The sequence below is a fragment of the Oncorhynchus keta genome, chromosome 28 (genome assembly GCF_023373465.1).
Source record: "Oncorhynchus keta strain PuntledgeMale-10-30-2019 chromosome 28, Oket_V2, whole genome shotgun sequence".
NCBI lineage: Eukaryota > Metazoa > Chordata > Actinopteri > Salmoniformes > Salmonidae > Oncorhynchus > Oncorhynchus keta.
In genome coordinates this window covers 21,083,718-21,214,656 of record NC_068448.1, presented here as the reverse complement: position 1 = coordinate 21,214,656, position 130,939 = coordinate 21,083,718, and the positions used below count along the sequence as shown (strand labels likewise).

The window sequence follows — 130,939 nt, the reverse complement described above, 5'->3', positions numbered from 1 at the left end:
CGCTTTCGGTCATGTTGTATCGTCCAGAAATATACATCTCTTTTCCATAAAATACACTACATGACCAAAGGTATGTGGACACCAGCTCGTCTAACATCTCATTCCAAAATCATTGGCATTAATATGGAGTCGGTCCCCTCCGTTGCTGCTATAACATCCTCTACTCTTCTGGGAAGGCTTTCCACTAGATGTTGGAACATTACTGCGGGCAGTGGCGGTTTTAGCTTGTATGGCTCCCTGGGCGAACCCCTCCTTCAGCGGCCCCAACAACAAAAACAGCACCATTTTACACTAACTGTATTTTTATTCAGACATTTGGAACAATACAAATAAATAATCAGAACATTTAAAACTATATAAATATATACAAACATAAGACTCATACATCAAAAAGAAGTAACAAAGACAAATGGAAACAAATTGTAGTATATAAATACAAATAAAAAGGGAATTTAATTATTACACAATTACCCTATTGCTAACAAAAAACAAATTACACAAATAAAACTAAATTGCACAAATCCTATAACACAAATAGAATAACACACTCATAAAGAAGAGAACCTGATTATTACACTATTGCACTTCAAACAAGAAACACAAACTAAATTGCACAACTAATTGCATTAGTACTGTACAAAGTTAGAGGTGCGCTATTTGATAGAGGGAGCGAGGGAGTCTCTCGGGCTTCCAGTGGGGAGACCTGAGGTCAACCTACCCCCGCCCCCTCCCCATCTCGTACCTCTAAGTGGGAGACCTTCCCAGGCAGCAGCCTGCCTAGCTCACAAACTAGAATCAGGACGCCCACTCCAACCAGGTTAATTGACCCACAGTCCAACATGGTGACATGATATCATTGACGACGTGCAAATGAGCGATGGAAAACCGATCGTGCAAATGTCACCATTTTGATTTGTTTTTTGTTTTTGTGCGGGCCATGCCGCCGGCTGCGGGAACTTGCTTCTATTCAGCCACAAGAGTATTAGTGAGGTTGGGCACTGATGTTGGGCGGTTAGGACTGGCTCACAGTTGCCGTTCCAATTCATCCCAAAGGTGTTCGATGGGGTTGAGGTCACGGCTCGGTGCAGGCCAGTCAAGTTCTTCCAGACCGATCTCAACAAACCATTTCTGTATAGACCTCGCTTTGTGCACGGGGGCACTGTCATACTGTGGAAAGGAAAGGACCATCTCCAAACTTTTGCCACAAAGTTGGAAGTGCAGAATCATCTAGATTCTAGAATATAATTGTATGCTGTCGCGTTAGGATTTCCTTCACTGGAAATAAGGGGCCTATCCGAACCATGAAGAACAGCCACAGACCATTATTCCTCCTCCACCAAACTTCACAGTTGGCACTATGCAATGGCGGCAAGCTTTCCACCACTACAGCCAACGCTTGGCATTGCGTATGGTGATCATAGGCTTGTGTGCGGCTTCTCCGCCACGGAAACCCATTCCATGAAGTACCCAACAAACTGCTGACATTGTCACACTCTGATCTGTTTTACTTGTCCTTGTGATTGTCTCCACCCCCCTCCAGGTGTTGCCCATCTTCCCCTGTGTATTTATACCTGTGTTCTCTGTTTGTCCGTTGCCAGTTTGTCAAGTCAATCAGTGATTTTGGTCTCAGCTCAGCTCTGTCCCAGTCTCTCTTTTTCTTGCCCTCCTGGTTTTGACCCTTGCCTTGCCTTGCCTGACTCTGAGCCTGACCTGTCTGTCTGCCTTTGTCCCACCTCTGGTTTACTGACCCCTGCCTGCCTTGACCTGTCTATTGCCTGCCCCTGTTGAAATATTAAACCATTGTCAATTTGACACATCTGGGTCTTACCTTGATTCCCGATAGACATTGCTTTGTGAGGTAGTGTGGAACTCAGTAGTTAGTGTTGCAATCAAGGACAGATGATTTTTACCTACTCCAAGCTTCAGGACTCAGCAGTCCCATTCTGTGAGCTTGTGTGGCCTACCACTTTGCAGCTGAGCCATTGTTGTTCCTAGACGGTTCCACCTCGCAATAACAACACTTACATTTGACCCAAGAAGCTCTAGCAGTGCAGACATTTGACAAACTGACTTGTTGGAATGGTGGCATCCTATGACGTTGCCATGTTGAAAGTCACTGAGCTCTTCATTAAGGCCATTCTACTGCCAATGTTTGTTAATGGAGATTGCATGGCTGTGTGCTCGATTTTAATACACCTGTCAACAATGAGTGTGCCTGAAATAGCCAAATCCACTAATTTGACGGGGTGTCCACATACTTTTGTGTATGTATGTATATGGGATAATTTTCAAACTAGTTTTCATTGGGAAGGCAGATATAACGCTATCAAAATCAATCACTTTTGCACGTGAAAACACAGAATCGTACTGATTACTACATGTGCTTAATGTAGCCTAGGCTACCCCACTTTTGTTTTGAGACGATTTTACCCTGGGCTTTGAACGGGGCACCTGGTTCACGCCCAGATTCTAAACCGAATGTAATCACCTTTTACCCGGGGCAAACTCCTCCGTGATAACCCGGTCTATATAATCGAATTCCCTCAAGGACAGTCTCGATGGGGAGGAGCGTAACTGGGGTTGTCACAGCGTGTTTCCGGTAAAACCAGGCCGAGAGAGACTACAATAATCTATGTAGCTAGCTAGCTACTGAAAATAAAGAACCGTATAGACAGAGTTGTCGACTTTGTTCGACAACGTCTCAAATTTGCCAAACCTTTACAAATAGATATCGACTGGTCGTCGGGAAAAGAGGCGGCTGTAGCACGGCAATGGAAGCTGAGTTTGGGGGAATCGATGAACCCGGGAGTTGGAACGCCATTTACCAGGTAATGTTAGGTTCGTCTTGGAAAATCAAGGTGGATTTGAAGTTGCGAGTTCTGTTTGAGTAGGCCAGATTTTAACATTGTGCCTACAACTACTTATTACACGTGTCTCGTGGTTATAAAGTATTATTTCTGGTTTATTTGGTACCAATTTTGATATAGCTAGCTAGGCTACCCTGTTTCGATGTTGTTGTAGTTAACGTACCAACTTCCACGGCGCTGTCGGATGTGTGAAGTCTTCTAGAAAACCTCACTGTTTCGAATGATACATGTGTAACATCAGTAGGCTATAGCGACGGTTGTTACATTTGTAACGTTCACCTGCACGTGTTAGATGCATTGTAGCAGATTAGTGTTGTCACATTGACACTGTCATTGATAACTAAATGCGGACAGATTCCACCCTACTTGTTCCATGCCACAATTCAGACATAATCATGCATGTTACTAGAAAAAGGGGCAAACCACAATTGCATTCACATTTGATTAACGATCTATTTAACACACACTATTAGACTACTCTGGATTATAGACAAGGCCTGAAGGTGGCTGTGACCAAATGTGTCATATCTGCGTTTGAGGTGATGGTGGACAATTATTTAGTGTCAGCATAATTTGTCAAACTGCGAACAAATGTGGTTCAGGAAAATATCCTTGACTGCATATTTACTGTAGATATCCCAAGTATCCTGTTACTGTGTTTAAAGAAAGACCCTACTTTTAGGACATGGTATGTGCACCTCCAGAAACAATGGATAAGCACAACATAAGTCTGCACCATAGTACATTCTCCTTAAGACTCTGTTAGGGTTGAAACTGGTTGTAATAGACAGAGCACCATTGGGAGAATACCAGTGAGCAAACAACCATAGGAACTACCATTTGCCTCCCAAAACAAATAAAACTCAAGTTAAGAAATGTAAGTAAATGTATTGTTTTGCTCACAGGAAATCCGTCAGCAATCAAGTGAGCTGCCCTGCAAACTTGCTAAATTACCTGAAAACAAAACTCGGAATCGCTACAGAGATGTCAGCCCATGTAAGTTTTGTGATTTTGATGCCATCTAGTTCAGGGATGGGCAACTTTGATGGGGTGAGGTCCACAAAAAGAGACAATTTAGCAATTTTACAGATTATTTCCTGCAATTCTATACATTTTGCCATAGGCTGGAGAGAAATGCTTTCTGAAAGTATTGACACCCCTTTTTGGTTTACTACTTGAATTTTAAATTGATACATTTTTTTATTGTCACTGGCCTACATACACAATACCCCATGTCAAAGTGGAATTATGTTCATAATGAGTAGCTGAAATGTCAACAAGTATTCATCCCTTTGTTATGGCAAGCCTAAATAAGTAGAGTACAAATGTGCTTAATAAGTTGCATGGTCTCACCCTGTGTGCAATAAGTGTTTAACATGATTTTTGAATGGCTACCTCATCTCTGTATCCCACACATACTTATCTGTAAGGTCCCTCAGTTGAGCAGTGAATTTCTAAAACCGATTCAGCCACAAATTCCAGGGAGCTTTTCCAATGCCTCGCAAAGAAGGATGTCTTTTGGTAGATGGGTAAAAAGAAGAAATTGAATATCCATTTGAGCATGGTGAAGTTATAAATTGCACTTTGGATGATGTATCAATACACCCAGTCACTACAAAGATGGACGTCCTTCCTAACTCCATTACCATGCCAATGGTGAGTTTAAAAAGTTTTGTTTATTGGCTGTCCTAGGAGAAATCTGAGGATGGATCAACATTAATTGCTCCACAATACTAACTTCATTGACAGTGAAAAGGAAAACGTTACAGAATAAAAATATTCAAAATCATGCATCCTGTTTGCAATAAGGCACTAAAGTAATACTGCGAAAACATTACTTTATCCTTAACACAAAACATTGAGTACCTCTTCATATCTTCAAGAAAGTGGGTGGCTGCATCAATTCGTGCATGCTTGTCTTCAGCAAGGACTGGGGAGGCAAAATCCTAGAGGAAAACCTGGTGTTCTGCTTTCTGACAGCCACTTAAAGACATTCACCTTTTTAGCAGGACAATAACCTAAAACAAGGCCAAATATACTAAACATTAGGAACACCTTCCTAATATTAAGTAGCACCCCCACTCCAGCCTTAATTTGTCGTGGCATGGACTCTACAAGGTGTCAAGCACAGGGATGTTGACTTCAACTTGCCACAGTTGGCAAGTTGGCTGGATGTCCTGGTGGACCATTTTTGATACACACAGGAAATGGTTGAGCGTTATACAAAACACAGAGGTGCAGTTCTTGACACAAACTGGTATGCCTGGCACATACTACCATAGCCCATTCGAAGGTACTTACATTTTCTGTCTTGCTCATTTACCCTCTGAGACCCATAATCCATGTTTCAAGGCTTAAAAATCCTTTAACCTGTCTCCTCCCCATCATCCACACTGATTTGAAGTGTATTTAAAAATGACATCAATAAGGGATCATAGCTTTCACTTGATCTGTCTGTCATGGAAAGAGCAGGTGTTCTTAATGTATTGTATACTCGGCGTACACTATTAATTGCTTACCAAGATGACGTTGAATGTGGCCGAGTTAGATTTTCATGGCAATATAAGTCAAAACTATGACAAGACTTAAATGTCTGTCTAGCAATAATCAACAACCACCTTGACAGAGTCTGAAGAATTTTTAAATAATTCAGAAAGTATTGTACACTCCAGGTGTGCAAAGCTCTGACTTACCCAGAAAGATTGAGCTGTAATCGCTGCCAAAGGTGTGTTGACTCACAGGGGGAAAACTTATATAATCAAAATATACTAGTGTTTTATTTTAAACAAATGTTAGAATCTTTCTTCCACTTTGACAGTATTTTGTGTGGATCGATGACACAAAAAAAACATTTTAATCCCACTTTGTAACAACTACATGTGGGAAAAATAAAGGTATGAATATGATGTCTGTGATTGACAAATCTATAGGGTCCCCACGGTTGGTAATTCGGCCATGATTACTACAAGTTTAGATAGCTGGCCGCTCAACGAATTTACCAATAAAAAATCATATATAAATAATGCTAGCTTCTGATGCACAACCAAATTTCAAAACATCCCTTAGTTTTTTCTACTATTCTAACTCACAACAATAATTTGAGACCCCGACTGAGTTCCCCCAATTTTTGGGGGGAGGGAAATTAATCCATGGGCCTACAAAGGGGGCTCTAGTTAGACTGAGCTGCTGCAATTCCTCGGTCTAGGTATACAGAAGCATAAGATAAGATGACAAATTTACAATAACAGGCTCAAACATTGGCTATAGTTGACGCTCTATGCAGGATAGCCTTTCTTGTATTTGGGTGCTACATACTGTGACTGAACCCGTGTTAAGCTGTAGTCTAAAACATCTCATGTATGGCAACGGATGGATCTTTCAAGGTCCGATGCCTCACAAGTAGTTAAACAGTTCAAGCTTTTACAGTTGTCATGTCTTTTTTTAGTCTTCCGTCATGTTAACTAGACACAGCAAAGCTGTTGTGGTTTCCTCTTTACACAGAGATGCAAAAAGTTCACCTAAACCCTATGGGACAGATTGGTCACATGTCAACTAGTGTGTCAATATTTTTTGTTTCCTGATTTGATGTGAAGTGAACATCAGACATTCAAAATACTTGAAGTATTTACTTTAGTACCATTCCAGCTCTCTTGATTTAGATGAGGAGAAATGGCCTAGATAGTATTTCCTGTTTAGTTGAGTGGATTAGAATAGAAGAGAAGAAATAAACACTGCTGTGTTTGTCAGATTGACCCTGTTGTATGCACTGTACAGCTGCACCAAAGTTCTTGTGTTTAGAGATGAAATCCTAAGTCCCTTGGGATATTGCAAAGTTGAAAGTGTTTTCTTTTCATCAGCCTTCTTTCATTATCTGCAGTTGACCACAGCAGAATCCGCCTGCAACTGGGTACGAACGACTACATTAACGCAAGCCTAATTTCTGTTGAAGAGGCACGGAGAAGCTACATTCTTACTCAGGTTTGTACTTTGGTTTTTGTACTCTGGCTAAGAAGGGAGTATTGGGAATAAATTGTCTAGATGGCAAGCAATTACAGCAATTTTACTACGTTCAGAATGTCAGTTGCACAAGGGCATCTCCGATATAAAAAATGTTTTAAATCATCCTATCCTGGAAATATTTTATTACACTTATTATTATTATCACATTGATTTTAAAAAAAAAACTTTTTAGGGATAGGGGACAGTATTTGGAAGTTTGGATGAATGAGGTGCCCAAAGTAAACTGCCTGTTACTCAGGCCAAGAAGCTAAGATAAGCATATAATTAGTGGTAGAAAAATTAATTATTGGTTAGTAATAATTATAACAGAACTGATGTAGTATTGAAAATAGGAAAACACTCTAAAGTTTCCAAAACGGTTAAAATAATGTCTGCCATAAAGCTTCTTTTTTTACAGAACTGATGTAGCAGGTGAAAACCCAAGGATAAACAGTGTTTCAAGGTTTTTTTTTTTTTTTGATGTTGGAGGTGACACTGTTTAAAATGCATGGTGTTCTTTAAGTTTTCAGAACCATGACTTTTTCCACATTTTGTTACAGCTCTATTCTAAAATGGCAAAAAAAAATCCCCCTCATCAGTCTACACCCAATACCCAATAATGACAAAGTGAAAACAGGTTTTTAGACATTTTTGCAAATGTATAAAACATAAACAGATGCCATATTTACGTAAGTATTCAGACCCTTTGCTATGAGACTCGAAATTGAGCTCAGGTGCATCCGGTTTCCATTGAGCATCCTTGAAATGTTTCTACAACTTGATTGGAGTCCACCTGCGGTAAATTCAATTGATTGGACATGATTTGGGAAGACCCACACACCTGTCTATATAAGGTCCCACAGTTGACAGTGCATGTCAGAGCAAAAACCAAGCCATGGGGTCGAGGGGAATTGTCCGTAGAGCTCAGAGACAAGATTGTGTCGAGGCACAGATCTGGGGAAGGGTACCAAAAAATGTGCATCATTGAAGGTCCCCAAGAACACAGTGGCCTCCATCATTCTTAAATGGAAGAAGTTTGAAACCACCAAGACTCTTCCTAGAGCTGGCAGCCTGGCCAAATTGAGCAATTGGGGGAGAAGGGCCTTGGTCAGGGAGGTGACCAAGAACCCAATGTTCACTCTGAAGAGCTCCGGCGTTCCCAGCTGACCTGACAGAGCTTGAGTGGATCTGCAAGGAGGAATGGGAGAAACTCCCCAAATACAGGTGTGCCAAGCTTGTAGCGTCATACCGAAGACTCGAGGCTGTAGTCGCTGCCAAAGGGGCTTCAACATAGTACATAGAGTAAAGAGTCTGAATATTTATGTGATATTTCAGGTGATGTTATTTATTTTTGTAAAAATGATTTTAATAAATTTGCAAACATTTTATAAAAAACATTTTTTGCTTTGTCATTATGGGTTATTGTGTGTTGATTGAGGGGAATAAATAATATATAATAATAATAATAATAATATATGCCATTTAGCAGACGCTTTTATCCAAAGCGACTTACAGTCATGTGTGCATACATTCTACATATGGGTGGTCCCGGGACTCGAACCCACTACCCTGGCGTTACAAGCGCCATGCTACATTTTAGAATGAGGTTGTAACTCAACAAAATGTGGAACAAGTCAAGGGGTCTGAATACTTTCCAACTGCACTGTATATCAAAAGTTTCTAACACTTAATTTTATTTTAAACTGACATGTTCCTAGGACTAGTGTAGCCTGCCTGTCGCATGCATTTACAGTGGGTGTGTTTTTAACTGCCTGATAGACGTTTTTTTTTTAAATGGATAAGATGCTAAACATTACCTCTTCCTCCAAAGGGGCCCCTTCCAAACACATGTGGTCACTTCTGGGAGATGGTGTGGGAGCAGAGGACCATGGGAGTGGTGATGCTGAACCGTGTCATAGAGAAAGGATCTGTGAGTATTACCATAATTAGTAGTATTTAAAAATATATATATATATATATATATATATATATAATTATATGAGCTCCCTTTAACCACTATGGACCTCCAGTTGCAAAGTACTGCTCTGTTTTTGGTATAACAGGGGCTTGTTCACCCAAAATATCAATATTGTACTTATTCAATGTAAACATCCCAGTAAAATGTATGCAGTTATGACATTTCTGACTATTTTTCAGGTGAAGTGTGCCCAGTACTGGCCGCCTAGAGAGGTGAGGGAGGCGGTTTTTGAAGACACAAATTTCAAGCTAACGCTTGTTTCAGAAGACATCAAATCCTACTACACTGTCCGTCAGCTGGAGCTAGAAAATCTGTCGGTAAGATTCCTTTTTGTTCATTGTGTAATCTTCTGTTCTTCTCTTACCATCCTATTATAATCTTAAATTAGGTACTAAGGCATAAAATGTACACTTCCTGGTACAGTGCCCGATTTACTGATCTACACTATATATACAGAAGTATGTGAACACACTATCAAATTAGTGGATTCAGCTATTTCATCCTCACCCGTTGCTGACAGGTGTATAAAATCTAGCACACAGTCATGCAATCTACGTAGATAAACATTGGCAGTAGAATGGCTTTACTGAAGTGCTGTGGCTTTCAACATGGTACCATCATAGTATGTCAGTTTGTCAAATTTCTGCCCTGCTAGAGCTGCCCTGTCAACTGTAAGTGCTTTTATTTTGAGGTGTAAACGTTTAGGAGCAACAACTGCTCAGATGCAAAGTGGTCGGACACAAGCTCACAGAATGGGACCGCCGAGTGCTGAAGCCCGTAAAATCGTCTGTCCTCAGTTAAAACGCTCACTACCGAGTTCCAAACTGCCTCTAGAAGCAACGTCAGCGCAAGAACTGTTTGTCTGGAGCTTCATGAAATGGATTTCCATGGCCGAGCAGTCGCACACAAGCATAAGATAACCATGCACAATGCCAAGCGTCAGCTGGAGTGGCGTAAATCTTGCTGCCATTGGACTCTGGAGAAGTGGAAACACATTCTCTGTAGTGATGAATAACTCCCTATCTGGCAGTCCGATGGACAAATCTGGGTTTAGCGGATGCCAGGAGAACGCTACCTGCCCAGTGCCAACTGAAGTTTGGTAGAGGAATAATGGTCTGGGGCTGTTTTACATGGTTTGGACTAAGCCCCTTAGTTCCAGTGAAGGGAGATCTTAAAGCTACAGCATACAATGACATTCTAGATGGTTCTGTGCTTCCAACTTTGGGGCAACAGTTTGGGGGAAGGCCCTTTCCTGTTTCAGCATGAACATGCACAAAGCGAGGTCCATACAGCAATGTTTTGTTGATCGGACCTCAACCCCCTCGAACACCTTTGGGATGAATTGGAATGCCAACTGTGAGCCAGGCTTAATCGCCCAACATCAGTGCCCCACCTCATTAATGCTCTTGTGGCTGAATGGACGCAAGTCCCTGCAGCAATGTTCCAACATCTAGTGGAAAGCCTTCCCAGGAGTGGAGGCTGCTGTCTCCACACACGGGTGTCCACATACTTTTGATCATGTAGTGTATATATATTATTTTTAACCTTTATTTTACTAGGCAAGTCAGTTAAGAACAAATTCTTATTTTCAATGACGGCCTAGGAACAGTGGGTTAGCTGCCTTAAGTGATAATTCCCGAGAAGCCGGTGTTTGGAGGATATATTGGCATGGGTGTTTGTCTCGGGTCGGCAAACCATGCCAATATATCCTCCATACACTGGCTACGGGTTACCACCATATTCATATAATTTGACATTTTCATTACATTCTATTTTGATAAATTTATTCATCCTATTTCATCCTTCCACAAGATACAGTCCTGAAACAAATCATTTAGGTTGCCAGAGATGCGACGCAGCTGTTTAATCTTTTGTTCGTTCTAAATGTTCCGCTGCCATGCTGGCCGGCAGCGTACTTATTCTTGGCCATGTTCTGTATAATCTTCACCCGGCACAGCCAGAAGAGGACTGGCCACCCCTCAGCCTGGTTCCTCTCTAGGTTTCTTCCTAGGTTTTGGCCTTTCTAGGGAGTTGTTCCTAGCCACCGTGCTTCTACACCTGCATTGCTTGCTGTTTGGGGTTTGCGGCTGGGTTTCAAATCTTTGCATTTGGTTTTCAACAGCAAAGATTTGTATAAACCTGGCTGTCTCTGACATTTGAAACATTGACATTTAATCTCCAGCTGTCCCTTAGTAATGAACGTGTCGGGATGTCAATAGAAAAACCAGTCAAACAAAACAAAATGCAGCTAGTTTGCAGTCTTTCCAGCTTCAGTTTGAGATTGCGTGAATCTGCATTTTTATGGATATACAAAGAAACGGGAGTTAATGTTTAGATGCTTTTTACAGTAGATCGAGTTTATAAATTGCCTGTCAGGGTTGATGAGACACTGGATTGAACAGTGAATAGGCATTTCAATGTCATAAGGTTTGCCGGTGGTAACCAGTAAGCATCCAGGATTAGACCCACCTGTTGTATAAATACCCACATTCATTGTAAGAGGACTGTACTTGTTTATTATCATTACTATCAGCAGAGATCCAGGCTATTCCTAGAAATCGTCCACACTGCTTTGAAGCAGCTTCGGTGGGTGTTTGATATCCTTCTACAAGCAACTGAACTCAGGACTATCATGTTCCAAAGTAATTTATAACATGATTCTTTGACTCTTGTCTGAGATTCCTATAAAGATTTTCTTATGTTCATACTGGTGGTGGTGGTGGCAATACAGTAATTGATATGTCTGCTCCATTTTATACTTAGTGGGTTCATTTGTCCCTCTTCTACAGACTCGGGAAACTAGAGAGATCCTACATTTTCACTACACCACCTGGCCTGACTTTGGTGTGCCCGAATCTCCAGCCTCCTTCCTTAACTTCCTGTTCAAGGTGCGGGAGTCTGGGTGCCTCAACTCTGACCAGGGGCCTGTGGTGGTGCACTGCAGCGCAGGCATTGGACGCTCGGGAACCTTCTGTCTTGTCGACACTTGCCTGTTACTGGTCAGTACTGCACTGGGAATCTCATTCGAAATGTAAAACTTTATTCCTCCCACAAGCCGAAATTATGCAAATGTGGTATTGAGTTGTGCAAACATGCATTTCCAATGGCTTTATGAAGAATCATGACTTCATGTCAAGTAATTGTCAGTTTACCTAATGAAACTTGCTGTGAAATATCTGTTTGCAGATGTCCATGCGCAAGGACCCGTCATCTGTGCACATTCGTGACGTACTGCTGGAGATGCGACGATATCGGATGGGCCTGATTCAAACACCCGACCAACTCAGATTTTCCTACCTCGCTGTTATTGAAGGTGCCAGGTGCATCATGGGAGATGCATCATTGCAGGTAAGTTGAATCCATCTTTTAGTTGCTGCCATGAACCAAAGTGCTATAGTAGGTCATGCAAGCACATACAAATTGGGTCTCGGGTGTCTGTAAAATGTGTTTGCCTTTTTGTATATATTTTCAGGAACTGGTTAGCCACAAAGTTCTTATACTTGTCCTCTAATGAATAATTTAAAGTCGGCCAATTGGGTGTTTTTATTTGGGAAGCTCGAACTAGATACAGATGTCTCATGTATGGAGAAAGGTCATCTTCTCTGTAAAGCCTTTTAATGTTTAAATAATACCCACATCAATCCATAAATGTTTAAGGAGTCGTGGAAAGAGCTCTCCAACGAAGAGGACGTTCCTCCAGAGTTCACACCTCCCCTGCCCCGCCCCCGTCCTCCAGGTCTATCTGTCAACGGCACGGTTGAACCCATCTCATTTTTTCCTGAGATTGTTGTTGCCCAGAACGATTCCCACACTCGCAGGTAAATAAGACCCGCTCAATTAGATTTTTAGCAGTCTAGACTTCATACACGCAATATTCAGTGTCACTCTTTATCCTTCTACCCCTGGAATATCTCTCCCATTGCAGTGCCCCACCAGAGACTGAACTGCGATGGAGGGGCAGTGGTGAAGGTGCTACCGCCCAGTCGCAGTCTTCCACTGTATCCAGTGATCAACCTGATGGCCAGGCGGGAAGCAAAGAACCAGCTCCCAAAGCTCCTACGAAACCCCACCGGCTGCATGAGCCAGAAAAACAGCAGGGGCTGAACCAGGACCAGGCAGCTGAGCAGGCAGCAGGAGATGATAGCCCTGAGGCTCTAGGGGCCTGGAACCCCCTGCTGGCCAATGTTTGCCTCTGCACTGCCCTGGCCCTGGGTGCTTATGTCTGTTACCGGGCCTGTTTCCACTGATCTCCTCTACCCTCCTCCCTCTCTTGCTCCTCCCTTTCTCTTGTCTGTTTTTTTTGCAGGGTGAACTAGGCTGGCCAGCCGGCCCTCTCTGCCTATGGTTTTACTCTGCTGGCTGGGCAAGTGGATTGTTTGGACTTCAGAGAATCTATTGATTCAGACTCACTCGTTTTCTTTACAAATGCGGAGCAGGGGTGTGGGGGGAAGGGACTGCCTCTTTTTCCTCGTCACCCACCATAGCTCTCATATGAACTGTCAGTTTGGACGCTCAGGGTCTCAATTTTCAGGTATCACATCCCAAATACGTGTTTATTTTCAAAACAAATGAGTAAACAAATGTTTCTTTCTAACCGTCAGTAAATTCAGGTGTTTGTTCCTGTGTTCTGTGAGCTGAATAGTCTACTAGTAGTCTACCCTACCGGGACACACGCACCTTCTATTCAGTTACCAAATAACACGCAAATGTGTTATTCTGTTTCAGCCTTTGCAAAAAAATGTCTGTTGGCTATTCACCTTTCTCTCCCAAATAGTCCTTTCCTTTGCAGTTCTTTACAATTGTTCTGGAGGAGTTACAGTGCTTGGTTTGTGGCAACCCTGCAGTGTGAACGTAATGAATTGCTGCAGAGATGTTAGTGAAAAGAAAAGACAAACTTGAGATGATGGGGCAGTAATATACCCAGGAGTAAGCTGAGGCTAAGTGGTGGCCACCATCCGAGGGAGACACTGCACTCCTCTCCTTCCACTGGATGAGGGGTGCATTCAGTGGGTTATTTACAGGCCATAGGAGAGCTCCCTACCACTTCCCTGTTTAGGGTCTTTTGGCTAAAGCTACAGGAGGCACACTGTGTGTGTGCGCAAGTGTTAAGTGTTATCTGGGCTTTCTACTGATGCATGATTTCCATCTGCTGTCTTAGTGGGAAACATCACAAGCTAATAATAAGTTATATTTTAAATATATTCTAGATTGTTTCCTGGTTCTTGACCCTGACCCCCACCACATATTAATTTCAAACTTTACATTTAAACAGTGTCTCGTTGATGATGTGCTTTGAATGGAAGTGCTGCACGCATGTATTGAGCTGTTATTTTTTTTGCATAGTTTGAGGTTTTGCGTTCACATTTTAGCCCATTTTCCAAAAATTTACAAATGTCATTTTTATGTATTTTGGCTAAAGTCTGCTATAAAGGAGTCTCCAATGATTTTGCAACATTTGTTTAACCCATTAGATATTCAGGGATGGTGACTTCTAGCAGTCCCCACTGGATGAACAATGCAGAGGCTTTTTCATACTAAAGAAACAAACTGGGTGAAATGCATCAGGTGAGCATTGCATCTGAACACAGGAGGTTGCATTAAAATGCCAGCTCAGCATACTGTATGGAGATACAGGCAGCAGCTAACCCTCTCCCTTAGCTAGCAATACAAATTACCATCAGCCTTTATTTTCCCAGCCTCTGAAACATAAAACCCATTCTGCCTGTCTGGACAGGGAGCCTGCGATCTCAAACCAACTTACAAACACCAGCACAGGGATTAAAACACTGTAATGATGATCAGTTATGGCCTGGGCTGTCAGTTTTAGTTAACTTTTTTCCACAAAGATGTCCTGCACTTGTGAATTAACACGTTTTTCATGAGATTAGTTCAGCTACTAGCATTCAGTTTACCTTAGTGACTCAAAAAGAACTATGTATATCCTGAGTCAAATGGCTGTACCTTTTCTCTGGAATGTATGATGTCCTACCCATGGACATGCTCTCTTGATACTTTAAGAAGTTATTTAGATCAGATTTTAGTCTGACTTTTAAAAAAATGCATTTACAAGTAATGATGAACTCACAGTACCTACCTGGGCAGCTTTGTGTTTGCCCAGATGTTCCTGTTTTTCTGTACTTATGCTCACCAACCTTTTTGTTTTTTATTATTTACATCCATTGTATTCCTTTTTTAAAATAAAAACAAATCTGCTGATTTTTGTTCTGCTTTTTGGATCTGAGTCATGTTTTAAGATTTTATTTTCATACAGAATTATAAACAAAGGCTGTGGTAATAGTCATGTCAGATTTGTTTTTTGACCTGAAGAACCATGACGTCATGATTTGACCTCATATTTTTCCGAGTTTCCAGTTTTCTTGAACGCACCATCAATCTTTTGTATGAGACTGAATGATCATTTGTCACTAATGAAAAGAGCATTACAATAGTTGGTTTCAAGACAACTGAACTCGGAAAAATAGAAGGTCAAATTATGACGTCAGTGATCTTCAGGTCACTAAATCGTAGCTGGAATTCAGGTTTGGATGACCGTTACAAATTATTTTCCCAGTTGTTTTGAACGTGACAAATGTCCCACCTCAAAATGGTAATTGAAGCTAGGCTCAGCCATGCCAGTCATACAAAGGGAGCAGATTGCGTGTAACATCTTCTGTGCGTCTCAGACATCGCTGAGCTGCTGCTTCTCCCATGAAGGCCCCGATGGAACCCTCTGTACCCTAGACGTTAATTAAGCAGCTGAATCCGTAGCATATGAAGTGTCCAGGGTATGTATGACCTGTTGCATGACATTTGTGAACTATTTCTGACTTAAACTGCTCATGTATTTGTCTCATGCTTCGTAAAGAACTGATGTAGATATAAAATAGGGTACATAGTCAATCTGTCTGCAGTGGCCGTACATCACTTACTGAGGTGCCGGTGCGGCCTCCACAGAATTCAGTCAAGAATTTTTTTTATTTTTTATATACATTACCTCCGGCCCTCACCTACTGTCAACCAATCATGTCATTGCGGAGCTATATGGAGATCTCGGCATTGTGAAATTTGAGAGGCGCACGGCAATGCAGTATTGAGTTTGAGTTGGCTTCTGCAGACTCCGCGATTGCGTCACATCCACGATACGAAGCCTCTGATTACATTTCAGATCAAGCGTAAATGGGCTTTAACAGTGAAACGCTGGCCGCTGCAGACTCCGCGATTACGTCACATCCGTGATACCAAGCCTCTGATTACATTTTCAGATCAAGCGTAAGTTGGCTTTATCAGTGAAACGCTTACTTGTGGGTCATTTTCTAGCAATGCAGAATTAAAGAACTTGACAATTGACATGTAAAGCTGACCTGACAAAATATATTCAATTTTCAATGACAAATGTTCTAATTGTATTTCTATTATTTCACCGTGATGAACTTGGTAGGCGGTGTCTGTATTGCATACTGTGCAAGACCAGTGTTTTTAAGTTGCCACAAGGGGGCTCTTCAGAACACACAAACAGCTCAGGTTTCAACATAAGCATACAAGTCAAGAGGTTTCTTTGTGTCATCATACAACTTTATGACTCACATACCTGGACACATAGTGTACAGTATAACCCATACTTTCCTATTTTCTGTACCTACTCATCAATAATTATCTGTCTGTATCCATATATGTATCCTTTTTTGAACCACTGTTATGGATCTGACTCATGTTCAGAATCTTATTCTCAGGCTGAACTCTGAACAGATAACATTGTGTCAATTCGTTTTTTTGTTGTATTTTTCCCTTTCTCCATTAGGATACATATTGGCAAAGCTATTTTATTTGTACAAGGATACATCTACAATTAGTAGATTTAATTAAATTGGCTTTTCAAATCAAAGGTTATTTGTCATGTGCTTCATAAACAGGCTAACCGGGAAATGCTTACTTGCGGACCCTTCCCAACAATGCAGAGAGAAAGGAAATAGAGAAGTAATAGCACGTAATAATAACTACACAGTGAGTAACGATAACTTGGCTATATACATGGGGTATCAGTTCCGAGTCGATGTGCTGGGGTACGAAGTAATTGAGGTAGATATGTACTGTACATATAACTAGGAATAAAGTGACTAGGCAACAGGATAGATAAACAGTAGCAGCTATGTATGTGATTTCACAAAAAGGTTTGTGCAAAAAATAATCACTGCAGATATTCTGGGTAGCTATTTGGTTAACTATTTAACTGACTATTTAGCAGTCTTATGGCTCCGGGGTAGAAGCTGTTTAGCGTCCTGTTGGTTCCAGACTTGGTGCATCAGTACCGCTTGCCATGCGGTAGCAGAGAAAACAGTCTATGACTTAGGTGGCTGGAGTTTTAAAACATTTTTAGGTCCTTCCTCTGACACCTCCTGGCATAGAGGTCCTCAATGGCAGGGAGCTCGGCCCCAGTGATGTACTGAGCCATACACACTACCCTCTGTATCGCCTTGCGGTCGGATGCTAAGCAATTGCCAAACCAAGTGGTGATGCAACCAGTCAAGATGCTCTCAAAGGTGCAGCTGTAAAAAGAAATTGAGGATCTAAGGGCCCATGACAAATCTTTTCAGCCTCCTGAGGGGAATACTTTTAAAGTATTCACAGAAATAAATATAATGGTTATCCCTGCTTCAATATTGTATTAGGTCCAGAGTACCCTTACTTAGAAAACAAATGGTACTATGTCCGCATGTAAAGTAACATTATACGCATTATCATGACAGCAGTAACATTGCCACACTACCACTCACTACCTTATGCCATATCACAGGAATACAACTAAGCAGTGAGTAATAGCAGCACTCCCAAACCACACGGCTCTGCTGACGTCAAGGAACAGGATGGAACAGGCTGCACCGATCGGCATTGGGAAAAGTACTACCAAGGTGTGGCCAGAGACAGGAAGTGGTCTTAAAGGCATAGCTGCTCAATTTTGAAGAAACTGTACTCTGAAAAAAGTTTACATGCATGTGAACTGGGCCTGTTTTTTTGCATATCAAAACCCCCCCTGAGTCACCCTCAGAGAGTGGGGTTTATGGTGGTACTGATGATGCTGTTCAGAATGATGATTATGATAAAAGAAGCACAGTTTATGCGATAGTGTATCGTTCTGATCCTATGATTGACCACCTAATAGTTAATAAATAAAGCCCCAGAATACAGTTTTATAGTTTTTGCATATATTCATGGTCTGTGTCTGCTGTGAACAAATGTTGCTGAATGTTGATTAGTATTTATTTGCCTTTTACTAGGTCACTTCATTTGTAAATGTAGGCATAATCTTCATAATACATACTTACTGTGACAAAATGGGATGAAAGGGATAACCTAGCTATTGGTTCTTTTCTTAGCCTCTTCTGCTGAACCTGTGACTCCATTATCAGTACTTATCGGAAAGGGAGTCAACCCTGCCCTACAGGCTTTTCCAATGTGTGTCCTGGGTTTAGTCATTAACCTGGAACTTCCCAATAGCCAGCCAGCCCTGAGAGACTAAAAAAGGAGGATATTTTTTATACTGTGGCTTACTTTCTCGAAGCCAAGTGGGGTTCTGAAAATTCCAGAAACCAAATCCATCCGAGAAATGTTTAATGACTTGTGAGAGCTTGAGTCATCAGAACAGACACATTTGTCTAGTCAAGGTACGTACACAGTAGTATCTGGTAGTCATGCATGCAGGTCAGGCAGCTGCATGTCTCATAATACCTCCATGAAATGTTCTTCACTGAATAAATTATCAGTTCACTTTCATTATCTATCCATCTGAGAACATTATGTCCTTGTCATTTTTCATTAATAAACGTGGAAGTGTGACAGATCTTCAGAAAGTGGATGTTTCACTATAATAGTGTTATTGGCTTATTGCTATCCCGACCACCACAACATAATTTCTGAGTTTGGTCTCCTTGATGACGGTTGTTATGACACTAACCCATGAGCATTAGTACTATTTCCTGTCCCTGGGTGTTGATGGCGTGGACACACCGTCACTCTCAGGCCTGCTAAGGCTGAGATGTCACATGCGGTCTGGCTTGGTGTAAAGAGGCTCAGTTCAGTCATGTAGGTCACAGCAGTTTGCTCTGCGTATAAACACACGTCCTCCTGAGTCGTTGGAGCTTGTGTTTCCCCCAACACGCTCTGCCTCTCCCGCTTCCTTCCTGTGGCCCAGCGCTCATCGAACATGGCAACAACTGATGACGTTGACAACAGGGTGATAATGTAAACAAACCTCACTGAGCTGACTTCCCTGGGTATCCTCCACCACAACATTAGACACTACTGTATTGTTTTTCATATTGGTACATGTAATCATTATATGCAAAGTTGTACATACTTTGGTAGGGGCAGAAGAAATTGTCAATTTGTCAGTGGTTGTGCAATGTTTTTTTGAAGATATCCCCAGTTATTTGCCCAATACATGACATACTGTATTTACTGATACAAATGTACTGTTTTTTTTAGCTATGATACATTTTTACATATATCATCATTAGCTACACCCAGAGACATATACACTGTGTGTAAAAAACATTAAGAACACATGCTCTTTCCATGAGCCTTGAGACAGTAGGTGATAGGCGCACCGGTTGGTGTCAAGAACTGCAACACTGCTGGATTTTTCACGTTCAACATATTCCTTTGTGTATCAAGAATGATCCACCATCCAAAGGACATCCAGCCAACTTGACACAAATGTTAACATGGGCCAGCATCCCTGTGGAATGCTTTTAACACCTTGTAGAGTGTATGCCCCATTGAATTGAGGCTGTTCTGAGGGCAAAAGGAGGACTCAGTATTAGGAAGCTGTTCTTAATGTTTTTTAAACTCCGTCTATTTAGAGAGTTAAGCCAACTTTGAGAATGTTTAATATTGTTCTAATTCTATACATTCAGTTACATAGCATTGTTTAATTTAATGTAAACTTTATTTAACTAGGCAAGTCAGTTAACCCTGGATGCTTCTGTGTGTCGCTCTGAATGGGAGTCTGTTGGATGACTGGTGTGGTGTAGTTGTGGAGCGGCTTCACTGCAAGTAAATTGTATGTTTCGGATATATATATATTTTTTTAAAGTCAGTTAAGAACTGATTCTTATTTACAATGACTGCCTACTCCAGCCAAACCCTAACCCAGCAGCATACCACCCTGCATACCACTTCTGGCTTGCTTCTGAAGCTGAGCAGGGTTGGTCCTGGGCAGTCCCTGGATGGGAGACCTGATGCTGCTGGAAGTGGTGTTGGAGGGACAGTAGGAGGCACTCTTTCCTCTGGTCTAAAAAAAATCCTAATGCCCCCAGGGCAGTGATTGGGGACACTGCCCTTTGTAGGGTGCCGTCTTTCGGATAGGACATTAAACTGGTGTCCTGACTCTCGGAGGTCATTAAAGATCCCATGGCACTTATCGTAAGAGTAGGGGTGTTAACTCCGGTGTCCTGGCTAAATTCCCAATCTGGCCCTCAAACCATCACGGTCACTGAATAAACCCCAGTTTACAATTGGCTCATTCATCCCCCTCCTTTCCCATGTAATTAATCCCCAGGTCGTTGCTGCAAATGAGAATGTGTTCTCAGTCAACTTACCTGGTAAAATAACAGATAAATCAATAAAATAAAACCCGGATGACACTGGGCCAATTCTTCGCTGCCCTATGGGACTCCCAATCACGTCCGGTTGTGATACAGCCTGGAATCGAACCAGGGTCTGTAGTGATGCCTCTTGCATGGATCTGGATGAGCGTCCTATCCACCGTGCTTCTACATCGGCATGCATTGCTTGCTGTTTGAGGTTTTAGGCTTGGTTTCTGTATAGCACTTTGATATCGGCTGATGTAAAAAAAGGCTTTTTAAATACATTTGATTGATTGATTGATTGATGTAGTGCCTTACACCGCTGCGCCACTCGGGAGTTTAAATATTGCCCATATAATGTTAATGGGGAGCTAATATGGCTGCCATAGAATGTTGTAGTGTCATGTAAATGCATCATAATGCTAATTGTAGACATTCAGTTTGAAAGTTTTTTTTTTTTTAAATCCCCATGTAATGTTAATGGGGAGCTAACATGGCTGCCATATAATGTTGAAATGTATAAACTGGGTTGTTCTAGCCCTGAATGCTGATTGGCTGACAGCTGTGCTATATCAGATCATATACCATGGGTATGACAAAACAGTTATTTTTACTGCTCTAATTACATTGGTAAACAGTTTATAATAGCAATAAGACACCTCGGGGGGGTTGTGATATATGGCCAATATACCACGGCTAAGGGCTGTGTCCAGGCACTTCGCGTTGCATTGTGCTTAAGAACAACCCTTAGCCGTGGTATGTTGGCCATATACCACACCCCCTCGGGCCTTATTGCTTAATTATACAATGGGTGGGTCTAATCCTTAATGCTGATTGGTTAAAACCGCATTCCAGCCGGTGTCTATTCCACAAGTTACCACCTGCTAAATCTTATATCTATGATGTTAAAATGCTTATTTACTCTCTTCTATCTGACTGCGCAATCCACTGTCTCATCAGCCAAGCCAGGCACTTTATAAACTTGATCTCCACTATAAAAAGCATCTAGAAATTATTTCACATTTCTTTTAGACTAACATTTTGCTTTCAACAGTGGAGATTTGTATTAACCTTGTTAATTAATCTCTCCGACATTTGCAACATTGTTTCAATATTCAAATTCGATCTCCAGCTGTCCCATAGTAGTGAACATCTTGGGAATCTGGATGAGACAGACAGGCAGGCAGCGTTTCTCAGCCAGTAGATATCATGAATCAGCTGGCATCATTTTTATGGATATATACAAAGAAATGTCAATTGAAAAAAGGTGCAGCTAGTTTGCAGTCTTTCCAGCTTCAGTTTGAAGTGATAGTGTTAGCTGTGTTGTTGGCTAGCTCCTCTGAACAACATTGTCCCTATGAGTAAGCACATTCTCTATGCCTATTAGCTCATTTTTACAGATGTATCCAAATAAATGTCACTAGAAAACATCTTATATAAACGCAAATGCAGCTACTTTGCTGTTATTCTGGCTGCATTTTTTCATGTGACTGTAAGTTAGCCGTAGTTGGCTAGCTAGCAAGCAAGGGATAAGAATGATGCCAGTCAGTATGACAATGGAACATTTAGAATTAATGACTGGGTCGTGTCCATAGATACAGAACAAAAAGACTGAACAACTGGGTCACGTCTCTAGCAACCGCACCAATAGAACGAACGACCAGTCGACTTGGGTAGCAACCCTAGATTTGTGTCGGGACTATATCTTGTGGAATAAATTCATCAAAAATTCATCAAATTAGTGTTTTTACTGAAAATATGTCAATCATTATTTGAATATTTTACATTTTATTTTCATATTAATTTCACCTTTATTTAAATAGGCAAGTCAGTTAAGAAAAAAATATTATTTTGTATAAAATGATAATGCCCTTGAAGCAGGTGTTTGGAGGATATATTGGCACGGTTTGCCGGCCCTCTAATTCGTCTCGGGCCTAATAACACCGTCCCAACATCTTCTCTAAATACCGGCTCCTCTAGCATTATCACTTAAGTAAATACATTGTTGTGGCTACACATGGTTGTGGCTACACCTAATCATAGAAATCATTTGAAAGGTTAAAGCAAACGTGAGGTTTGTCACATTTTGGTTGATGTGGGTGGAGTGTTCATCCATTCAAACAATGTGTCAACACACCCCATTTCCTGTTGGGTAGCCTGTCTGTGCCAGCTCACCTGTACGTGGATGAGCGTCAGACATTGTGTAGGTGACAATGAAAGGCTCTTATTGCGTAACTATCCACAACTCATCTGGAACAGTAGGCAACAATGATGGAAAATAGTTAGAAACCTGTTGATCATTGCCAATTGCTAAAAATACAAACCTCCTAATCTTGAACACTTGTTTTTTTCCTGTATGCAAAGCAAAGTGACAAAAAGACTCTGACAAGAAGACTGTGACGATAAGACTGACAATAAGACATTTATTAGATATTTTGCTTCTGTTATACAGCGGGTTCCTGAAATGATTGACACCCATGATAAAGATAATCAAAAATGAGTGTATAAAATAAATAATTAAAATACTAAGCTATATATTATGCTCAAACAATGGCAAAATTATATTATTGTATACTAATACAATTTCTCAGAGAAAGATATTTTGTATAACGAGTAAATGCATTTTTTCTCAAAAAGATAGGGGTCAAAATTACTGACACCCCTAAAGATTCTTACAAATAAAGTCGTTCAAGTTTTGTATTTGGTGCCGTATTCCTAGCACGCAATGACTACATCAAACTTGTTGGATGCATTTGTAGGTCGTTTTGGTTGTGTTTCAGATTATTTTGTGCCCAATAGAAATTAATGGTAAATAATGTATCGTGATATCTTGGAGTCACTTTTATTATAAATATTAATATAATGTGTTTTTAAACACTTCTACATTAATGTGGATGCTACCATGATTATAGATAGGGGTCAAAATTACTTACAGGGCAAGGTGTCTTTTAAACACTTCTACATTAATGTGGATGCTACCATGATTATAGATAATCCTAAATGAATCGTGAATATTGATGAGTGTGAAATTTACAGAGGTTCAAAGATCATACCACCAAGACATGCTAACCTCTCACCATTACAAATAACAAGGTAGGTTAGCATGTCTTAGGGGTATGATCTTTCTCACTCATCATTATTCACTGCTTCCATCACGTGGACTGGGACATGTTTCGTATTGCGTCAGATGAAAATATTGACGAATACGCTGATTCGGTGTGCGAGTTCATTAGAACGTGCGTCGAAGATGTCGTTCCCATAGCAACGATAAAAACATTCCCAAACCAGAAACCGTGGATTGATGGCAGCATTCGCGTGAAACTGAAAGCGCGAACCACTGCTTTTAATCAGGGCAAGGTGTCTGGTAACATGTCCGAATATAAACAATGCAGCTATTCCCTCCGCAAGGCTATTAAACAAGCTAAGCTTCAGTACAGAGACAAAGTGGAATCTCAATTCAATGGCTCAGACACAAGAGGCATGTGGCAGGGTCTACAGTCAATCACGGACTACAAGAAGAAACCCAGCCCAGTCACGGACCAGGATGTCTTGCTCCCAGGCAGACTAAATAACTGTTTTGCCCGCTTTGAGGACAATACAGTGCCACTGACACGGCCTGCAACGAAAACATGAGGTCTCTCCTTCACTGCAGCTGAGGTGAGTAAGACATTTAAACGTGTTAACCCTCGCAAGGCTGCAGGCCCAGACGGCATCCCCAGCCGCGCCCTCAGAGCATGCGCAGACCAGCTTGCCGGTGTGTTTACGGACATATTCAATCAATCCCTATACCAGTCTGCTGTTCCCACATGCTTCAAGAGGGCCACCATTGTTCCTGTTCCCAAGAAAGCTAAGGTAACTGAGCTAAACGACTACCGCCCGTAGCACTCACTTCCGTCATCATGAAGTGCTTTGAGAGACTAGTCAAGGACCATATCACCTTCACCCTACCTGACACCCTAGACCCACTCCAATTTGCTTACCGCCCAAATAGGTCCACAGACGATGCAATCTCAACCACACTGCACACTGCCCTAACCCACCTGGACAAGAGGAATACCTATGTGAGAATGCTGTTCATCGACTACAGCTCGGCATTCAACACCATAGTACCCTCCAAGCTCGTCATCAAGCTCGAGACCCTGGGTCTCGACCCCGCCCTGTGCAACTGGGTACTGGACTTCCTGACGGGCCGCCCCCAGGTGGTGAGGGTAGGCAACATCTCCTCCCCGCTGATCCTCAACACGGGGGCCCCACAAGGGTGCGTTCTGAGCCCTCTCCTGTACTCCCTGTTCACCCACGACTGCATGGCCACGCACGCCTCCAACTCAATCATCAAGTTTGCGGACGACACAACAGTGGTAGGCTTGATTACCAACAACGACGAGACGGCCTACAGGGAGGAGGTGAGGGCCCTCGGAGTGTGGTGTCAGGAAAATAACCTCACACTCAACAAAACTAAGGAGATGATTGTGGACTTCAGGAAACAGCAGAGGGAACACCCCCCTATCCACATTGATGGAACAGTAGTGGAGAGGGTAGCAAGTTTTAAGTTCCTCGGCATACACATCACAGACAAACTGAATTGGTCCACTCACACTGACAGCGTCGTGAAGAAGGCGCAGCAGCGCCTCTTCAACCTCAGGAGGCTGAAGAAATTCGGCTTGTCACCAAAAGAACTCACAATCTTCTACAGATGCACAATCGAGAGCATCCTGGCGGGCTGTATCACCGCCTGGTACGGCAACTGCTCCGCCCTCAACCGTAAGGCTCTCCAGAGGGTAGTGAGGTCTGCACAACGCATCACCGGGGGCAAACTACCTACATTTACATTTACATTTAAGTCATTTAGCAGACGCTCTTATCCAGAGCGACTTGCCCTCCAGGACACCTACACCACCCGATGTTACAGGAAGGCCATAAAGATCATCAAGGACATCAACCACCCGAACCACTGCCTGTTCACCCCGCTATCATCCAGAAGGCGATGTCAGTACAGGTGCATCAAAGCTGGGACCGAGAGACTGAAAAACAGCTTCTATCTCAAGGCCATCAGACTGTTAAACAGCCACCACTAACATTGAGTGGCTGCTGCCAACACACTGTCATTGACACTGACCCAACTCCAGCCACTTTAATAATGGGGATTGATGGGAAATGATGTAAATATATCACTAGCCACTTTAAACAATGCTACCTTATATAATGTTACTTACCCTACATTATTCATCTCATATGCATATGTATATACTGTACTCTACATCATCGACTGCATCCTTATGTAATACATGTATCACTAGCCACTTTAACTATGCCACTTTGGTTACTTTGTCTACATACTCATCTCATATGTATATACTGTACTCGATACCATCTACTGTATGCTGCTCTGTACCATCACTCATTTATATATCCTTATGTACATATTCCTTATCCCCTTACACTGTGTATAAGACAGTAGTTTTGGAATTGTTAGTTAGATTACTTGTTGGTTATCACTGCATTGTCGGAACTAGAAGCACAAGCATATCGCTACACTCGCATTAACATCTGCTAACCATGTGTATGTGACAAATAACATTTGATTTGATTTGATTTGATTCATTCAGGATTATCTGTAATCATGGTAGCATCCACATTATTAATGCAGAAGTGTATTGAAACAAAATATTTTCTTATTTACAATAAAAGTGACTCCAAAATATTATTTACTAAACAATATCGTATTAATTGTACTAGTATAAAAAATATAATTTCCCAATTATTTTGAACATACAATATAGCTCAGTATGTGAATGATTTATTGTATACAGTCATTATTGCTCAAGTTGATCAAAAGGGTATCAACAATTTCAGACTGGATTTAAAGAACTTGAAGATCCTGTCAAAAGGAAACTGGACCTTCCCTTTCAGTACCTGGTAATCTAGGAAGTTTTCAAGGAGTACATTGAGGAACAGAGCAATGACTTGATAAATGCTTAAACTTTATAGTTCAACAACATAATTAAGGATTTAACGTTAAAAAAGTATGGTCAATATTTTCACTAATGAGTTACAGACAGGTGTTCAAGACCCTAAGCTTTTCTTTGTCTGATAAAATGTGATTTGTGTTATAGAAACTCAATTCACAGATCAAATATAATTGTCTGTATATTTAAGGCACACATTCATTCACCTATAACAATATAAGTACTGATAAGAGGCACAGTCTTTTTAACGTGTTCTCTATCTGTTCAGGAAGGAAAAGATGCCATATCTCGTTGCATGTGGGCTCATTGTGAGTCTGACGCCACAATAGTGGTTAATTTCCATCACGTGAGGTGGTGGCAGTTTTTTTTGCCCCTGCCTGCCTGCATATTGCCAATGTCGGGTTCACTTGCAACACCAATCTCATTGTTCAGTTGTTTCTATTTGTTTGCACACAGACCTATGAACTGTAATACTGTATGTGTAACATCACTGTTTGAGAAAGTGATACATTTAATTTAATTGTACTTGCAATTGTATTCTGGGTGGTATAGGGACATGGCTTGCCAAGCATCTCTGACCTCTACATACAAATTACAGTAGGACACTAATCATAAGTCAACTAATTGACACTTACATTAGGTTTCTTTGTCACGGACCAGTGTTTCCTTGTGCAAGAGCAGGATGGCCTACTGTTTCACAAGACCTTCACACTTCACCCTTAAAATTTGCTCTGCAGTGACCACAAATCCTTGCTACTGCACGTCAGTGGTGCCTCTGTAGTCGTCCACAGTAAAATAGGAGAAGTAAAGATGTTGAAATCTGGGTTCACTCCAAGCCAGATCATCCTCCGGCCTCTTACGGTATCTCAGCAGGTCTGAATTCCCCTACTAAGCCCCATGCTCCGGATATCCAGGGATCACGTCTCTCACATTACTGTCATTATTATTTAGGTTAAGGCCTAGCTAGGTTTGTAACTGATTGGCATGTGTAAAATACAAATGAGTTATTTGGTCTGTAGTTGTCAACAGTTTGTTATCAAAAATGATCTTATCAGATACCGTGACAATCTGCCTCTCAATCTAACTGAATATCCTGCATGACTTTGCACTGTGTAGAGATGTTTGAACCTTTCACCCCTGAATTAGTAGTTAAACATTGACATACTCTACATACACCCTCGATGTACACTCACTGGACTCTAACCACACACATACTACACTGGCACTCCAACACACACACACACACACACACACACACACACACACACACACACACACACACACACACACACACACACACACACACACACACACACACACACACACACACACACACACACACACACACACACACACACACACACACACACACACACACACACACACACACACACACACACACACACACACACACACACACACACACACAGAGAAGGAAAAATACTAAAGGCTGATCCAGGAGGACCATAAATAATGGGCACTAGTAGAGAGCTATAGGTGCCAGTGGATACAGACTTCTCAAACTCCAAACTCTGGCCTGATCTGTTTGGTCTGTTTCTCAAGTGTTCCCGGAAGTTTTGCGATGTTGTGCCTCTGGGTTAAGAAACTCTGTGATGTACTAGGGAGACGCTGTACGGACAAGTCTTGCCCAAATTGATGACGTATGTCGCGCAGTTGAGAATCGAGAGGAGATGAACGGATTTGGTTCGGTCAGTTGTCCTGATGAACCCTTCACAGCCAGCTAGTTTATGCTCGTGGATCAAAACTTGTCTACTGAAGTTGGGAGTTGGGATTTGGAGTGGTCAGAATCTTTCAGTTTTTATCAGAGTAATTGTTCACCCATTAAATTATTAATATATTCATGGTTTCTGCAAATATGTAAATTCAGTAGAGAATTGAGTCAGAAAAACAATAGTTCAGCCCCATGTCTCTACCATATATGCTTCAAAAGTTACCAATGATTTACTCTGAGAATTTAGCATGTTTAAAGTCAATGGAATGTCATTATGGGCATGATCAAAAAGTGGTCAATGCTCAATAGAACTCTGTGGGGCAGAATGGTGATAACTTCAAACGTCAACTGACAAGCTAGTGGCTGCAGGTTCGTGAGTGAAAACAGTCTTTTTCTAAATGAAAACTAAACAAAATAGGGACTAAGTATATATTTATTGACAAAGCTAAGTTCAATATCCTCCCTCTGCAATGTTTTTGTGTCTTTCCCTTTAAATCACCATAGAAACAGCCCCTCTCATGTAGATTGATCAGCAATATAGCCAATGAAAGCCAAGGATCTGGAGATGAAAATGACTAGGGTATCACATTGATTGTGATTGTTCCAATCCACGGAAACACCCCAAAATGATACCAACTCCCAACGTCAAATATGGAAAAAGGTACAATGGTCACAGCAAATTAACGTTCTTATTTTATCAACACTGTCAAATACAAGTATATTAAGATTATAATATTGTAGAGAACAATCTAATGATTCATTATATGAATGAATTAATGAATTAAATTTGTGTCAAATCACTAATTAGCAACCCATCCCTTGGCACATAAACAAACATCACAATAATTCACTGTGGTAATTAAATGAGAATTATTCTTCCAGTGTTCTCTGCAATGCGCATCGCATAAAGAGTGAAAAAGATTTAAGGTAAAAATCTACACATAATAGGAAATAAGGTTATCCAAAAAATAATTATATTCCTAGAGCAGTAAAATAATATACATACTGTCACGCCTTGGTCATAGTATTTTGTGTTTTCGTTATATATTTGGTCAGGCCAGGGTGTGACATGGGTTTATTATGTTGTGTTTCGTATTGGGGTTTTGTAGGCATTGGGATTGCGGCTGAGTTGGGGTGTAGCATAGGTTTGGCTGCCTGAGGCGGTTCTAATCAGAGTCAGGTGATTCTCGTTGTCTCTGATTGGGAACCATATTTAGGTAGCCGGGGTTTCACTGTGTATTTCGTGGGTGATTGTTCCTGTCTCTGTGTTGTTGTTCACCAGACAGGCTGTATAGGTTTTCACGTTCCGTTTGTTGTTTTTGTATTTATATTAGTTATTTCATGTATCGTCTATTTCTTCATTAAAGATCATGAGTAACCACCACGCTGCATTTTGGTCCGACTCTCCTTCAACAAACGAACGCCGTTACAGAATCACCCACCACACACGGACCGAGTGGCGTGGTAAGAGGCAGCGACAGCAGGAGCAGCGAAGGGAGGACGTTATGGACAGCAGAAGTATGGAGTATACGACGTGGAAGGAAATAGACAGGTGGGCGGTCGACCCAGAGAGAGTGCCGGAGCCCGCCTGGGATTCGCTGGAGCAGTGCGAAGAGGGCTATAGGAGAATGGAGTCGAAGAGAAAGACATGGCGGCGCAGAAAGAAAACCGAAAGTCAGCCCCAAAAATGTATTGGGGGAGGGCTCAGGGAGAGAGTGGCAGAGTCAGGAGTCAGACCTGAGCCAACTCTCCCTGTTAATCGTGAGGAGCAGCGATCAAAGGACTTCTGGACTTGGGAGGAGATATTAGACGGAAAAGGACCCTGGGCTCAGCCTGGAGAATATCGCCGTCTCAAGGAAGAACTGGAGGCGGCAAAAGCGGAGAGGCGCTGGTATGAGGAGGCAGCACGGCGACGCGGATGGAAGCCTGAGAGTCAGCCCCAAACATTTATTGGGAGGGGGCTTACAGGGAGTATGTCTATGCCAGGTAGGAGACCTGCGCAAACTCCCTGTGCTTACCGGGGGGCTAGAGAGACCGGGCAGGCACCGTGTTATGCTATGGAGCGCACAGTGTTTCCAGTGCGGGTGCATAGCCCGGTGCGGTTCATACCAGCTCTTCGTATTGGCCGGGCTAGAGTGGGCATCGAGCCAGGTAAGGTTGGGCAGGCTCGGTGCTCAAGAGCTCCAGTGCGCCTGCACGGTCCGGTCTATCCAGAGCCACCTCCACACACCAGTCCTCCGGTAGCAGCTCCCCGCACCAGGCTTCCTGTGCGTGTCCTCGATCCAGTACCACCAGTTCCAGCACCACGCACCAGGCCTTCAGTGCACCTCGCGTGTTCAGTGCAGCCAGCGTTTTTTTCCTCTCCTGCGCTGTCGGAGTCTCCCGCCTGTTCAGCGCTTCCAGAGCCTTCCTCCTCTACAGCGCTGCCGGAGCCTCCTGCCTGTTCAACGCAGCCAGAGCTGCCAGGTTGCATGGAGCAGCCAGAGCTGCCAGTCTGCATAGAGCAGCCAGAGCTGTCATTCTGCATAGAGCTGCCAGTCTGCACAGAGCTGCCAGTCTGCATGGAGCAGCCAGAGCTGCCAGTCTGCATGGAGCAGCCAGAGCTGTCAGCCTGCATGGAGCAGCCTGAGCTGTCAGTCTGCATGGAGCAGCCTGAGCTGTCAGTCTGCATGGAGCAGCCTGAGCTGCCAATCTACATGGAGCAGCCAGAGCTGTCAGTCTGCACAAAGCTGCCAGTCTGCATGGAGCAGCCAGAGCTGTCAGTCTGCATGGAGCAGCCAGAGCTGTCAGTCTGCATGAAGCAGCCAGAGCAGCTCGATCCGCCAGTCAGCCATGATCTTCCAGATCTGCCAGTCAACCAGACTCTTCCAGATCTGCCAGTCAACCAGAATCTTCCAGATCCGCCAGCCAGCCAGGATCTACCGGAGCCAACTACCTGCCTGAGCTTCATCTCAGTACTGGGCTTCCTCTCAGTACTGGGCTTCCTCTCAGTACTGGGCTTCTCCTCAGTACTGGGCTTTCCCCTCAGTCCCGAGCTGCCCCTCAGTCACGAGCTGCCCCTCAGTTCAGTGGGGTTCTGGGTGAGGACTATTAGGCCATGGTCGGCGGCGAGGGTGGATTATCCCAGGACGCGAAGGGGAGGAACTATGACATTAATGGAGTGGGGTCCACGTCCCGAGCCGGAGCCGCCACCATGGACAGAGGCCCACCCGGACCCTCCCTATGGTTTTGAGGTGCGTCCGGGAGTCCGCACCTTAGGGGGGGGTTCTGTTCACGCCTTGGTCATAGTATTTTGTGTTTTCGTTATATATTTGGTCAGGCCAGGGTGTGACATGGGTTTATTATGTTGTGTTTCGTATTGGGGTTTTGTAGGCATTGGTATTGCGGCTGAGTAGGGGTGTAGCATAGGTTTAGCTGCCTGAGGCGGTTCTCAATCAGAGTCAGGTGATTCTCGTTGTCTCTGATTGGGAACCATATTTAGGTAGCCGGGGTTTCACTGTGTATTTCGTGGGTGATTGTTCCTGTCTCTGTGTTGTTGTTCACCAGACAGGCTGTATAGGTTTTCCCGTTCCGTTTGTTGTTTTTGTATTTAGATTAGTTATTTAATGTATCGTCTATTTCTTCATTAAAGATCATGAGTAACCACCACGCTGCATTTTGGTCCGACTCTCCTTCAACAAACGAACGCCGTTACACATACATACATACAGTTGAAGTCAGAGGTTTACATACACCTTAGCCAAATACATTTAATCTCAGTTTTTCACAATTCCTGACATTTAATCCTAGTCAAAATTCCCTGTATTTGGTCAGTTAGGATCACCACTTTATTTTAAGTATTTAAAATGTCAGAATAATTGTAGAAATAATGATTTATTTCAGCTTCTATTTCTTCCATCACATTCTCAGTGGGTCAGAAGTTTACATACACTCAATTAGTATTTGGTAGCATTGCCTTCAAATTGTTAAACTTGGGTCAAACGTTTCGGGTAGCCTTCCACAAGCTTCCCACAATAAGTTGGGTGAATTTTGGCCCATTCCTCCCGACAGAGCTGGTGTAACTGAGTCAGGTTTGTAGGCCTCTTTGCGCGCACACACTTTTTCAGTTCTGACCACACATTTTCTACAGGATTGAGGTCAGGACTTTGTGATGGCCACTCAAATAGCTTGACTTTGTTGTCCTTCAGACATTTTGCCACAACTTTTGAAGTATGCTTGGGGTCATTGTCCATTTGGAAGACCCCTTTGCAACCAAACTATCTTGAAATGTTACTTCAATATATCCACATAATTTAGCTTCCTCATGATGCCATCTATTTTATGAAGTCCCTCCTGCAGCGGAACACCCTCACATCATGATGCTGCCACCCCCGTGCTTCACGGTTGGGATGGTGTTATTCGGCTTGCAACCAATGTTCATGGTTTTGGAGCCGTTTTGGAGCAGTGGCTTCTTCCTTGCTGAGCGGCCTATCAGGTTATGTCGATATAGGACTACTTTTACTGTGGATATAGATACTTTTGTACCTGTTTCCTCCAGCATCTTCACAAGGTCCTTTGCTGTTGTTCTGGGATTGATTTGCATTTTTCGCACCAAAGTACGTTCATCTCTAGGAGACAGAACGTGTCTCCTTCCTGAGTGGTATGGCGGCTGTGTGGTCCCATGGTGTTTATACTTGCGTACTATTGTTTGTACAGATGAACGTGGCACCTTCAGGAGTATGGGAATTTCTCCCAAGGATGAACCAGACTTGTGGAGGTCTGCTATTTTCTTTCCTGAGGTCTTGGTTGATTTATTTTGATTTTCCCATGATGTCAAGCAAAGAGGACCTGAGTTTGAAGGTCGGCCTTGAAATACATCCACAAGGAAATAAACCAATGATTGACTCAAATTATATCAATTAGCCTATCAGAAGCTTCTAAAGCCATGACATAAATTTCTGGAATTTTCCAAGCTGTTTAAAGGCACTGTCAACTTAGTGTACGTAAACATCTGACCCACTGGAATTGTCATACAGTGAATTATAAGTTTAATAATCTGTCTGTAAACAATTGTTGGAAAAATGTATTGTGTCATGCACAAAGTAGATGTCCTAACCGACTTGCCAAAATTACATTTTTTTTACGAGAAATTTGTGGTGTTTGAAAAATTAGTTTTAATGACGCCAACCTAAGTGTATGTAAACTTCCGATTTCAACTGTAGATTGTGTATAGGCTTGTCTCCCATATGAATCTTCTCTTTGTGTCAGACTGGGTTCAAATGCCTTCTGTTTCTTTTTTAATGTATTTTTTAAATCTTTATATGTTACGTGTGTACAGTGGGGAGAACAAGTATTTGAGACACTGCCGATTATGCAGGTTTTCCTACTTACAAAGCATGTAGCGGTCTGTAATTTTTATCATAGGGACATTTCAATTGTGAGAAACGGAATCTAAAACAAAAATCCAGAAAATCACATTGTATGATTTTTAAGTAATTAATTTGCATTTTATTGCATGACATAAGTATTTGTTCACCTACCAACCAGTAAGAATTCCGGCTCTCACAGACCTGTTAGTTTTTCTTTAAGAAGCCCTCCCGTTCTCCACTCATTACCTGTATTAACTGCACCTGTTTGAACTCATTACCTGTACAAAAGACACCTGTCCACACACTCAATCAAACAGACTCCAACCTCTCCACAATGGTCAAGCCCAGAGAGCTGTGTAAGGACATCAGGGTTAAAATTATAGACCTGCACAAGGCTGGGATGGGCTACAGGACAATAGGCAAGCAGCTTGGTGAGAAGCCAACAACTGTGCAATTATTAGAAAATGGAAGAAGATGACCTTCAAGATGGCGGTCATTCACCCTCGGTCTGGCGCTCCATGCAAGATCTCACCTCGTGGGGCATCAATGATCATGAGGAAGGTGAGGGATTAGCCCATAACTACATGGCAGGACCTGGTCAATGACCTGAAGAGAGCTGGGACCACAGTCTCAAAGAAATCCATTAGTAACACACTACGCCATCATGGATTAATATCCTGCAGCGCACGCAAGGTCCCCCTGCTCAAGCCAGCGCATGTCCAGGCCCGTCTGAAGTTTGCCAATGACCATCTGGATGATCCAAAGGAAGAATGGGAGAAGGTCATGTGGTCTGATGAGACAAAAATATAGCTTTTTGGTCTAAACTCCACTTGCCGTGTTTGGAGGAAGAAGAAGGATGAGTACAACCCTAAGAACGCCATCCCAACCGTGAAGCATGGAGGTAGAAACATCATTCTTTGGGGATGATTTTCTGCAAAGGGGACAGGACGACTGCACCATATTGAGGGGAGGATGGATGGGGCCATGTATCGCAAGATCTTGGCCAACAACCTCCTTCCCTCAGGAAGAGCATTGAAGATGGGTCGTGGCTATTAAAATAACATCAAATTGATCAGAAATACAGAGTAGACATTGTTAATGTTGTAAATGACTATTGTAGCTGGAAACGGCAGATTTTTTTATGGAATATCTATTTACATAGGCGTACAGAGGCCCATTATCAGCAACCATCACTTCAGTGTTCCAATGGCACGTTATGTTAGCTAATTCAAGTTTATCATTTTAAAAGGATAATTGGTCATTAGAAAACCCTTTTGCCATTATGTTAGCAAAGCTGAAAACTGTTGTTCTGATTAAAGAAGCAATACAACTGGCCTTCTTTAGACTAGTTGAGTATCTGGAGCATTAGCATTTGTTGGTTCGATTACAGGCTCAAAACGGACAGAAACAGAAGACTTTCTTCTGAAACTCATCAGTCTATACTTGTTCTGAGAAATGAAGGCTATTCCATGCGAGAAATTGCCAAGAAACTGAAGATTTCGTACATTGCTGTGTACTACAGAACAGCGCAAACAACTATTATCCTGACATTTCACATTCTTAAAATAAAGGATTACATGTTAAATGAAAAACTGAGTTTAAATGTATTTGGCTATGGTGTACAGTATGTAAACTTTCGATTTCAACTGTATATACACAGGTGTCATTTACCACATAGAAGCTAAATATTTGTACAAGTTAATTATAGGTAGCCCTTTTTCTTTTATTCCAGGCTTGACCTCAATATTCTGCAAACGGAAATACACAATGGACAATGTAAAAAAAAGTATATGTGATTTATAATGACATAGGGCAAAGAAAATTATGTTTTTACATTAATTTCATAGCACCTTCTTGAATTTCCTCTTTTTTCTCTACATTCTAGAGAACGCTTTATTGGGTACAAGAACAATGGTGGACATCTTGACAACAGACTGGGATATGAAAAGATTGTACACACCTTTTCTATTCATATACTGCCCATACAGTCTTTACACACCATTATAAGTATACTGTATACACTTTTTGCAGACAGGGAAAATGTATGTGAGTAAAAAGTGCGTATTTACTTTAGGAATGTACTGGAGTAAAAGTTTTAAAAAAAAATATCAGTAGTAAAATAAAGTACAATTCCAAAAAAACGACTTAAGTACTTTACAGCACTGTTACGGTAACATCCAGATGGTTACTGCTACCAGTATTACAAGTTATTTCTTCTGTAGGCTGCTATCCTACAAATTGGCCATGTTAACTACAATTACATTTACATTTGAGTCATTTAGCAGACGCTCTTATCCCGGAAGACTTACAGTTAGTACATTAATCTTAAAATAGCTAGGAGAGACAACCACATATCACAGTCATAGTAAGTACATTTTTCCTCAATAAAGAATATGTTAGCAAAGTCAGTGCTAGTAGGAAAAGTCAGGTGCAAGTTTTTTGGGGGTTGGGTAAGATATCTTATTTATGTTACTCTTTGAAGACGTAGGGTTTCAGACATTTTCGGGAAAATGCGCAGGGACGCTGTTGTCCTAGCATCAGGTGGAAGCTGATTCCACCATTGAGGTGCCAGGACAGAGAACAGCTTTGACTGGGCTGAGCGAGAGCTGCCCTCCAGTAGGGGTCAGAACAGGTGTCAGAACATCGGGTTGGGATATAGGGTTTGAGCATAGTCTGAAGATAGCGAGGGGCAGTTCCCCTTGCTGCTTCGTAGGCAAGCACCATGGTCTTGTAGTGGATGCGAGCTTCGACTGGAATCCAGTGGAGTGTACAGAGGAGAGGGGTGACATGGGAGAACTTGGGAAGGTTGAACACTAGACGGGCTGCAGCATTCTGGATAAGTTGTAACGGTTTGATAGCACAAGCAGGGAATAGCTGCGAGCCAACAGAGAATTGCAGTAATCTAGACGGGATATGACTATTGCCTGGATTAGGACCTGCACTGCTTCCTGTGTGAGGAAAGGTCGTACTCTACAGACGTTGTAGAGCATGAAACTGCAGGAGTGAGTCATTGCTTTGATGTTTGCAGAGAATGACAGGGTGTTATCCAGGGTCACGCCAAGGTATGTTTGCACTTTGGGAGGGGGAGTTGTCGACCGTGATGGCGAGGTCTTGGAGCCAGCAGGCCTTCCCCGGGAGGAAAAGCAGTTTCCTCTTGTCAAGGTAGAGCTTGAGATGGTGGGCCGACATCCAACCTGAAATATCTGACAGGAACACAGAAATGTGTCCACATGGGTGTCAGAAGAGCAGAATGAGAAAGATAGATGAGTGTCATCCGCATAGCAATTATAGGAGAGACCATGTTTGGATGTGATGGAGAAAAGTGACTTGGTGTATAGAGAAAAGAGAAAAGGGCCTAAAACCGAGCCCTGGGGGACACCAGTAGTAAGTGCATGTGGTGCAGACACAGATTCTCTCCCTTCCTATTTAAGCCCTTGACTACAATATAAACTCCTGTTCCGAGAACTTGAGGACGACGGTCCTATGTCAGAATGGTTCAGATAATAACTACAGAACGAAGCCAACATCAGCGTGAGCTTTGGTTGCGAATGGTATGAACTTTGAACTCTTATTCACTACAGAAGTGATACCTCCTAGCCATTGAGTTAGCAACAGCAGATGCAAACGAGGGTTAGGAAGGAACAGACAAGAGTATCCCGTCTATCACCCAACGACGTTACTACAACGTATCCAATTGACAACCAGAGACATTCTTCAAAGGACTAAGTTGGGCAACACGGCTTTCCATTTACCACCAACCTACCGAAGCGCAGCTCAGAGTAAATATTTATTGCATTTTCCTTTTCCAAATGGCCGGTAATTTAGAATGCATAAGATACTGTATTTACGATAGCACAGCTTCTTCCCTTTGTTCCCCAGTCTTCCCGCTCTTTCACTCAAACCCAGCCCCTTTTCTTTTGTGTAACAATCTGTCATATCTGTTTCGCCCGCTAGGGACGTTTTCCTTTATGATGTAATTAGTAATCAAGTTATGATTTAATTATGTGTAATTCTGTGTGATTAGTTAGGTATTTAATAAATAAATAAACCCAATTTTGTATTGCTGATTCAAATTGTTAGCCAGGGTTTGTGCAGATAACCAAGAATTTACAACTTTCAGATGAGACTGAGTTAAGATGATGATTAATATTGACTGCTATTGATGTAAAATATTACTAGGTCTTTAAGAGTTTATTCGGAAGATAAAAGCTCTATAAATATTATTTTGTGGTGCCCGACTCTCTAATGAATTACATTTACATGATTATCTCAATCAGGTGATATTAATTACGGAGAAATTATTTTATGGAATAGCATGTCATATCACTTAATCCGGCATAGCCAAAGACATGACACTGCTGTTGTTGCCAGAGAGCCAGCATAAATTAGCTAGCTGGGAAAGGCTCATCAGGACGACTAACTCAACCGAATCCATTCGTTGTAGTTCCCTTCAGTAACCACGAGCACAACCGTTCCTTGATTTTAACTGGCGGCTTTATTCTGTAGTTTTAGTCAGAAGACCATGAGCACCGTGGAAAAGTACCTGCCCCACAAGGAGAAGCACAGGCTAAATTAGGCTACATGCTACAGCTAGGACTACATACAGTACACGGTAGCATGAGGCAACATTAAGGCCTAACATCTTGGATAGCAGGCTAGAAGAAGCATGACACACATAGAAAATGATCTATAAAGCTTATAAACATGGTAATGACTCGACTGCCTTAGCAACACCCAACGAAGCAATGGCCTAAAGAAGCAATCAATGACATACATGTACAGTACTTACACTTAGATGCATGCACTAAACACAGGTCAGATAAAGATAAACAGTCCAACGAGACCATTCTCTTCTTACCGCGATCACTCTCTGAAGGCAGGAATGGAGTTCAGTGAGTTACAAGGGGAATGGTGAACAATGATTGGCTGATGCAAGTGGGGTGACTTGTAGGTACCACTAATGAGTAAATAAGGGGTGCTGGGAAACTCGCCTCCATCTTGGCACCCCCACCATTGTAAAAAATATTTTGGAAGCTATAGAAATGCATTTACTAATGTCTACATTTGTTTTTGCCACGTTTATTATATTACAGACACCTTAATGCATACCTTTAATGTAATGGCTGTCGTCGGAATGAGACCAAAGCGCAGCGTGGGAAGTGTTTTTAAAAATAATTTGTTTTTTAACCAGGCAAGTCAGTTAAGAACATATTCTTATTTTCAAATGACGGCCTGGGAACAGTGGGTTAACTGCCTGTTCAGGGGCAGAACGACAGATTTGTACCTTGTCAGCTCGGGGGTTTGAACTCGCAACCTTCCGGTTACTAGTCCAACGCTCTAACCACTAGGCTACGCTGCCACCCCAGTGTTCATGATTTAATGTTCAAAAAACACTCAAACATAATGACAAAAGGTGCAGACCCCCCCCCACCAAAGGTGTGGACTCCGGCCACAAAACCTGGCTCTAAAGGGGAGGGTCCGGGTGGGCATCCATTCACGGCGCCGGCTCCGGTGCGGGACAGACCCCCCTCCGCCCGCAGATCCCTCCGCTTTGGTGGCGGCCCTGGTGCATGAACCTTCACTGGAGGAACCGGGTCGCAGATCATCGCCGGAGGAACCAGACCACCGATCATTCCCGGAGGCTCCGGACCGGGGACCGTCGCTGGAGGCGTCGGGCCATGGATCATGACTGGAGGCTTCGGGCCATGGATCATCACTGGAGGCTTCGGGCCATGGATCATCACTGGAGGCTTCGTACGTGGAGCCGGAACAGGTCTCAGGTCTCTGAGGAGACGTACTGGAAGCCTGGTACGTGGAGCTGCCACAACGCGTCCTGGCTGGATACCCACTTTAGCTCGGTGAGTGTGGAGAGCTGGCACAGGACGCACTGGGGTATGAAGGCACACTGGAGCCATAGTGCGTAGAGCCAGCGCAGGATATACTGGGCCGTGGATGCGCACTGGAGGTCTGGAGCGTAGAGCTGGCACAACTCCTCCTGGCTGAATACCCCCTGTAGCCCGGCAAGTGCGGGGAGCTGGAACAGGCCGCACTAGGTTGTGCTGGTGAACTGGCGATACGATGCTTAGAGCTGACGCAGGATATCCTGGGCCGTAGAGACGCACAGGAGACCAGGAGCACTGAGCCGGCACAATCCGTCCTGGCTGAATGCCCACTCTATAGCAAGGCAACTGAGAGAAGCTGGAACAGAGCGCACCGGGCTGTGAATGCGCACTGGAGACACCGTGTGCATCACCTTGGCTCAGGTCTAAACCCTGACTCCGCCAATATCCCCATGTGCCCTCCCCCAAACATTTTTTGGGAGCTGCCCCTTGGGCTTCCGTTGTTGTCTCAACTCCTCGTAGCATCGCTGTTCCTCTCTCGCTACCTCCGCCTGCTTCCATAACAGGGTCTTGTCCCCTGCCATTACCTCCTCCCAGGTCCAGGATGTCCTCCCCTCCCTTTTCTCCCGGGCCCAGGATCCCTGCTCCTCGTGGCCACGCTGCTTGGTCCTTTGGTGGTGGGATGTTCTGTAACGGCTGTCGTCGGAATGAGACCAAAGCGCAGCATGGAAAGTGTTCATGATTTAATGTTCTAAATACACTCAAACAAAATGACAAAAGGTGAAAACGAACCCAAACAGAAAATGACAATTTATATATGATCCCCAATCAGAGACAACGATAGACAGCTGCCTCTGATTGGGAACCACACTAACATAGAAATAAGGAAACTAGAATCCCTACCCTAGTCACACCCTGACCTAACCAAAATAGAGAATAAACACCTCTCTATGGCCATGACGTGACATTTAAATTACATTATGTGAGCTAAACATAAAAATAAAAACATTTATTAAAACATTTTCCTTAAAGTATACATTTATTTTTAAAGTTCTATGTTATTGTCCCCACTACAACAATAAAAATACTTACTGTAGAATTACATTAATTCCTATGGAGGACTGCTTCTTCTGGGGAGAGTCAATATGACTGACCGTTGACCTCAAAGTCTCTAATTGGCCAATACATAGCATCAGCAATCCAGAGTTTATATACATCATTGCAAGTACCACTAACTAATAGATTAGGAGTGATAAAACTGCTAAATAAGACCCGACCCTTTTAACACATACTCTATTGTACATACTGGAAGCATGTATATAAAGAACAGTAACACCAAATGTATATAAATGTGTTATTACATTTGTATAATGCAACTGTGTTGACAGAGCAATTTAATTTCCCTGACCCAAAAAGTACACACCGGTACACACAATTTTGAAATTATTCAAGCGATGTGAGCTTGGTAAATATCCTGGTCAATGTTCAATTTCCTCCCCAAACTACTTTGTTCTATATTGATATTATGTTGAAATGCTACAGTGTACAAGAAATCACATATATGTTCAAATATCACTGTTTCAAGTGTCTTCAGGGAAGAGTATTTTGAGGGATGTCTCATGTTGACCACAAATAGAAAGTACAATAATGACTATAATTTCTCAAATTACAGGTGTAGATCTTCATTTGTCCAGTAGCAAAATAACAGGATTTTAATGTTTAATTCATAATGTTGCTTGATCGGTGGTTAGATTATTAGCTGGACAAAAGGCTACATGAAGGCTCCATGAAAAGTATCGTAATGTTAAAATAACCGTGTGTTAGTGCAGGGTTTTAGTGAATTTATGTAAATCAGCAAGCTCATCTGCATTTTCTACGGAACAGGGAAATTCTAAGTTACAAAAGAGTGATAAAATTAAGATCCTAAACCTGTAGATCTCCCTCAAAATGAACAGCACAGGTGATTCATAGATCTGAGGAGATATCTTACCATTTCGAACACAGTGGACATATGTCATGTTTAAACTCAAGCAAAACATGGGAGTGTATTATTTATATTGCTCTACCAGAGGAGTTTTTAGGAGGGCTATTGGCCTGCAGGAGGTATGATGCAATGTGGAGTTTACGGACAGCTACTGCTCATTGACGGTAAAATGGGATAAAGGGGGCTGGGCTCTGCTTTCGAGAACAAAATGTGATCCTGTGTGGGAAATTCCCTCTCCTCTGTCAGAGCCAGACACTAGGATGGACCAGGGGAGGCTCCAGGAGCTGCACGGGGCGGAACTACAAGGTCACACCAAGTATAAAGTTTGACCACTATGTGTGTGTGTGTGTGTGTGTGTGTGTGTGTGTGTGTGTGTGTGTGTGTGTGTGTGTGTGTGTGTGTGTGTGTGTGTGTGTGTGTGTGTGTGTGTGTGTGTGTGTGTGTGTGTGTGTGTGTGTGTGTGTGTGTGTGTGTGTGTGTGTGTGTGTGTGTGTTGGAGTGCCAGTGTAGTATGTGTGAGTGTGTGGTTAAAGTCCAGTGAGTGTACATCGAGCCTGTGCAAAAGAGTCAGTGCATAACATTATAGTAAATAAGAATTAACATAAGGGGCTCAGAGAGAACAGTCTATGACTTGTGTGGTTGGAGTCATTGACAATTTTAGACATGTACCAGAGAGTCTGCCTTATAGTTAAGGATGGCTAACTGATCAAAGTTACAGTGACGTCTTGTGTTGGTTACAAATCTTAGAGCAGCATGGTAAATTGTGTCTAGTCCAGTGCTTCCCAAAATGTTTCACTCATACTCACTATTTCCTCTAAGGGCACAAGCACTGTCCATGTCAAAAACAAACTGTTCACACTCCTCTTGTTGGAGGATAATGTTTTTTGCAGGTTTAAAGCTTATTTCCTGCGATTCTACACATTTTGCCATGGGGCGGATTTTCTTTTACTGTTTTAAAGCTTATTTCCTGCAATTCTACACATTTTGCCACGAGTGGAGAGAACATTTTGACGTTTGGAAGCTCATTTCCTACAATTCTACACATTTTGCCATTTCTTATGTGTGCATGTGATATCTGACTGACTCAAACATTAAAACAAAATCATTGGGCTAAGAAACGTTAGCTGACATGGCTAGTTGATCAACTGGACATAAATAGCTCTCCAAGGTCTGCAATGACTGACATGACAAGAGGAAAACTGCTGATGGACTACCAATTTCGAAATTGCACCTTGTGCATTCTACTATTAAAACTTTCAAGAATAAGTTGAAAGCCCAACTGAGTTCTCCTACCTCTCCGCGCCCGACCTGCCGACACCTTATGTCACAGTTTGGGGACAACTGGTCTAGTGTGCAGGTAAGACCCCAGGGAATGAAATGTAACCTTTATTTAACTAGGGAAGTAGGTTAAGAACAAATTGTTATTGACAATGATGGCCTACACCGGCCAAACCCGGACAACGCTGGGCCAATTGTGCGCCACCCTATAGGAATCCCAATCACGACCAGTTGGGATACAGGCTGGAATCAAACCAGGGTGTCTGTAGTGACGCCTCTAGCACTGAGATGTAGTGTCTTAGACCGCTGTGCCACACGGGAGCCCATGTACAGAAAATCACCATAGTCCAATAAAGGCAAAAAAAAGTGGCTTCAGCAAGGTCTTTTCTAGCCTGAAATTGAAAAACTATTGTTCCTAAAGAAAAAGATCAGCTGAAGTTTAAGGTTTTTACTGAGCTGTTGAATGTGGAGCCTAAAGAGCGGAGGGTAAAACTCTCACCATTTCCAGCAACAATGTAAAAAAACAACAAGAAACATCAATAACAACAAAAACACCACCACAGTGTATGATGGGAAGTGTATCATGCTGCTACAGAGCTTGATTTGAAATGGCTTGGTTGTGATTTTGGTCTGTTATACAGAGCATGCTAACAGAGTTCCAGCACTGCTCTCGTTATTTTGGACTCAATGATACTAATACTATGCAGCAGCCTAACAAACACAACCAAGATAGTACAGTATACACTACTTTTTAGGAAACAATAAAATCAAGTGAATGTACAATATAATTTGGGTGAACTATCCCTATTTCAACCTATTGCTAGATTTGTCTTGTAAGTGCGTCGAGCATTGTTTTAATTTGGTGTGACATTTGAATTCACGGATGGAACAGGAAGATGTTGTTGAGCAATATACTCTGTTTCCATTATGGGAAGTTGTGTTGTGAAATTCACGATGTTCAAAACATTGTATTTTCACTTTTATGTGATACAAGAAAGGATGACATTGTTAAAATTTACTTGGAGTAATTGGGTTTAGTAGCAAAGCCTAATCAAGAAATACATAAAGCACTAGCACACACACACAATTTGCTCTCTCTCTCGAAACACCCTCCTTTACAAACCTCTGCCCTGCATTGTCACGGGTTTTCTGTAGTTCTCTAGGGATTATCTCCTGTCCTATTACCAGGGTAACTCTTGATGGGCAAGTTTGATAGTATTTTCAGTAATTTACACTGCCTTGCATTCATGTGTAGAAATGGTAGTGTATTTGACCAGTTCCACTTAGACCAGTTATTCGATTAAACTAAAACTAAACATACTGTATATAATCTTACTGAACAAACTGGACCTTTGGTGGATGATAGATTATCAAAGAGAATCTGTTCCACATACAAAATCACTCTTCTCTTTGGCAGATTTCATAGGCTAAATAATAAAGTATACCATTTGATATTTGAGGCTGTCAGGTTATACACATTTTTAAAAAACTATTTGCAGGACGGCGGTGGTGTGTTTGGGTAAAAGGTTAGTTGTTGATTAATCTTGGACTGTGAGGCCTTGAACCCCTCTGTGGGTCAGTGGACCCACCAGACTATTGACCGAGGTGTGTGCTTAAGATAATGGTGACATTTGCTAGTTGGGTGAAAAAGGCTCAGTTAGTATGTCTTCTTTCACCAATACACTGCTGTTGAAATATTGTTTTACTGAATCACACTGAAGTAATACTGGTATTTTAGGTTTTGGTATTTTAAATAACTATCATTAGATGAAAATGTGTCATCACATTCCAAATCAATCATCAAATTTAAAATCATATTCCAAATCACACAATATCATAACTTAGAATTTGTAATAACTATCATTAGATGCAAATGAGTCATCATATTCCAAATCAGTTGTTCATGGGTCTAAAATAAGAGATAGGCCTAAATGTTACCTTAAAGGCCCAGTGTAGTCAAAAACATGATATTCCTCTGTTTTATATATATTTCCACACTATGAGGTTAAAATAATACTGTGAAAATTATGATACTGCCCCTTTAGTGTAAGAGCTGTTTGAAAAGACTGCCTGCCTGCAATTTCAGCCTGTTTTGGTGGGATGGAGTTTTGGCCTGCCTGGTGATGTCACCAGGCAGGCCAAAGTAATAATAATAAGGAATAATAATAATAATAAGGAAGAGAATTCCAAAACCCTCTGCCAATAACAGCTAGTTTTCCATTTTTTACCCTCCCCACTTTGACCACTCCCAGACAGTCCTAGTAAAATGTATTGCTTGAGAAATTGCTATTTGCTATGAAGCTACTATTTTTGTTTCTTTTTGACCATTTTAATTGAAAACAATCACAGTAAGGTATTTAATTGTTACGCAGAAATGATTTGATATTGAGATAAAAACGACTCAATTGGACCTTTACGTTTGAGCTTATGTACATCTATAATCTTTTTATTCCCCGAGTTACTTATACCTTGAATTCTTACACATGTGAGCGAAGAGATACATAAATGGTCTATTTAATTCTGTGTATGTATGTGTGTGAAAGACAGGAATAAATCAGTCAGGTGATCTACCACCTTTTTACCATCTCACAAATAAACACCATACAAATTAATAATATCAAAGTATAAATTGTTTAATTCAATAAAATATCAAGTACCATTTGTACATTTTCATCATATTAAGAGATTACTTCATTCATTGCCAATACTGTTACAAAGAGTTGCATCATACCTCTGCAGTGGGCTTTACAACTCTTCCCTTGACAACCATTGCTCCAGATAAGGACATTTATTTTTAAATAACAGAATATTTACCAATATTCAATATAAAATGCAAAACCCGTACAGAAATACTGCATACACAAAATTGTAAAGACAGAATGAAGGTGACATGTCAAGAATCATGAATAGTTGTACATTCGTTGCACCTTCTTTACCCAATCACATCTTGTAAACTGTTGGTGGCTTTTTCATGTATATATACTGTACACAAACGTAACATCCTGGAATAACTTTTTCACATTTATGGCACCGCGATAAATGTTTTTTTTTTTAAGTCAGTGCCTGATCAAGTACCGGTTTCCAGTGAGAGGTGTGTTGGCATTCTGTGGCTAACACTGACCGGTGGCAGAGAGCAAGTTACGCAGAGTGGCAAGCTCTCTTGACAGCTGCTCCACGCGTTTTTGTAAACGGTCATTCTCTGCGGCCAGTTCCAGCACTTTGTGTTGCGTCTCCATATTGCGTATTTTGGCTTTATCCCTGCTCTTTCTAACGGCAAGGTTGTTTCTCTCCCGCCTCTGCTTATATTCCTCACTGTCCTTTTCCAGTCGCTTCTTCCCCTTGCCACCAGATGACATTTTCCCGCCCTGCAAAGGCGACCTGCCTTTACCTGACGGGGCAGGTGTGCCGGGTGGACTTGAGGAAGACGAGGACGCAGTGGAAATGTTACCAAGGCTGCCACTTGGAGTCGACTGGTAATGAAGATACCTCATGTCGTAGCCAGACGAACCGTTGTTGTCCATTCTTTGGTCCTCTTGAAGATCGTCTCTTTCACCGGTTTTAAAGTGGTTCCCAAGAAACTCGGGGCTGAACACGGTGTCCACACGGGTCTCCTGCAGTTCAGGATAGCCCAGGACGTATGGCTCCCTAGGGTTGGCGTGCGCACTTGTCTCCCGCTCGTTGAGAGAGATGTAGTTTCTGTAGTTTTGTTCTAATGATGAAAGTCTCTTTATCCTGCTTTCCTCGGCAAGGAAACTAGCGAATACGCCTCCCCCTCTCTGCTGTGTTTCGTTGTGTGTTACTAGTTGACAGTGCGCAGCAGCTGGATCCAAGTAGTCGCTGAAATCAATTGCTTTCTCGTGCTCGGCTATGCCAAGCTCCGTCATCGAGCCGTCAACGCGCTGCTTGCAAGTGCTGTTGTCGCTAATGGGACTGATAATGCTGTTTCTACTCTGGAAAGCAAAGCAATCCCCGTCGTAGAAGCCGGCCACTTCCATGGATCTTAACACCCGCCGAATTGCGGGAACATTGAAATCTGGGGCACCCCGAGGTATTGGCTACAAGCGTAATTCTGGCTGAAAACACTCAAGTAACTTGGCACACGACGACAAAATGTCACTGTGATAATATTCAGTTATTGAAGAAAATAAACTTGAAGAATAGATGAGTAATGCAGCAGAGAGAGTCTAGGAACGGTTTATATATAGGCTAGTGTGAAACTGAATGGGCGGAGCAAGCGTGATAAATCCCCTAACTACCGGTAACCTGTTCCCACTTGATTTCGGAGACTGGTTAGTTGTTTAGCAACAAAATTGATGTGTGCAGAACTATGAGGCTAAACACAGGGGGTTGGCTTAGACTGTTGACAACATGTAGACTATATTCGTCTCCAAATTTGCATTGAAAATATAAATACATTTGCACAATGAGCACTTGTTTCTCAAATACATAGTTACAGTTGTTGGTTAGCTAGCTAACGAATTTTAGCCATATTAGCATTGCCATGACCATAGCTGTGGGAAGTAGAGGTGCTGAGGGTGCTGCAGCACCCCCCCTTGAAAAATCTGGATAACAGATTTTCACAGAAGTAGTGCATATTAGTGGACCGATATAGCCATTTCCAGCACGGGCAAACTTTTTTTCCTGAATTGTAATTTTAAGAGGTAGACCTTAGAAAGGCAGAAATTCACAACTAGTCTATTAGTATACGCCTAAAGTAATAGTTTACGGAGATTGGTTAAAAAAAATGTATATTTGAGTATATGTATTTTAAATATTTATTTTCTGTGTATTTTAGTATTTTTCAAATAATGTGGAATCTACTTATTTTAAGTATTTTCAAATAATTTCCTATAAAAAGCCTACTATTTGAAACTTTTCTAAATTTCTTAATTACATTTACATTTAAGTCATTTAGCAGACGCTCTTATCCAGAGCGACTTACAAATTGGTGCATTCACCTTATGACATCCAGTGGAACAGCCACTTTACAATAGTGCATCTAAATATTTTAAGGGGGGTGAGAAGGATTACTTTATCCTATCCTAGGTATTCCTTAAAGAGGTGGGGTTTCAGGTGTCTCCGGAAGGTGGTGATTGACTCCGCTGTCCTGGCGTCGTGAGGGAGTTTGTTCCACCATTGGGGGGCCAGAGCAGCGAACAGTTTTGACTGGGCTGAGCGGGAACTGTACTTCCTCAGTGGTAGGGAGGCGAGCAGGCCAGAGGTGGATGAACGCAGTGCCCTTGTTTGGGTGTAGGGCCTGATCAGAGCCTGTAGGTACTGAGGTGCCGTTCCCCTCACAGCTCCGTAGGCAAGCACCATGGTCTTGTAGCGGATGCGAGCTTCAACTGGAAGCCAGTAATTACCGCTAGGACCAAACAGACCTGGGTTTAAATGCATGTAGTATCTAAATATTTTTATTTGAAAATACACTAAGCATTTTCAAATACATGCCAATACTTTCCAAGTGTATTTTTGAAAGACATTCCAATATTCAGCTACTTGTATTTTCCAATAAAAAAATAACCAAATACTGAACGAAAATATAAACACAACATATAAAGTGTTGGTCCAATGTTTCATGGGCTGAAATAAAAGATCCCAGAAATAGTCCATACACACAAAGCTTATTTCTCTCAAATTTAGTACACAAATTTGTTTACATCCCTGTTAGACAGCATTTATCCTTTGCCAAGATAATCCATCCACCTGACAGGTGTGGCATATCAACAAGCTGATTAAACAGCATGCTCATTACACAAGTGCACCTTGTGCTGGGAACAATAAAAGGCCAATCTAAAATGTGCAGTTTTGCTACACAACACAATGCCACAGATGTCTCTAGTTTTGAAGTAGTGTGGCACCAGTACTGTTGCCATAGAATGTAATGTTAATTTCTCTACCATAAACCGCCTTCAATGTCATTTTAGAGAATTTGGCGGTACATCCAACCGGTCTCACAACTGCATACCCCATGTAACCACGCCTTCCCAGGACCTCCACATCTGGCTTCTTCACCTGCGGAATTGTCTGAGTAACAGGACCAGAGGAGGGATGTGAGGATCTTTTATAGAAAGTTTGAATTACATTTAATTCCACAATGCTCTCCATGACAAGGAAGCTGTAGTACATTACCAATATATTTTAAAAGAGAGACCCTGCACCCGAAGTTGCAGACACATTTACATCATCAGACACAAAGCATTACAGTTTAAAAAAAACATGTATTTACACATTGGGAAAATGTGGTGCAACGAGGGGTCAAAACCTTGACAGCCCCCCAGATCATAGTGTTTAACTTAGTTTTAAACTTATTTAAAGTGGCAAGCTCCTGTAATGTGCATCTAATGTCTATGGCTGTCTGCATTTAAGCATAGGCCACATATGACCTTACTCACAGATAACGTTTTTGCCACTGTAGATTTCAAACAATTTGTAGAGATGATTGAATGATTTTATGAAATTCCACATTTAGGGCAGGGTGTAAATCCATTACCTGGCATATTGTAACCCACAGAGTCAAAACTTTCCATTGAGAAGACTGGGAAAAGCAACAATACTTTGACTTGTGGGTCAGATTTTGTAAAATGATCATTTGTCTATTGTGTTGTACATAGTTGCACACTGCCATCTATGGGTAGTGTAAACAACAATTCACTCATGACTAAATTCCCTAGATCTCTGCCTACTAGGCTTTGTAAAGCTTACTATCGGTCACTCACCCCAGTAGCACCCCCCAAATGATCTATTGTAATAATGGTTTCATTTATGATCTCAAATAGGCCTAACACAGTTCGGTGAGAATTAAATTAAATTATGAAATTGTAAAAAGTGTACAACCATAGTGTTTTTACCTAACCAAAATCCTAATTTCAACATGTGACGTGCCTTTATATTAAAGGCCTATCTCTCCTAATTGACCGTAATATTTGGCTACCATGACCTGGTACATGGAACAACGGTCCTTAACAGTCAAACCCAATAGCTCTCACGGATGGGGTCAGGAAATTTGTTTGTTCACCTCACTACCTAATTGGTTATTCGCGTGATTATGGAACTATGTACAACTCAACAATTGGCTGCTTTAGATAGCAAGTGTAATGTGATAGGGTTAGAAAAGCAATGTAGTTTTATAGCAGAATAAAAGGCCTGCATGATTTGCACCACGGAATAGTACGATTATTGCCAGAGCGGGCTGAGCTTGATCTCAAATTCATGAGCACCGCGGCATACACCTTCGCCGGAAGCAAGCGGCTTGCAAAACGAGTGCGCCTTATTTTTTGTAATGGCGTGTTTCTTGTGCTGAGTAGTTTCCACATCTGTTGGTTTCCTGACTGTGGAAAGGGGTGGAACCAGGAGTGGAACATGGTGAAAATGGTCAACGACAACAGGTGTGGGCAAGATTTACGGAGCACAGAGCCAAATGGACCGGCACGGAATACGGTGCGGTGGGGTCCACAACACGCAGGTGCTAGGGAACTTGCGAATTTGTATTCGCCAGGTGAGGTAACCGCTATCTCTATTGTCAACGCCACTCAGGAATGTCGTAACCGGCTACATTTACAATGGTTCCACATATCGGTTAGTCAAATTTGTTAAAATATTTTATTCATCAGGATCACGGGAAAATAGTTACTAGTTGTTAGGTAATCGACTAGGCAGACTGTTCCCCGGGATAATTTGGAAATACAGAAATTATAACTAACTATGCTGTAAAAGCCATAGGCCTTACACACAGCTCCACACGCACACTGGGAGGGGTTTGTTTGAACTTTCAAAGCAATATGCCCTAATTGCTAAGTGCACGGGCCTTTCCCAATTGTATTCTCCTGGTCTCCTCAAGCCATTAGGGGAGGCCCTCTGGCTTTGTCATCCAATTGGTTTTGAGAAGGAGAGGAGGAGAGGGGAAGTGTGGCGAATGTAATTGAGAAAAGGCCATGGTGTCAAGAATGGACTCAAGTGGACCAAAGCATTAAGTGACTAGAGTTGATATGACTACAAAGTATTTCAAAGAAATCTAGCCTATGATGCCAAATTACTGTACCAATTGAGCATGTCATTCTTTAAGTCTATTGCATGCTACTTTGCATGTTGCCTTTTGTACTTGATGCTTTTGACTGTTTTTTCTTTACTTGACTCTGATTGAAAGACACTGAATGCACAGGTGCTGCTGTGTCCTGGCTCCAACATTCTACATGTGACCAGAATGCCGCTGTGTACTTCACGTGAAGGGGTGGTGGTCCCTAGGCATGAAACGTAGCAATACCTTCAAATTATGTAGGCAACGCCATTTACGTTAAATTCCAAGTAGTCCCTTTACAAGTCAGAATATAGAATAAACTTAATTTGAATATACTCTGCTGGTTGTTCATGGTGTTGGCCCTTCATTTGTTTGCAATTTGAGACAAAATATCCACAGGAAAGCATTATTAACCCGACTTCAAAAACGTTGGTCTCTGTGGTAATGAAGATTTATTTGCTCGAGACCAAAGGCATAAAACATAAGTACATGCATGTAATCGAAGTCTGTAGGTGTTTCCATCGGTTTGCATATGTGCAGGTGACATACATTTCAATGGCAGCACTGTCACTCTAAATTTGGGTAAAAAGCACTTTCTTGTGGATATTCCATCCCAAATTGAGCGGCTGAAGAACCAACCTCACAGACGGCCATCAGAGTAAGTTGAAATGTAATTAAACATTCTGGCTTATAGGAAAAACTTACACAATTTTGCATTGCTATGTTTCAGACTGTATATTAAGTATTGGTATAAACGTCTGATTTTTAGGCAAGCTCCTCATTAGCTCTGGTCCAGTGTGTTATCTGCAGATGAGCCTCTGTTGAAGGCGAATGAGACATGTAAATTCCCTGGACCAGAGCTAGTGTAACAGTATAGACGTTACGTCCGTCCCCTTGCCCCGACTTGGGCGAGAACCAGGGACGCTCTGCACACGTCAACAGTCACCTTCAAAGCATCGTTACCCCATCGCTCCACAAAAGCCGCGGCCCTTGCAGAGCAAGGGGAACCACTACTTCAAGGTCTCAGAGCAAGTGAAGTCACCGATTGAAACGCCACTAGCGCGCACCACCGCTAACTAGCTAGCCATTTCACATCGGCTACACTATCTCCTCACTGGCACAGTGTTGCCATGGTGTAAAGAGATTAACTTTGCAGGTACAGGGTACAAAAAGTTAATTCAAGAAACACTCATTGTGCAATAAACAGCAGGAGCATTCGAGTGTGCAGGTATCTCATCTTTTCTTTGATTGAGAGGTTATAACACTGGGTGTAATATTGTTGAAGACCATGACAAATGTCACATGCAGAGGGGGATAGTCGTGTGTTCGTAATTAAATAATGTCCAAGTTAAGGGAATTTATGAACAGACTGAAATCTGATAGCATTTCTAGCCAAGGTTGTTAAAACAAAAGCATCAGGTTAAGTATCAGTCAGACTACATAGGTATCTACTATACAGTTCATTTCCAACCATGGTTACTACTGTCACGGTTCATGAATCCACTGCCTCTCTTTCTCTTTCTCTCTCTCTCTCTCTCTCTCTCCCGGGTTTGTGTGGGCGTGGTTCCCAATCTCGGCCTGATTGTCTGCGCCAGCTGGAACCACTTATCTTCCCTTTATATGTTCTGTAACCAGTGTTTCTTGTTGTCAGATCGTTGTTACTTCCTGAGGTTGTGTCGTGTGTCTGTGCTCTTCTCTCGCCGTCCTTGTGTGGATTATCTGCTGTGCTCCTTCCTACCCATCCGGACACACTCCCTGGGATTTCTCAGCACGCTATCATTGGAAGATGCGCCCTAGTCCCTGGGTCGGATTCCCTAAGTACAGTCTGTCTGTCCTGTTGCTGTTGTAAACTGTATTCATTAAACCATCGTTGCTTGCATCTTGCATCCGCCTCTGTGTTGTCACAGAACGATCTGACCAGACCATGGATGCAGCGAGTTCAACGAGTCTGACCGAATTCATTTCCCGCAGTATCACGAGAATGGATCAACAAGAGGAGAACATCTCCAGCACTGGTCAGGCAGTACAATCCCTTGCGACGCAGGTAGCCCAGCTGATCCAACAATTACACCATCTGAGGGGTTCCGCCACGCCACCTACACCGGCAGTTCAACCCGCCCCGCCAGAGCCGGATTCCCAGCTAGAGCCACGGCTACCGACACCAGAGGGTTATTCAGGTGATCCTGACTATTGCAGAGCCTTTCTTACGAGATGTTCCATGCATGCAGCCACGGACCTTCAACCGTGAACAGTCTAAGGTAGCATTCGTACTCACACTGCTATCAGGCAAAGCGGCCCTTTGGGGAACGGCGGTGTGGGCGAACCAGGACCCATGCTGTACCTGTTTCCAGGCACTCTCCGAGGAGATGAGAAGGGTCTTCGATCGGGCCGTGGCGGGTAGGGAGGCGGCCAGACTACTCGCTGACCTTCGCCAAGGAGACCGTTCAGTATCGGAATACTCCATCCAATTCCGCACTCTGGCCGCAGAGTGTCAGTGGAACGAGGAGGCGCAGTGGGACATGTTCCTGCATGGGCTGGAGGACCGGATCCAGAAGGAGATTTATGTTCTGGACCTTCCCAGGAGTTTAAATGGACTAGTGGAACTAATGAGGGTCGACGCTCGTCTGAGTCGCATTGGCCGCCGAGCATGCCCTAACAGACCGTATAACGACACGGAGGGCGGGCATGCCAGCGGCGGGAACACGGCCAGTTCAGCCTCCGCTCACGAACCCATGCAGCTGGGAGAGCTCGCCTCTCCGGGAAGAGAGGGAGAGGCGGAGATCCCAAGGACTCTGTCTCTACTGTGGTAGAGCGGGCCACTTTATCCACTCCTGCCCGGTAAAAGATCAGGCCCGGTAGTAAACATGAGGCTACTATCGGGTGGTGTCACCACAGAGAAGACCTCATCATCTACTCTCCTCCCGGTAAGACTAAGATGGGCAACCCACACACACGACACCCAAGCCTTACTGGACTCAGGAGCAGAGGGTAATTTCATGGACTTCAAGCTCGCTCACAAACTCCAGATTCCTATCACCTCACTCACGCACAAGATATCCGTCAACGCTCTCAATGGTCAAGAACTCCCCAACATTTCTCACACCACTGAACCTATCACACTAATCACTTCTGGCAATCACACTGAGACACTATCATTTCTACTCATGGACTCACCCCTTGCACCATTAGTCCTCGGCCACCCTTGGCTCACCCAACACAACCCCAGAGTTGACTGGGGTCATAACTCTATATCCATGTGGAGTAACAAGTGTCTTGAGTCCTGTTTAGTGTCTGCCTGTTCGTCTGTGTCTGATTCTGTGTTTCTAGAGGAGGCAGTGGATTTGTCTAACGTGCCCGTTGAATACCTCGACCTGAAGGAGGTGTTCAGTAAGTCCCGTGCTGCTTCTCTTCCTCCGCATCGTCCCTATGACTGTGCAATAGAATTATTGCCAGGTGAGTCTCCGCCTAAAGGCAAGTTATATTCACTCTCTGTTCCTGAGAGGGAGGCTATGGAGAGATACATCTCTGATTCTCTGGCATCTGGATTCATTCGTCCTTCCTCTTCTCCAGCGGGGGCGGGGTTCTTCTTTGTGGGGAAGAAGGACGGATCTCTGCGTCCTTGCGTTGATTACCGTGGGCTGAATAACATCACAGTGAAGAATACCTATCCCTTACCGTTGATGTCCTCAGCCTTTGAAAGGTTACAGGGAGCATCCGTGTTCACTAAGTTGGATTTACGTAATGCATATCATTTGGTTCGCATAAGGGGGGACGAATGGAAGACCGCGTTTAACACTCCCCCAGAGGGCACTTCTCGAATATTTGGTCATGCCTTTGGGCTATCCAACTCCCCAGCGGTTTTCCAGGCACTCGTCAATGACGTGCTGAGAGATATGATTGATCAGTTCATATATGTTTACCTGGATGACATACTGATTTTTTTCTTCTTCTCTCCAGGAACACGTTCAGCACGTCAGACGAGTGCTTCAGAGGTTGTTGGAGAATGGACTTTTTGTCAAGACGGAGAAATGCATTTTTCATGCACAATCCGCTCCATTCCTAGGTTACATCGTCTCGACTGAAGGTATTCGCATGGATCCTGACAAGGTTAAGGCTGTGGTGGATTGGCCAAGCCCAGATTCCCGTAAGGCCCTACAGAGGTTTCTGGGATTCGCCAATTTCTACCGGCGTTTCGTTCGCAACTTTAGTCAGATAGTCGCTCCTCTTACCGCCTTAACCTCCCCAGAGTGACGTTCAGGTGGTCCGATACAGCCGAGGCTGCATTCGCCAAACTCAAGAGCCGCTTTGTTTCGGCTCCCATCCTCATAGCTCCCGATCCTCGCGTCAGTTCGTAGTAGAGGTGGACGCTTCAGAGGTGGGGGTAGGTGCGGTACTTTCCCAACGTTCCTCTTCTGACGACAAGATGCACCCTTGTGCGTTCCTTTCCCATCGGTTATCACCTGCGGAACGCAACTACGACATTGGCAACAGAGAGTTGTTGGCAGTGAAGTTAGCACTGGAGGAGTGGCGCCATTGGTTAGAGGGTTCGGGGTACCTTTTATAGTTTGGACCGATCACAAAATTTGGAATATATCAGAACCGCCAAGCGACTCAACTCCAGGCAGGCGCGTGGGCACTCTTTTTCGGACGTTTTGACTTCTCTCTCGACGCCCGGGTTCCAAGAATGTCAAACCCGATTCCCTTTCGCATTTTTGACCATTCCAAACGCCCATCCACTCCCGAGTGCATCCTACCCAGGACCCTAGTAGTATCCACACTCACATGGGAGGTTGAATCGAGGGTCAAAACGGCCTTAGAAGGGGTAACGCCTCCGCCCGGTTGCCCGCCTAATCGGTTGTTTGTGCCGGAGGGGTGTCGGTCCGATGTTATTCGGTGGGGGCATTGCTCCAACATAGCGTGTCATCCAGGAGTCAGCCGCACTAGCTTTTTGGTTAAGCAACGCTTTTGGTGGCCACTGATGGCTCGTGACATTCACAGTTTTGTCTTGGCTTGCTCGGTTTGTGCCACTAGGAAGACTTCTAATCGACCCCCAGATGGGTTACTCCAACCGCTGTCGGTCCCTTCGAGACCCTGGTCCCACATCGCGCTAGATTTTGTTACCGCCCTCCCGCCCTCCCAGGGCAAGACGGTGGTGTTGACCGTGGTGGACCGGTTCTCGAAGGCAGCTCATTTTATTCCCTTGCCTAAATTACCATCTGCCAAGGAGACAGCGGTAGCTGTCGTCGATCATGTCTTTCGCTTACATGGCCTGCCGATGGACGTAGTTTCTGACAGGGGGCCCCAATTTGTGTCCAAGTTTTGGCAAGAGTTTTGTAGGTTACTGGGAGCGAGTGTCAGCCTGTCTTCAGGGTTTCATCCCCAGAGCAACGGTCAAACGGAGAGGGCCAACCAAGATTTGGAGAGAGTGTTGCGATGTTTGGTTTCTAAGAATCCCTCTTCCTGGAGCCAACAACTCTCTATGGTTGAGTACGCTCACAATTCATTGCCAGTGGCAGCTACGGGTCTCTCTCCGTTTGAGTGTAGTTTAGGTTACCAGCCACCTATCTTTCCCAGTACGGAGTCCGAGGTCACTGTTCCTTCCGCTCACGCTTTCATCCAGAGGTGCCGTCACGCATGGAGCAGAGCCCGTGAGACTCTTCTCCGGGTGGGGCGCACACCAAGGCTAAGGCCGATCGCCACCGGTCGAAGCCTCCGGTATACGTCGTTGGCCAAAGAGTGTGGCTTTCTACTAAGAACATTCCACTCCGATCCGTTTCGAACAAGCTTGCCCCCAAATTTATCGGCCCGTTCAAAGTCATCAGGATCATTAGTCCGGTGGCGGTCCGGCTCAAGCTTCCTCCAGCGTATAGGAGAATTCATCCTACCTTTCATGTGTCTAAAATAAAACCTGTGTTTCAGGCACGCATTAACCCGCCGGTCCCGGTTCCCCCGCCGCCACGACTTGTTGATGGGGAACCCACCTTTTCTGTCAATCGTATTTTGGACTCTAGAAGGAGGGGACGCGGATTCCAGTACCTGGTGGACTGGGAGGGTTACGGCCTGGAGGAGAGAAGTTGGGTACCTGCTAGGGACATTCTGGATCACTCCCTTATCGATGATTTCAATCGACAGGTAATTCGCCTGGGAACGCCAAGAGGCGTTCCTAGGGGGGGGGGGGTATTGTCACGGTTCATGAATCCACTGCCTCTCTCTTTCTCTTTCTCTCTCTCTCTCCCGTGTTTGTGTGGGCGTGGTTCCCAATCTCGGCCTGATTGTCTGCGCCAGCTGGAACCACTTATCTTCCCTTTATATGTTCTGTAACCAGTGTTTCTTGTTGTCAGATCGTTGTTACTTCCTGAGGTTGTGTCGTGTGTCTGTGCTCTTCTCTCGCCGTCCTTGTGTGGATTATCTGCTGTGCTCCTTCCTACCCATCCGGACACACTCCCCTGGATTTCTCAGCACGCTATCATTGGAAGATGCGCCCTAGTCCCTGGGTCGGATTCCGTCTAAGTACAGTCTGTCTGTCCTGTTGCTGTTGTAAACTGTATTCATTAAACCATCGTTGCTTGCATCTTGCATCCGCCTCTGTGTTGTCACAACTACAGCACACACAAAGCACTCATTTCAGGTAGTTTGCTAATTAAACCTCTTCTGATTACTCTACTGCATTCAAATAATTATTAGGCCATCATCACTGTGGCCTTAGTAACCCTTCAAATCCAGCTTGGCATGGTGGTTACAAGGCAGATATATTGGCAATATCACTGAATGGTAATATTGTGTTTGACCACATCCATGCAAACTTGGTATACAACTGGGTTTATATAAAAAAAAATTAAAAGGCATTTAAAAATAATGCTTTGTGTAGAAAAGTATGACAAATTTGAGAATGAATGTGTTTATATTAGCAAATTTAAGACTGAAATAAAATTGGTTGAAAACAAATCACAGAAGCGTTACGAAATAGGTTTGGCAAATTGAGAAGTGAAATGAAAGGCAAGAGATTACTGCATCTGTGATTGTTAAGGCCATTTAAAAAAAACTACATGAATACTATGTCCATCCAGACAACTGGATATAGACAAAATATGAGCCAGCACTTAAGGCAAATTAGGGTAGGCAGTCCTTGACATGTAAAGGACAACATACTGGGTCCATGCCCAGTGAGAGTTACATTGTTTTTGAGGGGGAGATGAAGTTCTGCAAAGCAAGACTGTTTCCTTCAAGTATTTAGAGTTTCTCAGTCTTTGTAAAGTGGATGACAATTAAATGTTTGACGGTCCCTTATGGTGACAATGGCTTCAGTGTTACATCTCAAGAAAGGAGATCAGAAATATAGAGTAAGATGAGGATTTGAAAAAGTACTGCAATGTAGTAGTGATTTCAAATAGCACTTCCCGCTCAGATTTTTAGTGGGTTAAGAAAACACTCCACCATTATATGTCCTCTCTGGTGTTGTACTTATTCTGGGATAGTGTATGACCTAGAGGCTCACTCCCCTCAGTGAGCTTGTCCAGGAATGGGGTCATGAGGGGGTTTACTTGAGATGGGAGTATCTAGAGTTAACATTTGTTATGCCATTGAATGAGGTAATGGTTCTGTGCTATGAAGTACCAGGAACGAGATTAGAAACTCGTCTTAGGGACCAAACTGAACGATAATTTATAGTGAATGTTATCTGGCTAAGGGATACTCCTTTCTCAATTATAAAGTCCCTTTGTGAAGTGTTCCTAAAATCTGTGGTTCATCATGTAGGTTGAGAGGGATGTCTATTGGCTATAAAGGATATTTGTACTTTTCTGTTGTGACTTTCAATGGTTCATTAGAGATAGCTCATAATTGAAAGTCGAAGGCTATTGCAAAGCTCTTATTATTAAAAATGTAGTTTAAGTATAACTCTGATGTGTGAAGTTTGTTTCTCCTCATTTGGTAAATATAGAAATAAGCCACCATACCCTGCACATTGACTCTGTACCCTTACACCCTGTATATAGCCTTGTTATACTTATTTTATTGTGATTTATATTTTAGTTTATTTTCTAAATATTTTCTTAACTCTTTCTTGAACTGCATTGTTGGTTTAGGGCTTGTAAGTAAGCATTTCATTGTAAGGTCAAATTTAAAATTTGATTTCTAATACTGACAAATTATCCAATGGATTGTGGTCATTTTCTGAATAGAAGAAAAAGTGGAGGTGCAAAAAACACAAGTTTTCACCCTGTATTTACATTTTCTGCATGACTCAGATGGCCAAGTGGACACAAGACTGTTTGGGTCCTCTCAGTCCCAAAGAGGAATAACTTTGCAGCTGTTTCTGATTTAATAAACGATGCCATCCTGGTGGGTGGTAACATTCAAATAAAACCCAGCCCTGAAAATGATTTGTATGCCGTATCATAGGAAAAGACGCTGCATTCATACGGATTTGCACAAAGTGGGCATTTCTGATTTGTCACTTGAAGCCCAAATATATCATACTTTGACTAAAATTAAGACTTGACTTAAATCGTTGTGCAACATCATGGGTAAGCTCTAGCCATCGTCTTTCAGCTCAAAGGGGGACTGGTGTGGGTGTTTTAAGTCTTTCAGATCATGTTGCTATTGACCAATACCAAAGTTGTTAGACTTTTTTTTCCATGATAAATTTGTGGTATATGCAAGATTTAATTTGTCATGCCATTGCAGATTTGAAGTTACAGGGTCTAACTGATGGGTTGTAATATGATACAGTACATTAAGATGTTAGTTTGTAAAGTATTGGGACAGTGACAATTTAGTTGTTTTGACTCTGTACTCTAACACTTTGGATTTGAAATGATACTATGACAGGTTAAAGTGCAGACTGTCTATTTGGCTTTAATTTGAGAGTTTCTTCATTCTATATAGAGTGAACCGTTTAGAAATTACAGCACTTTTTGTACATAGTCCCCCCAAATTCACCTGTGTATTGAATTAGTCCAAAGTTTAGTATTTTGTCCCATATTACTAGCATACAATGATTACATCAAGCTTGTGATTCTACAAACTTTTGGATGCATTTGCTGTTTGTTTTGGTTGTGTTATATATAATATTGTGCCCAATAGGAATACATTGTCCTTTTTTTGTTCCTAAACACTTCTACATTAATGTGGATGCTACCATTATTACGGAAAGTCTTGAATGAATCGTGAATAATGATGAGTGAGAAAGTTACAGATGCACAAATATCATACCACCAAGACATGATAACCTCTCACCATTAAAATAACAGGGGAGGTTAGCATTTTGGGGTGGGGGGGGGTGTATGATATTTGTGTGTTTTAACTTTCTCACGCATCATTATTCACAATTCATTCAGGATCATCTGTAAACATGGTAGCATCCACATTAATTTAGAATGTTTAGAAACTTATTTGCAATTTCTATTGGCCACAAATTTATCTGAAACACAACCCAAACAGCAAATGCATCCAACAAATTTGACTTCTGACTACTTTAATACACATAAGTGAATTGGCCTTTTGGTACTCTAAAATGGAGAGACTGTACAAAATGTGATGTAAAATCTATACGGTTTACCCGATATGGATACAAATACCCTCATATTACAGATGACAGTCTAGTTTAACCTCAGTCATTGTATCATGTGCTGGAGTACAGAGCCAAAACATGCCACTGTCTCAATACTTTTGTTGCTCACTGTAAATGTGTGATTTAGTAGTTATTTTAATGACCTAATTGCTTTAATAGAATGCTTTTTCATGAATGGATTTAGCTAAAGGTCTTGTTGAAAGTGTACAATTGGGATTTGTCTAAATGTTAAAAGAGTTGTTGCCTAATGCCCTTATTTTTTTGTTGTTGTCAAGAATGAGATCAATCATGTTGTAAATGGTTGTTGATTTGTTCAGGTGTTTCTGACATGTTTGTCTGAATGAAATTTGTAGTGCTCCTTGAACCTTTTAAAAAGCTGGCCTTGTCTTCTCTGCTTAGCTAAGTTGATGTAAATTTAGTTTAATCGGTACAAAATGGTTGGCTTACTTATGGCTTACAATTTATATTATATTTATAAAGAAACTAAATTTAAAAAACAAGGTAGTACTTAGTTGTGTTCATTATTGCTATTAGAAGCATATCTAACAAAGACCATCCATGAGAACGCAGGGGTGTCAAACTAATTTTGCCCCGGGGAGTGCATTCCTTCTTCAACGAGGTCCGGCGGGCCGCATTAAATTGGTTATATTTCCTCACAGTCAAAATGTGGTCTTTTTTGCAGCTGTTTCTTTAAGGCTCCCTGACTGTCTAGTTTTCATTAGTGAGCTGGACACAGTCAATAAACTGAAGGTCCATTATCATTTGTACTCATTTTAAGTGTATTATGCTATTATATTTCTTAGAAATATAGCTATGCCATTGTCAAAATAACTACCATGATACATCTATGAATGAAACTTTTCACAAAGTGGTCTCTAGGTAAATCAAAAATATCTCACCCCCCCATTGAGTCCGGGGTTAGATACGTTTAATCGCCCTTTTGTTTAGGATTTGGGGTGGGTAAATCTGATCTGTGGATCCATTTATACTAGGTATGTGGATCAATTTACCCTCGAGCAAGAGCGTTCCCATCTCTCCGCTCCCATGCTGCAACCAACCCCCAACCATGCTTACGTGCGCGCTCCCGCTACTAAGCGACAAGATGGCGGTCGCCGCCGGATCAGGTAAACGGTTCAGCTAAATAAATGACTAACTATCACATTACTAATTTCGTGTAACATTCAAATAAGCGTTTGCTGATAGTGTATATACGCTCCAAGATACTTTCCAGAAATGCTCAAGTGCTTATTTTAATAAAATATGGCTTTTCATAGCTGCTAGCTAGCGGCTAACTCTAGCTACCGAATTTAGCTCTCACCTGCTATCTTGACAAGGCTTTTGGTCTCGCAAGTTCTAGTGTATTGAGCATGACATGGCAAATTCCGTTGGAAAACCTCTCCATGCATAGTTACGCATATATTTAATGCTAAATTTAACTCCGTTGACATGGCAAAAGAGCTCGTCAACCTGTGTCGACTGATCAAATGCCTCGTCATTCATCAAGCGTTGTTTTTAGCCTGTTAGCTAGCTTCTACGCCCAGAAAGAGAATTTCCAGCTAGCTAACGTTAGTTCATTATTAGCTAGTCGCAGGAACAGCTCGAACTGGCTGGTTTGTGTGTTTCATGTTGTCAGCACACGTTATAGCAGCTACCTAACGAGTTGCTATTTGTTGTTAGCTGGTTTGCTAGCGTGGTCAACTAGTCAGATAACGACTCGATTTGTTACTGGAGTGATTTCGTGATCTAACTTCAGCTAAGTTGTCAGTCACATTAATTTGATTTGTATTAGTTAGCTAACTACCCAGTGTACGTGGGAAAGATGACAATATCGACTTTCTAATGCGCTCAATTATTTAGCTAACGTTAGCTCACTCATCTGAATTTAGGCCAGACCCTTTTGGGCCTACTATGAACTGAAATGGCAAACGTTAACTAGCGAGAATTGGCTAACTAGTTACCCACACATTTATGCGGATTACGTTTACCGTCCACATTACGTCAATCCACACCTCCAATTTGTTCTCTAATACAGGCCAGAAAAGTTCGTTTGAATTAGCTAGCTATACAGTAGTAGTTATGTAGTTATACACTTAATCATCATCATTGAAAAACTCCTCAAAATAGTCAGGGGCTTTATTGTAATTATATTGGGCAGTGATAGTGGGGTAGTTGATGCAGAGTGGTCTCTAAATACAGACAAATAAATGATGTTACACAGCTGTAATAAGCCTAATTATACAGTAACAATCCGTTTTATTGCTAAAATCAAAACAAGCAGTAATGTTGTAAAGGTAAAATGGCAGGTAAATGCCACACACATACCCAATCAGACTACCAGATAATCTAGACTGGGAATATAGCAGATTATTCCCAGAAACTCAGTGTGAATGGGTCGACTCACTAAATCTGCCCTGGGTTATTTCTGATTTTGTCTCATGCGACACTCTCACCTAGCTAACTTCTCATGCGACACTCTCACCTAGCTAACTTCTGTAGGCCTATCTACAGGTTTATGGACAGATTTTGGGTGCAGTTCAGATGTTTATGAACAACAGCTGTTTTCTGGAGCTGCTTGAAGGAACTGACTGGTAGGAAGTGGGATCTGGCTTTATAGCAGTCTCTTATTGGCTACTGCTAGCCTGTTGGTCAATGGAACAGGTACAGGTGTGATTGGCAGATGATGTGACCAATGGCTGGTTAGTGGCACTTTCAAACTGTTTTGGCACAGACAGGTGGTATGACCCGCTAGACTGGTTTTACTGTCAAAGATAGCCCATCCTTCATATTTCATGGCTTGCAATCAGCAAAAACCAGTCAAACCATGGCAAGTGCGGCTATAATAGATGCTCTGTTTCCACCACTAAATTGTATTCAAAGAGCACTATAGAAGAATCAAAGTTTGCCATGACATATACACTGAATGTACAAAACATTAGGAACATCTTCCTAATATTGAGTTGCACCCCCTTTTGCCCCCAGAACAGCCTCAATTTGTCAGAGCATGGACTACAATGTTTCAAAAGCGTTCCAGAGGGATGCTGGCCCATGTTGATTCCAATGCTTCCCACAGTTGTCAAGTTGGTTGGATGTCCTTTGGGTGGTGGACCATTATTGATACTCACGGGAAACTGTTGTGTGAGAACCAGCAGCATTGTAGTTCTTGGCACACTCAAACCTGGCACCTACTGCAATACCCCGTTCAAAGGCACTTAAATATTTTGTCTTGCCCATTCACACTCTGAATGGCATACATACACAATCCATGTCTCAAGGCTTAAAAATCCTTTAACCTGTCTCCTCCCCTTCATCAACACTGATTTTAAGTGGATTTAACAAGTGACATCAATAAGGAATCATATCTTTCACCTGGATTCACCTGGTCAGTCTATGCCATGAAAAGAGTCGAACATGGTTTTGTACACTGTATATTGAAACCCAATGGGATGTACTGTTTGCTTTGTCTTGTGTGGTATTTCAATAATTTCCGTTTTGTGCTTGTTTGTATCACACACTGATAGGCGTTAAGGTTCCTCGTAACTTCCGGCTGCTTGAAGAGCTGGAAGAAGGCCAGAAAGGTGTGGGGGATGGGACAGTGAGCTGGGGCTTGGAAGATGATGAGGACATGACCTTAACAAGATGGAGAGGGATGATCATTGGCCCTCCTAGGGTGAGTTGGCTACTCTGATTTCACGGGAATCCACCAAGTTTGGCTCACTGGCCTTGTCCAGAAACAACCCCTTAGGACTTACCCCGCTAGGCAACTGTGGAGGTCTGAGAGGATTGGACGGGTGTAATCAATATGTCAAATTCCGCCTACCCCAGGGGTGTCAAACATACGGCGCTCAGGTTTGTAAAACAAAGAATGCATAATTTTTTTGTCAATAAATGTACATTTGCGGGGGACAATCTTAATCGATATTGAAATAGCTAAAACCAAATCAAAACTATTCTGTCCAGCTTGCTAACAGTTGGACTGTTGGGGAGCATTTAAAATTCCAAATGCGTGGAAATAAAATGAATTATATTTACAGCCCTCAGGACCTCGGTGAAAACCGGATGCGGCCTGGGTTTGACAACCCTGAGCTAGCCTATCAAAGGGGCAAGGTGGAGCTATTAACGTAATGCTAAACCCATTCTTACTGATGTCTTTGTCATTTTTCAGACAATCTATGAAAATAGGATGTACAGTCTGAAGGTTGAATGTGGGCCCAGATATCCAGAGGCACCACCATTTGTCAGATTTGTAACTAAGATAAACTTGAATGGTGTGCACAACTCCAATGGTGTGGTATGTAAATCTGTCTGTCCTTCAAAATGTTTCCATTGTATAATAGTTAATACTAGCTGTCTCATTTGTGTTGTAGATATTTATTTTATGTATGTTTTAAGGATTTGATTGTTTATTGAAGTGAATGACTGATTCAATTGCTCCTGGCTCCTATAATAAGATATGGATTTCAGTGCAGGGCTAATGCATACTATGTTTAGGTTACATTACAGACAGAGGAAATGTCACATGCAATAAGAGGCAATACTTTGCTTGAACATACTAAATGTAGTTTATGCATGATCGTATAGGATGTACGTTCCGCTGGATAGGCTATTCCACAAGTTGCATTTATGTAGACTTTTTATATTTACAATTTATATCCATACAAAAATGAACTATTTTTACCAGATTATGTAGCGAATCATTTTTGGGATATGTTTGTTCACAACTAACCAGTACTTCAGCCAACCATGATATTACTACAAAAATATAGAGAGATTTGAGTCGTTTTGTGAGTGTGCGTGATTGAGGTGTAACGGAATGTTTCTCTCCTTCCATTGTTTCCTGTCCTGCAGGTTGACACACGAGCAGTGTCTGCACTGGCCAAGTGGCAGAACTCCTACAGCATCCGTGTGGTCCTGCAGGAGCTCAGGCGGCTCATGATGTGCAAGGAGAACATGAAGCTCCCCCAGCCACCAGAGGGCCAGATCTACACCAACTGAGCCCATGCTACTACTCTCCTTCTCCTTTTCCCTCTTTTGTTTGCGTTCATCCTTTCATCCCATCCACCACCTCCCTTCTTATTTTAATTCATTTGCCAGCCAACACTCAAGCGCACACACATAGGGACGTACGTGTGGCCGAACACACGAATGCAGACACCCACAAACATGCAATCACTTCTACATGCGCCCTTCTCAGGCCCTGGCCCCTCCCCTTTCCATCACTGGAGCTCTGGTTGGACTAGAGAAGACTAGGTTGGCAGAGTCATCGGTCCAGCCCTGATCATTCGAATACTGTACATCTTACTATTTTTTTGTATTATTATTTGTTATAAATGCAGATTGTACAATAACATAAATAATCTTATTGAGTGTACATGTTGTGTGCTGCCTTTTTGTAATAGAGAGGACCCTCCAGCGATTATGCAAGTATTTGTGGATTTTGTTCAGCGCAAGATATACATTAGATAAGAAAAACGTATCAGGTTCTAAACATAAAGTTCAACCAGTCAATTTACCCTCCAGTTGATTTAGGGAGCTTGACCCAAGAAATATGTTAAAATATTGCTTGGGTGTTTTTTGGGGGGGCTTTATGCATGTGTAACTTGTATAGCAATTTATTTACGGGCTCCACTGGAAATGTATGTGACTGCAGCACCTTATAGCAAGATCCCTGAAGTAGTATGCCCTTCAATCTGTCACTAGTCAACACACACCTGGCCATGACAGAGACAACCACTGATATTTAGCGTCCTATATAATTATTTATATATATATTTTAAGATACTGGAAATGTTTAGTTCATAAGTGTCATTGGGTGTAAAACAATACAATAATAACATGTCATCTGAAAGGATTCACACACCCGAAAACCTGCAAGCTAACAACCCTTGAATGGAGAACTTGAATTGGCTACCTCTTTTGGTCCTTAGTTGGAGAGTAGAATTGACCAATACTCATGTCTTCTTTTATACGTTTTTTTTCCTTCCCCCTTTCCTATCATAATTATTGCATCATGCATTCACACTTATGTACAGTGTCTATATTCCAATGGTTCTCACCCCCTGCAGGCATTACCCATGTTTGTTTCAGAATGCAATGTCATCGAGTTTGCCATTCATACACTGTCAGTATGCGTTATGGAACTACATTGATTGTACTTTTACACTATCTTGGTCTGTACAGGATCTTTTGTATAGTGTTTGTCTGTTCCCCTTTAGTGATCTTACCAAACATGCAGTAAATATAAGGTGACCAGTCTTCTATTTGTTTATCACAAGCTAGGTTTCCATCAAATTGGCGACAGATTTTCATGCTAATATTCTACAATCCACGAAGACAATGTTCACAGCAAAGGGACTGGTTGCTGATAAAAGTCAGTGGGTGATGTAGTGCACACAAAATGTACTTTTTCGCTTAAGTTTACATGTACCGAATAAAAATCTAAAGTTAAGTGTGTTTCCATCGCATTTTCAACCCTACCCATAGTTCTTTCTCACATTGTTGCGTTAAAAAGCTAATGTGCCTACTCGTCTTGGCATTTGCGCTCTTGTCAACAGCTGGCAGATACTGTGCGGGTAGTTTGGACTGCATGATGAGATTAGTATGGATAAGAGCGAAAAAACATTTGTTAAACGTCAGTCAAGCATCGATCATCATATAATCGCGTGACTCCAAATGTAGTTTGATATGATAGTTACTATATCAATATGAGGTTGCAGCCAGCATTTACATAAAGGCGTTTCCACCGCCATTTCTCACGTAATACAGTTCATTGATACAAAAAGATCTCGGCTTTTCAAACGAACAAATGATGTCTGCATTTATCGAATTGTACCGAAACTTCCTGTTTCCATAGATGTGATTTAAAAAAAATACCGTATGACTACTCGAAAACAGGACTGGATGGATACGTGGTTAGTAATACAGGTGGGTAGTTTATTGATCTTATCAGGTACAATATTACAATTATTATGCTCTTCATGAAGTAACATCAGAGGGAATAGTAGCCATCAAAAGGGGGCAATCCTATAATCAAAGTTCAGCATTTATAAAGTTATTGAGACCCTCGTGGACATAATAAAATGGCCTTAAATATTAATTAAAGGGACAGTATAGACACAACACCAGTGATGATTGTGATTGTTTGCTTTTATTTAGCTAGGCAAGTCCGTTAACATATTCTTATTTACAATGACGGCCTACACTGACCAAACCCAGACTACGCTGGGCCAATTGTGCACCGCCCTACTGGACTCCCAAGCACAGCTGCTTGTGATCAAATTAAATTGTATTTGTCACATGCACCGAATACAACAGGTGTAGTAGACCTTACAGTGAAACACTTACTTACAAGCCCTTAACCAACAATGCAGTTTTAAGAAAATACCTATAATTAAAGAGCAGCAACAAATAACAATAGTGGGGCTATTTACAGGGGGTACCTGTGAGTGGGCACCGGTGTCGAGGTATTTGAGGAAATGTGTACATGTAGGTAGAGATATTAAAGTGACTATGCATAGGTAATAGAGGAGAGTAGCAGACTTGGCGCTCCGGTAATGCTTGCCGTGTGGAGCAGAGAGAACAGTTTATGACTAGGGTGGCTGGAGTCTTTCACAATTTCTAGGGCCTTCCTCTGACACCGACATCTGGCCATACGTACTACCCTCTGTAGTGCCCTGCGGTCCGGGGCTGAGTAGTGGTGCAACCCATCAGGATGCTCTCGATGGTGCAGCTGTAAAACCTTTTGATGATCTGGGGACCCATGCCAAAAATGTTCATTCTCCTGAGGGGGAATAGGTTTTGTTGTGCCCTCTTCACGATTGTCTTGGTGTGCTTGGACCATGTTAGTTTGTTGGTGATGTGGACACCAAGGAACTTGAAGCTCTCAACCTGCTCCACTGCAGCCCCTCGATGAGAATGGGGGCGTGCTTGGTCCTCCTTTTTCTGTAGTCCACAATAATCTCCTTGTTGATTGTTGTCCTTGCACCACACGGTCAGGTCTCTAACCTCCTCCCTATAGGCTGTCTCATCATTATCGGTGATTAGGCCTGCCACTCGTGTCATCAGCAAATCTTAATGATGGTGTTGGAGTCGTGTCTGGCCGTGCAGTAAGGAGTGAATAGGAAGTACAAGAGGGGGCTGAGCACGCACCCCAGAGGGGCCCCCCTGTTGAGGATCAGCGTTGCGTATGTGTTGTTACCTACCCTTACCACCTGGGGCCGGCCCTTCAGGAAGTTCAAGATCCAGTTGCAGAGGGAGGTGTTTAGTCCCAGGTTCCTTAGCTTAGTGATGAGCTTTGAGGGCACTGTGGTGTTGAACTGTAGTCAATGAATAGCATTCTCTCATAGGTGTCCTTTTGTCCAGGTGTGAAAGGGCAGTGTGGTAGAGGTCGACCGATTATAATTTTATGATACCGATTATTGGAGGACCAAAAAAAGCCGATACTGATTAATCGGCCGATTTAAAAAGAAATGTATTTGTAAAAATGACAATTACAACAATACTGAATGAACACTTATTTTAACTTAATATAATACACCAATAAAATCAATTTAGCCTCAAATAAATAATGAAACATGTTCAATTTGGTTTAAATAATGCAAAAACAAAGTGTTGGAGAAGTAAGAAAGCTAACGTTGAAGTTCCTTGCTCAGAACATGAGAACATATGAAAGCTGGTGGTTCCTTTTAACATGAGTCTTCAATATTCCCAGGTAAGAAGTTTTAGGTTGTAGTTATTATAGAAATTATAGGACTATTTCTCTCTATACCATTTGTATTTCATTAACCTTTGACTATTGAATGTTCTTATAGGCACTTTAGTATTGCCAGTGTAACAGTATAGCTTCCATCCCTCTCCCCGCTCCTACCTGGGCTCGAACCAGGAACACATTGACAACTGCCACCCTCGAAGCAGCGTTACCCATGCAGAGCAAGGGGAATAACTACTCCAAGTCTAAGAGCGAGTGACGTTAAACACGCGCCCCGCTATCTAGCTAGCCATTTCACATCGATTACACCAGCCTCTTGGGAGTTAATAGGCTTGAAGTCATAAACAGCGCTGTGCTTGCGAAGAGCTGCTGGCAAAACACACGAAAGTGCTGTTTGAATGAATGCTTACGAGCCTGCTGCTGCCTACCACCGCTCAGTCAGACTGCTCTATCAAATCATAGACTTAGTTATAACATAATAACACACAGAAATACGAGCCTTAGGTCATTAATATGGTCGAATCTGGAAACTAATAATCTCGAAAACAAGACGTTTATTCTTTCAGTGAAATACGGAACCGTTCCGGATTTTATCTAATGGGTGGCATCCATAAGTCTAAATATTCCTGTTACATTGCACAACCTTCAATGTTATGTCATAATTATGTAAAATTCTGGCAAATTAGGCGGCCCAAACTGTTGCATTTACACCGACTCTGCGTGCAATGAACGCAAGAGAAGTGACACAATTTCACCTGGTTAATATTGCCTGCTAACCTGGATTTCTTTTAGCTAAATATGCAGGTTTAAAAATATATACTTCTGTATATTGATTTTAAGAAAGGCATTGATGTTTATGGTTAGGTACACATTGGAGCAACGATACGCACCGCATCGGTTATATGCAACGCAGGACACGCAAGATAAACTAGTAATATCATCAACCATATGTAGTTAACTAGTGATTATGATTGATTGATTGTTTTTTATAAGATAAGTTTAATGCTAGCTAGCAACTTACCTTGGCTTCTACTGCATTTGCGTAACAGGCAGGCTCCTCGTGGAGTGCAATGTAATCAGGTGGATAGAGCGTTGGACTAGTTAACTGTAAGATTGCAAGATTGAATCCCCCAAACGGACAAGTTAAAAGTCTGTCGTTCTGCCCCTGAACGAGGCAGTTAACCCACTGTTCCTAGGCCGTGATTGAAAATAAGAATGTGTTCTTTACTGACTTGCCTAGTTAAATAAAGATTAAATAAAGGTGTAAAAAAAAAAACGGCCAAATCGGTGTCCAAAAATACAGATTTCCGATTGTTATGAAAACTTGAAATCGTCCCTAATTAATCGGTCGACGTCTAGAGTGTGGAGTGCAATAGAGATTGCATGATCTGTGGATATGTTGGGGCAGTATGCAAATTGGAGTTGGTCTAGGTTTTCTGGGATGATGGTGTTGATGTGAGCCATGACGAGCCTTTCAAAGCATTTCATGGCTACAGATGTGAGTGCTACGTGTCGGTAGTCATTTAGGCAGGTTACCTTAGTGTTCTTGTGCACAAGGACTATGGTGGTCTGCTTGAAACATGTTAGTGTTACAGGGTCAGAGACAGGGAGAGGTTGAAAATGTCAGTGGAGACTGACTTGCCAATTGGTCAGCGCATGCTCGGAGTACACGTCCGGGTAATCCTTCTGGCCCTGCGGCCTTGTGAATGTTGACCTGTTTGAAGGTCTTACTCACGTCGGCTGTGAAGAGTGTGATCACACAGTCGTCCGGAATAGCTGATGCTCTCATGCATGTTTCAGTGTTACTTGTCCCAAAGCAAGCATAGAAGTTATATAGCTCGTCTGGTAGGCTTGTGTCAATGGGGAGCTCTCGGCTGTGCTTCCCTTTGTAGTCTGTAATAGTTTGCAAGCCCTGCCACATCCAACGATTGTTGGAGCCGGTGTAGTATGATTCGATCTTAGTCTTGTAATGACACTTTGCCTGTTTGATGGGTCATCGGAGGGCATAGCGGTATTTCTTATAAGCTTCCGGGTTAGAGTTCGGCTCCTTGAAAGCGGCAGCTCTACCCTTTAGCTTGGTGCGAATGTTGCCTGTAATCCATGGCTTCTGGTTGGGGTATGCACGTACAGTCACTGTGGGGACGACGTCCTCGATGCACTTATTGATAATGCCAGTGACTGATGTGGTGTACTCCTCAATGCCATTGGAAGAATCCCGGAACATATTCCAATCTATGCTACAGCCTGGATTCGAATCAGGGTGTCTGTAGTGACACCTCAAGCACTGAGATGCAGTGCCTTAGACCGCTGCGTCACTCGGGAGGGATCCCTGATATTGTTATTGTTCCCATGGACTATTGTTGTTGGTTAAAGGATAAAGAGGTGTAGGCCTATAAAAGTTCATGTGAATCTCAGTTAGTGTTCACCAGAGTCATTATTGGTCAAAGATGTTGAGTAGATGCCCTCTCATGTCTTAATCAATGTATATTCTGGCAGTCAATAAACAGATAGATTTTTATTGGATATTATTGTCATTTTAATCATAACCATACCACATCCCAATCATTTACACACACATGAACACACACACCCTGGGTTGTATTATCTGACTACCTCTGATATAAGCAACCTCGCTTTCTTCCTGAATTTCCCATTCACATAACTGTGGAATGAAATGAGGGAACATAGGTCTCCCATTAGTCTCTCGGGGCTGGGCAAGCAGAGGAAAGGGGACGTCCCATCTCTACTATGTATCTAACTTTATGGCTGTTGTACAGATTTAAAAAGGACACAGCTGCACAGCTGCTCAGTTTACTCTTACACGGTGGAGCTGACTGCTGGACTGGACTACCCACAAGGCACTAGTTCCCTAGTTCTCCTCCAGCCTGTGTGTGAAGGAGAAGCCAGTGGCATTGTCCCAAAGGTCTGTATATAAGATGAGAGAGGGAGGGTGTTGGATTCCTCAATAAGGCATCCATTCAGTGGCTCAAGAAACCTGTGAGTATACTTATTTATCTTCTTGGTTCCTATGAAATGTATTGGAAATGTAATATTGCCTTATGGTCATGCAATGGAACAATCATGGAAGTTAAAGTGTATCAATTTCAAATCAATATTGTAAAGAAGGTATTTTTCAGGCAGATTCTGATTATCCGTTCCCCTGACAAAAGATAATAGTGATCAATATGAATTGAATGTTCTTGCAGTTCACACTGACCCTCTACATTACTGTAACACATTGGTGCTTTGTAAGCCAGATACACAGTATATAATGGTATTGGCTCTGACATTGTCTCATTTGTTAGGCCCAACATCATAAAATCCTGTGTGGAAGCGAAATGCCTGTCTGATTTTCACTAGCAGAGATAGGAAATGAGCAGGGCCATGTAAACTAAATTGTGCTAAGTGGTATCCTTGGGATGTCCCTGCCCTAAACCTTAACCATAACTGTAACTCCTAACCTCAACCCCTAACCTTAACCCTTCCTTTAACCCTTCCTTTAACTGTTTTAAATTTAAATGGACCATTTTAAATTTCAAGTGATGTTGGTTCCCACTTAGACTTCCTAAGGATCCCTCTTAGACTTTGTGCACTAACAATGTTAACTTTTTAAAAGTAAAAGAGGAGACTTGAGTTCCAGTAAAGTAAACGTTTTAATACAGAGCTTTGAGGTGCAGGTGGTCATGCGAAAAAACACATGCTAATAGCACCAGTTCCTTAAAAACCACAGCTAGTAAATATAAAGCAAATGATGTCTCAAGACTAATATAGTCAATATTAATTGTGTATACATGGCATCGTTACAGACAATGGTTCATATGAAACTGATAAAATGTTTAGCTGAACGATGAGAAGAGTGAAACATTTGCTACTTTGGGTACAGAGAGTGAAGTTCAGCAGCTTGAGCCAGTTCAAGGTTTGGATTGTCACGAGTTGAGACCTCTGAGAAGTGTGTCCTGTATGATCTGGGTCGTAGTTAGGCATCCGGCTGGCCCCCACAGCCATATAGTACGTTGTGTTCCTAGAGGGAAGTGATAGGGAAGTGAAAATGACTTCAGCTGCTTGACATGTAAGAAAAATGCGTTGAGTAGATTGAATACTTCTCTGTTACAATTGCTAGTATTGTCTCAAGGTTTCATGGTCTCATCTCTGTATAAATGAAAAATACAATACATCTGATTCTCACTACTCCATCTGCACAGTTAGTTAGATAGTTGTCCTTGACTTACATTTATTTTTTACATTTAACATACAGTATAACATTTAGGTAATCAAAGTGTAACTAATTAACTAAACCAGTCATTTCAAAGTTGGTCGTGTGACATTTGCACCCTTGAGCAACAACACCCTGTGCATAAATTACAGGGCACACAGAGAGCATCAGAGTTGAACCAGTTGACCTAGATCTGCTTATGCCAGGTTGCTTCACCCTGTGTAACTCACAGCTAAAGGGTAAAACAGTAGGGTTAAAAGCTGTTTGGCAAAAAGTTAAAGATCAAATTCCAATGACAAAATGAATGTACATTCAATAACAGGGCACGTATCCACAAAGAGTCTCAGAGTAGGAGTGCTGATCTAGAATCTTTCTATTTAATCTGATTCATTATGATCTAAAACGCAAAACTGATCCTTTGATTTGTAATCCCACAATAACAATGTGATATTTACTCTTGGTTATACAGTAACGATGGTCATGGTCTAGGCCAGTAGTTCCCAAAAATGAAAAAGGAACTCAGTCTGGCTTTCAACTTACTCCTGAAAGTTGCAATAATGCACAAGGTGCAATTTCGAAATTGATAGTGCATCAGCAGTTTCCAGTGTTCCCCAATGCTGGAATGGGAGCCTGAGTGAAAATGTTTGGGAACCCCTGGTCTAGGCTAGGGTTAGGCCTACTTGTTGATAGATCCTTGCAGAGAGATTTGGTACTATAATACTTTTAAAAATTCTAAAATTATTATTGTCTTACTCATTTCATCCTCGATCTAGCTTGATAGTTTTATCAGCAGTGTCTTTAAGCAGTGGTGTGTATTCATGGATGCCAAGGGAAGCCAGGTTTTCCCCCAAAATGTGTTTCATAATTTTCATTCAATTTGCAAGAGGCTGAATGTACAGTATCTCACCGGAAAAGCATCAGAGCGAGTGAAACAGCTCCCCTCTGTCTCTGTATGTGTAACCTATCTATCTGATGCTGTTTGGTCAAAAAGAGTATGACATTGTTGAAACCCGTAGCGTTGAATGCAAGGGAAACCTGCAAACTTTTCACCTCCCTTGATTAAAAAAAAGTATACAATAATAACCAACTAGCGTTGAGCTAAACTGAGTGAGCTCAACTGTGAATGGTCCTGGTGCACCAAGGGAAGCCAGTTTGGATTTGGCTTCACACCAATCACATCACATCAAAAGCTAAATATAATTGACAGAAAACACTTGAATTGTTGCATCTCGTTGTGTCGTTGTCCTCCAGTGGCTAGCTAGCTACCTAAAATTGTCTCTTTCCTAAATTAGCCAAGGAATGAGATAGGGATTTAGACTAGTGGTTTTACTTAATTCTCCGTACTGGTCATTGATTATAACGGCGATTCTGATCCAACCATAAATGTATACATTGTGCCCCTGGCCCTTAGAGAATGGAAGTTCAGTATGTAGCTAGATGTAGTAGGCTAATTTTAACTAGCTGGCTCATCATTGCCCAATAAAGGAAGTTAGGCTTGCGAGCAAGCATTCAAGCCAGGTAGCATAGGACAACAAAAACTAAAAGCGTGTACTGTATTACACAGTCATAGACCGTTTCGTCAACATGAAAGAGAGGACGATGGCAGAACCATGGACAGCATATTTGGCTTACTTTGATTGGATTAAGGTGTTTTTTCTATCTAAGCATACAGTAGGTTATTTGATGATGTTGAAGATGAAATGGTTCTAGAATAGTGGAGGTAGCTCCTGTTTTCTTTGAAACTCTCAGTAACTCTCATTGGTTCGAACTCAATAGTTGTTTAGTTTAGTAGTCTGAAAATATCAGAAACATTAACTTGCTTGACCATGCTGTAGGTCATGTAACTGTTTGCTACATGCAATATGCTTTGTGGACTTCACCGGACAGAGGTTGCTCACGCACCGTTACTGACTTTCAGTATTTCACTAGTTTCCTCTTTTTCTAGGCTCTGAAGGCTGGCCAGGTTGAAACTGTTCAATCAGATATATCTTCACTTCAGATCAGAAGTTCCTCCAAAAGACTACCTCACCTCACCTGACCTGACTGGGACCAGCTACAATACAGCCATGTCTCTGCTGGTCCATGTTCTGGCCTGCTGCTTCGGACTGGGCTCCTGGGTGGCTGTCAATGGCCTGTGGGTGGAGCTCCCCCTCATTGTCAACACCCTCCCTGAGGGCTGGGAGCTACCATCCTACCTGACAGTCATCATCCAGCTGGCCAATCTGGGGCCTCTGCTGGTCACTGTCATGCACAAGCTGTGTCCGGGCCGGCTGAGGGAGAGCGCTGTCATCTACAGTGTGTTGTCCATCGGCATCCTGGCCTGTGTACTTTTGGCGTTCTTCTGGGATGAGACCACGGTTGTGGCAACGGCACCACGGAGCACAGTCTTCTTTATTCTAACCCTTTTCCTGGCCTTGGTGGATTGTACTTCCTCTGTTACCTTCCTGCCCTTCATGATGCAGCTGCCAGCCCACTACATCACCACCTACTTCATTGGAGAGGGCCTGAGTGGCTTTATCCCTGGTCTAGTTGCTCTTGGCCAGGGCGTCGGCATGGCCAAGTGTGTAAATGGCACTCAGTCCTCTGGTAACCTCACTGAAAAGGACATGTACATTGTCCAGACCCAGTATCTACAGCCCAACTTTTCCACTGAGGTGTTTTTCTTCTTCTTGGCGGCGATGATGTGCATCAGCCTGCTGGCGTTCTCTGCCCTCAACAGGTTCCCACGCAGCTTTGAACTGTCCACAGAGAACCTAGTTTCAGACACTGACACAGTGGCGTCGGGCTGCTTCGGTCTCGACAACCCTGGAGTGGTAACCGACGAGCAGAACTCTAACCCAAAACCCCACAGTGAGGAATCAGGTCAGGCTAGGCCACAGCTGGCTAAACCACTCCACTCTGTTTATCAGTTAGCTTTTATCTATTTCATGGTGGTCTGTGTGAACGGGGCAACCAACGGCCTGTTGCCCTCGGTGCAGACGTACTCCTGCATGCCCTACGGTAACCTGGCTTATCACCTGTCGGCGGCTCTGGCATCCTGTGCCAACCCAGTGGCCTGTATAGTCGCCCTGTTCTTTCCTAAAAGGTAAAACCCAAAACAGCCTCAAGCTTTCCTCTTTTATTGACGATAAAGCAACAACAAGCATTTATGGACAAACACTCAAATCAATATGTATTATTATCTCAGCTTTGACAGCATTATGTGCAGAAATTGCTTCCTGCTGTTCAATAAGTAATCATTTTTTACAGCGTTCTCAGTTGAACAGATATTGTTTGTACACTGACATAGACATTCAGCTGCCCATCACTGCAGCCATCTCAGTGGTTATCTTTATGTTGAATGACATTCTTCAGATTTACAGTTAGCAAACTGTTTTCTGGTTTCCTGTTTTGCACTCAGGTCACTAGTGTTGCTGGGTGTACTGTGTCTCCTGGGCTCAATCTTTGGAGGATACAACATGGCCATGGCCGCCATGAGTCCATGTCCACTACTACAAGGCTCTGCGCTGGGAGAAACCATCATAGTGAGTGACAACTCCACCTGTAGAAATAGGCCTCAGTCTAGAAACACTTTCTCAGAAACATGCACCCGGGGGCCCCAGGACCGAGTTTGGGAAACCCTGGGAGTGCACTTTTTAGTTTTTCCCCTGGCACTACACATCTAATTCCACTAATCAACTGATCATCAAACCTTTGATTAGTATAGAATCAGGTATGTCATGTTATTGCACTTGAATTCTTACACTTGAATAGTATGTGTAACCTAACTAATAAAGTCACAATGTAATCCTCAGGTTCTGTCGTGGGTCTTCTTTACGGGGACCCTGTCCTATGTGAAGGTAATGGTGGGTGTCATCCTGAGGGACGAGAGCCACAGCGCCCTGGTGTGGTGTGGAGCAGCGGCACAGACAGGCTCTCTGCTTGGCTCTGCCATTATGTTCCCTTTAGTCAATGTCTGCAACCTGTTCGAGTCAGGAGACTTCTGCAACACTAGGTGCCCTTTATGATGATGACTTATACCCGAGCCAGAACGGCCCATACGGCAGGAGCTTATCTCTTGTTTCTGTAGTGAGAGGCAGCTTGATGTACAAGTACACCCCCTGGACAGGAGTACCCGCTAGTACTTATACCCACTGGGGTGATGTGTGAATAATGTGGGGGTCAAGGAAAAGACAATGACAGGACAATGACGTATCTGGCCTCAGATTAGAGATTGGACTCTAAGTATGTCTTCAAGGGCACCCGGTGGTGAGAAAAAAATCCACCTGGATCAATGGAGTAAAGTATAAGATTTCAAACTATTGTTCAGTTAATAATTGTATGTATTTCTATGCAGTATGATTCACAACCCACACTCAAGGGTGTTGGAGCAATTGTTGTAAATATCTGCATTATTAACCTTATCTTATTTCAAATATATGGTTTTAAACCATTACTTGTTGAATAATTGGGAATTTAAGGAGACAAGCAAAATCCAGATTCATGTTTGGTTTGTAATTACTATAGTGCCATGAAAATGTGTATTATTGAATTAACCTTAGATTTACACTGAGTGTACAAAACATTAAGAACACCTGCTCTTTCCATGAGATAGACTGACCAGGTGAATCCAGGGGAAAACTTATTGATGTCACTATTAAATCTAATTCAATCAGTCTAGGTGAAGGGGATGAGACAGGTTAAAGAAGGAATTTTAAGACAATTGAGACATGGATTGTGTATGTGTGCCATTCAGAAGGTCAATGGCAAGATAAAAGTGCCTTTGAACGGGGGTATGGTAGTAAGTGCCAGTTACACTGCTGGGTCTTTCATGCTCAACAGTTTCCTGTGTGTATCAAGAATAGTCCACCACCCAAAGGAGGGGGGGGGGGTATGTGCAAGTCAATATTAGGAATATGTTCTTAATGTTCTGTATGTACACTTAGTGTATGTCACGGTCACTCTGCTGAACCCACTGGTGTTTGCTCTAGTTAGAATGCTTCAGATTGTAACACTAGATGGCGGTAGTAGACCATCTTCGAAAAAACTATTCTTTGCATTCCTCAGGTATCCCAGCAGATTCTCTTGTCAACACAAAATACATTTAATTACACTTTGTCTATTCAACACTTATTGTATAAAGGCTTTTATATCTCTATGCTTGTGTGTGTGTCAGTGTGAAAGAGCATTCCATGTAAGATCATATGATATGCACTGTTGATTGTTTTTGTAAATACATTATAGATCATCATGTGCTAATTTGTTCAAGTTAATGTGTTTAACCTCATGTGTCCACTCACATACAATGTGGATTTGAGAGATTCTATGGCTTTCATGGATGTGTGAAAATCAGATTACTGTAGGTTACAGCAATTTCTCTTAGGAGGATGCTGCTCTTCCATAGGAACCAGATAGTGGTGTCCCCATCAGCAGCTGTTATTCTACCAGTATCTATCTCTGTCTATCCCCTTCCCCTCAGATGAGTTGAGGACCACAAAGAGGTCCCCCCATCTGCGAAGAGCAGATGCAACTTTCTCACTTGGATTTGAGGAAAGGAAAACCCCTTTTCCTGAACTCACTGCGGTGAATTATTCACACCATTGACAATAAATAAGCCCAAATTATTTAATCATTATTGGATGTTATTATGTAAAAGGGAAATTGTCAAAGGGTAGTTCTGGATAAAGTGTTACATTTAGTTGAAGGTGAATCAGATTATTTTTCTCTGTGTCATTTTTATTTTATATAAAAGTTGGTTGCTTTTTCTTTTTGGGCACTTCACAGCTCCTTACTCACTATAGCCTTCATCGTGCATTCAAATGTTGTTTTGCTTTGCTTCACAACATCCCTGAGTATCTGAGTGCAACTAAGATTTTCTGCTAGCTTCTTGGATAAATTCCTTGATTGGCCCGGGCTTTTGTGTTGAGGAGAGGCATTAACAACACACAGCATCAGCAGCAAAAGAAAAGTGTATAATTTTGTGTCAGATGGCCCATCGCTTCTCCAGCTGGTCAGGAGGGACTGTGGCCACCTGGATTCCCTGTCTTGGTTCTGTGAGATCCTGCAGTCTCTTCTGCCATGTGAGGAGGACTCTTACTATGCCACTGAGAGGCCCATCTGGTCAGGACGACACCTCCCAGAGTGGACCCCCACCCTCACACCCCACCGAATCCCAACCCCACCCAGCCGCTTCCCATCCCAGTTCTCAGATAAATGAGCAGCCCGTCAAATTGAATGGGGGATTTAGCCTCTAACAGAATCAGGGAATTATAATGCAATGAACTCTAAACCACAACTCTAGATAGATATCTAATCTACCTTGTTTCTGAATCCACAGATACGTCACCTATACCTGACACAGTAACTGATTGTAGGATCCCCTTGGTAAAGTTGGTAAAACAACAGTCATTCAAGGATGAATGATTAGCATTATTACAACAATTTACTATACCACCAGCAATAAAATAGCATAATCACACTCGAAAAATGATAAAGCAGTTTTTTCAAAACATCAACAAAATCCAGAACGTGAGGGAAATTTGCGTGGAGAACATTTTGCTTGAACAATCCCAGAGGGAGACAAATTCTGGCAGCTGATATTCGGGTGAACAGCTTGTGGAAACCAATTGCAGACAATCTAGTGACAGACACACAAGGCAATATTCAGACACTAATACTCCGGTACAAATGACATTCTATTTAAATAATACTCTCCCATAAAATGAGATTGAATGTTACAGCCCTCTGTCATTTCACTATGGTGTCTCCCAGTGTTTTGGCCTGCTCCTTTTTTTTCATCAGTAGATATTGATGTTGGTTTAGTGAAGTGCCAAACGCTCCACACTTGGAAGGGACGAGTCTGTCAGCATATGTAAATGCCCCCTGCTTGTCAATGTGGCATGGGTTCTTCAGGGTTTCGAATGACCCCCCCCCCCTTCTCTGGGAACCCTTTGTTCTAGGGCTGACTGTGCCACGTAATGGGACCAATTATAGAGACGCACAGTAGGGAGGATGCAAAAACTTGTAACGCTGATAATTATTACACTTACCCAGCTGATAGAAGAGCGTTCATGAGTGACTAACTAAATAGACTAATTTTTTAAAGCTATTTTTCATGGATATCTGTCTAAAAGCCTGTTTACTAAAATGTCAGTGATTTGTACTGTATTTAAATTCTTACGGTACGATGATAATCACTGTTTGGGAAAAGGTTGTTCTTATTTTGTAACCATAAAGGTAGAAAAGGTAGATAACAAGTATATAAAGTGAAATCCTCACAGTGCTTCTTCGCATTGTCTGTGCAATTCAAAGGCAATTGACTATGCAGTATATAAAAAAGAATGTGGACATCACTTCTATTTAGTGGATTTGGCTATTTCAGCCACACCTGTTGTTGACAGGTGTATAAAATCGACCACAATGCCATGCAATCTCCATAGACAGACATTGGCAGTAGGATGGCCTTACTGAAGAGCTCATGAGTGGTGCAACAGTGTAAGGCACTGCATTGTCTGGGTTTGGCTGGAGTAGGCAGTCATTGTAAATAAGAATTTGTTTTTAACTGACGTGCCTAGTTAAATGAAGGTTAAATAAATTATAGCAGCAGAGGGGAGGACCAACTCCCTATTAATGTCCATGATTTTGGAATGAGATGTTCAATGAGCATGTGTCCACATTCTTTTGGTCATGCACTGCTAGCCCTGTAACCTTAAGATGACACCTTGAAATTATTTATGAAAATGTTGATTCCTGTCTTAGTGTCGGGATGGATCGCACCTGATCGGGCCAGATGTTAATGTTGACACAAAGCCCAAGTGGCTGGCCAACCAGACATTTTCATTCATTATCATTGATATCATTATACTGTATATCCCTGTGGTGTGTTGTCTCTGGCTGTCTCCCAAATGGCACCCTATGGGCCCTGGTCAAAAGTAGTGCACTATATAGGGAATAGGGTGCCATTTGGGACACCATCTTTGTTCCGGATGCTCTGAGTTATGTGAGGAGGCTTTGGCAGTCCGTACTACATAAATGGGTACAGGATGGGTTGCCAGGTTAACATTGATACAGTGACACTGCTGACATGCCAGGCTGTGCTCAATACAGCATCAGACTCCAGAGATTATTGACAGTACCAAGCAAGCAGCAAACGATACTGCAAACAGTAACATGGTGAAAGATCCCGTAAGGGTTAGAGGACCTGTGGATGGTGTTTATGATGACCTTTTTCCATTATCCAGGACTATTTTATCTTTCTGTGGGATACCTGCCGAATTGCTAACCATTCCCCATGCAGTGCTATGATGATCATAGGCCAAGATTTAGCTGCAGTAGCATTATGACCCTTTCCACTCTAAAACAACCTTTAAATCTATGGTAATCAACAATAAAAGCATTGAATTTAATGATGCCTACTCTGAGGGGTCCAGCAAGGTATTGTTTGTTGCAACCATATTGGATGCCGCTTTAGGGAGATGATTATGTTAATGTCGACCCTCCCTTTAACACTGAGAGCCCTCTCCATTCCAGTATCCCTCCCCTTTCCCTAGAGCACCAACTGCTGGAGGTTGCCAAGCCCGGGAGAGGCTGAGCTAGCCCATTTGTGTGTGGGGCTAGTCATGTGGAAAATGGCCGCTCCAGAAAGAGGCAACTTCAGAGAGCTGCCATTCTTTAAAGGGGCTTGATGGCCTTTGACAGCCACAGTGCTAACATGGAGCGCACATGGACACAGCAAGGCTATTATTGTGTTCACCAGCGCAGGGGGAGAAAAGGGAAGGTAAAGGGGAGACCACCTTGGTTGATATTTGAAGCCACAGTGGCAGGGGGCTTGTCTGATGAGTCTGACCCTCATGCCAGAGTGGCATCACAGAGAGAAGACATGATTACAGTCAGGTGTAGCTGTATATCGTATTTGCATAATATCTGCTGCTCTATTGGTGCTGTAAACAAACAAATTCTCTGCTAAAGGTTGGGTGCAAAATAATATGTCCTCAACCAGGCCATCATTAGCTATATAGGTTACAGTGAAATGCCTCAGCTGGTGAGCTTACAGTTGGGTAATGATTGACTACAGATACTGGTAGCTGTTCTTAGAATACATATGGGCTAGGCTACATTCTTGTTTATATTGTACTTACTGATTGATGATAATATGTGTAAACTAATTTTCAATTGACCTTCGGCAATATGAAAACATATTTATGGATCTAGGACTGGATTGGCATCAGAGATATATGACTGGCAGCTCTCAAACGGTTTAATGAATGACAAATGTATGCAATTTAACATGAACTATTCCCAACTGCCCCACTTTCCTAGAAAACATATGTTTATTGCTAAGGGGCAACAAGTGTCCCTGTGTGCAGCAGCTGAATGTGCAACAGTGATTCTATCTGCAACAAATGGTCTCTCTACAGTATGTAATTATCCAGATTTTCAGTAGTTGGGTCATTTTCTGCCACAGATGCCACTGTCATTTGCGTCTCACATGAGTTTGTCTGGGGGCTAACATGTATACTAGAAAAGAGCAGGAGGCATCTTTGTGTTGAAGCACACCTGATCTCATTCGTCCTTCACATGGCAGTACCACCTTCTCACAGGTCCCTCTCCTCATGGCCTTGCCTCAGGGTGGTCCATCTGCTGCAGAGAGACAGAGAGCGATAGAAAGAGAAGGCGGGGGAGGGAGAGACAGAGAAAGAGAGAAGAGGGGGTGGGTGGGTGCGTGAGAAGGGGGTTGGATAGGCTTTGATGGTCCTCCCTTAGGGTTAAGATCTCTCCCACTCCTAGTTATTAAACTGATGTCTGAAGTGGGTGAAGGCAGTAAATAAAGGTGGTAACATATGCAGAGACTGTAATTAGCACAAACAGAGGTGGTCAGGGGAAAAAATACTTCGACATCCATTCCAATGCTGCCAACAAAGTCCCTCTTTATTAATGTAAAATGTAACCTTGTAAAAAAATAGTGAGACATCTGAAAAATGGCAAAACAGTAGCATACCTTGCATAACTGATTTATTTTATGCTGATGCAGCGTTTACCTATTTGTCCCTGAGCACCTGCTGGTGTTATCATCTCCGCCTACGTTAACGTTCATTGGTACAGGTTTTTGACGGGGCTGTGTTGTAAGGTTTGCTCTGAATGTGAAGTGCTGTGTTTGTGTCACCTCCAAGGAAATGTATAGGTCTTTGAATGTTACAATATTTCACCAAGGATCCAAAAGGGCTTGGCTGTTGTTTTGGACAGTTGCATGTATGACACTTCTAAAAGGGTAAGAGGACAAGACCACAGGTGATGATTTATCCACCAGACCACTGTAGAGGATGGGGGTGCTTTGCATTAATGTCCAGAACAATGACGAAAGCTTTTATTTGGACTCAGTTCAAGGGTGGTTTTCAGCTTTCTGATTGAAATGATGAACTGTGATACCTGGTATCCAACAGAGGACAACAGAGGACGTTGAGCAGTCAATAAGAAGTGGTGGTCTTTTCAAGGTTTTATTATTTATGTTCTTCATTTATCCATAGATCGGTCTCCTTAATTCCTGCATTATTATTTCTCTAAGCAGAATGATTCATGATAAGAAACAAAGTACACTACATGGCCAAAAGTATGTGGATACCTGCTCGTCGAACATCTCATTCCAAAATCATGGGCATTGATATGGAATTGGTCCCCCCTTTGCTGCTATAACAGCTTCCATTCTTATGGGAAAGCTTTCCACTAGATGTTGAAACATTGCCGCGGGGACTTGCTTCCACCTAGCCACAAGAGCATTTTTGAGGCCCAAACTGTTGCCACAAAGTTGGAAGCACAGAATTGTCTAGAATGCCATTGTATGATGTAGCGTTAAGATTTCCCCTCACTGGAACTAAGGGGCCTAGCCCCAACCATGAAAAACAACCCCATACCATTATTCCTCCTCCACTAAACCTTACAGTTGGCACTATGCATTGGGGCAGGTAATGTTCTCCTTGCATCCGCCCAATTCAGATTCGTCTGTCGGATTGCATTTCCACTGCTCCAGAATCCAATGGCGGCGAGCTTAACACCACTCCAACTGACGCTTGGCATTGTGCATGGTGATCTTAGGCTTGTGTGCGGTTGCTCGGCAATGGAAACCCATTTTATAAAGCTTCCGAAGAACAGTTCTTGTGCTGATGTTGCTTCCAGAGGCAGTTTGGAACTCGGTAGTGAGTGTTGCAACCGAGGACAGACTATTTTTACACGTTATGCGCTTCAGCTTTCGGCAGTCCCATTCTGTGAGCTTGTGTGGCCTACCACTTTGAGGCTGAGCTGTTGTTGCTCCTAGACATTTCCACTTCACAATAACAGCACTTACAGTTGACCGGAGCAGCACTAGCAGGGCAGAAATGTGACGAACTGACTTGTTGGAAAGGTGGCATCCTATGACTGTGCCACGTTAAGTCAGTGAGCTCTTCAGTAAGGCCATTCTACTACCAATGTTTGTCTATGGATATTGCATGGCTGTTGCCCTCACTTTACTATGATTTACTTAATTATTTTGATAGATATAGGGTGCAGGAAAGAATGCCATATGCTAAGTTGACCTCTGCATACCCCTAAGGCTTGGTACCAGCTATGAAAGAACAACAACACAAGCACACTCTCTTTGTTGACGACAATTGGCAAAGTCCCCAACCCTTAAAGTGACCTGTGCTGCTGTTGCTGGATCAATCCAGTGGAGAGAGAGTGCACTCAATAAATCTACAGTACAGGGCCTAGATACACACCGTCCAGCAGATCAGGCACAAAGTCCTTGAGAGTAGTATACTGTAAATGTAAGAGTTAATGCCCTATCAGTTTATGTAACAGTTTAACTTGATCCTCTTTTCTTCCACAGCATGTATAGACCACATTTTGAACTCTGTGTATGATGATGGATAGATAATAAAAAGCATTGGGGGAGATCTTGACAAGTCATTTGATTCCGAGCCTCCCAAATATGCATTCTGGCAAATACCGCGAGGACAGCCAACAACCCCATTGAGAAATTAGCAGCCAGGCCCCTAACAACGTCTTTCTGGCCTTTATGAATAATTCAGTTGTCAGAGAGAGGTGAAGGCAGGGAGGGCTGGAAGACCTTGTCACTGGCACCTGACTCAGCACACTGTGGCCTGAGGGGGACACTCTAAACCTGAGAGATGGGTTCTACTTAGTTTCTCACAGGTTTTTAACTCATACTGTGCTGATGTGACTGACTGGACTGTGTTCAAACCTGGGTCTCTGGTGTGCCACAAGACAGTGTTTGCCTGCTGAGCTAAAGCCTAGACGTTAGCTCCGGTCTTCAGGCATAAAACAAGATTACTCTTGTGTGGATTAAAATCAAAATCTAATTACACTTGATTTGTCACATTCGCCGAATACAACAGGTGTAGTAGACCTTACAGTGAAATGCTTAGCCAAGTCTTGTTGAATGTCTTTAAAACTGAGTGAAACTGGTGGAAAAGTCAGTTGATTATTATCACAACAATGATGCTAAGGAACTTTATCTATACTAATGATTAAGATCATGACCTGGACAAGGGTAAGTAATTTTAACACTAAATCGATGATTACAGTTGCATTTGTGTGGCCCTGTCAAATTACTGTAAGTGCTGTGTGTTAGCCTGACCTGATTAATCATATTAAACCTGTTGTCACTATGACCTTTAGGTCAGACAGAGAACACTCTTCTTTTCACACTCTCTCCCTCTCTTTCTCACTGCCTCTCACCTCCATCTCCCTCTCTCCTTCACCTTCTTCATGCCTCTCCCCTTCCTCTCCCTCTCTCCCCCTCCTTATCCCTGCCTCTCCCCTCCCTCTCTTCCTCTCCTTCTCCCTGCCTCTCCCCCTCCCTATCTCCCTTTTCTTCTCCCTGCCTCTCCCCTCACTCACCCTCTCTCCCTCTCATTCTCCCTGCCTCTACTCCTCTCTCCCTCTTCTCCCTGCCTCTTCCCCTTCTCCCTCTCCCCCTCTCCTTCTCCCTGCCTCTCCCCTTCCCTCTCCCTCTCCCTCTCTCCCTCTCCTTCTTCCTTCCTCTCCCCCTTCTCCCTCTCTTCCTCTCCTTCTCCCTGTATCTCTCCCCCTCTCCCCTTCCTCTCCCTCTTTCTCTCCCTCTATCTCTCACTCTCCCTTTATTCCTCCTTCTCCCTCTTAACAACTAATCCCTCTGATTCACCATATACCCCCATTCCCTTGTTACTGTCTTTCTACTCTATGTTCTTTCATTGTGGCTACCTGCCACTCTTATCTTATAGCCTTTGGAGTGGGAAGGAATTTCAGAACACTTACAAAAGAGCATTCCATATCCAGGCCATGCTGCTATATGGCATCTTCTCCTATAGGCCACAGACTCAAGCCTAAACAAAACATATGTTTGGCTCTGGAAGGATCCTTTGAAGTGGAAGGATCACAGTGCAGGATAAGAATGAAGGAAAATCCAAACCAAAATAAAAAGTCAGGGTTGAGGACCCACTCAATAAACTCAACAGATTAATATTTTTGATATAATTATTGTGGTTAATTGGGTTAACAAGCCAGCCCTATGGGTGCACTGCAAAACAGATAAATACTACTTTACAAGACAGCATTACTGTATTAGAAAATCTACTCCAACTATCCGACTTCATAAATCTGTGTAAGAGGAGATAAGTCCTTTGATTGAGAATTCAAACAGGTGTCATCCTGTCTCCTTGGAGGCGTCATAAGTGACAGACTACTGGGCTGTAAATAGCAGAGCAGATGATGGGAAACTGGCCATATGTCTACTGTTTATCTGTCAGTGCCAGGCACAGGCAGTCACACCAGTGGTTTCTGATGGGAGGGATTCTTTTGGGAACATCTCAGTGAACACTCTTCTGGGACAGAGAGATGTTTCTCCAACACCGTGGCTGTGTTTACACAGGCAGCCCAATACTAATATTTAGCCAAATTTTTGGAATATTGACTTTTCCTCACTCTGACTCAACTTCTCAGTAATTACAATTAATGTGAAATTATTTATGTAATGTGTTTATTTGTTAGCAAGCCTTACGATGTACATGACAATGAAACTTGAAAATATATTTTGATTGAGTTCAATAATGAACGGCACAATGTCATATCTGTCAAAATATGTACGGATATCATTTAACAACAACACATAATTTCACATTGTCTCATTAGCCTGCCACTTGTCCCCTCAATACAGATCTAGGATCTTAATTTGATCACCCTGCCGCAGGAGAACTTTCCTGCAATGCAGGACATTTAACATTTTTTGTGTATTTGAGGTTAAAAAAGGCTTCTGAAGTTTGTAATTTCTTGATTTTTCTTTCTAAAAATGTATCAACCCCTACAAAAATTATGATGAATTATTATCCACATAATAATTCACATTTCCTGTTGCTGTAGGATTATCTTCCTGCTGTAGCAAACTGTCTCAAATTAAGATCCTACATCTGTACTTATTCACTGCTGAGAGAATAGAATATGCTTTGAGAAGGATTGCTGGGAGGTGCACACACAGGCACATGATAAGTGTAACACACAAGGAGAGGCCATTTTTCTAGGAGCACCTAACTCCATGTGGGCCCAAGTAATTGAACTGCTATTCATATTTCAGCAATATATTGGCCAAGGGCTATGCATACAGTAACAGTTAAAAGTTTGGACACACGTACTCATTCAAGGGTTTTTCTTTATTTTTTGCTATTTTCTACAGTGTATAATAATAGTGAAGACATCAAAACTATGAAATAACACATATGGAATTATGTAGTAACCAAAAAAGGGTAAAACAAATATATTTTAGATTTTAGATTCTTCAAAGTAGCCACCCTTTGCCTTGATGACAGTTTTGCAAACTCTTGGAATTCTCTCAACCAGCTTCATGAGGTAGTCACCTGGAATGTATTTCAATTAACAGGTGTGCCTTGTTAAAGGTTAATTTGTGGAATTTCTTTACTTCTTAATGCATTTGAGCCAACCAGTTGTGTTGTGACGAGGTAGGGGTTGTATACAGAAGATAGCCCTATGTGTTAAAAGACCATGTCCATATCATGGTAAGAACAGATCAAATAAGTAAATAGAAATGACAGTCCATCATTATTTTAAGACATTTTAAGAACTTTTAGAGTCTCATCAAGTGCAGTTGCAAAAACCATCAAGTGCTATGATGACACTGTCTCTCATGAGGACTGCCACGTAAGTAAAGTTCATTAGGATAAGTTCATTAGAGTCACCAGCCTCAGAAATTGCAGCCCGAATAAATGCTTCACGGAGTTCAAGTAACAGACATATCACAATATGAAACTGTTCAGAGGAGACTGTGTGAATCAGGCCTTCATAGTTGATTTGCTGCAAAGAAACCACTACTAAAGGACACCAATAATAAGAAGAGACTTGCTTGGGCCAAGAGACACGAGCAATGGACATTAGACTGGTGGAAATCTGTCCTTTGGTCTGATGAGTCCAAATTTGAGATTTTTAGTTCCAACCGCCGTGTCTTTGTGAGACACAGAGTAGGTGAACGGATGATCTCCATATGTGTAGTTCCCACCGTGAAGCATGGAGGAGGTGTGATGGTGTGGGGGTGTTTTGCTGGTGACACTGTCGGTGATTCATTTAGAATTCAAGGTACACTTAACCAGCATGGCTACCACAGCATTATGCAGTGATACGCCATCCCATCTCGTTTGCGCTTAGTGGGACAATCATTTGTTTTTCAACAGGACAATGACCCAACCCACCTCCAGGCTGTGTAAGGGCTATTTGACCAAGAAGAAAAGTGATGGAGTGCAACATCAGATGACCTGGCCTCCACAATCACCCAACCTCAACCCAATTGAGATGGTTTGGGATGAATTGGACTGCAGAGTGAAGGAAAAGCAGTCAACAAGTGTTCAACATATGTGGGAACTCCTTCAAGGCTGTTGGAAAAGCATTCCAGGTGAAGCTGGTTGAGAGAATGCCAAGAGTATGCAAAGCTGCTGTCAAGGCAAAGGGTGGCTATTTTGAAGAATCTAAAATACATATATTTTTTTAATACAATATATTTGTTTAACACTTTTTTGGTTACTAAATGATTCCATATGTGTTATTTCGTAGTTTGATGTCTTCACTATTATTCTACAATGTAGAAAATAGTAAAAAATAAAGAAAAACCCTTGAATTAGTAGGTGTGTCCAAACTTTTGACTGGTACTGTACATTCACACAGTTACACTGAGGACAATCAAAAGATGTGTTGACCTTTCTTGTCAGAACTTTTTCAGAAAGGTTGTGTGGGACAAGCATCCTGTGTTTTGGGGTTTAGAATAGCCAATAGTCTCTATTGAGGTTCCCTTGTAGAGATAACTACCCTTTAATGTTCCAAAATACACATTTCTCCTTCAATTTGGGAAACACACTTTATTACAAATACAGTTATGTAAAATGAGACAATGGGAATTGATTTGAATTATATATTTTAAAACCTCTTAGAACTCCCCATCCCGGATCCGGGATCGTGACTACGGCTCAAGCTCATTACCATAACGCACAATGCGAAAAAATATTCCTAAAAATATTTAACCTCCACACATTAACAAGTCCAATAGCTCAAATGAAAGATAAACATCTTGTTAATCTACCCAGCAAGTCAGATTTCTAAAATGTTTTACGGAAAAAACATAGCACATATTTATATTAGATAACCACCGAAACAAGAGGCAAGCGGCGGCCATTTTGTCCCAGAAAAAATAAAATTTTAAAGTAGGATTCAAAAATAAATAATTCACTAACCTTTTGAAAATCTTCATCAGATGACAGTAATATTACATGTTACACAGTACATTTTTTTTTTTTCAATAATATGCCATTTATATCCATAAATCTCTGTTTACAATGACGACATTTCAAAAAATGCTACTCAAATGTCAGGAGAAATGATGATAGCTCCGACAGATAACGTCAGATAACAAGCAATAAACATGACTAAATATACATGTTCTACATATATTTACAAAGATACACTTCTTAATGCAACCGCTGTATTACATTTATTTTTAACGTTACAGACATCGTTCACTGGGCTATACTATGAGTCAGCGCTCAGATATTAGCAGTATGTCTCCTCTACGTTTGGAGTTCACAGAAACACCAAATAACCACATAAATATTCCCTTACCTTTGATGTTCTTCCATCAGAAGACGTAGAAGGAGTCATACTTACCCAATACATCGTTTGGTTTCACGTTGTGTGTCTCTGTATTAGCACATGTTAACAGCTTCGGCTGAAATGCATCCAAAATGACTTCTGGTCCAGTACTCTTGCGCATCAAAACTTCCAATTTACATATTATATGTCCACTAAACTGGTCAAACAATGTGAAAAATCAAGCTTTATGATGTTTTTAGCATGTAGAACAAAGATCAGCGCAAACAGACAATCCGGCTTCAAATGCTGGATCATGGAAAAGACGTACTCCAAATCGGCCGCGCGCAATAGAGTGCCTGTTTTTCAGAGGGACACGAGCAATTTCGCCCGCCAAACGTGCAGGGCTCGTGGGATTCTCACAATGAATGTGCCATTTGAAAGCTGACATCGTGCTGCACAGATAGAGACTGTTCCTGGATCGGTAGCTGCCTGGGAAGGGTGGGGGCCATGACGTCAAAGTTGACCCAACTTTTCTCTTCACAAGAGAGAGTTTGGGAGAAAGGCTGCCCTGAGAGTTCTGCTTTACATACAGACATAATTTAAACGGTTTTAGAAACTTTAGAGTGTTTTCTATTCAATAATAATTTTTATATGCATATATTAGCAATTTTGGGAAAAAATATTTTCAGTTTACTATGGGTACGCACTTTCTCCAACGGGGGCAGTATAGAGGGGGAGCTCTAAGAGGTTGTAAATTAGATTATTTTAATAACAATAAGATTAGACTGCAACAGCAATATAACCTTTTATCAGAGATCACACTTTTCATAAGGACAATGTCGTTATCCTCAGCAATAGAACATCTCTGCTCTTTTCGATCAAAGACTCAATCATGCACAGTCTTACTGACAGTTGTGGCTGCTTTGCGTGATGATTCCATTGTTGTCTCTACCTCTTTTGCCCTTTGTGTTGTTGTAGGTGCCCAATAATGTTTGTACTAGGTTTTGTGCTGCTACCATGTTGTGCTGCTGCCATGTTGTGTTGCTACCATGTTGTTGTCATGTTATGTTGCTACCATGCTGTGTTGTCATGTGTTGCTGCCTTGCTATGTTGTTGTCTTTGGTCTCTCTTCATGTAGCATTGTGTAGTCTCTCTCTCTCTCTAGTCTCCCTTCTCACCCCCCTTCCCCCAACAAGATTTAGATGCAAGTGGCTGTTCCACTGGATGTCATAAGGTGAATGCACCAATTTGTAAGTCGCTCTGGATAAGAGCGTCTGCTAAATGACTTAAATGTAAATGTAAATGTGTGTTTAGTCCCATATTATTATTATTATTTATTTTCAATCCCAGCCCCCGTCCCTGCAGGGGGCCTTTTGCTTTTTGGTAGGTTGTCATTGTAAATAAGAATTTGTTCTTAACTGACTTGCCTAGTTAAATAAAGGTTAAATAAATAAATACAAATACAAATATATTCAGTGAGTCATGAAGTAAAGTACGGTGGCAGCTCATGATGAGTCATCATCTCCTTAAAATTATTACATTAAAGTTCTGAAGGGTTGTAAGAGCAGAAAACAAACTCACCACAAAGGCATTAATACCTATACACACATATACATGCACATTCCTCTTGGCAACCATCCAGCCATAGACCACAGCAGTAATTACATTCCCATATTTCATAACTAATGAACTTAGTCATGAGATATTACCAAATTCATATTCCATCCCATTGTCAATGCAACATGACAACTATAAACTCCCTAACATTAATGCTTTCCTCTGTAAACCTGTCTGCTATTCTACAAGTGGAACATAATCAAAGGACAAAACCCTTTTGTTGTGTACATAGGTATAGTCTGTCTGGACAACATTTCATAGGACACAACACCTTTATCATCTGATCATTACTCAACAAGATGAATGCGGCGGTCAACACAATCACAGACAAATGCTGTCCTCATGGTCGCAAAGGTTTTGGAGTGGTTTATTTATCATGGTTTGAAGAGGCGTCTGAGTCTATCCAAAGTACTGATTATACAGAGTGAAGAGGAGCTGCCGGCCCATTACTGGCCCGGAAAAAGACAATGTAAACACCCGCCTCCATCGCCTCTCTCAATGTAGTATGTCAGAGCTTGTCAGCTGCAGCACTATTCATTCAATCTCAACAAGCCGTGTGCTTGAGTCCTCATTCGTTCTCCCCTATCTCTTCCACCCCACCCCCCTCTGCCCCCTTCTACCCCTCCATTCCCCTGTCCCTATGAGCCATTGTGAGATCCAAGCAGATGGATGGGAACAAAGGGGGTGAGATGAGGCCCCCCTCTACTCTGCCTGTCCGCTCCCTCAGTATCACTGCCAGCCAGGCCCTGGGTAATCTTCTCAAGCTTTCACGGCAAGGCCATGAATAACCCCAGCCTCCCCTCTGTGACCCAGGCTCCACCACTGCCCAGCCACCCCCTTCTTATCTCCCCTTGTGCAGGCTCGCCAGCCAGACCCCGTGCTCCCTGGATAGCATCTCTCACCCTCGCTTCCCACTCACTGTCTCTGACTCTCTGTCCTCCTACTCATATGGACCCAATGATTTTTTTGTTTTGTTTCTTCTAGGGGTGTGTTACAAGACGTGGAGATTAATTGGGGCTGTGGCTGGCTGACATCTGGTCCTGGATTCATAAAGACTGGGTCCTTGAGGTCTGCTGGGTTTATAATGAAGTGTACATAAGTTAATTTTCTCATCAACGGAACGTTCATCAAATACTCTACAATAGCAGTCTCCACACCCAATTGGGAATGATTTTGAAAACACAATTTTGACCGATATGATTACTCAAATTGGTGCAGCAACTCACAATCTGGTTTTTGATATTTTCATTAAATCTGTGATTTGTATATTCTGATGTTACCATTTCTAATACAGTATTTGAGAAGTTGTGTCAAGATGAAAATAATCCAAGTATAAAAACACATACAACTTCAACCCAAGAACAATCAACAAAAGAAAATGAAACAGGTGTGAACCTATCAATTCAATTCTTAATTATGTATATGAAAATAGAGTAGATAAAACAAATGAAGAGAAAAATACTATTCAAACCACATGTCACATGGATATATAATTTCTTTCTCCAAAAGAGGCTTTTACAAGGTCAGAATGACCCATGTTTTTGTGGTACAATGTTTTTTTTTTCATCATTGTGTCAAACTTAAGTAACTGTACCTGGTGTGAGCATGGAGTTTAAACCATAGTGCCTGGACAGTGATGCGTGTTGTTGAGTGATAGGTCAGCTCAGAGACTCTAAATGACATGAATGGTGCTCTACTCTACAGTTGCTGTGGCTTAACAAAGATACAATTCACCAGCCATGCCATTCCATTCCCAAGCCTTCTTTCATGGCCAGCCTGTTAAAATATTGAGCAGGTACTTAAGTGTTATTTGGCCAAGTGTCATTTAGGCGGAAGGACCCTCCATCCACAAAAGACGCCTTGAAGTGACTCAATCAGAACTGGTAGTGAACCACAGATGAACACAAAGGTACTGAATTATTTACTGCCCATCAAACATTCATGTTATTATCCCGTAAACTAATAACCAGAACTAGGAAATCATACAATAACTTTAGTTCGCATTAAAGATGAGGGGAAAAAATACATTATCATATTGACGTGGTTTAAGATCCAATGAGCATTAAATGTGGTTGGTTTCTGCAATGCTTTGTTGTTGTGTGGGAGTATACCTACGTAGGTATTATGTTTATCCTTCATCCTTTATTTTCTATTTTTGTTCAGACGCTGACCTGCTGACCAACTGTAGCCTCTGGCTGCTGCTGTCAGTATGCATTCCTGACAATTGTTATAAAACAAAACCAGTATATTTTCTATACAGGGAATCTTACACACTTGTAGCCAAGCTAAACATTTTTATTATTGTTCTATTGCTTTATTATGTTATTCATATTTCATAAATCTACTAATTCCTTAAATCATGTCTGAGAGATTTTATACAAACAAAAGCATCCTAAATGCCCTATGTTGTGCTTCTTGTAAATGAGCTCGTCTGAGACACTGAGCACCTTGCACATGTATACAGACTTTTGCATTTTAATTTCTGTAGCATCTGTGACCAGTCCGTCATGCCCCAGTCCCTAACCCCCTCAGGGGACCCCCAGCATATCCACAGTAGGCCCTCAAACCCAGGGGAGGAGGAGGAGGGACACATTTGATTGATGATAGTGTGAATTAAACAGAAAGAGATGGAGAGAATCCTTTTATCAGGCCTGAAACATGAGTGGATTAAAATGTAGTTGTACAACCCCTCTGTATAATTCAGCAGGCCACCCCATGGTATCGCAGTGTGCCAGAAGTCCTGATGAGATCTGCCTTCCTACATCACTGATCCCCCCCATTATGTTGGTGAACCAAGACAACACTCTGTTGAGAAACCTGTTTTCAACAGATCCCACATCATGATCACCATATTTTTTAAGATGTAGCATTTTACTAGGCAAGTCAGTTAAGAACAAATTCTTATTTTCAATGACGGCCTAGCAACAGTGGGTTAACTGCCTGTTCAGGGGCAGAACGACAGATGTACCTTGTCAGCTCGGGGATTTGAACTTGCAACCTTTACTAGTCCAACGCTCTAACCACTAGGCTACCCTGCCACCCCATATTCTAACATGTTCCATAATCTAACCTCTGGTGCTCTCAGTGCATTACAGTATGTTTTCGGTATCCTAATAGATAGATTAACATTTTTTTGTACATATAAAGGGGCCAGTATGCACGTAACAGAGTGAAGGGAATTATATTTTATTATGAAAATGGAATTAGTGTGAAAGAAGGATGAGTAATGTGTTGGAAGTAATGCCTACGCCACCCACAGATCTCATGTGAGAGACGCTAGACATCCTATATTCTATTTAATTCTGTGTGAGAGACCTTAAAACACAATTTGCCACAATATATTAACGGGTTACATCTATACTGTAGAGTTCAGTATACATCCAATCATGGATGGGGGGGACATGCAGTAGCTTCTGGCTGTCCTTAATCAGTGTCACCAAGACATTCTCTCCATGCCCATTTCAGAGGCCTTAATGGGTCTGCTGCATGTGTCTGTCTGTCATGGCTGCCCTGCTGATGTTTTGTGCCACTGTGCAATTTATTAGCCTCCTCTACTACAGGCCTCTCTCTGCACATCTTCCACTCCCCTACTCAGGGGGCAGGTGAGAGTTCAGCTGTTTAGTTTAACACATCACTGACAACCAAGGCCCAGAGACCAGGCTGGCTCACTGCACCGCAGACCCCACATGTGACAACTGCAATTAGTGGGAATTCTGGGAAATATGCAATTACTGAGAATCCCTGTTTTCTCATGCGGACAGACGAGAGTAATTTATCAACGGGCCCCCAATGGCATCTCCTCAGTCTTTTAGGCCTGTGGGAAATGGTGTTGTCTTTGTCTTGAGCTCTTCCCTCCGGGCCTGGTCTGGTCTGTGAACTCAAGGATCCCTGAGAGGGCAGGATGTATTGACAAAGAGGGATGCAGCCAGGGTTCACTGATTAAAAACACCCCCCTTACTTACTCCCTGTAGCCTGTTGTTTCGGCTGAACACTAGTAGAGTGTGATTGTTGCTGCAGGCTACTGCAGGAGCAGTGCTATAGTAGGACAATATGGGAAAATGTGCTAAATAAATATCCACCCCTTATACAGTGAAAGTATGGGTTAGCATTGCAAGATATTCTCGCCTATATGAGACTATAACAATCATCTCTCCAGTGTCGAATCCTGACCAAGATGTGACTGAGATACCAACCTGCTGCAGGCCTTTGTTCCTCTGCAGTCTGAATGGAGTGTATAGATAGGATCAGAGTGATGAGGGCAAAGAGCCTGACGATTTGAGCACTGACCTGGTTTTCCACTGTAGTCATCATGAAGGAGAGAGACAAGCTCTTGGCCCTCCAGGGGACGTAATAACATCAGGCCCTTGGTCTAATTCAGAACCTCAGTGTGCAGTCAGTTAATATAGTAAAAACCATTACCATTTGCCTTTACAATACCCTCCTTTGTCCCTGGTCCCAGGTAGTCTGGATTCAGATGACTGTAGTCCCCTCTAATGGAGATCCAGTGATAAGGACGGGTCTGTTTATTATATACAGTTGAAGTCGGAAGTTTATATACACGTAGGTTGGAGTCATTAAAACTCGATTTTCAAACACTTCACACATTTCTTGTTAACAAACGACATATTTGGCAAGTCGGTTAGGACATCTACTTTGTGCATGATAAAAGTATTTTTTCCAACAATTGTTTACAGACAGATTATTTCACTTATAATTCACTGTATTCACAAGTCCAATGGGTCAGAAGTTAACATACACTAAGTTGACTGTGCCTTTAAACAGCTTGGAAAATTCCAGAAAATTATGTAATGTCTTTAAAAGCTTCTGATAGGCTAATTGACATCATTTGAGTCAATTGGAGGTGTACCTGTGGATGTATTTCAAGGTCTTCCTTCAAAATCGGTGCCTCTTTGCTTGACATCATGGGAAAATCAAAGAAATCAGCCAAGACCTCAGAAAAGAAATTGTAGACCTTCACAAGTCTGGTTCATCCTTGGGACCAATTGCCAAACACTTTAAGGTACCACATTCATCTGTACAAACAATAGTACGCAAGAATGAACACCATGGGAGAACGCAGCCGTCATACCTCTCAGGAAGGAGACGTGTTTTGCCTCCTAGAGATGAACGTACTTTGATGCGAAAAGTGCAAATCAATCCCAGAACAGCAAAGGACCTTGTGAAGATGCTGGAGGAAACAGGTACAATAGTATCTATATCCACAGTAAGACGAGTCCTATATCGACATAACCTGAAAGGCCGCTCAGCAAGGAAGAAGCCACTGCTCCAAAACCGCCATTAAAAAGCCAGACCACGGTTTGCAACTGCACATGGGGACAAAGATCATACTTTTTGGAGGAATGTCCTCTGGTCTGATGAAACAAAAATTGAACTGTTTGGCCATAATGACCATCGTTATGTTTGGAGGACAAAGGGGGAGGCTTGCAAGCCAAAGAACACCATCCCAACCATGAAGCACGGGGGTGGCAGCATCATGTTGTGGGGGTGCTTTGCTGCAGGAGGGACTGGTACACTTCACAAAATAGATGGCATCATGAGGATGGAAAATTATGTGGAAGTATTGAAGCAACATCTCAAGACATCATTCAGGAAGTGAAAGCTTGGTCGCAAATGGGTCTTCCAAATGGACAGTGACCCCAGGCATACTTCCAAAGTTGTGGAAAAATGGCTTAAGGACAACAAAGTCAATGTATTGGAGTGGCCATCACAAAGTCCTGACCTCAATCCTATAGAGAATTTGTGGGCAGAACTGAAAAAGCATGTGCGAGCAAGGAGGCCTACAAACCTGACTCAGTTACACCAGCTCCGTTGGGAGGAATGGAGCAAAATTCACCCAACTTATTGTGGGAAGCTTGTGGAAGGCTACCCAAAATGTTTGACCAAAGTTAAACTATTTAAAGGCAATGCTACCAAATTCAAATTGTGTCTGTGTAAACTTCTGACCCACTGGGAATGAGATAAAAGAAATAAAAGCTGAAATAAATAATTGTCTCTACTATTATTCTGACATTTCACATTCTTAAAATAAAGTGGTGATCCTAACTGACCTAAAACAGGGAATTTTTACTAGGATTAAATGGCAGCAATTGTGATAATCTGAGTTTAAATGTATTTTGCTAAGGTGTATGTAAACTTCCGACTTCAACTGTACATGCAGTGGACTGTGGCGGTAGCAGCTGAATACGGGCAGGTGTTGAGCCCAGCGTGCACCAAGGCACCGCTGGCAGGCATGTGTGTTCATTTCACACACGTTAACGTCACCCAAGCTGTTGGTAACAGAGGTCTGTCTCTGGGTGCCCTGTACCCAGCTAAGAGATTAGGTCTTGTTATAGTCAGGGAGGGAGTTTCCATTATTCTGTATAATTGGTTTCTTTGTGAAATATCAATGAATCATCATTGTTTGTTTTTGGTGAGAATATCTGGTTTAACTAAGGGCCCGATTCAATCAGAGTCACTTTACCCGAAATCCGCATAGCAGATGTTTTGACGGTGTCGGAGGTGGAACTGCATTAGAGCTGTCAAATACACAAGCGGCTCCCGGCAGTATACCTAAAGCGGACATTGCAATTGGCTGCAAGGAGTCACATTAGTGGTCCTTCTGTGGCTCAGTTGGTAGAGCATGGCGCTTGTAACGCCAGGGTAGTGGGTTCGATTCCCGGGACCACCCATACGTAGAATGTATGCACACATGACTGTAAGTCGCTTTGGATAAAAGCGTCAGCTAAATGGCACATATTATTATTATTATATTATTAAGAGAATTCCCATGCAGCCTTAAATTTGAGTGTCATTAATTCTATATAGCCTACACTTTCTAATTTCAGAACTTCTAACGTGAGTGTGGCTTCGAGACAAAGATCACAAGAGCAGCTGCTCAACGATTTGACAGCTCCAACGCAGTTTCACCACCGACACAAACAATGCATCAGCTATGTGGGTGTCGACTATCGCCAGTTAAAGCTTGATCTGATTGAATCCAGACCTAAACTTATGGCCACTTCTTTGCAATCATACTGATGTAGAATCTTAATTTGAGCCAGTTTTCTACAGCAGGAAAATAATCCTGCAGCAACAGGAAATGTGTAGAATTATGTGGATTATAATTCATCAAATTTTTGTCTGGGTTGATACATTTTTCATTAGGGTAAATCAAGTCTGACATTTTAAAGTGGAAATTACGTGCAGTTTGCATTTCCTGCCGTCCTGGAAAATTCTCAGCAACAAAAGTGTGATCAAATTAAAATCCTTCATCTGTACATAAGATAGAAATTCTAAAACAACTTGGCTATAGCCTTACAAAAACTCTTATGTCCAAAGAGGTTGTGATCTAGTGGTTTCGTGTCCTAATTATTGAGGAGGTTACCATTGAACAACAAATTCCCGCCGTTCACCCATGAGTCCAAATGGATAGAACCATTATTGGCGGCAGTATTTAAATTAAGTTTTAAAGCGTCTATCTAAAAGGCATAAACAATGCCTGAGTGAAATGATGTACGTCAGAATGAACCAAAAATATAATACCAATGGCCATTCAGTGTTGCAAATTATAGGTTAGCTGTTTCATCTCTCACAGACATTTACAAACCCTTGAGGAGAAAATGAACTTCAAATTAAAATGTCTGTTTGATGCATTATCTTAATAGGGATGGATTGGAGAAGAGGACTAGATGTATGGGGCTCTCTCTCATCCCTAACCCAGAGGGGACAGACTTACGGCTTACGGAGTTGTCATTACCGATAGCAACTCAGTCCTTCAGAACAGGCCCATTGGGAGGGAGGTGGTTCCACAGAGAATGTCGCCTGTTTTGACAGGTGCCTTATCTGATTAATGTATCAGGCAATTATACAGGACTGTTGTCATTCCTCATTTGGGCAGCCATTGGTGTTGGTTGGTCAGATTCTAGAATAACATATCCAACAGTGGAGTGGAGTGTGTTGAGGGAATATGAAAATGCATCACAAATATTTTTTGGAAGGAAGAATTCAAGGAAATCTTCTACACCACTTTCCCACTACAAGAGGAAAGTTATAAAGAGCGTCTGCTAAATGACTTAAATGTAAATGTAAATAAAATGTATATATCTGACATAACTGTGAAAGTGATTAATGGAGACTGAACACCTACATATTGTTTCTTGTGTTGTTCAGTCTGTGCTCTACAGCCATTCTGGATGGAGTAGACAGCAGACGGGAGGGAGGCAGCTTTTATGCACCGTATATAAAGGGTGACCCAGAATCCACTGCCTTCTGTAAGATTTCCAACTTGGACATAATTCCAGGTAGCAACACAGTGAACACAGCCATCCCTCGACTCTGACTGCCAGCTGCATCGTCAGTGTGTGTCTGCAGAAAAGCTGCATGCCCTTTGAAATGGGCTCAAACTGCCACGCCCTGACCTTAGAGATCCTTATTATTCTCTATGTTTGGTTAGGTCAGGGTGTGATTCGGGTGGGAAAATCTATGTTTTCTATTTCTTTGTGTTTTTGGCTGAGTATGGTTCCCAATCAGAGGCAGCTGTCTATCATTGTCTCATATATAGGTTGTCATTTTCCTTTTGGATTTTGAGGGATCTTGTTTTCTGTATAGTTTATTTTGCCTTACAGAACTGTGTGCTTTCGTTTTTGTCGTTGTTATTTTTCTTTTGGTGTCATCAACAAAAAGAACGGAAGGCTGCACCTTGGTCCGGTCATTCCACAAACGAGAGCCTTAACACAAACACACAAATGTAGGCCTATGAATGCCCACACACACTTACACACGCACCGATGAGCACTGCAAAACATGTATGGTTGCCCAAATCTCAAAGTAAAGAACATACTTTTATTTGTAATGTATAATGTTATGTACAGTAGTCTACAGGTACACAAATAAACCATGAATATACATCACACAATGGTATGACTTTTAATGCAATGTGGTTTCATGAATATAACTATAAATATATTTTCTGGCCAAATCTACCCTTTCAGGGATAGGGGAGAGTGGTGTAAGTTGTTTTATATTCAGCATCACTCCATCAAGGGAAATATCGTTTTCTTCCTAACAAATATATCTACATATACCTGTATTTCAGGATGTTCTGTATCCCTGTAAATAATCAGAATTCACATAAACATTACAGTTTTGAAAACAAAGCTTGACATAAAAAGTGGTCTCTTGACACAACTTACACTGGGAATGGGGTAAGTTCAGCCATGGGACAGGGTAAGTTCAGCCATGGGACAGGGTAAGTTCAGCCATGGGACAGGGTAGGTTCAGCCATGGGACAGTGTAGGTTCAGCCATGGGACAGGGTAAGTTCAGCCATGGGACAGGGTAAGTTCAGTCATGGGACAGGGTAAGTTCAGCCATGGGACAGGGTAAGTTCAGCCATGGGACAGGGTAGGTTCAGCCATGGGACAGGGTAAGTTCAGCCATGGGACAGGGTAAGTTCAGCCATGGGACAGGGTAAGTTCAGCCATGGGACAGGGTAAGTTCAGCCATGGGACAGGGTAAGTTCAGCCATGGGACAGTGTAGGTTCAGCCATGGGACAGGGTAAGTTCAGCCATGGGACAGGGTAAGTTCAGCCATGGGACAGGGTAAGTTCAGCCATGGGACAGGGTAAGTTCAGCCATGGGACAGTGTAGGTTCAGCCATGGGACAGGCTAAGTTCAGCCGTGGGACAGGGTAAGTTCAGCCATGGGACAGGGTAAGTTCAGCCATGGGACAGGGTAAGTTCAGCCATGGGACAGGGTAGGTTCAGCCATGGGGCAGGGTAAGTTCAGCCATGGGACAGGGTAAGTTCAGCCATGGGACAGGGTAGGTTCAGCCATGGGACAGGGTAAGTTCAGCCATGGGACAGGGTAGGTTCAGCCATGGGGCAGGGTAAGTTCAGCCATGGGACAGGGTAAGTTAAGCCTACACATTTCTGTACTGAATGAAATACAGTATTGCCACTACCTTTTTAAAACCATGTTTATCTCTATTTTCCAATCACAATTCAACACAATCACAATCGCTTTTTGGTATTTTAAACATTCTAAGCATCTTTTAACACAGACGAAATACCTAAGAAACATTTCATACTTTTTAAAACACTTTTAACATAGGTGTTACGTTCGTCGATGGAAGGATCGGACCAAGGTGCAGCGTGGTAGGTACATCTTACTTTATTCAGAGAACACCGAAAAAACAACAAATACAAACAAAACGTAAAGTATAGTAGGGCTAAACAGCATAGTACCAAAACAAAATCCCACAAATTTATGTTAAGCAGATCATTACTTTTTAAGCAAGTGAGGAGTATTTTTATGGGCGAGAATGAGTGTCAAATTTAGTCAAGATGAAAATGAATTGCTATTTTGATACGTTAGGCTTATTTGATCTAATAGAAGTTTCATAATGCGTAGGTTGTTACGAGTATATTGATATAAGTGTGATTCACGTGACATCCTGGCAAGTTGAGAAAAAAACATTTATATCGGAGTTGTCCCTGTTGAAATTTGAGACAAACTATGCATATTCATGAGGCTAGCATCTCACTCTCTCTCCATTGAATACAAGTCAAAACCCCTCATTAAATATTCAAAAATATATTCAAATAGCAACCGCCGTTCCGCTCTGTGGACAACGAATCCCATTGTTAAGGCGGAGGCACAAACCACTAGGCACAGACGACAATTTAACATCGATTCCACGTTGGTTCAACGTAATTGAATGAAAACGACGTGGAAACAACGTTGATTCAACCAGTGTGTGCCTGTTGGGAAGCACCTCATCATTATATACAGAGCTCTGCTTAGCCTATCTGTTGGGATTGAAGAGAGTGTGCAGCAAAAGAGCAACACCAGAGTGTGTCAGGATTTCCTAGCACCGTTATTATCGCCTGCCTATCTCGCAGTTTTGTTTGAGGACAAGCACACTAGGCAAAAACTGGTTGGATCAACATTGTTTCCGTGTTATTTCATCAAACAATTATATGTGATGATGTTGAATCAACATGGAAAACTGATTGGATATAAAAAATCAATAAAAAAACATAAATTTAACGGAATTTCGTCTTTTTTTCACACAGATTTTATCCTAAATCAAATGACATGTTGACATAAAAATGTAAAAATTCACATTGAATTCACGTTAGTTGACAACTCAACCAAATGTAAATCAAAACTAGACATTGAAATGACTTCTGTGCCCAGTGGGGGGCCTCATAACCGAATGCCTGCCACCCGCCCCCACCTTCCACCCCTACCCCAGAATGGTGACTATTATAAACCAAAAACGTATGCTCTCAATATATATGCAAATGACGACTGGTCCCAAGGTGAAGTTCGCAAAGGCATCAATACTGCTCGTCTGTGTTTTGCTCATTTGAGAAAATGTTGAGAGTAACAAAGACCACAGGAAATATCATGTTTTTTGCTAAGTATTAGAAAAAGCAATCATTTTCCACAGGCCGCCTAATCCTTGGGAAATTGATCCTCACCTTTCTGACAAGCAGGTGGGAAGGGAAACACATAAGAGGAGAAAAAAGACGCCTGCTTCAATGTTGCCCAATGATTTTTTTTTGCTTGGTTGCAGATTCCTTCATTTTATTCATGAAAGGGCTCCGTTTTTAGCAACAAGGACCACGTGTCTTTGTTAATCTCCTAAAGCAAACAGGTGTTGCTCACACAGACAAATGAGCAACTGGAATTAACACTTTTTGGGGACGACACAATAAACATTTAGGGGTCTGTGTTTAGTCTATTGGGCCAATCCACTTCTTCCATGCTGGTTATATGCAAATATTCTCATTTGTTGTCTAATTTCAATCAGACTGATAGCATCACATTAATGCAGTTGCTCCTATTTTGGGGTTGGGGTACAAATTGAAAGTGACAGTCTATTATCCAGTGGTATGACCGTTTCCATGGAACATAATATGAAATGCCTTTTTGGGGATGAAGGAGGGGAAGTGGGGGAGGGACTGTTCATGATTAATTAACCCAATTAATTTAGAGTAAGATTACTGGAACAATCATTTAGAGATAACTTAGAGCAAGGTGCAATGATGACTATTATAATTCATATTTAATTATCACTATAGAAAGGGAAGCAGAATACAAATTTAGATCTTTAGATGTTTTTAATGGCACCAGGGTGCTTCTGCATCATTCCTTTGGAAAGTTCTGGGTTAATTAGGTTTGTCTTTAAGGAAATGTTTATGAATAATAGTGACTTATTTGGGATGGAGACGAACAATCAGATCTATTATATTAAGTCCAATCCAAGCATCTCTCCATTCACAATTACAGCTCTTTGAAAAGATGACATTAAGAAAATTAGTTTTTCATCACGCTTTCCATTCTCTTTCCCCAGTACTCTTTAAGACAATAAAGTTACCTTGTCCTTGGAAGTTAATAGCACATTTGTCTCAGTGGATGACAATAACAGAGTTCCTTACTGTGCGTGGTTGTGGGCAGCAAGCTACCTCCCATATGTTGGAGATTGCATATTCTTTATTGGTCCTACTGTCACCAGTGTTATTTATTGATATGCCATCATGGAAGAACCCTGCTCTGCAAGGCCAGTTATTCCCTCCTCATCCACAATACGATAAAGGAATTTATCCCACTAGAACTGTGTACTGAGTTTCAGCTTGAATGGTATTAAGAAACATCAGTCTTTCATCATATTTAATATTCTCATATGTTCCTGGGTTGTGTTCTCTCTGATAGAGGCTGTTGAGGTAAAAGAACAGACTGTGAGTGTGGGGTGAGAGACAGGAGGAGAGGGGGAGGGAGAGAGAAGGGGGGATGGGGGGATAGAGAGGGGAGGAGGGAGAGAGAGGGGGGGTAGAGAGGGAGAGAGTGAGAGGGGGAGAGGGGGAGAGAAAGAGCGAGAGTGGGGAGGGAGAGAGAGAGCAGAAGAAAGAGAGGAAGAGGGAGAAATAGGTTGTAAGCATGCAGCTAGGTTGTAAGCATGCAGCTAGGTTGTAAGCATGTAGCTAGGTTGTAAGCATGCAGCTAGGTTGTAAGCATGTAGCTAGTTTGTAAGCATGCAGCTAGGTTGTAAGCATGCAGCTAGTTTGTAAGCATGCAGCTAGGTTGTAAGAATGCAGCTAGGTTGTAAGCATGTAGCTAGGTTGTAAGCATGCAGCTAGGTTGTAAGCATGTAGCTAGGTTGTAAGCATGCAGCTAGGTTGTAAGCATGCATCAGGCTATATTATTTGATTTGATTTGATGAGGAGCAATTTCTCAGAGACAATAGGATGGAGGTGGAGATTTTTTCCACTGCAAAACAATTGCTTTCCATCTAAGTTTGATCACACCTTGGGCTATGTAGAATTGTGTTTGTTGTATAATTTATTTCCAAAATGTTTCTGATCTTCAAAATATCACTGGGTATGTGTTGTTATTCATGTTTATACATCCATTAAGTACTCCTTCCTTTCCAAACTACAAAAGGGGCTCACAGTATGAGTGAGTGTAAGTAAGAGTTACCATTGTATATTGATAGGTGAGGAACAGACAATTCTGTCTGTGCTCTGTCTGAGAGATATTCATTCATTTCCATGCAGCTGTCTTCTTGCAATTTGTTGAGAAACAGTATGAAAAGGATTTTTCAGAGGGAGAACGATGGGTCTGCTATCATCTTTAGGCAGACTGGAGCTGGTGGAGATGTTATTAGCATAAATTATCTAATCCGTCAAAGAGAGATACGAACATATTAGCTTCTTTCTGCCTTTCTCACTTAATTGCCCCACTTATTGTACAGTTAGTTGCCTGTGGACAACAAAATCGAGCACACGCACCGAGACACACACACAACAGGCAGACACAAGCCAAATAGGGCATGAGTGATGTAGTGAACTATCTGCCAACTTGCATTTGATATACAGTGGCAGTGGAAGCTGTTAAAGCTCATTCACTCCTTTAATGTTGAGCCGGGAGTCCTCAATAAAGTAAGAAATATTGTCTCCTCAACCTTCATCTCTGTGCTAGGGCTGATCAGTTTCTGTTGACAGCAGATGAAAGGGTTTGTATGGCATTGGAGAGCGTTATATATAACAATTATTTATTTATTTGTTTGTTGTAGTTTGGTTTTATTTATTTATTTTCACACCACCTGAGACAACATCATTCATCATTCTCTCTGTGTGTGATTTTGTTGGATAAACTGTAATTCTGATCCAACTTGTCCCATACTGTCACGCCCTGGTCTAAGTATTTTGTGTTTTCTTCATGTATTGGGTCAGGCCAGGGTGTGGCATGGAGTTTTTGTATTGTGGTGTGTTTTGTCTTGGGGTTTTGGTGTGTATGTATTTGGGATTGTAGCTAGTGGGGTTATCTAGCAAAGTCTATGGCTGTCTGGAGTGGTTCTCAATCAGAGGCAGGTGCTTATTGTTGTCTCTGATTGGGAACCATATTTAGGCAGCCATATTCTTTGAGTTTGTCGTGGGTGATTGTCCTGAGTGTCTTGATGTCCTTAGTCTGTGTTAGTTTGCACCAGTTAAGGCTGTTTTGGTTTTCACTACGTTTATTGTTTTGTAGAGTTTGTGTTTTGGATTCGTGTTATGTTGTGTGATTAAACATGGATCGCGATATACACTCTGCAGTTTGGTCCGACTCTCCTTCACCACATGAGTGAAGTTTCCTGCACTGCAGGAAATGCAAACTTGTAGTGTATAAGTTTAAAAAGGCTTCTAAAATTTGTAAATTCCACTTTAAAATGTCAGCCTTGATTTTCCCTAATAAAAAATGTTGCAACCCCTACAAAAAATGTCCATAAATTATAATTATCCACATAATAATTCACATTTCCTATTTGGCAGGATTATTTTCCTGCTGTAACAAACTGTCTGAAATTAAGATCCTACATCTGTAGTGATTGTACTGTACAGTATAGAATGTTTATTATAAAACAATGTGATACAGTACATGACAGAGCCAATATAATAAAACAGTATGAGGGGAGAATGGCTTGTTGCACCACTAACCCAGTAAGGAAAATAGAGGTGAATTATAAATGGCTGTGCCTAATGGACTCACTACCTTGCTCCAAACACTCATGGTAGCATCATAAGTGGCGCTATGGGCTGTGTCCTGGACTCATTAGGCACCACTACCTTTACAAATTAATAGCGGTTTCAGATAAATTAAGAGATATATTTTCAACATACATTTCTACAGAAATTACCAAGATGAATTAGCTTGAATGTAAATTAAGTGATTTAATTGCATAACATGTTTGTAAATTGAGGCAGTAGAAATAGAGGTGTTGGAACCTGCGGAACGGCCTTACGTAGTTTGCACAGCATCCCTAGCGGAGGAATTTCCTCAAAGAATAAGAAACCCAAAACATTTACCTCCATTCAGCTGGCCAACTTTCCACAGCCCTCTGAGGCCGTACAGTATGTTAATGACCAGACGGTAGATACAGCCCAAGCCCCTGCCCCTACTACCAGGGAGGGTAGAGCCATCCTACTCCCGCTAGCCCAGAGGGGATGTCACCATGGCAACACCCGTCCCAAGGCAGTGACCAGATGTCAGAGTGAGTCTGAGGGGGCAGGGGAGAGGGGTGAGGGAGGGGCAACCTGTAACTTGTCACCTGTAACTATCACTTGTTGGTCTCAAATCAGGATAATTAATTAATCACGTATGTGGATTCATCAAGTCTGTGGAATAGTGAATTGTTGGATCATATAATTAAATGGAACACAGTAAATTGTAGAATTACTATGGGTTGAATACTGTGTATTTTGTCAAAATATTTAGTCAATTACGCAAATGCTAAGACAAAAAAAGTTACCCCACAACCATGTGAATAAAACAAATATAACACTGTAAAACCACTTAAATGTAGGGCAATAGCACTGGGAGTGACACAGTAGGTGCTGAGGATGCTTATTTCTCAATGATGGTTTCCTTCCTCCACCAAGTTGAGTTTCTATCTGTGCCTCCATGTTTGTTCTGAGTGTCATCTTTATATTTTTGAAATATTAATGTCTGCGTGCCATGTCTGAAGCAGAGAGGTGTGACCTGGTTGTGCTCCACTGCACTATACAGAAAGCAGAAGGATGAGGAGGTCCTCTGCCCTAGGTTGAGCTCAGTTCAGACTGCAGAGTCAAATTAGAGGACGGGTATACAAAACAAAACAAAACAAAGTTCACTTTAAAAAACCTTTAGGAAATCATTAATAGCATGATGCACAGTGTTTTCTCCATCTTTCTCCATTTCTGATCCTTTCTAGACTAGATAACCGAACTTGTCTGTAAAGAAGTTTCTTAGAGCATGTCCAAATTGTTGAAGCACGCAGCAGCACCCTTGTAAAATTGTCACTTGCAATTTATGACTGTCAATTTAGTATGAAATTCATCCGTAGCCTTGCTACTGTACCACCGCAGCATGACACATTTTTTTTGCTGTATAATCCAGCAATACCACAGCATTGTTGTCCATGGTTTTCCTGATTGATTATTGAGAATGATGAGAGTTCATAGGCCTGACTGACATACAGTAAACTACATCTCAGTGTCCTACAAGTCAGCAATCAAGTCTTGTTATGTAAGATTCCTACAGTCTCCGATGTGTATTTGTCAGATACATTGACACCTTCTGGCAGAATTCTGACATGTACATCTGTTCAATATTTCTAAATAACAAATATTACAGAATATGTAGACATTGGAGCATTTGCTGCCTGCTATGCTTTAATGTTATCAACCCAAATCAATCTAGAAATGATTTGACTAATTAGCAAATGTGAGTCTAATTTTACATTTAATTCTAATCAAAAATATGTAATTAATTTAACAGGCAATTAATTTTCCTGCATAGCAGGACACATCTGTGCCACACCGTCAGGGAGATGCTAGAGAGTTTGCCAAAACGCTCCTATTGCGTCCATGGATAAGCAGATAAACAGTGCTGAAATCCCTGTTATGAAACTCTACAGTGTGTATGTGTCAGGGTTGGGGTCAATTCCATTTAATTTCTGCCAATTCAGGAAGTAAACTCAAATTCCATTTTCAATTCAATCATTTTCTCATAGAGAATCATAGAAAAATATTTTAATTGTGGAATTGTACAGTATAGATGTAGGATCTTAATATTAATAATCCTGTTGCAAGAGGCCTTGTAGTGTATTTGTGGTTTAAAAAGGCTTCTGAGGTTTGTAATTTCCACTGAAATTTCAGACTTGATATACATAATAATTCACATTTCCTGTTGCTTCAGAATTATTTTCATGCTATAGCAAACTGGCTCAAATTAAGATCCTACAACTGTATGTGTGTGTGCAGTGTGTTTAGTATAGTAAGATATGTCTGCTTTTGTCCCAGCCAGGGAGAGTTTTGAATAGTGAGGGGTAGTCTGAGGTAACAGAGAGGACAGGATGATGAGGAGCAAGGCAGTTCCTGTAACAAGGAAAACATCAACTGTGCCACTTCATCTGAAAACAATAGGCGACAGGACACTAAATGTGCTCTCCTCCACGTCTCCATTGTCTCAATCCACCTCTTGTACTCCTTCTTTGAGCATGGAGCATAAGTGGGAGTGAAAGAGTGGGGGAGGGAGGGAGGGGAGAGGGGCAGTGGTAGTAGTGGGGGCAGTGTGTATGTGTGTGTTGGGGGGGGGGATGGGTGTGTTCTTTCTCCTCTGTCTGTGTGCGAACGAATGCACAGACGGTTCAGTGGTAATTTGATGTGTATCCCCGGGGACATTTGATGGATTAAAGCTAAGCAGCTCCATTTCGCAGCACCACCTGATCTTCCACTGCCTGTGCCCCATATAAAGGCTGGAGAGAGAGCTGATCTCAGCTAGTCTGACAGTCTCTCTCTCGCTCTCACTCTCACTCTCTCCTCCCTCCTCCACGCTCTCTCTCTGTCTCTCTTTCTCTCTCTCTTCTCTTTCTCTCTGGTCCTTTAAGCCTGCTGCATCACAGGAGCTATCCAGTGCTGAACCAAATATTTTAATTGTATTTTTTGGAAAGCTGGGGGTGCCATAGAGAAACACACAGCATTGTCATCTGACTTGTTCTCCACTGATTTCCATTTTCATTCCTTCTATTATGTCTTTTAGAGGTTGCATTTTCCTTTAACACAAGGATTACTTCTACTGACAGCCGGCTCCAGCTCTGCCTGTTTGCTGATTTTTTGGGGGGGTATTATCTTTTCTCTTCATGTGTGATTCTCAGTTCTGTGTGTTTTTTATTCTTTGAAACATGCCCCGTTCGTTTTTGGTGAAGAAAATCAAGCTTGATGATTTCTCTAATCACCATCACCACCTGGACGACTCGTTCACTCCTTTCACACGCTCCATCACTGACTCTGTGACCAGCTTGGGCGTTCGTCTCAGTGAGAATGGTGAGTTTGCATGCCTCTGCACAGCACACAGCACACAGCACACACATGTTCTGCCTGCCGTTGTCTAGGGTGTGCTACTGTAGCACCACTGCTCTCTTTGGTTTAGTTGTTGATTCCAGAATAAGAATGCCCCATGACATCTATACAGTAAACACAGTTGGAATTATCTTTTGATTCTGTATTTGTAAGTGGTTCTTCAGCACTTGAGATGCCTGTTGTCTGCATGTTGTCTGGGAATTAATAACATATGTTACATAGAGCCATCAGATTTTGCTCCCGTATCCCAAATAATTCTCCCCAGCACCACCAGCCCACCCCCATCGTGCTCCCAGACTTTTGTCTTTTGACTCTGATGAGAGGAAGACACAATTCAGGTCACAGCAGAGGATCAGCTTATGCAAATGGTGGAGCAAAACGTGCTTCTCGCCTGTAGATGTGCATCTCTGAATTTGTATTGCGTGCACAAATTACGGTGTGCCTGAAATATGCAGGCTGTCACTCTCCAGTCTTTGTGCAATCTGACAAATATATGAAAATGAAAGATAAGTGCTGGATGATACATTTGTCCTTAGCTGTTATTGTCCTTGAGTTTCCATCACAGTCCTCGCCCCCCTCTGCCCGCCTCCCCTCCCACCCAACCGGAGCATGCATGCACAGTCTCCCCACCCCCATCCCTCCGCTGCATCTTTCTCCTCCTTCCGGGCGTTTGAAAACTAGCAGGGGTGGAGTTTCATCCATGCAGGCCTATCGCCGTCACAAGAGATATCAACGTAATGTACAGTACTGCCGGTCGAGGGGGGTTAGCTGGGGTAGAGGGGGAGCGAGAAGGAGAGAAAGAAGGAGAAAAAGGAGTAAAAAATGCTTCGGGCAGCATTGACGTGGGGCCACGTGACTAGGGGTATACAGTAAACAGAGGAAAGGGCCCATAGCGGCACAGTGGGCAACATTAGGACTAGGCAGCATGCTAAGCCCCAGTCCAGTCAGAGCTAGAGAGAGACGTCCTTCACTTTCAGTCAGGCAGGTTTAAGCTCGCTCCCATTTTGTGGCCATATTTAGGATGCCAGATGTCTGTCTGTCTCTCTTTGTTATTTTGTCTTGGCAATAAGCAGATAGTTTTACAGTTCAGATCCACCTGTGAACATAAAATGCTCACTCGTTATCCAACCACATCACATAATACTATTATCCAGTGATTTTAGATTAGGAGCAGCAGCAACTGAGAACAAAAGTACATGTTTGAACAGTGCAGTTGTTCTTAACAATTTTTGTCTGCAGTGAATGATCAGTTTCACTAAATATATATTTTTTTATGATAGAGTATGAGTGTAAATGAACTTCTTTTTATTTACATTTTATAAATACAAATGCAAACGGTTACGATAAAGTTATGGAACCAGATTCATTGCAAAAAAAATATTACTTCTTTGAATAAATCATGTGGTTGAAATTTCAATCGTTAATAAAGCTGTTAGTCTCAGTCTCTACTGTTCTGTCATTGGTAAAAACTACTCCACTTCTGTTGAGAAAGAAATATGCATTTTGATGGGAAAAAATAAATATATATTATGGATTACTCCATTAGTACCAACGATTACCATTGTATGCAGACAAAATAACCCTTCTTGTCTTTTCAATGAAATCCCAAAGAAATCCCAACATTGTTGAAATGCCTGGCGTCAGCGCTTTCCCCATTGTGGAGACATTTGACTTGAAGTGTCTGTTGAACAACAAAGGAGGGTGGGAGAGGGAGTCCATTAATAACATGCTCGCTTTGCATTAGAGGAATGAGTCGCTAAACAGCAAAGGTTAATACAGCACTAGTTCAGCCACAAATAATGAACTCTGTCTGACCTTAAGTAATTAAAACCTATTACACATGTGTAATGAATCAGGGGAATAAAAATCAAGATGTCCATATGTTTCAATAACAATCTGTTGCTGTATACAGTATGTTTGGCTGTTTTCCTGTGCTCTCTTTACGGTACTGTATATTCAATGTTCAAAGAAAAAGAAACAAGGGGGTGCTATTAGACTTGAAATAGCCTATGAAGTAAGAATTACCATTACATTCAGAAGTTATATCAGGAGAGGAAGATATATCATGAGTTGTTAGCTATAAAGGCTAGTCAACACAGGGGTGGTGCTTTTGATCAAATAGCACCCTTGCCTTCCAATAAGATCCCAGTCTCCCAGTCCTACAGTATTATGGTAATGTCTTTGACAAGGAATGGTCTCTGAGTGGGAACCCTTGGGAATGGAGACAGCATTCTAAGAGAGCACTTAAAAATTGATTTTCTAATGACCTGATTCCTAAAGGCACTTCAGCAAGCTTAACACTATAGCCACTTTGTTCTGCTGGTAATCCTGTGTATCACGTTTCAGCTTAACCTTTCCATCACTGAACCATGTTCAGTAGGCTATCGTTGTATAGTCTTCTCCAGTCACTTTACTCCTTGCCCTGCATTATTTCTGTCTTATTTCCCCACACGCAGTGTGTTCCAACAGCTATACTATTTTACAGATGAAGGCCTATTGATCAGCAAGAAACTTTGAATTTCATTAAAAACCAGTCAATAGTTAATTTCCACCACTTGCTGCACACAGTGCATAGGAATCTGCCTTTTCTTCTTCTTCAGGATTCACAACACATATTAGAATTGGAATCATATGTTTGTCCCACATGTTAGTAAGCTGTTAAAGTGGAACATGTGTAGATGTACTGGGCTAATGTTGGTAAATATTCAGTGTTGTTTAGCTCTTTACAACTGCATGCCAGGAAACCTTTTAGCTCCACTTGGCTGCCTCACAACATTACAGATTGCCTAGACAATAAAATGTAGTATAACATCAGTCAATAATCCAGTGAGACAAATTGGAAATATCCTGGAAGTGCTACTCTTTTGAGAGAAATTAATATTTAGGGTGGTATCCAAGCTACTAGAAAGAATAAAGAACTCCAAAAACAATTCAAGTGCTTTCTAGAATTTAAAAAAAGTGTTTTTCAGTTTTAATGGCTTCTCCTGATGATTTATCATCCCCAAATACTGTAGTCCCCTGGACAGTCACCCCAGACCATAGACAGTGTGTTCTGCCTGTTGGGCCCAGCATGTTCAGGCTTAATTGGGCAAACAAAACAAAGATATAGGCCTTCAGTCACAGATGATTGACAAACAGTACCTTGGAGTGAGCAAGTCACTGGGAGAAAGAAACGGTGACTAATCAATGAGACCACTTCAAGTAATAAGAGGGGCCTTCTTTCATAGGTGTCTTTAATGAGTAGTTATCTGCATTTAGCAGCCACCACTCGTCTGTGCTGTAACTGTGTAATAAAGGTGAATGATGTGGATAGTGTTCTGCAGCATCGCTGTCCTGTGGTAAATGCTGTGTGATTTGGGGAGCAATTTGTTTTCTATGTGTGTATTCTATTGTTTAATCATTTACAAGAGGCAACCATCCATGATAATCATATAATCACGTCACAATGCACTTATCCACCACCACAACACTCTGTAGACTAACTGTCACTATCACTGTCTGTGTGTGTGTGTTTTGCCTTAATGTAACTATTATTGTGTGTTTTCTACAGGCTACATCCAGGATTACATCACACCATCTGTATATCAGGGGGAGACGAAGATGGAGCTCAAGATGGCGTTGCCCGTCTCTGACTCTCTGTACACCCAGGTGAGCAGCAGGGGTGAGGAGTACTGTGACCCTGACCTGGAGCACCCTGACAGCCCCCAGTCCGGCATGACGGCCAGCGGATTCTACAGTGGCGAGGCGGAGGCCCTGACCGAGGGCTACACCATGGATGCCTTCTTCATCTCCGATGGGCGCTCACGGCGGAAGGGAGACGGTGATGGCCGTAAGGGAGGTCGTTCTGGTGCTTCCAATGCTGATGCCACAGAGGAGAGGGAGGCAGGAGCCACCGGGACAGCCCGTCACACTTGCAACGAGTGCGGCAAGACGTATGCCACCTCGTCCAATCTCAGCAGGCACAAACAGACACACCGTAGCCTGGATAGCAAGATGGCGCGCCAGTGTCCCACCTGCGACAAAGTGTATGTGTCCATGCCAGCACTGGCCATGCACATCCTCACCCACAACCTAAAGCACAAGTGTGACGTGTGCAACAAGGCTTTCAGCCGGCCCTGGCTCCTGCAGGGCCACATGCGCTCGCACACCGGGGAGAAACCGTTCGCCTGCGCCCACTGCGGCAAAGCCTTTGCTGACCGCTCAAACCTCCGCGCACACATGCAAACCCACTCTGCCTTCAAGCACTACCGATGCAAGCGCTGCAATAAGACCTTCGCCCTCAAGTCCTACCTGAACAAGCACTATGAATCAGCCTGCTTCAAGGGTTCCGGGGACGAAGATGATGACGAGTCCTGCTCTGAGAACTAGTTGCCGGAACCAGAAGGACGGAAGCAGAATTTGGAATCCTATACTGTAGGTTCTACAACCAATAACCCCCTTCACTCTGCCCTCCATGCCTTTTTCTTCCTTTTTTTAGAAAGCAATATTTTCACTGAGATTACGTGAAGAAAACTGTTATGATTATGGCAAAGACAATTTCAAAAGATGCTGGATCCCCCCCACCCCGCACAGTAGCTAATCATCCACAGATACTTACAATCAAAACAACAATTCTCCAAATAAATACTCTAGTTTTTAGCTCACACACAAACACACACACACCCATGTGCACACACGCTCACACAATTATATATGAGGCCTGGCATGTGATTTTTTTTATCAATTACTATAATGATATTGATATCAATAGTAATACTATTTAGATTCCTGATATTTTATAGAAAATAGTACAGGGAAAATGAAGAAGAAGAAAAAACCCTAAAAAAGGACTGTAACAGTTTTCTTTTGTTTTTTAGAGACAAAAATGACCTCTTGTATTTTTATGCTGCTTTTTATTTGCTAAGAATTTAATTCTTTTGCAACTGCCAACATTCACTTTTTATGAAAATGAGTACTATGACAGTATTTGCATAAAAGGGAAATCATTTTAAAGTTTAAAAAGTACCCTTTTTGTCACACATATGTTTTTAATTCAATGGGTGTTATTTTTCTATTGTCCGACTGAATTTGTTATACATTTTGGTGCCAATTCCTCCTTGATTTTTGAAAGCAAAGCATCTTTGTAACTGTGGGTATTCAGAAAACTTCCAGCAAAACTCATTGAACAAACCTAAAGGCAAACTACATCAGCTGAGTACAATAGGATCATGAACCAGGGTCATTGTCAGTTCCATCAGAGAAGTTGTTTTGAGTTCTTATGGAGACCTGTTGAACAGGTTGTGGAATCACAAGACACCGGCGGCACTCAAAGTACACTCTCTTCATCATACTGGTAACTACAGTTTAACAATAACAACCAAATGTACCGATCGGTTGTTATAGGTGCCATGTGCATTGTGCAGTAACCTGTCTATAGCATTGGAAACCATCCCTGTTCTTCCTCCACCACGGTGGCTTGCATGAACTTTGCCACTCTGTGGTGTTTCCCTCAGTCGTAATAAGCAATGTTCATTACACTCTCTGAGGTGCTCTCCCTCTTCTTTTACTGGTATTACCTCAAAAAGGAAAATATATGAGCTCATTACATGCACCCTCAGTTACAAAGGAATGTTTTATTTTATTTTATATATGTTGCTGAAAGCTCTTTCTACCATTAGATGTATAGCATCCTACTACCTTGTAAATTGTGTATTTATTGATCTATTTATGTAAGTATTTATTTGTCAATTTATTAATGTATTTGTTATTCATATGTTTCTAAATGTATTCATCTATTAATTTATTAATTTATGCCATTACAGTACTTGTCTATTCACGTGTTGAAATATGACTTTCCATTGACCTTGTAAGATGCTGCTGATCTTCAAAGAAAATGTGTATATGCATGAAACTGTAGAGAGTCCATGGGACTTAGTTTTTTAAAGAGGAACAATGACTAGTATCAGCCATAACTTCAAACAAATGATGAATGCAGATTATATTTGTTTCACAGCAATAATAACTTCACTGGTACAGCAATTGACATGTATAATAATAATCAAAACTGTCCTGTTTGCAGTCGATTTAGGGCAATAAAATGAAACAGATGAAGAAGAAATGTTAATAAATCCTCCATCTTGTTGTTTCCCAAAGGTAGAGTCCACCCAACTGCCTCCCTCCACATATTGGCTGAAGATTGACCCTTGAAGGGTTGATGATCATGTCATGCAATGCTGTCCAAAGATAGCAAACCTTACTATTATGCTTTATTAGAAAACCAATGAAATCTAACATTTTCCACATAGAACATCAAACACTTCCTTATTCAACCTTCTGAATAAGATAGGGGGAATCAGTTATTTTCAAACAGATACACATTCTATTCTACCAGCTGGCTTGTCTTCCACAACTCACATATCTGTATTCCAGAATCCTGACAGGTTGAGTTAGTTGGAAGGAGGACTGAGGGGCCCCAATCATCATGCCAGAGGAGATAATGGCAATGGGAAGGCTTTTTTCCCAGGTGGATTAGCCAGGCTGTAATAATAGCAATGCAGTAATTATAAAACAGTGTCGACAGCAATTGCTCTCCCGATTACCCTGCCAGAGCTTTGCTGCAAGCCATTAAAGCCCTGTAAAAGGGAAAAGTTGGGAATCAAGAGATTGGCAGATTTATCTGTAAGACAGTGTTTTCCTTATAATGTACACTAAGAGAGCTTTGGAAAGGTTTATGTAGCCTGGTTTAACAGTGAAAGGGGAATATGCACTGAAAAGACCTTAGAAGTTAAAGGAAAATGTGAATGTTTTCCAAAACCTCCCACAATATATAGGAAACAGTAATTGCACAAGAAATTAAAACAACACTTCCCATAACAGAAAATTGCCACTTGGTTGGAAGGCTGAAAACAACCGGTGTTAGTCAGTGTGATACAGACTGCTTTCCATTTAGGACATCTGTCATGATAGGGATTTTGTTTTACAGTCACAGTTGCTTCCAAAATGAATCTGTTTGGCAGATTGCTCTATGTTGAATCCATGTGTTTTTTAGGATTAGAGGTTTGAAATTATGGGGTGTCTATCGGCAAGATAATGATATCTATGAAAAATATGTCATTATAATTAATGTGTCAATAAAATTGATGTTCTTCCATCAATTGACAAGAGCAGGCTTTATACAAAATCACACATGATAATGACACATGATGTTATTGTTGTAAAATAATAATACACCATCCTCTCCCTCTCTAACTGGTTTTGATGAGATGTGTGGTGTAGTGGTGTGTGAGATGGTTCGACTGGGATTGGTAGAGGCTGTGGCGTGTGGGAGGATAACAGGTGTTTGCAGACAGACTGCAGATAGGGAGAGTAATTGAGTTGGTGAGCGACCTCCAAGGGGAAGGTCGAGCACCAGCAGACAAATGCACTGTCAGCTATTTGCATATTCCAAATGGATGACACAATCAAAGTAATGGTGAGTTCTCCTTTAAAAACCTGTAGGGAATAAATTGATTCTGCCTGCTTTCGTTCCATCCTTCTCTTCTGTTGTACCACTACCACTCCCCCATACAATGACTCCAGCCTCTATATTAACCTCTTTCATTCTAAATATGTAGTCTTGGTTCATGATAGGCTTGGTGAACATACTGGACTCATTGTGAAAAAAATCCCTGTCTTCAAAACAACTTGTGGAATATTTGTGTAGCCTACAGGTATTTTGAGTTCAGAAGGAACTGGGTGTTTTTTCCCAAAATTATTTTGTAGCTTATCCTCCTACTTGATGGAGGGATCCATGTTTGTTCTGAGCAACATGACAACCAAACTGTACTGTATGTCCAATACAGATATGGATTTGATTGCAAAATCAAACTTATAGGCTGAGTTTAAACAGGCAGCCCAATTCTGATCTTTTTTTCAATAGCTCTGAAAAAGAGCTGATGTGAAAATATCTGTTGTGATTGGTCAAAAGACCAATTTGTGGAAGAAATATCAGAATTGGGCTGCCTGTGTAAACGCAGTCATATTGTCCCAAAATGAATAGAAACACTAAATGCAGAAAAGTAAGTGAAAATTTGTTCTGAAACGGTTGTTCTGAGTTTGAGAAGGGAAAACATTGTTCCTCTTTGACGATTTTGTAAATATATTTGTATATACTGTATATCACAGCAATAATATGACAATGCATGTGGACATTTACTTGTTTGCTCTCTTTGCTTATGTTGTCTTTTGTAAAGAAGACAAATACAGGTACCAACTACAGTGTGAGTTGGAATGTGAATCAGGAAAAGTCCTAATTAAAAGCTATCTGTCATAGGTTACTAACAACACTCCACTGCTCTGTGCACTCTGACTGGGAGATTTGTCCATGTTCTTATTCTTTAATATTTATTAAAATGTTATTGATGTGCCCGGCTTGGCTGCGCAATGATGAAAAGTGCCAAAAAGTATGATTTCCATAACAAAAGCCTTCAACATATGATGGGTCGCTTGAAACCTTCCATATGTTCCTCAAAACAATGATTCAGTATTACCACTTTATTTCAAACTCTCTTTTTTTTGTCTTTACTATTTTCAGCGAAGTGTGAAGAAATGTAAGCCATGATTTCTGAGGGGTGTTTTGGTTGATTTTATTCTGCTACAATTAATAATGATGATAACAATAATGGTGATAAAGATAATAAAAACAATAGCACAAGTCATCTACAGCTCTGTTTTTATTTCCTTGATAAGGTCTCTGTGAGCAATATTCATTGGATGGGTATTCTTTCAACAAGCTGTATATTGCTGCATCTTCTCTAATACTGACTCATTTGAATTACGCTATAATATCAATAACAGATATGGCAGATCATTTGTTTCAACAAATTATTTCAGACTGATCCACCATGTCCACATCAAATCACTGGTGTTAAACAGAATTTTTGTCCAATTTATTTAGAGGCCTGCAATGCTACAAACATACAGTATCTATCAAAATCTGTTTAATTTTTATTATGAGAAATATGACCATTATTCAATTCTAGTGCCCATATCAAGTGACAGAGAAAACAGGACCAATATAGAAGCCCTGTTGATAGCAATACATTTCTGTGTAAGAGTTACCGAAATATAGGGTAATATTAAAAGCAAAAGCATCTGTTCTAGAGCTATTAAGCCATTCTTGATCATAACATTTTAATGGAACATTGATTTTATGCTGGAGCTCCTCCTTCACCAGTGACTCAAAAGCCAGAGAGAAAAATATGGAACAAAATAAAAATGAATCATGGCAGAGAATGGGGATTATTTTTCTGGGGTTTTCTTGATTGGTTTCCAGGGAATATACACACTTGAATTGGTGGCGGTGGTGGTGTCCTTCAGTGTCCTACAGCAGCAATGAAACAGTATAATGAGACAGACAGAACATTGGGCTGGGTAGAGAACGGGAGGTGGACAGATGCTTTGTAGTACATTCATTCAGAGGAATCTTTCTCCACTCAAGGGACAACTGGGACGATGCATCATATGTAAAGGTGTATGCTGCGACAGCAGTAAACTGTAGCCCCTCATTAGCAATACTTCAGAAAGGAAATTATGTACTTGTTTACATATTTATGTGCTTTTATGTGCTGTTCTCAGTAAAAATTCAAGCTCTAAGTGTTTCTAAATTCAACATTTATTTATCTAGGGGCGGCAGGTAGCCTTGAGCTGGTAACCGAAAGGTTGCTAGATCGAATCCCGAGCTGAAAAGGTAAAAATCTGTTGTTCTGCCCCTGAATAAGGCAGTTATCCCACTGTTCCTAGGCCGTCATTGTAAATAAGAATTTGTTCTTAACTGAAAACATTGACACATCCAAAAAACTGACAGAAGCCCTGATTTCTAAAGTAATGGGAATCCAACAAACACATACAAAGATGTGTCACATCTGCTCCTGCTATGCCCTCTAGTGCTCATCCTGTGTCAATTGACCTGCCGCCACTCCCCCAGTGCTCTCTTCCTCTCTCTCTGTGTGTGATTGTGTGGGCGGAGACAGGTGTGCTGGAGTCAGAGCAGATCCCCACCAGCTGCAACTTGTTTCATAATCAAGACCTCTACAAATACTCAGTCCTGCCACTTCCACACTGCCAGATTGTAATCTCTGCTCAATTAGTCCATGTTTTTAGTCGGTTGTTCCTGTTGTGCCTGTTTTCCCTTGCCTGACACTGTTTTGCTCTCCCAACACTCTCAATGGACAGCTTCTCGCCAGTGTCAGTGAGAGAACTGTGCCGGTCATCCTGCGTCTCTCTGGGAATCAGGCTCTTATCAGGCCCTACACCCAAACAAGGGCACTGCGTTCATCCACCTCTGGCCTGCTCGCCTCCCTACCACTGAGGAAGTACAGTTCCCGCTCAGCCCAGTCAAAACTGTTCGCTGCTCTGGCCCCCCAATGGTGGAACAAACTCCCTCACGACGCCAGGACAGCGGAGTCAATCACCACCTTCCGGAGACACCTGACACCCCACCTCTTTAAGGAATACCTAGGATAGGATAAGTAATCCTTCTCACCCCCCTTTAAGATTTAGATGCACTATTGTAAAGTGACTATTCTACTGGATGTCATAAGGTGAATGCACCAATTTGTAAGTCGCTCTGGATAAGAGCGTCTGCTAAATGACTTAAATGTAAATGTAAATGTAAATGAATCACCAGGAAAGGATCAGTCTCCACATAAACGACTGCCCTCGCTCTCCACTGATTCTTTGCCATTTTTGTTTTAAGCTGCACAACCCACAGATCGACTGGACCGCTGGATGGGTAACCGCTTGGAGTACATTTTGTCACACTAATTGTCTACATTCTGCCCTTCCCCATGCCTTGTCTGTTGCCCAGTCCATTCCAGAATCCCCGGACCTGTCATCAGTTCCTCCAGAGTATCACGATCTAACTCCTGTGCTCAGCAAGCACCACACCCTGTCTCTGCTACTTCAGCAGCCATACGACTGTGCTATTGACCTCCAGCCTGGAGCTCCTCTCCCCTGTAGCCGGTTGTAAAACCCCTCTTGCCCTGCGCAAGAGGCTATGGAGGGGTACATCCAGGATTCCCTGGCTGCAGTACATGTCAGGCCTTCTTCCTCTCTGGGAAGGGGCTGGTGTTTTCTTTGTCAAGAAAAAAGATGGGTCACTAAGACCGTGCATAGACTTCAGATGGGCTGAATAGTATCGTGACATTCAAAACATTTTGAAGGTCCTTGAGGCTCACCAGCAACACGTCACCAAGTTCTCCAATGGCTGTTGGAGAATAAGCTTTTTGTTAAGGCTGAGAAATGTGAGTTTCATGCTTCCTCTGTGTCCTTCCTAGGTTACATTATTGCACAAGGACAGTTACGGATGGAACCTGCCAAGGTCAGGGCAGTCACAGTGGTCTGTGCCCTCAAATCTGAAGTAGCTGCAGCGTTTCCTGGGGTTTGACCATTTTTACAGACGTTTCATCCGTAACTACAGCCGTTTGGCAGCCCCTGTCACCACCACCTCCACTCCGTTCCACTTGTCCCCTGAGGCAGAGGCAGCATTCCGGAAACTCAAGTGCCGCTTCACTTCCTCTCCGATCCTCACCCAGACAGACCCAGAACCAGTTCGTCATCGAGGTGGATGCCTCCGACACCGGTGTAGGTGCTGTTCTGTCTCAATGTTCCCCCTCTTATCAAAAGGTCCCCCCATGTGCTTTCTTGTCCCGCAAGCTCTCACCTGCAGAAAGAAATTTCGACATAGGTACCCGGGAACTTCTGGCTGTGAAGCTGGCTCTTGAGTGGTGTCACTGGTTGGACGTCTTGGTTCTTCCCTTCATTGTGTGGACGCACCACAAATACCTGTCCTACATCCAGACCGCCAAATGTCTGAACTCACGGCAGGCCATGTGGGCTTTGTTGTTTGGAAGATTCAACTTCACACTCACTTATCGACCCGGATCTAAGAATACCAAGCCTATACCAAGCCTGACGCCCACTCCCATCAGTTCCCCCGCCGACAACACAGGTTCTGAGCCAGAGACCATTATGCTATCCACCTGCATCCTTGTCGCTGTCTCCTGGGAGATCGAGTCCCGCATTCGCCAGGCTCAACAGAACCAGCCTGACCCAAGTAACGGTCCTAGAAAGGCTCTGTTTGTTCCAGATTCAGTTCGCTCTGAAATTCTTCAGTGGGCCCATTCTACTCACCTCACCTGTCACCCTGGCATGAACCAGACTTTCACCTTCCTGCATCAGCGCTTTTGGTGTCCCACAATGGGGAGAGACGTCCGGGAGTTCGTCTCAGCCTGCTCGGTCTGTGCCCAGAACAAAACCTCCACCAAACCCACGTCCGGTCTACTTCGCCCTCTTCCTATACCCAGTCGCCCCTGGTTACACATAGCTCTGGACTTCGTCACTGGCCTTCCCGCATCTAACGGTAACTCAGTCATCCTCACCATTATTGACAGATTTTCCAAAGCGGCTCACTTCATTCCCCTCCAAGCTTCCATCCTCCAAGGAGACTTAGGACCTGCTGGTATCCCATGTGTTTCGGCTGCATGGCATTCCCACTGACATTGTTTCCAACAGGGGACCCCATCCCAGATATGGAAAGCCTTCTGTTCAGCACTTGGTATTAATTAATAACCTCTTGCAACCACCCATCCTGGATCCGGGATAATTGTCATCAACTACACTAAATAGCATAGCGCAACGGTCAAATAATCTTACTAGAAAATATTAATATTCATGAAATGACAAGTGAAATATAGCGAAACACATCTTAGCCTTTTGTTAATCACCCTGTCATCTCAGATTTTGAAATTATGCTTGACAGCGAAAACAATACAAGCGTTTGTAAGTTTATCGATATACCAACAAAACATTATGTACACCTAGCGGCAGGTAACTTGGTCACGAAAATCAGAAAAGCAATCAAATTAATCGTTTACCTTTGATCTTCGGATGTTTTCACTCACGAGACTCCCAGTGAGACAGCAAATGTTCCTTTTGTTCCATAATGATATTTTTTATATCCAAATACCTCCGTTAGTTTGATGCTTTATGCCCAGGAATCCACCGGAAATAGTGGTCATGACAACACAGACAAAGATTCCAAATTATATCCATAATATCGACAGAAACACGGCAAACATTTTTTATAATCAATCCTCAAGGTGTTTTTCAAATATCTATTCGATAATATATCAACCGGGACAGTTGGCTTTTCACTAAGACCGGGAGGAAAAATGGCTACCTCTCTGTTTTGCGCAAAAATCACACTGAGAGCCAACAACTGACCACTTACTCAATGAGGACGTCTACGCTCATTCTTCAAAATAAAGGCCTGAAACTACGTCTAAAGGCTGTAGACACCTTAGGGAAGCCACAGAAAAAGCAATCTGGTTGAGATCCCTTTCAATGGTCAATAGGGATGCATAGGAACACAGAGCTTTCAAAATAAGAGTCACTTCCTGATTGGATTTCCCTCAGGCTTTCGCCTGCAATATTAGTTCTGTTATACTCACAGACAATATTTTTACAGTTTTGGAAACTAGTTTTCTATCCTAAGCTGTCAATTATATGCATATTCTAGCATCTGGTCCTGAGAAATAGGCCGTTTACTTCTGGATATCATCTCCAGACCAACGGCCAGACTGCCCTACTCTGTGTGATTTCAGCTAACCCTTCCTCTTGGAGTGCTCAGCTATCCTTGGTGGAATATACCCACAACACCCTCATCAATGCCTCGTCAGGTATGTCACCCTTCGAGTGTGCTCTAGGCTATCAACCTCCCCCCTGTTCCCTGCCCAAGAAGTCGAGGTAGCGGTGCCCTTAGTCCATGACCACATGCGCCGTAGTCATCCCATCTGGAGGAGGACCAGGCTGCCCTTCACTGTGCCTCCGCCAGAACCCAATCCCAAGCTAACCGTGCCTCAGCTCCAGTCAACACTCCAGGCCAAAGGGTATGGCTTTCGTCGAATGACTTGACTTTGAAAGTGGTTTCCAAGAAACTTACCCCCCTGATTCATTGGTCCCTTTGAGATTGATTGTGTCATTAACCCCTCTGCTGTGCACCTGAAACTCCCGGACTCTTAAGATCCACCCAACCTTCCATGTGTCCCTGATTTAAACCTTTCTGCTCCAGTCCTGTGTCTCCTGCAGCAGCTCCTTCACCCCCTCGGCTCATCGATGACCATCCTGCCTATACCGTGCATTGGCAACAGGTGCCGCCCGTAGAGGGTACTGTCACATCTGCTCCTGCCACGCCCTCTAGTGCTCACCCTGTCTCCTTGACCTGCCACCACTCACCCTGTGCTATGTGTGTGTAGAGACAGGTGTGCTGGAGTCAGAGCAGATCCCCACCAGCTGTAACCTGTTCCATAATCAAGACCTATACAAATACTGAGTCCTGCCACTTCCACACTGCCAGATCGTAATCTATGCCCAATCAGTCCATGTTTCTAGCCATTTCTTCCTGTTGTGCCTGTTTTCCCTTGCCTGAACCTGTTTTCCTCTCCGCTACAGTTCTGCCCGCTCTGACTCAGGTCCGACTTCTCGTCAGTCCTGCTACTCTGTCCTGGATTTCCCACTCTACACTCCCTTGGATTCCCTTCCGCACCTGCTTACCCTATCCCAACAGCTCTCGCTCCAGCCTCAGCCTCTGCACCCGGTTTCCGGCAACCCGCCCGAGCTTTCCCTGGCCTGCACTCAATCATCCCCCCCGTGTTTCAATAAATACCTTGGTTACCTCATCCCAGTCTCCTCGTCTGAGTCTGCTCTTGGGTTCACCTGTTCCGCTCCGCATGACAAGATTTTGTCCCAGGCCAGATTTAACAATGACAATAAACAGGTCATTTTATTATGTGTCAGTAAAGTGAGGACCCATGGAATCCCATTACATCACCATAACTTCCCCCTGGATGTGCAGCCTGGACAGGGCCAGCCCTGGGAAGAAGCAACATAAACGGTCGCTTAGGGCTTACTGTTGAGCATTCGGATAGTAGAATACACAGGGTCTAATTTTGAAATTTGGTTGTCCATCAACAGTCTCTCTTATGTCAGTCACTGACAGTCTCTCAATTAACCCATGTCAGCTAAAATGTTGACTGGTAAGTTAATCTAGCTAGCTATCTAAACTTGTAGTAATCATGGTCGAATTACAGGGCAAGTGCCCCGGGGCCCTGACCTCCAGGGGTTCCCCATAGATTTAGTCACTCTTAATCATAAGTCATGGAAAAATGTGTAGAATTGCAGGAAATTAGCTTTAAAACTGCAAAAATGTCTCTCCATCTGTCATCCCGTATATAGGTTGAAAATGGCAGATTTTGTCATTGATAAGCACCTAAATTGGAACCCTGTGGCCGGACAGTAACATGCTATACAGGACGTCAGAGCTCAGGTTCTCCGGTTTGCAGCGCTTTATGGGTTTTGACTGACAGACTATATAAACTTGAGTACCTGTCACATTCTGACCCTAGTTATTGTGTTAATTGTTTGTTTTAGTGGGTCAGGACGTGAGTTGGGTGGGCATTCTATGTTTTGTGTGTCTAGGTTGTTTTTCTGTGTTTGGCCTAGTATGGTTCTCAATCAGAGGCAGGTGTCGTTAGTTGTCTCTGAGTGAGAATCATACTGAGGTAGCCTGGGTTTCACTGTTGTTTTGTGGGTGATTGTTTCCGTGTCTGTGTTTTACACCACACGGTACTGTTTTCGGTTTTCGTTATTCACGGTACTTTTATCGTTTTGTGTAGAGTGTTCAGTTTATGTGTTTAATAAACAACCATGGACACTTACCACGCCGCATATTGGTCCTCCGATCCTTCTCGCCTCTCCTCTTCAGACGAAGAGGAGGAAAATCATTACAGTACCACACTCGACAAGAAGAGGCCCCCATCCTTCCCGCTAATTGGGGTACTTTTGCACATTTGTTGTCCGAGTGAGGGAAATGCTGGAAATCGAGAGGAGTCTATGTGTAATGAAAGATGAGACATTGGGAATGATAAATACCACTTTGTCATACAAGCAAACCACACACCCATGAGTCCAATTACTCCTTTTTCTCCACAATTTCGTGATATCCAATTGGTAATGTAAACTAAATCACAATTTACCTTATTTTAGCACCCAAAACACAGATCAACTGTGATCAACTGTAATATCAATACCATTGTAAAGCACAATTTCTCCCCTTTCCAACAAAATCAATGACGAGACCTTCATGATGCCCATCTCTGCATGATTCAAGAAGGCAATGAGCTCCGTCGGGTATTTAAAAAAATGGTGGGTGGGGAAGCGAAACCTACTGCGTGATTGTGAGAAGGAGAGATGTAGTTTGGGGAAACGGCTTTTTTCACTCGATCTGTCCAACTTATCACCTTATAGCCTCTAAAATGTAAATAAAACACTATAAATAGTTTATATAATGTGTCATTACATACCTATTTGAAGGTTTGTGTCGAATTTCAATCGGGTTTTTAGGGCGGTGCTAAAGTGATCTTCAGTAGTAAACAGAGGCTTTTGAGGGTCATGATAGCTTGCAATGATGATGCAAAAAATGACTAGGTATCCCCTCTTACCCTGTCCCTTGTTTTTAAACGGTGAGAGAAGTGCTACACCTGGTGGAGAGAGGCTGTAAAACAGAATTAGTTGCTTTATGCGTGCTGTACGTTACGCCATGACACGTCACGATGTAACATACAGCGTCGGAGGGGTCCGTTTTTTCAACTTTTCTCCAATACTATAGAGCCATTACCATGTCAATGAACGCTTGAATAGAAACGCAGTTCACACCCCAGATTTTGATGTCAACACAGTCGCTACAGTCCCATTTGTTTTCTTTGCAGCCTCGTTTGAATGTCGCAGTTGCTCACATTTGTACGGAATGGGGTTAGCGTACGTTAGTTAGTCTTGTCCCATCGCTGCAACTCTCATACGGACTCGGGAGAGGCGAAGGTCGAGAGCCATGCATCTTCCGAAACACGACCCACCAAGCCGCACTGTTTCTTGACACACTGCCCGCTTAAATCAGAATCCAGCCGGAACCAATGTGTCGGAGGAAACAGCTGTACAGCTGGCGACCGAAGTCTGCTTTCATGTGCCCGGACTCCACAAGGAGTCACTAGAGTGCGATGGGACAAGGACATCCCAGCCGGCCAAATCCTCCTCTATCCCAGACGACGCTGGGCCAATTGTGCAGCGCCTCATGGGTTTCAAGGTCGCGGCTGGCTGGCCGGTCACGGCTGGACTGTAAAATGATCAGACTTTGAATGCTGAGAGAGATGATTGAGACGACAGTCATGGCTCGGTGGACGTCCTCCTCACATCATGGCACCGTCTGAAATGGACCCTGGTCAAAAGCAGCGTACTATAGGGAACGGGGTGCCATTTGGGACACATCCTCATGTCTCTCTGGTGCCTGACAGGCTTCTGCCATCTCCTTCCTCCACCAACTGATCCAGCCACCTGGCCATTAGGATTGATTATGATGTGATGAACTTTTTATTCATTATTTTATTAGACCCCAAAGAACAGTGGGTATATTGCTCATTAAAGCCTCTCGATTCCTCCCTGGTCTGCTTCATCAGCTGAGACTGCCAAGCTCTTTAGCTCAGTGTTCTTGATGTTTGTGCTGTTTATGTAAAACCCATCTGTTTGCTCATCTCTCTCTTGGCAGAGTGGCTACCTCTTCCTTATGCTTCTCTTTTGAAGTAATGTCAAAATAAGATTTTTGTGCATTTAAATCATCTGAGTTTCACTTTTTTTAATCAATGTTCAGGCAAAACATTTTAAAAAGCACTGCTTGAATTAGGCACAGCCCAACTCCTCGCCTTTATTTCCTGTTTTGGCTGAATGGTCCACATATGTGTTTGTTTGTATATTTATGCATGTTCAACACAAACTGATCATCACTGTAAGAATCATTCTGAATTTAAAAGCATGTCACTGTGTAATAAATAAAAATAGCTCATAGCTCTGCTGTCGGAGAGTTGGCAGGTAATTTTCTTGAGGAGCTCCAGCGCGACAATCCCATGGGGGCTGAAATCTAATATTAACTGCAAATCATTATGTGAGAACTAATCTTCCGTGACCTGACGCTGTACCTGTATGACTAACTCAATCTAGGTTATTTAGATATGTTAGCTACTGTACTGGGAAGTAGTGCTGCTGTGACAGTTATGGGCTATAGAAAGAGCAGTGGGACTTCTGGAAATACAGTACATACTGTAGAGGTCATTTACATGTTTGTTGGATGTGAGTGACAAGACTTTCTTCCTCTCCTGTAATGATCTGGTGTGTGATTGATAGTATATCAGATGATCTGATGTGTGATTTTCACAGTTTGTGCGATTGACAGCAAAGCAGTAGTGACTTGGATGTGGCATTGCATATATAAAGAAACTGATGTGCTGACAGTGAAGAGATGTGTTACATGGATTTGTGACCTCAGATAATATGTATATTTGCAGCTCAGATGAAAACCAACACACATGCAAATATTTATATAAAATAACTGCACTGTCCGTTGATAAGTGAGGATGGCAACATCTACGGCTCATGCTAGGGATAGTACAGTGTTGTTTTAATTCAATAACTTATACATCTGATACAATAAATTCCTCAGTATATAAGGCTAATGCTTTGAGCACAGAGCATATCCTGTATAATATATACCATTTGGTTTGTCTGAGATTGTACACCCTACTTTGCCAAACTCGTTATTCTATTCCATTGTTGACTTTTAGGACAGGTGTTTTTTACCCTCTTTACCAATGGGCTTTAGATTGCAGCTAATAACCCTTGTGACCAATTAATAATATTCAATCCTATTGAAGTTCAAAGTATTTGTTATGATTTAATGCAGTAACCTGCTTCTCCTGTCCAATAATTCATTTTTAATTGTCTCATTAGTGGGAGAGCCTGACTGTGGGTTGGAGAAACCATCAATTGTTCTTCCTTACTTTGAAGCTTTCCAGTAATACCTGGGCAAAGCACCAAGCCCAGACGTCCTTTTAGTTACCACAGCAACCTGGCTCACTCTTTGAAATCCCTACAAAAATAGCATTTTTATCTGCACATAATCATCCAAGTGTTCTTTGAAGGAAAAGGCATAATATCAGGTTCTAACACTTCAAAACGAAGTGCGAACCTCATTATAAAAAGTTTGTCACCTAAAGAGTCTGTTTGCTTATTCATTCGGTTTATTTATTATTTTCAACTGCATGACTAATTGCTAGGATACATGTTTATGAGATTCAGTTTGGCTGGGATGTTAGTAAATAGTATTTTGTCTCACATACTGTAGAGAATACTGCAGGTTCTGATTAAAATGTCTTATCATCAGAAGCAGAATATTACAAAAGTTCCTGTGAACTTTAATCATTTGCTGAACTACACTCCCTAGGATACATAGGGAGATATAGCAGCGCTTTTAAATATTCCTTTGTCATTTCTCTCCATCATGACAACACAACTTTGGGGAAATACGGTATTATTTTGATTCACATCAACTTCATGTTTTAAGATTGTATAATAATAATGCATTAATGTATAATAGTCCAACCCTATAGTTTTGGCTTTCCCATTTAACATATCAGATAAATATGGTAGACCTATGGCACAATACACAATTGGCATGATCAGCAGGCTAGAATAGGGTGGAATCCGGCTGCATGGTCAGGAAGATGGCAGAAGCAGATGTTTTGTTTGAAACTGATGGAACATCGAGTTGAAATGAGAATGAGAAGAAATGGATTACAGTGGTGAACAAAAAAGGAAATAAGGAAATAAGAGTTGTAAAGTGGTCGTGGAATCTAGTGAATCCAAGGTGCCATCTAGAACCTAAAAGTAAAATGTTATTTGCCATATGCGCCGGAATACAACAGGTGTTTATCGTAAAATGCTTATTTACGAGCCCTTTCCCAGTTCCAAAGTAAGAAATATATAAACAAATAGCAAAAATATGAAAAATAGGGAAATAGTAACACAATAAAATAAAAATACCGGTACACAGTTAATGTGCAGGGGTACGAGGTAGTTGAGGTAATATATATATATATGCCATTTAGCAGACGCTTTTATCCAAAGCGACTTACAGTCATGTGTGTATACATTCAACGTATGGGTGGTCCCGGGAATCGAACCCACTACCCTGGCATTACAAGCACCATGCTCTACCAACTGAGCTACAGAAGGAGTGTTATCCACATAGCAATGATAGGAGAGACCATGTGAGGATATGACAGAGCCGAGTGACTTGGTGTACAGAGAGAAGAGGAGAAGACCTAGAACCAGACCTAGAACCGAGCCCTGGGGGACACCAGTAGTAAGAGTACATGGTGCAGACGCAGATCCTCTCCATGTCACCTGGTAGGAGTGGCCTGCCGGATAGGATGCAATCCAAGAGTGTGCATAGCCTGAGACGCCCAGCCCTGAAAGGGTGGAGAGGAGGATCTGATGGTTCACGATGTCAAAGGCAGTGGATACAAAGGAGAGAGAGTCAGATTTGGCAGTGCGGAGAGCCTCCGTGACACAGAGAAGAGCAATCTCAGTTGAGTGACCCGTCTTGGTTAGGGTCAAGAAGATCGTTCTGAGAGAGATAATGAGAAACTTGATCAGAGACAGCAGACGCAAGTGTTTTGCAAAGAAAAGAAAGAAGGGATACAGGTCTATAGTTTTTGACGTCAGATGAGTCAATTGTTGGTTTCTTGAGGAGGGGAGCAACTCGGGCCATTTTTGAAGTCAGAGGGGAAGCAGCCAGTGGTTAGGGGCGGCAGGGTAGCCTAGTGGTTAGAGCGTTGGACTAGTAACCGAAAGGTTGCAAGTTCGA

At 42.3% G+C, this 130,939-nt stretch overlaps 5 protein-coding genes across 9 annotated transcripts; 4 read left to right on the top strand and 1 right to left on the bottom strand.

Moving 5' to 3' along the window:
- The first annotated feature begins 2,569 nt into the window (after window positions 1-2,569).
- LOC118360799 (tyrosine-protein phosphatase non-receptor type 1-like) lies at window positions 2,570-15,060 on the top strand. The gene is made up of 9 exons (XM_035740224.2): window positions 2,570-2,828; window positions 3,773-3,863; window positions 6,745-6,845; window positions 8,698-8,796; window positions 9,024-9,161; window positions 11,634-11,843; window positions 12,031-12,192; window positions 12,502-12,662; window positions 12,770-15,060. Exons 1-9 carry the CDS (start codon window positions 2,772-2,774, stop codon window positions 13,089-13,091), a joined length of 1,341 nt encoding a protein of 446 aa, XP_035596117.1. The 5' UTR covers window positions 2,570-2,771; the 3' UTR covers window positions 13,092-15,060.
- Window positions 15,061-45,186: 30,126 nt separating this feature from the next.
- Window positions 45,187-46,768, bottom strand: LOC118360798 (CCAAT/enhancer-binding protein beta-like). Its single transcript, XM_035740223.2, has one exon. The coding sequence runs from the start codon at window positions 46,567-46,569 to the stop codon at window positions 45,685-45,687; it is 885 nt and encodes a 294-aa protein (XP_035596116.1). The 5' UTR covers window positions 46,570-46,768; the 3' UTR covers window positions 45,187-45,684.
- Window positions 46,769-49,858: 3,090 nt separating this feature from the next.
- Window positions 49,859-65,530, top strand: LOC118360796 (ubiquitin-conjugating enzyme E2 variant 1). 5 transcript variants are annotated; one of them, XM_035740220.2, is made up of 5 exons: window positions 58,976-59,116; window positions 61,155-61,286; window positions 63,681-63,829; window positions 64,325-64,450; window positions 65,008-65,530. In XM_035740220.2, exons 1-5 carry the CDS (start codon window positions 59,113-59,115, stop codon window positions 65,152-65,154), a joined length of 558 nt encoding a protein of 185 aa, XP_035596113.1. In that variant the 5' UTR covers window positions 58,976-59,112; the 3' UTR covers window positions 65,155-65,530. The 5 variants fall into 5 exon arrangements, with proteins under 5 accessions (XP_035596112.1, XP_035596111.1, XP_035596115.1 ...); XM_035740218.2 differs by lacking the exons at window positions 58,976-59,116; window positions 61,155-61,286 and adding an exon at window positions 49,919-50,072; XM_035740222.1 differs by lacking the exon at window positions 61,155-61,286 and having other exon boundaries at window positions 58,975-59,116.
- A 1,201-nt stretch (window positions 65,531-66,731) lies between these two features.
- Window positions 66,732-78,313, top strand: LOC118360795 (solute carrier family 52, riboflavin transporter, member 3-A-like). The gene is made up of 5 exons (XM_035740215.2): window positions 66,732-67,083; window positions 71,644-71,863; window positions 75,025-76,164; window positions 76,480-76,603; window positions 76,874-78,313. The coding sequence occupies exons 3-5, from the start codon at window positions 75,146-75,148 to the stop codon at window positions 77,084-77,086; spliced, it is 1,356 nt and encodes a 451-aa protein (XP_035596108.1). The 5' UTR covers window positions 66,732-67,083; window positions 71,644-71,863; window positions 75,025-75,145; the 3' UTR covers window positions 77,087-78,313.
- A 31,314-nt stretch (window positions 78,314-109,627) lies between these two features.
- LOC118360794 (transcriptional repressor scratch 1-like) lies at window positions 109,628-118,847 on the top strand. Its single transcript, XM_035740214.2, has 2 exons — window positions 109,628-110,136; window positions 113,723-118,847. The coding sequence occupies exons 1-2, from the start codon at window positions 109,995-109,997 to the stop codon at window positions 114,538-114,540; spliced, it is 960 nt and encodes a 319-aa protein (XP_035596107.1). The 5' UTR covers window positions 109,628-109,994; the 3' UTR covers window positions 114,541-118,847.
- Window positions 118,848-130,939: the final 12,092 nt, after the last annotated feature.

Excerpts from the sequence above, each read along its gene's own strand:
- LOC118360794 (XM_035740214.2), top strand. The coding sequence starts at position 109,995 with ATGCCCCGTTCGTTTTTGGTGAAGAAAATCAAGCTTGATGATTTCTCT. Across the intron at positions 110,137-113,722 it reads CGTTCGTCTCAGTGAGAATG|GCTACATCCAGGATTACATC; the intron begins GTGAGTTTGCAT and ends TGTTTTCTACAG.
- LOC118360796 (XM_035740218.2), top strand. The coding sequence starts at position 49,937 with ATGGTGAAAATGGTCAACGACAACAGGTGTGGGCAAGATTTACGGAGC. Across the intron at positions 63,830-64,324 it reads TGATCATTGGCCCTCCTAGG|ACAATCTATGAAAATAGGAT; the intron begins GTGAGTTGGCTA and ends GTCATTTTTCAG. Across the intron at positions 64,451-65,007 it reads TGCACAACTCCAATGGTGTG|GTTGACACACGAGCAGTGTC; the intron begins GTATGTAAATCT and ends CCTGTCCTGCAG.
- LOC118360799 (XM_035740224.2), top strand. The coding sequence starts at position 2,772 with ATGGAAGCTGAGTTTGGGGGAATCGATGAACCCGGGAGTTGGAACGCC. Across the intron at positions 6,846-8,697 it reads GAAGCTACATTCTTACTCAG|GGGCCCCTTCCAAACACATG; the intron begins GTTTGTACTTTG and ends CTTCCTCCAAAG. Across the intron at positions 11,844-12,030 it reads TCGACACTTGCCTGTTACTG|ATGTCCATGCGCAAGGACCC; the intron begins GTCAGTACTGCA and ends ATCTGTTTGCAG.
- LOC118360798 (XM_035740223.2), bottom strand. The coding sequence starts at position 46,569 with ATGGAAGTGGCCGGCTTCTACGACGGGGATTGCTTTGCTTTCCAGAGT.
- LOC118360795 (XM_035740215.2), top strand. The coding sequence starts at position 75,146 with ATGTCTCTGCTGGTCCATGTTCTGGCCTGCTGCTTCGGACTGGGCTCC. Across the intron at positions 76,165-76,479 it reads GCCCTGTTCTTTCCTAAAAG|GTCACTAGTGTTGCTGGGTG; the intron begins GTAAAACCCAAA and ends TTTTGCACTCAG. Across the intron at positions 76,604-76,873 it reads CGCTGGGAGAAACCATCATA|GTTCTGTCGTGGGTCTTCTT; the intron begins GTGAGTGACAAC and ends TGTAATCCTCAG.